General features: G+C 39.7%; 1 protein-coding gene and 1 long non-coding RNA gene across 5 annotated transcripts; one reads left to right on the top strand and one right to left on the bottom strand.

Annotated features, from left to right (window-relative positions):
* Positions 1–1,875: 1,875 nt before the first annotated feature.
* Positions 1,876–90,279, bottom strand: LOC130918572 (microtubule-associated serine/threonine-protein kinase 3-like). Of its 4 annotated transcripts, XM_057840376.1 has the most exons (28): positions 89,863–90,279; positions 86,333–86,422; positions 73,218–73,306; positions 56,636–56,708; positions 51,753–51,773; positions 51,086–51,164; positions 49,108–49,265; positions 38,115–38,190; positions 36,958–37,167; positions 31,947–32,048; positions 30,637–30,769; positions 29,762–29,823; positions 29,464–29,555; positions 29,023–29,231; positions 28,767–28,905; positions 26,955–27,087; positions 26,705–26,870; positions 22,131–22,232; positions 21,920–22,042; positions 21,693–21,805; positions 20,770–20,936; positions 19,244–19,365; positions 18,970–19,170; positions 18,656–18,882; positions 18,422–18,544; positions 14,228–14,364; positions 12,980–13,164; positions 1,876–7,199 (listed from the first exon to the last, which is right to left on the bottom strand). In XM_057840376.1, exons 1-28 carry the CDS (start codon positions 89,907–89,909, stop codon positions 6,145–6,147), a joined length of 4,434 nt encoding a protein of 1,477 aa, XP_057696359.1. In that variant the 5' UTR covers positions 89,910–90,279; the 3' UTR covers positions 1,876–6,144. The 4 variants fall into 4 exon arrangements, with proteins under 4 accessions (XP_057696359.1, XP_057696360.1, XP_057696361.1 ...); XM_057840377.1 differs by lacking the exon at positions 51,753–51,773; XM_057840378.1 differs by lacking the exons at positions 86,333–86,422; positions 89,863–90,279 and adding an exon at positions 77,242–77,651 and having other exon boundaries at positions 1,877–7,199.
* On the top strand, positions 76,807–100,433 carry LOC130918574 (uncharacterized). Its single transcript, XR_009063785.1, has 4 exons — positions 76,807–76,935; positions 80,790–80,960; positions 88,307–88,365; positions 98,677–100,433. It is a non-coding gene; the product is annotated as an uncharacterized LOC130918574 (long non-coding RNA).
* The last annotated feature ends 2,943 nt before the right edge of the window (positions 100,434–103,376 follow it).

Genomic DNA, 103,376 nt, shown 5'->3' with positions numbered 1-103,376 from the left:
TTTTCAGTTAATGTGTTCCAGAGGTGAGGAGCATAATAACTGGATGATACCTCACTCTTCTTGTCTTTTTCTTGGAAAAAAAAATACAGAGGACCTAAGGGGACTGGATGCTTTGTAGGGGTCAAGCAAATCAAGATATGTATTTGGCTCAGGCCGTTGTTTTTTTTTTTAGACTAACAGCAAGATTTTGTAATCTACCTTTTGACTCACAGGGTGCCAGTGTAATGGTTTTATGACCGGTGTAATACGGTCGAGTTTCCTTGCATTTGTAAGGACTCTGGCTGCAGCATCCTGGTTCATTTTCTTTTCTTTTTTTTTTTTTTTTTTGTTAAAATAGTTAAATACATGGATGTATATTTTTCCATTTCTTGTTGGGACAGAAGCCCCATAATTCTGATTTTTAGGTTGTAATAGCCCTTTCAAAGTTCAGGTTTGAGTCAATAAATAGAAAAGACTTCTTGGTTGATTTGTAGCTGTCCATGACATTGGGCCAAGGTTAGCGTTGATTTTTCCTTTTTTTGGCCCTAAATTATCAACTTTGCTTTTAGCTGAAGAGAATTCTGTCAAAACCAAGCACTGATTCATTTACTCAATGACACTACAGGCAGGGGACAAAGTTGGCCGGAACAGCGTTCCAGCATGAGATTTTGGGCCGGAACACTGTTCCGACATACGGTGCTTTGATCCCGAAAATATGACGGCAACTGTCAAAACCCTATGTTTCAAAAAAACTTGCCACGCCGCCACACATGCATCTCCAATAAGAACAGTCTACTAACATCAGATTTACATATACAAGGGTTAACAACAAGCCTAATAAAGACCTTGTGTAGTGTAATCCGTTTCCGCCCATATTTATTATTTATTCTATGTAGTTCTTACCAGCGTCTGACAAGTTGCCTCGCCCTGCAAATGCAGGCAGCAAAAAAACAAAAACAAAAAAAAAACCTGGACTCTGCTGTCCGTTTAATTGGCCGACATAATGACATGTGATCAGCATGGATAGTTAGCTCTGTTTGGTTCAAATGCACGTTTCTTTATTTTTATTTTTTATGGGAACAACAAATAGAGGGGAAAAAAACAAGCTTGTTGAAATAAAGGGGCAATGCAACGGAAAATTGATCAGATCTTTAAGAGAAAGGGAAAGTTGATGAGGTTTATTTTATTGTATTTTATTTTATTTGGGAGGTTCAGAACATCTTCCATGTTAATGTGCACTTTGGACTTATTTTTGTTCATTTATCTAAGGCTACTTATTTTTTATTTCTTTATAATTACAAAAAAGGTCCATGTTTGCTTTGTCTTCAAAATATACATACTCCATTTCACTGTGCATAATGTAAGTCATTTGTACTTTTTTTAATTTTTATTTTTAATTTTACTTATATCTTTATTATTTAAAAAAAGTAATAAAAAAAAACGTCAATGGTTACATTATCTTCAGTTTTAAAATATGTCTTATATTCTTGAATAGTTAAAATTGAGGTTTTGGTTTTAGATTTGAGGAAATGAGGGAAAACAAATTTTAGATGGAATTTTGTAAATCAGTGAAAAAATACAATTTTGAATGGAAATCAGTTTCTCATTTATGCCTTGTTCCTGTGTAATGCAGTAGCCTAATGCATGTGTGAAACCTTTCATTCATTCCTTCATTATCCAAGCCGCTTATCCTCACGAGGGTCACGGGGGCACTGGAGCCAATCCCAGCTAACTATAGGCAGTATGCCTGGTACACTCTGAATCGGTTGCCAGCCAATCGCAGGGTACAAGCAGACCATCCGTGCACACAGTGATACCTTGAGGACAATTTAGAGTGTACGATCAGCCTAGCATGCATCTTTTTGGAATGTGGGGAAAAAACGGAGTACCCAGAGAAAACCCACGCAGGCACGGGGAGAACATGCAAACTCCAGACAGGAAGGCCGGAGCACGTGATTGATCTCAGAACTGTGAGGGGAAACGTGCTAACCACTGTGTGTGTGAAACCTGTTGTTTTATTGTGTGTTACATTTATAACTGTGCCAAAAGCAGTTTTTGCATTTCAGCGGTTTTAGGAGGTTCAAGGTTTGTGTTGTGTGTTACAATTTTGCATATTTATGATAGATGTTGTAATTTTCAATAACTGTAAGAATATAGATGGTAAATAAAAGTTGTCTGAAAATGCATACTTGAGAAACCCAGTATGTGATTTTGGTTCGTTCGGACTCATGGTTTCCGATTGATTCAAAGAAATCAACACAAGATTTGGTCAAAGAGAAATACAAATTTTATTTTTCACAAGAATACACAGTACAGGGCGACACCGCCAATATACCATGCAATCAAGTATTACAGATGTGTGCTTGTTTCATGCAGCATGCACTGAACATAAGAGTCCACAGGAGAAAACGTGCACATGTAGAACAACAGTGCCACCTCGCTTCTGTAAATGTGCTCCTGACCTTCTACTTCCATGACATCACAGTTGGGTTGGAGTACCTGGCGCTATTACCGTTGAACAATTTTTGGGAGAACACATTTTTCATCATGTGGCATTGGAAAATGACAAAACACCTTGTTTTTCATATTGAGAAGACCTTGAAGAGTTTATTGAATGATTGTGCTTTTGACCGCATGTTTGTGTGAGTTTGGTGTTGAACAACTTGACCTTAGTGCGTATGCAACCCAGTGCTGATAGTCCACAGTGATGATAATTGTAGCTTCAGCATTTATATTGTTAACATTTTATATCCTTATTCTTGCTCAAATTTGATTTCAAATCTAAAAAATGTATTGCTTTCGTCTTCTTAAATTTGATCAGTAGTTATGTGTAGAGAAAGACCGATTATCGGCGCTGATATTTGAAAATTTGACGTATATCCGTATCGGCCTTTTTTGTATCCGACCGGCCGGCCGACAGAGGTGGGTAGTAACGCATTACATGTACTCCGTTACATTTACTTGAGTAACTTATTGAGAAAAATGTACTTCTAAGAGTAGTTTTACTAAGCTATACTTTTTACTTATTACTTGAGTAGATTTGTGTAAAAAAAAAAACGCTACTCTTACTCCGCTACTTTGAGCTACACGAGTCGTTACATTTTTCCTGTTTATTCTACATATTAGATTTATTCTTTTTGCCAGCGATGCCAAGAGTAGAGACGTGCCTGGTGTATTACCTACCATGGTAGCTCTACCAATTTCACCAATGAGACATCGCAACAATAATCACGACTCCATTATACCAATCAGATGCAAGCTTGCAGTTTACCTTCATGCCAGCCTGTTCAATCATGGGGTGTCTTGAAAGCACCGTAAAAAAAAACTATTTGAAATAGAGCGCTGCCCTCAACATGACTTGAAAGCACAGATTTTAACCTGTCTTCCCAGTTTTTATTTGACACCGACTGACCACGGCAAACCGGAGGTATGATCCTTTTAATTTCAAAATAGTAATTACGAACTCTTCACTACTCAAATGTGGTTATGTAATGGGTTATATACAGTATCATTATAACAACAGTCCATATAGGTAACTTTGTGCTCAGAAAAAAAATACCATTGTTAAAAAAAAAAAAAAATTGCAACAAAAATAGAAGCAGTTTCTCACGATTTTACTCATTACTTGATATTCTTTTCACCAAATACTTTTTCACTTGCACTTGAGAACATTTTTTGGGATGGCTACTTTTACTTTTGTAATATTATTTTGAAGTAACGCTAATGTTGAGTAAAAATTTTGGCTACTCTATCCCCCGCTGCCGGCCGATATGTAAAAAAAAAAAAAAAAAATCTATTTAAATTGAATTTGTATTGCGCCTTTCCACCTTTTTAAGGCCCAAAAAGGGCTTCACACTATATCCTCATCTACCTACTTGTAATGCAGCACCAGGGGCAACATGGGGTTTAATACCTTGCTCAAGGATACTTAGACAAGGTCATTAGGGATTTCTTCTCTGTGGAAAAACTTCAGAAAGCCATTTATTTGACCTTTTATTCAGAGATGTTTCTAAGAAATTTAGGCATTTCTGGAGCTATTATTTTCTAATTGTGTGATTCAATAAACATGCTTTAGGCATTTCAATGACGTTCAGTGTTTGCATTATTCAAAAGTTATACGCCAATCTTTGTACTTTTACTGCAAATGAATATCAGCTCCAAAAATCAGTTATCAGTCCCTCTAACTACTAATAATCGGTATCGGTCCTGAAAAGCCCATATCGGTCCATCTCTAGTTATGTGGGCCCTTTGTCAAAAGTGATGCATTTTCTAGTTCCCATAACTTTAAAACCGTGGACTCTTGTTAGTCCTGAAACCATCTTGAGTCGTCAGAAAAATATGACACTGACCCCTTTCTCTAAGTGGCTGTAAACAGAGCACAAGTGATCTAGTCGAGTTTGGATTAACGAAACGGGGGGAAAAAATTACAAAACATCTATTGTAACTTTCATTTAAGGTATGAAAAAGGGTAGTTCCATCACAGAGTAAAGATCTGTACAGTACATATCGGATTTGTAAACAATTCCATCACACTCACACAAATTAAGGTTTGCGTAGAAGTGAAAGAGTTTGTGGAAGCAAATATTTAAAAAGTTACAACAAAACAAACTTTTCCCAAAAGCTGGCGCGTCATCTGTCCTGTGGAGTATGCTCAAAAAGATGAATATTTACAGAAATCCATTTAGACTACAGTACACCAATGTACTTGGAGGCAGAGGGTAAAGTTCACAACAGATTATGAAATGCTGGGTACCAACAGGTTACATTAGAGCCCCTTTACAGGCAACATCCATCACAACAGATTGTGCAACTCGTCATTATTGTGCGTCTCACATCCTTTAACATGTTTCAACCCTTATGAAAATATGTATTTAAACATAAAAATACAAGAACAAATTCAACATTTCCATTTCCCTTCCATGTTCGGTTGAAAGTACAAAATGAATATCTGAATACATTAGTGCACTTCCAACTTGCTATGTAAACTTTAATACACTGTTAAAGAAGTAGGAACAGGAAGGGTGGCTCATGCGTGCTTGTGATCAAACATACAAAAGTAACACTTTCAGCATATGTTGTTTAGCATAAGAGGGAAAACAACCAGTTTTCAGCGAACAAAAGACCCAAATATTTAATGGTTGCAAAGAAGACATGGAATTCAATTTGGCTGTTGAAGGTTGTTTGTGTCAAACATACAACGTTTTGCATTGAACACATTTATACATCAGGACATCTTACCTGTTTGGAAAGCAAACAGCAATGATTTCATTAAAAGATATGGCTTAGATCACTTTTTCCTTGTACTTTTATTTAGAAAAAAAAAATGACCATTGCATTGCAGAGAACATGGTCAATAATCATTCGTCTTCCGTACCACTTATCCACACGAGGGTCATGTGGGTGCTGGAACTTATCCCAGCTCACTATGCTCAGGAGGAGGGTTACGCACTGAACTTGTCGCCAGCCAATCACATGTGGTCAGTATTTGCCCAGTAATTTCTGCTAGTGGATCAAAACAGATTTCTTTAGCCCTGTTTTAGCAGAAAATCCTCCTATAGTTTTAGACATGTTTAGAGAGAAAAAAAAAAAGGTTGAATATTTTATGCAGTTTTACAATTCATTTTGTGCAGTCTAGTGAGGCCCTGGTGTGGTGGTTGTGTTTAGCTTTGGGAGTCAAAGCAAAGCAGCAAAAGCGACTGGTTTGTGCCGCAGGGCTTATTTTAGTACTCTATACCCAAAAGCTATTCACATTGTGGATCAAACTCTGCAATGTTTGGATAAGTGTTACTAATGGAAGTTGAAGGTCAAAAAAAGCTTTGTATATATTTATAAAAGAATATACATTGTAACATTCTAAAACGACTTCTAGTACATTTTGGTCCAATAACAACTCCCAGCGTTATCAAACTACGGGGTACCACATCTATTTAAAAATATAGACATATAAAAATAAAACAAATAAAAAACATCCAGTCGTATCGGCAAAAAGCACATTTCATGGATACAAAATATTGAGCCTTGGCTGTTCAACCATTGAAAACTTCCCTCCCTTCCGCTTGTAACGCATCATTCTTAACAACAGAAATAAATATGACCAGAAGGTCCACAAAAAACAAATATGTACAGTACAAAATTCAAGTAAAATCTGCCACTATTTCAGCTCCCTCACTTTGAGATGTTTGCTATTTGTGGCGTCTCCTGTGTGCACTGGACCTTGTCAGCACATGATTCAAAATGAGTGGAACTGGATGAGTCTTCTTTCTGACTGTGGCCCTGAATGTGAAGGACATCAACTTCTTGCTGCGGCTGAGTGGACGTGACAGTGAGCTCCTGTTGGGCGTCCTCCCCGTCTGAACATGGCTCCCACTCGTCCTGTTCTTCGCTCTCCGTCGAGCCCTGCACTGCGATCTGGGGCACTAGTGTAAACCTCCGAACGGTGGGTACCTGTAGCTCCACCTCCTCGCTGTTTTGCGAACGAGCCTCCGACAGGCAAGCGGTCCTGTGCTGTGGCTGTTTCTGGGTTTGCGTTTGTTGAACGGCCGTAGAGCTAGTCTTCTCCTCGGGCTCGTCAAAGCTGACCTCCTGCACCGCCTCCTGCTTTTTAAAGGAGTCACGGCGCTCCGAGAGGTTAAGCTTTCGCATCACCACCAGCTGCTCTGATCGCTCCAGCCCGGAGTCCCACATCCTCTGGCCGCCCAGGTAGCTGCAAAGTCTGGAGTGGTCGACCCCCAGGTGGGCGCCCGCTAAGCCACCGTCTGCTTCCGAGTCAACGAGTAGCTCCCCTTCACCGTAAAAGGGCACTTCCAAGGTGTGCCTGCGGGGGGTGTATGACTTCTTATCAATGTGGTAGATTCCGGATAGCTTCTCGGCCGATTGAACCCTCTTGAGGAGGGGAGATCGAGGCGGTTCTGCACTGCGGGGGCGCACAATGTGTCTCACAATGGTCGGTGGTGACAAGGTTTTGCCGTGGAAGGGGTGAAGCGTTTTGGCAAAGCCCGGCAGCGGTGAGGGGGAGCGCTGAGGAGAAAGCGGTTGTGCAGAGGAGGAGGAGCAGGCGAGAGGTGAAGGCGGGATGTTGCTGGTTGACTTCCGGCGGCCGACCTTGGTGTAACGCTGTGTGCTGAGCTTGGAACCCAAACCGTGGAGAGAACTGGGTCGGATGTGTGCGGCAGGGGAACTGGGAGAACTAGAGCAAGGAGACGTGCTCTGAGGAGAGTTATCTAGAAAGCAGATAGGAATACACATACAGAAATCCTGATTAATATATTCCAGCATTCGTAGGACGGTCTAGAGCACGGAGGTAACCCACACAAACACAGGAAAAAAATACTGTAATTTTTGGTCTATAAGCCACTTTTGTTTCTCCATTTCAACCCTGTGGCTTTTATAACGAATCAGTTTATTTCTGGATTTTTTTGGAAGGACAAACAGGCTACATCCTTTCTCGATTAAAAAAAAAAAAAAAAAAAAAAAAAGATATACAGCGGTACCGCGACATACGATCTCTTCGATACACGATCTTTTCGACAGCCGACGTAAAATTGGACTCGCCATTTGTTTCTACATCCGACGACATGTTCGAAATACGACGAAATGACAGCACCGCGGACGGACACACGGTGGATTTTCTTGTGAGAGGAATCAACACAGGTTCCAAGAAGGTTAGTGCTGGTGGTGAAACAAGGAAAAAGGTGACGCTTACCATTGAAATGAAGATGGAAATGATAGAAAAATATTAGCGTGGTGTGCACATCCGTGAACTGGCTCAACAATACAGCAGGAAAACGTCTACGAGCACCACGGTCCTCCTCCGACCTCCGTTCCTAGTCCAGTGTTTTTCAACCAGTGTGCCGTGAGAGATCGTCAGGTGTGCCGCGAGAAAATATCTAATTATTATCTAATGTCACACACACACATATATATATATATATATGTATATATATTGTAATGTCCGTAACTGTGCGGGCCCTTGAAGGGGCCATCAGACTGCAGAGCGGTGACGTAGCAGGAAGCAAGCAAAGAGGGAGGGAGAACGGCGTGAGAGTAAGTTAGCGGTCACATGTTGCGGATGCCGCTGTTATTTTGTTTATTATTTTCCACTGTTGCCACAATAAAGTGGGAAAGTCATCACCGACTCCTCTCCTTTCCATTTCCCCATTCGGGGCTAGTACAATATTTTTTTACGTCGTCGGGCGGAGTTGCAGTAGGAAGGTAGGAAGGAGTAGGTAGAAAGTTCTCGGTCGTGTGGAGATGAACGAAGTTTGCTTGTGTCGTGTTCAAAAACTGTTCGGATTTCTAGCCATCAACGACCTTGCTGTCCGCGACAATGTGGACCCCAACACGTCTACTGCACATTATTTGGTTAGACTCGTCATGTGTCGATATACTCGAAAGTGTCCTTTCTATTTCATCCATTTGTGATGACCGTCAATCCTCCCTCTGAGTTATTGAACAGCAAGGTGGCTAATGGCTAAAAATCCGAGCAGCTCTTATAACACGACACGAGCAGCACAGTGCCATGGTGCCAAGCAAGTTTAAACGTCATCTCCAAACGAAACACTCGTCGCTTCAAAACAAGTCGATGGACTATTTTGTTCGCCTTCGTGAAAACACAGAGCAACAGGCGACTTTTTTTTTTAAGTAAAAAAACTACGAAGGAAAATGAGAAAGGCCTCAGAGCCAGTTACCTTGTTGCTAAATCCAAAAAGTCCGACACCGTGACAGAGACATTAATACTACCAGCCTACAAAGCCATTGTCTGTGAGATGCTCGGCCCTGACGTGGTTAAAGACATTGCTCAAGTCCCCCTGTCTGATAATTCTGAGCTTTTTCAAGCCAAACTGCTATAAAAATAAATAAATAAAAACAAAGACTGAGAGCTGTTGAAGAATAAGGATATCGACTTTGTGTTCATCTAAACAGGCTCAAGTTTCACACTGAGTAATTATTTTATAATTAAATATACTGTACAGAAAATAATTTTCGAACATTTTTGGTTCGTGGTGTGCCGCAAGATTTTTTCCAATGTAAAAATGTGCCTTGAGTCAAAAAAGGTTGAAAATCACTGCCCTAGTCTTTATAAGTTAATCCACGGTCCTCCTCCGACCTCCGTTCCCCAGTCTTTACAAGTTGAGGTGACATTTATAATGGTGGTAACATTGCCATAGAAATCGCCAGCTTTGTCAGGTTTTTATCATTTTCTTTCAGAACTTGTGCAACACAACACGCCTACTGTCCGCCGCAGTAGACGGTGTTCTCAACAAAACATTAAAAAAGAAAATACCGTAATTTCCCGAATATAACGCGCACCTTTTTGTAAAATCATGGTGCGCATTATACACGGGTACAGGGATGGAGACAGAAATATATATATATATTATATATATTAGGGCTGTCAAAATTAACGCGTTAACGCGTGGTAATTAATTTTTTTAATTAATCACGTTAAAATATTTGACGCCATTAACGCACATGTCCCTCTCAGACAGTATTCTGCCTTTTGGTAAGTTTTACAGCAAGGCGTTTTGTGCTGTCTAACAGCGAACTCTTGTGGTCGCTTTGCAACATGGTTTATTTTTTTCTTGCCAGTTCAATATGGCTGCACGACGTCTCTGTTGTGCTTATATGATCCTTGGAAAAGATATGTCCGTAAGTATGGCTGTTGTAAAGAATGTACATATTATGTTAATAAGCGAAATGTTATATTTTTTGTATGAGACGCTTTTTGTTTATGTTTAGTCAACCTGTATAGCGTGCTAAGCTAACGTTGTTGCTAATGCAATGCTTGTTTACTTTTTTTTTTGTAGTTTTACGTAAACGGTCTAAAGAGGACAATGGTTTGAGGCCATTTTATTAATAAATCAGATGAAAAAGGAAGAAGTCTGATTATTAAGGCGTCGTTCACTAGCTGTCTAGCTTTAGAAAAAGTAGACGCTTCGGAGTGAGGACAGCATAGACAGATTTAAATGACAGTAGAGTGAAATGCCCACTACAGTCCTTATGTACCGTATGTTGAATGTATATATCCATCTTGTGTCTTATCTTTCCATTCCAACAATTTATTTTACAGAATATATATATAATTCACAGAAAAATATGGCATATTTTATAGATGGTTTGAATTGCGATTAATTGCGATTAATTAATTTTTAAGTTGTAATTAACTCGATTAAAAATTTTAATCGTTTGACAGCCCTAATATATATATATATATATATATATATATATATATATATATATATATATATATACTGGACTGTCTCAGAAAATTAGAATACACAATATTCTAATTTTTTGAGACAGTCCTGTGTATATATACAGGACTGTCTCAGGAAATTAGAATACACAATATTCTAATTTCCTGAGACAGTCCAGTATATATATATATATATATATATATATATATAAAACCCCCTTTATTTTTTTATTGACACGGCCATGTTGTGTTGAAGAAACGTATGCGGCAATCCATTGCCGACCATTACGGTACGTGACGTCACCATTTAGTTTCAGTAATACTTCACTCTGATCGGTCGAATGATTTTGTCTGTGTTATATTCTGCTTTTTTCACTCTTCATATAGCACAAAATTTAGTTTCTTTAACTCATTTAACTCATAACTCATAGTCAACGTTTATTGCAGCTCCGCAACTCGGACCATAACAAACGCAACACAACACAGACTTCCTGTGTCCGTCAACTATATCTGGCCCTCGGGAAACTCAAACCCAAATAACAATAGTTGCTATCGGTACATTCTCGTCTACAGCGATGCGCTCTTTCTGATTTCTGGCTTAAATTCTCACTTTTATTTTACCGTATCAATCCATGGAAGAAACATTTATTCATCATAATGAAACGAGCAAGTTATATAGCAGCCTTTAAAAGAAAAGTCACATCTGTTTTGTTTTCTCCTGGATTCTGGTAGGTTGAAGAAGTTAACAGATCATATTATTATTAACAGATCATATTATCGTACATATTGTCAGTTTACGGTAATGTTTTGAACTACCAATGTGCTATGCTTGTGCTGTGTTTCACATGTCAATAAAATTACATTTCTGTATCTGTACACAAGCTCTGTTTTCTTGTATTCTTCTATTTATTGGTGCTAAAATTAGGGTGCGCGTTATACACGGGTACAATCATTTTCCCTGTATTTTACAAGTAAATTTGAAGTGCACGTTATACACGGGTGCGCCTTATATTCAGGAAATTACGGTAATATCTCAACTGCACCTCTCCGTCTCTCTCTCTCACGTCATTGACGCAGTGCTTTCAGGTACAGCATGAATAAAACGTCCGCCACATTAGAACCTGATTCGTTACAATATTACAGGAATTATTATTGTTTTATTATTCCAGTTTTTATTAATAAATTATTTGTTTTGCAATGTGTAATTGCCATTTGTTATTGTACAAGCAGTATTTATTACGGATTTAGTGTAGGTTTTCAGCTGTGGAACGAAGTAATTGAATTATAATGTATTATTATGGGAAAGTCCTGCTCGACATATGAACATTTTGACTGACAAACAAGGTCCTGGAAGGAATTAACTTCGTATGTAAAGCTACCACTGTACTTGTAGATTCATTTAATTTTGCGCTTGGCCCAGTGTGTCTCGACAATGTTGCCACTAGGGGCCTGTTCATACATAGACCGAGTGTTCCATTATGACAACAGTCTTGAGTTCTCGTGCTCAAACACAAATGCATCTTTAGCTTTGTAAGAAGATGTTGGTTTTTTTTTTTTTTTTTTTTTTTTTTTTTTTAAATAATTACCAACTTATCGTCAAGATTCAATACCACTGCAGAAGAACTATTTAAGTTGAACCAGATAAGATGTTCTCGCAGCAAAGGATGATTAAATGTCAGGGTCAAAAAATAAGACATAACACTTGCTTAGGACATCCCCTTCAGCAAAATCACACTACTGAACTGCCATTGCAACGTGCGTGCTGAGTTTAAATTGACTATATGCGAAATTTCCATGGCAATCAATGACTTTTGATCGAAATGCGTTAGACTATGACTGGACTGATACACAATATGCTGTTTGTGCGACCCGGGCTGATGGAGGACGGGTTTCCGATAAGCTTTTGCTTTTCCCGTCTTCCTTGTCTGTCTTCATCTTTGTCTTTCCTTCGGGTAAACAAAATTCCACACTCTGAAAATGTTCCACACTCTGAAACTGTTAATGATTTTGATAATGATTTTGATGATTTTTTTTTCTGATGATGATGATTTGATGATGATGATGACAATGACAATAAAATTCATTCAAAGTCTCAATGACAAAAAAAAAAAAAAAAAACGTATTGTGACATCTCTGCTTTTGCTAAAGCCAACAAAGCTTGACAGCCGCTTTATTAAAAACTTGGGCTTTTATAGATAAATAACATTTGATGTTATGTACAGGTACAAACAATCATTTTAAAAGGATGGATAACCACTGTTTGCTTTGAAAAGAGGATGCTATGCTAGCTAGCCCCTATAACCTATTTTCAACCAGCCCTCAGAGGACTTTTTTGGCGATGAAAGCTCCGTGCGATGCTTGATGCCATTACAGAAGAGCAGCAGACTAGCCATGGGTGTTAGCCAAAATGAGCAACAAAAACTCTGCAGTGCTAATGCTGATAGCCGTTAGCCCGGAGTTAACAGCCTACCATGGGTATTTTAGGAGGACTTCATCCACTGCAAGCATAGTGGTAATGTGGATTTTATATTTTTGTCCTTTATAAATCTGAGGAATCTTTTTTTTTTTTTTTTTAAATTAAATTAAGCGTTTTAACGTTCAGACTGCCTCAGATAAGACAAGTTGGACTTGTGTTATGTGGCTTACTCCTGACACCACCTTTTCAGCAACATATTGAACCAATGTGGTAAATCAGAACTTCCTAAATTCTGGGTTGTCCCGTGCAATCCGGGACTGTTGGCAACTCTGTGTAACATCCTTTTTGTTTCGAAAATTTAAATATTTAACAAGGCACAGAAGACTCACCAAAGGCCTGATGATCAGGAGCAGGGCTTCGGCAGGGTGTAGATGGGCCCGGAGAGAGACTATGAGTTGGGGAACCTGGAAGACTCTCACTGGATGAAACAGAGTGGTGGAGACCTGAGGAGAAGCTGCGACTGCTGTGCATGACTGTGCTCTGCTTGGATAACTTCTTCAAGATGCTGCGTCTCCTGTGGAATGACCAGACATACACATTTTTTTTAGATCTGATTCTAATTTGTATAGTTAACTCATTCACTCCCAGCCATTTTCACCGGAGCAAGGCCCTTCGCTCCCGGCCATTTTACTGGATTTTGACTGATTTTGCACGGCCCACAAAAAATTCTGTTCTATTGCTATATAAACATGGAACCCACCAAAAGAAAGATTAGACTCTCTTCTTTCAGCAGAAAAAAAAAGTAAGTTCATACGTTATTTCATTCTTTAGAAATCAGCATTAGAAAATAGCTTAGTTTGAGCATTTTTCCCATTTCTGATAAAAAAACGGAGAAAATGAGCTTTTTGTAAACGCAAAAATTTCAAACATAATTTTGACTTTAACACGGCTATTTTTTGCTTCAGTGTCATCCCAAACATCTGAATAATGTTTTCCTTTTACAAAATAACATGAACAACCAGCCAAATAGAGCTTTTCATAGCAAAGTAACAATTTATTCACACTTACCTAACTGAGAGATGACGTTTGGTGGCTGCGACAGCGGTTAAACTTTTCCCTCATTGCCGACTGTCTCGTAAAGATGGATTTTTTTTAAAGTCTTTTTTTGTGGTGACCACTGTCTCGTTCACCGGGGGAACTTATGTTCCTGGGGGGGAACTGGTTTGGCCGTGCGCGTTTCCGTGCAGGACCCTCGAGCGTGCGGTGGACATGAGCAGCAAGCTGCGGAGGGGCTCTGCTAGCTTCCCTAATAAAGTTGTACTGTTTGAATTGAGTTGTGGGCTCTTAACAAATGCGCTACTGCCCTCCAGTGGCCAGTTTTATTGCTTTAAAATGGGCTTTGAGGCTTGTTTTTTGTTTTGGCGATAGATCGAAAGCTCTAGATGCCTCTTGTACAAAAAAACGTAAAAGACGTATAAATACGTAATCGGGACACTGAAGCATTTGGAAATAGAACGTATTTATACGGTTCCGGGAGCAAATGAGTTAATTGTATGTTAAAATAAATAAAGGCACATTTGTAGGCGAACTCAAAAGTAGTCGCAGGTATATACTTTTAAGAAGAGGCCAAAACTCACCTATCATAGTTATCTCTCCTCCTGCTCCTTTTGCTGCGACGAGCCATCTTTCCTTTGTGTTTGGTCTTTCGAGATGGACCAACTTTGATGGATGTGTTCTCAAGGGCTATGGTTTGGAGTGCCACCTTACTACCACTCTGTCAATAATATTGTATGATAAACAAAAGAGCAAATCTAAATTCATACAATAATCAACAGAAAATAAAATCTTGGTTTTTGCTTCCACTGACCATGATCTACATTGTACCAAAGTGTCCTGTATTTATGACCAATATAGTCCAATAATAACACAGCACCATATTTTCCAAACGATGAGTCGTACTTTCTTTTCTATAGTTTGCTACTTATATATACAGTGAAGAGCAGTCATCATTGCATCCCTTGTGATTTTGAGAAAAAAGGTAGAGCTTTACCATCTGAAATTTAAATCATAGATGCATTTCTACTCATAGAGACATAATAAAAAAAAAAAATCCTTAAATTACATTGTATGATTTTAAAATATATATATATTTGTAATTAACTGGGGTTCATAAGTATTTGTACTCCTGAGAATCAGCAATAATTATGACACTCAAAGAGTTATCAGTGTAACTTAAAAAATGTCCACCTCTACCCCATGAGTAGCCACCCACCCACCGCTTGTTGAGCTCAATATTGTCACCTGTGCACCCCACAGTCAGTCATAATCCAACTGTTACCATGGGCAATACCAGCAAGCTTTTCGAAAGACACCAGAGAAAAAAATTGTTGCGCCCCACAAAGCTGGAAAAGGCTATGGGACAATTGGAAAGCAGCTTGGTGAGAATAAATCCTCAGTTGTAGCAATTGTTGGAAAATGGAAAAGGCTAAACATGACTGATAATCTACCTCGGACTGAGGCTCCATGTAAAATCTCTCCTTGAGGGGCATCACTCATGATGAGAACAGCGAGAGCTCATCCTAGCACTACACGGCAGGTGCTGGTCAATGGCCTGAAGAGAGCTGGATGCAGTTTCAAAGGCTACTGTCAGTAGAACACTACTTCCCCTCTCTTCTCTGACTCGATATCCGCCCTGAGTTCCGTCGCGGGTCGCTGGCTGGGCGCCGGTGTATCGGTTGGGTGTTGCCTGCACCGGCGGGGGACCCTGCCCTGCCCTGGGCTTGGTGGGCCGCTGGGGGTCCCGTGGCGTGCCGTGCCGGTTGGGGGGCTGCGGCTGTGGCTCGTGGACCGGGTGGCCGGGCGGGGGAAGGCGTGGGGTTCATGGTGCGTCCCCTCTTCGACCCTGAAGGCCGGTTGATGGGTGCGCGGGTGGCCCAGGGGACCACCCTGGATCCGGGGGGGGGGGACGATGGCTCCTTTGCTGGGCCGCGGGAGGAGGGATGGGCTGCGCTTGACCCCCGGCCGCCCTCCCTCCCTCCCCGGGCTGGCTGGGTGGGTGGCGCCCGCATGGTGTCTCCGCTCGTCTGCGTGGCTGTCGCGCGCCTGGTGGGGCTTGGCTGGATGTGATAGGGCGCGCTGGGGTGGGGGGTCTCGGTGCCGGGATTGGCAACGGGGCAGCGTAGGGTTGGTCGCCAGCGGGCTTACACTCACAAGGGATTCACACGATTACTGGGTTCTAGTTCACAGAGCTGATTTGTGTACACTCTACCCCTTTCAATCATTTAGCTTATAGACTCCCCCACCCCTGTCCCCCTCTTTCCCTGGTCAACGGGCCCCCCACATGGTGTCAACCGGAAATACATCTAGCTGACGATAGCACCAACATATTAGTAATTGGTCTAGATGTTAAATGTATTTCTTGTTGTAGTTTGTATTTTTCTTTCTTCTCGTGTTTCTTTTCTTCCGTTCCCCCATAACCCCTTCCTGATCGCTGCTTTGTCATAATAAACGAGGTATGTTGAGTGATCACAATGGGATTATGTCAGACTCTCAATGTGAAACATCCGGGCACTTAGACTTCCATTCTCCGTGTCAAACAGCTGAACAGGACAGGTTTAAAAAAGTAGAACACCACGGTGCAATGGTTTGAAATCGTACATTGCTCGGAAGGTTCTGCTGTTGAAGCCAGTACATGTGAAGGCCCGTCTGAAGTTTGCCAGGGACCATCTGAATGGAGAAAGTTATGTGGTCAGATGAGTCCAACGTACAACTTTTTGGTGCAAAAAAAAAGAAGGAGTAGTACAATCCTAAGAACACCATCCCCACAGTGAAGTATGGGAGTGGAAACCTCATGCTTTGGGGCTGCTTTTCAGCAAAGGGGACAGGACGACTGTACTGTATAAAGTGGAGGATGAATGGTGAAATGTATCGTCAGATTTTGAGCCATAACCTCCTTCTGGATTGGCTGTGTAAAAAGCATATCAAGGTTCTGTAGTGGCCTAGCCAGTCTCCAGACCTCAATCCAATGGAAAATCTTTGGATGGAGGTGAAACTTCGTGTTTCTCAACGACAGCCCCAAAACCTGACAGATCTAGAGAAGATTTGTGTGGAGGAATGGGCCAAAATCCCTGTTTCCATACGTGAAAACCTGGTGAAGAACTACAGAAAGCGTCAGACCTCCATAATTGCAAACAAAGGCTTCTGCACTAAATATTAGCACTGATTTTCTCAGGGGTACAAATACTTATGAACTTAAGTAAATTCCAAATAAATTATTGAAAAATCATACAATGTGAGTTAAGTTTTTTTTTTTTTTGATTACGTCTCTTTAAATGGAAATGAATCCATGATTGTGGGCGACCGTGGCGCAGTTGGTTGCTGGAGTTGTGCTTGGACCGAAGGATCAGCGGTTCGATTCTCGGCTACCAATGTTGAAGTGCCCTTGGGCACGGCACTGAGCCCTAGTTTGCCCCCAATGTGTTGGCAGCGCCTTGCATGGCAGCAGTACCATTGGTGTGTGTGAATGTGTGCATGAAAGGGTAAATGTGTGCTAATGTAAAGTGCTTTGGGCATGGTAACCAAGTAGCTAAATGTGCTATACAGTGATACCTCAGCTCACGAACATAATTGGTTCCCAGAAAGTGTGTGTAAGGCGAAAAGTTCGTCTTCCGAACATTTATTTCCCATAAGAAACCATTAAAATGAGAATAATCCGTTCCCAGGTCCCCATAAAACATAATTTTCTACTAAATAAGCCTTAAAACTACACAAAAATATACCTTATTTTATGTATAATAAATGTGCTATTGTGTTATAATTAAAGAAATAAACTGTACTGTATAATAAAGTCGTTTTATTTACCTTTGTGATGGTAGTTGATGGCTTGATGGAATGGAGTGGGAGGAGGAGGGAGGGAGGGAGTTACTGTTTGGAAGGAGAGTGTTACCGGCAAAGTGCGCAGTTAGCGTAGACTCCACTGCTGTGCCCACCACATGCTTTTGGTTGTTAATAAAAGCCATCCGACGCCTCTGGGTGTTTGTATGCACGCCGCCACCTTTCTGGAGAGGAAATCGGGCGAACCGAAGACAACCGACGACAACGAGCCAACGTGACTCGCCGGTCCACTTCTCACTACGGTGGGAAGCTGAAAGCACCGCCAATTACCAGTCGAGGGCAAATTGGTAACACGAGTCACCTTCCATAAGGACTGTAGGTAACTCTTTTTCGGTCCCATAATAGCAAAAGTACACTCAATATGGTCCAAAATGTCTATCAAACACAAACCACGTCCGCACTCAACGAAAGTGAGGGGACGAACTGGGACGCCGTGAGCGTGCGTCAGCTTCTCGTGGCACTTTTCGACCGCGTGAATTGGTTCGTCCGCCGAAAACTAGTTCGTCAGCAGAGACTATATGCTCGCGAATTTAATGTTCTTGAGGCGAAAAGTTCGTGAGCTTAAGCGTTTGTGAGCCGAGGTATCACTGTATAAGTAATGTCCATTTACCATTGAAATTTCAGCCATCTACCTATTATCTAAGTGGGTGAACTTGCAAAATCACAAAGGGTGCAAATACTTCTGCCCCTTAGTGTATATATATACATATGTATATTTTTTTTGTGCTCCAGTCTTAAATGTGCATTTTTGGTTGGTGCAACCGCGACATGTACTCAGTGTGATTAACTGTCCGAAAAATAAGGTAATCCACCTAGTTGCAAAGACGTACCGACATGCTAATGTAAATACGATGATCATGTCATATAGGTGTCTTAAGACTGAAATTTTAGGCTTTATAAACTACTGTTTCATCTACAAAGGTGCATTACACTGGTACCTTCAACAATAGCTCAATCATCTCCGGGTGAACCAGGCCCTGGACGGATTCTCCATTCACGTGAGTGATGAGGTCCCCAGTACGTAGGCCTGCCTGGTAGGCTGGACTGCCCTCATCCACGCTCTGTTACGACAGCATTGTGGATGTGTGAAAAAGACAGTTATTTACAACGGATGAAACGTCATTTCGTCTGTAGGGTGAATGCAAAGTTTGGAGTCTTGAGAGCACACCCACCGACACCATATGATGCACCGTGTAGACGTCGCTGTCACCCATGTAGACGCGGATGGCCTGCACTGTGAATCCATACTTCTTGCCTGAAGTGTGAACGATAATGGGTGGCTTCAAGCTACCCGGGCTGAAAGACAGATCCCGACTGGGGGAGGAGTCACGAGAGGAAGGGTTGGAGGACAGTGACCGTGGGGAGATGGGACTGGGCTGGAGGCCGCTGGGGGAGTCATCTGAAATAAACATGAGAGGACAGATTTGCAACAATAGATGCTGTGGGTTTATTTCACCTACTGAAGCGAGATGTTTTTTTTCCGTACCCGAGGTTATGATGAGAGACAGCGCCGAGACAGAGGCAGACTTGGGAACTTTGCCTCCACAGGGAAGCCTCTGTCTGTCCGGTGTCTCCAGTTGGTTACCGAATCGTCGTGGGCCCGCCGGCTCTTTGGGAGACGAGTGTTTGGCCCCCGTGCTGTTGCTACGGATTCTGATCCTCCGAAGTTTGGAAACAACTACTTCAGCTGCGAGTAAGAGAAAAAGCTATTTAGACAAAATTTTAAAAAATGAATACTCAAGATGTTCATTTGTCTTTACCCTCATCATCTGTGGACACAGCAAAACGGGGCGTCATCTCCAGGCTGTGCGTGCTACTCATCACCAGAGGACTGGTGCTCCTCTCAGACTGGGAGGAGTTGGGTGAGGCCCGAGGGCAAAGGCTGCAAAAAACGCTAAACCGGTCAGACAGCTTAACAGTAGTTTTAACAAACTAAACCCAAGCAGATTACACAACTTGGCAGACGCCAGTCTTTGAAAATATTTGGAAAATGTGTTTACAAACAACAGTGTCTTATAAAAAATAGAATAACTTTAATAATCGCATCATCACAGATTTCTGTATACCTGTAAATTGAATCATTAGAACACTGCACATGCAGATATTTCTTAACATAAAACAACAAGTTGGAAATCATTTTCAGTTAAAGGGAACCTTGAACTTAAAGAATTGTAGGCTCTAATAAGCCACAATTGTTCTCTAAAATATGTGATTAGAAACACATAAAATGTTGCCATTGATTTTAAAATCTATAATATTTAGTATATGTTTTGACCTACGGATGGCGCCATGTTTTATGGAGGCTCGGGGTGATGACGTAGATTGTCACTGTCACTCGACGAATATAACGGGTACTGCAATTCCTTCTACGCGGCGAGACGTCTAAAACATGCGCTCATTGGTTAAAAGCGGCGAGTACTTACTATTTGTGTTTTTATTGAGTCTTATTACCTTTCCATTGCCTCAAAATACTTTTTGCATGTGTTTCCCTCTCATACTTTCAAGCATAGTGTTGTCATTTGGTAGCTTTAAAGCAGATTGTTGATCTGTTGACCAAATTAGTCACATAGCATATTTAAACCACCCGTATTTGATATTATTATGTTTAAGTATTTTTTGATATTATTATGTTTAAGTATTTTCTTAAGGCATCTTTAGTATGTACAAAGCAAGCTGAAAGAGCATGGTAGTACTTTGGGTGTCAAATTCGCCTCTTGTAGCACGTTTCGCCAGTGTAGCACATTTTGACAGTACACCGTTTTTTTTTTTCCTACTCTCGTCACGTCTCATTCCATCTTTCCTGTTCATTTTTCTTTTGCTGCTCTTTTTGTGAAATATCAACATTCCTGTCATGCTCATTAATGCTCCGCGAGGGTTCAAATTGAAAGGGTTGAACAGATGACATGCTTATGTCGCTAGAGTCATACTCTGGAAGCCCGGCAGCATAACTATGTGACATCACCGCCCGTCAACAACAATAGCGACCTACTAGTTGAACTAATTTTACAAATTGGATAAAAAAGAAAACATAAAGAGGGGTTTCAATATCAAATTACTTTAACTCATAATTATCTTCTAAGAACTACAAGTCTTTCTATCTATGGCTCGATTTAAAACCACCATCAAATTAATAAGTTAACCCTTTTTCAAAGCATATGTACACTGGGGAGAGGGAAGTCTGGGCTTCCCTGTTAAAGCTGCTGCCCCCGCGACCCGACCCCGAAACAAGCGGAAGATAATGGATGGATGGATGGATGTACACTAAAGATGGCGAGTTTGTGTTTACCTGGCCATGCGCCCAGGAAGTCTCGGCTCCAGGACACCCTCTGTTGTGCCTGTAGAGGGACTAAGCCCTCCAACATCTACACGGTCCTCTTTTTCCTCACTGTGACTACGGTCAGATGAGAAGCTCAAATTGGACGGTGTAGCCAAATGTTCTGTGCTGCTGTAAACCTAGAAAAACACACAAATGAAGTCCAAATCAGTTTCTGTAAATGTTTTTTTAGGGCTGTCAAAATTAACACGTTAACGGGCGGTAATTAATTTTTTTAATTAATCACGTTAAAATATTTGACGCAATTAGCGCACATGCCACGCTCAAACAGATTAAAATGACAGCACAGTGTAATCTCCACTTGTTACTTGTGGTTTTTGGAGTTTTGTCGCTATCTGCTGGTGCTTGGGTGCGACTGATTTTATGGGTTTCAGCACCCATGAGCATTCTGTAATTATTGACATCAACAATGGCGGGCTACTAGTTTATTTTTTGATTGAAAATTTTACAAATTTTATTAAAACGAAAACATTGAGGGGTTTTAATATAAAATTTCTATAACTTGTACTAACATTTATCTCTTAAGAGCTACAAGTCTTTCTATCCATGGATCGCTTTAACAGAATGTTAATAATGTTAATGCCAGCTTGTTGATTTATTGTAATAATAAACAAACACAGTAGTTATGTACCGTATGTTGAATGTATATATCCGTCTTGTGTCTTATCTTTCCATTCCAACAATAATTTACAGAAAAATATGGCATATTTTATTGATGGTTTGAATTGTGATTAATTACTTTTAATTAATTTTTCAGCTGTAATTAACTCGATTAAAAATTTTAATCGTGTGACAGCCCTAGTTTTTTTTTTCTTTGTTTCCAGGAAGACTTTTTTTTTTTAATCTCTACAGTGCTCTCGCTTCTGGTTCATTACCTTGCTGAAACGATGTGACCAGGAGGAAAACTGCCTGATTTCCAGGGAAGACTCTTCATCATTGGTTTCCTCATCCTCATCAGATGCCAAATGATGATAGCGCTCGGATCGTGCTGAACACAGATGCAAAGTAAGAAGTTGAGATTTACTTGTTTCATTTCTCTACTGATATGATTTATTTTAAACGTCAACAACAATGTTCTTATATAATCTCAAATGTAGTTTACTGTCAAAATAGCTTGTATCATCTTCTGCATCAAGCTGAGGAATGAATTCAGCTTTTTGTCGTAACAGTCCATTCCAGTCCAAGCCCACGAAGAAGGCGTGCTGTTTGACCTCTGAGGCCCCACCTACAGCCACAGAATGATATCAACATTTGTGTGGTTAAGCAAAAACATTCAAGTACAGAGTTTCTTATGTAATGAGCAGTAAACTTACCAGTTCCCAGTCTTTCTAGGGGACTTTGCCTTAGGAGATGGGTAATCATGTCCTGAGCATCCATTGGTAAAGCATCGTCTCCTTCAGGCCAAATTATATCATCTGCAAATTACAGTCAAAATAGTGAATTGCTAACTTATTTCTTGAATCTGTTTCTCACACATAGACTTCACTATCAGTTGACGAGACAGCTCCTACAGACATTGTGCCACCGCTTCCCATAGGGGGCCAGGCACAGCATCCTTGCAGCTTTCACTGCGGTAAACTCAAGCACGCTGCGTTCGAACGCCGGATTTAGGTGTAAACAGGACGAATGTTTTGGTGCATAGAAACAGGCAGGATTGTCTCAGGAGTGATTTGATCGACGATTCAAGGTAATTTTATATAAAATAATAGCACCATGCATGCTCTTTGAAACGTCAAAAAAATTAAATGAATGGAACACATTAGTGTAACTTTAGTTTGAAATATTTACGTAAATCGAATGATAACTGCCTGTTTTCTTGCTTTTAACCAAGAATCTAGACTGTTTTACGTTTATATCCATAGAAATTCTGAGATTTACGCATTTATTTACAGGAATTTTCAACTTAAAAAGCTCTTTGTTTTGTGATGGCCGCCATATTGGATTTTGCATCCATACACAATAGCGTAACTTTACATTCAAATAATCAGGTAATATTCGGCCAACTCTCCGTTTTTTGGCAAAAAAAAAACAACAACTAGTAATTCAGACATTTTTGCGTCCATACAAAAAAAAAATCGGCTTTTACAAGTTTTATTTTATGTAACAATTCAATCTAAAAATGACGAGGGCCACATAGCCGGCAAGATGTGCTGAAGCAATAGTGACATCGGAATTCAACCAAAATGAGTTGTGATTGTAGGTAGAAAAATGCAAAATTTGCTTTTGTTGAGTAAAATTAGATGATTCTGCATGCTTTCCTCAAGTATTAAGTTTCTGATGTGAAAATTGAGTGATTTATTAGCTGTTGAAAACGTTTATGTTAAATATTGCTATTGATCCTGAAAATATAGGTGATTATCTCTGTATTTAGTGATTTTTGTGCATCTAGCATAAAATCCGAGCATTTTATAGCCATTTCAAGTTTTGTTATAGTTATATAAAAAATAATTCATCATGATTTTATTAGGGAACGACTGATTTTTTTATGCCGTTGCTCATGGAGATATCATATATCATATCATATATGCCTAAGGGAGGTGCCTGCTTTGGTTTTAGTTGGCTAGCGGTTTTGGTTTTGAAAATATTAGATTTTTAAGTTTTTGAAAATAGGCCCCCTACGAAGCAGCCCCATTTCCCATCAACTGATAGTGAAGTCTATGGGTCACATATACTTAAGTCTAGCTACCCTAACCTATGTTTTTCCATAACTTCATTGTGTGGCTCATGAACTTTATTCCTCTAGAATTTCCCAGAACTCGGCACATCTATTGCATTCGGAAATAGGGGCACTATCACCCTTTTCCTTAAAGCGGAAGTTCAGAATTTTTGAAAATAGGCTTTAATCTTAGGGAATTTGTGGAAACTTTCCTTTGCCCATTTCTTCTGTATGTTTCCACTAGGGCTGTCCCAAACGACTAATTTCCTCCCGATTAGTCAGCCGACTATTTTTACGATTAGTCGACTAATCTAATCTAATTTTTTTTTTTTTTTTTTTTTTACTACTATAATAATGATTTTTTTGTTCAAGCTCATTAATTCACAAAAAACATTTTGGAACACCTAAATTCTTTATTAACGTATAAATAAATAACATAAATACTAATAATAATAAATCATAAACAATGAGGTCAAATGCTGCTGGCATTAACTAGAGCAAAAAAATGTAAACGGAAACACTGTGACTTCACCTCTTTAACAGGAGTCAAAACAATTCTTACTCTTTTTATGGTATGCCATTGTCTATATATTTCTAAATGTTAAAATGAATTGCAATGTCCCGGACAACCATTTTCAGAATATTTTGTGTGAGTTCAGATGCTTTTTCTGGTGTGCATTCCGCATTTTTGGGGATGGGAAAAACTGTTCAACTTTTGTTAGTTTTAACCTGAAAATAAATAAAGTAGAGGGCACACTGAAATATTACCACAATTATTTTGAATGAAAGGCACACATACCCCCAGTAACAAAAAATAAATATATAGTATTAATTTTATAGTATACTACAAAATGTAAAACTTTATAATATTACATAACTAACATCAGTGCAGTCATGGATTACAGTAAGCAGGCCAGTGGTGTTTCCATATATATTTTTATTATACTGGACTGTCTCAGAAAATTAGAATACACAATATTCTAATTTTCTGAGACAGTCCTGTATATTGTTCTATGTAAAGGACGTCAGCCAAGGTCGGCCCCCCACATTTTTACCACGCCAAATCTGGTCCCCTTTGCAAAAAGTTTGGACACCCCTGCTTTAAATGGTGGATTAATGTACAGGACTGTCTCAGAAAATTAGAATATTGTGTATTCTAATTTTCTGAGACAGTCCAGTATTATGTATATACAGGATATATGTATATATTTTCCCCAAGTGGGAGCTTCCATGATCCTAATAAATTTAACAATAATTTTAAAAAATATATAATTATATTAATTATTTTATTAAATAAAAATGCACATTGATACGACGCACATAAAGGCAAGTTCCATTTAAAAATCGTTAGAAAGTTGTATGGACTTACAATCCGCCAGCTTGTTGTTTCTTGTCGTCTTCAAAAATTACACTTGGGTGACGGCGCTTCAAGTGTTCGTTCATAGCCGACGTGCTACCGTAGCATGTGAGCTCAGCTTAGCAAAGAGTACACAAAGTGACACCCTCCATATTTTCCTTGAAATAATTCCAGGCTCTGGCTATTCTGGTCCGCTTTTTTGGCTTTATGCCGCTTTCACGTGTTACCAACTCTGCTCTTTTTGGAAATTGGCGGTGTTTTTAACTCCTTACCAGCGATTCACTTGGCTCGTTGTCGTTGGTTCGTCCGATTTCCTCCTAAGGAAGGCGGCGGCATGCATAAAAACACCGAGAGGCATCGGATGGCTCTTTAAGGATACTTTTATTGACCAAAACAAAAACTTGAGGGATGAAGCCAGTCAACTCGGCGCTACCCGCGCACTTTTCCAACTCGCCGATCTTGCTCCCTCTCTCTCGCTCGCTCGCCCACTTTCTTCCTCTTTGCTCAATCTGACAACGCCGGTCACATTGAGATAACAGCAGCCCCCTTGGGGGTGCCAGTAACAACCGCTTGTATCGCGAGCGCCCGCCATTCTAAACTTTATCCGCATGTATTTTTTTTTTTTTTAACCCGTCATTACCCGTCGACGCATTTACGTCATCGATGACGTCGACAACGTCGACTAGTCGGGACAGCTCTAGTTTCCACAGCCTCTAAATGCACATTTCGCCATGTTGCCGCCCGTCAGTTAACTCAGCAGACTGATGCTGCATTCAAGGAAGGTGGGAAGTCAAGAGTTTCCAACCTCTGATCTGGAAAAATATCATTAGTATGCCTCCACTATTTGATCGCTTATGAGAAGTCAGGTTTGCTGGAGGTCAAAATGTCTTTTGAAGGCCAAAATAAAAAAACTTGTGGCTATCAGCCATCTTTGTTGTTTACATTTGCTTGGAATACTTTAAGGTCGCAACTGGTACCCTCCAAGCGGGTTAAGTCCGACTTCTTACATTCCTCGAATGCAGCGTGAGAACAATTGACCGAAGACTCCTCCTTATTGGGGTTGTATTACGCATCTAAAATAATAGTCCTGTAAATTGAAATGAATTACGGCAGTTTGGTGTGACATTGTTTTGGCCGCATAGGTGTTTTGAAACAATAATATGTGTTTTGAATTTATTTGACTATGTTGTATCTGTTTGAAGATCTGTATCGTTTTTTTATTGGCATGCTATAATGGTGCCACTGACTCACGCTAGCTTAGCCACTCCGGAGCCCTGAAACTAACAAATAACTAAACCCCTGCTAATCTCGAAGATGAAGCCTAATGTCTAAAATTCTGAACTTCCACTTTAAGTCCTCTTATATTTTCTCACTCTCTAGATTTCTATTCTAGTTCCTTCCATGCCTTCAAACATGCCATTGAGACCATGCATTTCCATTTTGCATCCTCTTTACTGCCTTTCTAACTTTGAAAGTGTTAAATAAGTTAAACTACAAAACACATAAATTTGTTTCTTTCAAATATTTAGGAACAATTTCTAGGTGTACTACCAATTGCCTTAGTGAAGTACAATACCATTTCATATATTTTATCTAGAATCTAAGAGCATTGCTCAACCTGCCATTGACAGCGACAAATAACCAATTCATTTGAGCTAGGAGGCGGTAGTGGTGATGGGGATACTTGAAAAATCAGGTATTCCTTGAGGTGGTGATGCTTTAAAATGTTTGAGATTATCGAGCCATTAAGATTGAATTAAATAAAGTCCCTGCGGCACACCCGAGGGTCTCTGCCAAATGGTGGTTTGGAATTACTCTTGTATAAAACATTGCATGGGCCTGGAAAAAATGTAATGGTAATTCTATCTTCTCACCACTGACAACTTGGCCAAAAAGTTCCTCTGGAGTATCGCCAAAAAATGGAACACAGCCGACCAGGAACTCATAGAGGATGATTCCCATTGCCCACCAGTCTACTGGCTTCCCGTATCCCTGTCTGAGAATCACCTCTGGGGCAATATACTCTGGAGTGCCACACACCTGCACAAGCCCAACAAAAAAAAAATCCATAATTTTCAACCCCCTTCTACCTTCAAAAGACAAAAAGAAATTTGACAACTTTACCTGTTTATCAACGAACTCTCTTGTATCTTTCTCCATGTGACCCTCATAAAGGTTGGTGGTCATGTTCATCAGACCAATTTTTGACAGCCCAAAGTCTGTTAGTTTAATGTGGCCCATCGATGTAATCAGCAAACTGTTAGAAAAGGGAAAACAAATGCTGCATTTAATCAATTTTGACAAAACAGGTGTCCATTTTCTTTCTTTTTTAATTTTGTGACTGCCGTGTTGGTAACCGAATGTGTCTACTTGTCATAAGCACCAGGTGCAAAGACAAAACAATATCAAGCACTTGCTTTAAATGCTGGCTGTTTGGATGTCATTGGTAATATGGAAAAGCGTTAGAACATGTTGTTTTGGAATAAAACCGTAATGTAGAGGCTGACATTTTGGTGTGGTGGATGGTAATCAATCTCACTAATCAAGTGATTTGGCCAGCGGAGGACCAACATCTATCGGGAAACCAAACTATGATAAACCAATATCATTGCATAGATAAATCTGGTCTTTCATAGCTGGGCTGGCACCTTCCATGGGGTAAAGCAACTCTTTACCCTTCCTGCAACACTGTGATTAGGTCAAGATGGTATAAATCAGGGGTGTCAAATTAACCTTTGTCATTGGGCCACATTGTATTTATTGTTTCCTTCAGGGGGCCAATTAGGAGCGTCATCAATAATCAACTAACTGACAATTAATGGATTAGCAAATGAAATACTGTTTTTATTATTGAATAATCGTTTAGCGATAATGAGGACCTAAAAATTGTAAAATATCCTTTTTTTAAAGGCCCTAAAGAGAAAATATTCTAATACATTATTGTATATTCCATCATTTTGTTTTTATATACTGCATAAACTCATTCACTCCTAGCCATTTTTCACAAGATGCCCCCTTCTTTTGAGCACCTCAGAATATTGTATTTTATGGTTACATGAACACAGAACTTACAAAAAGAAAGATTAGATTCCAATCTTTTATCATAAAAGGTTTCTACTCTTTTTCATTCTTTAGTTATAAGCAGATGAAAATCATAAACAACATTGTTTATGTCTTTGGTTGTGAATGAGTTAATGGGGGAAAAAATAAATATTGTTGTTTTATTTAATTGATTTTATTTACATTTTTAATAAGTAAGACTTTTCTTTTTCCTCTTTTAGTACGACTTCTTTTTCCTCTTTTCAATTAGACAAACAAAAAGAATAAAACAAAAAATATTCTAATTTTATTGTATGCATTTTTGAAAAAACAAATGTGTTACTTTATTATTTCAAAAAGGAAAAAGTACAAATATCCTATTTCTGCTGTACTCGAGCTATCACTGAGGACAACATAAGTTTTATTACAATCTTATCACGGACTGCATAAATTTAATTAAAATCTCATTTAAGAAGTTGAAGCACATGATTATCTTTTGTGGCCGCACAAAATTATGTAGCGGGCCGTGTCTGGCTCCCAGGCCATATACAGTGGGGAGAACAAGTATTTGATACACTGTCAATGGGTTTTCCCATTGGCAGTGTATCAAATACTTGTTCTCCCCACTGTATTTAAGACCTGTGGTATAATTATAATCATCTGTGGAGGTGGGTTTTAAATGTTCACATGTGATTGCAAAGAAGTGGGATCAATTTTTGCGGGAATGTGAGGGAGGGGGAATTTAACGGTCACTCAGCATTAGGAGGCAACAGGGTTATTTGTCTTGGAGTTTGAGGGATACAGTATTGATGTCATGGTTAGGTCACAGTCAGTAAGTGATTTTATCGGTGGAGGAAAAACTGCACAATTTGTTCAGATTTTGTGAATAGTTCTCACTTGTCAGGTTTGAGGTCTCGGTGCACTATGCCGTAATTGTGAAGGTACTCCAGGGCCAGGACGGTTTCGGCAAAATACATCCTTGTCATTTCTACAGGTAGTGGACCCATATTCTTCAGCAAATTGGCACAATCACCACCTTAAAAATTGTAAACCCCGAAATTAAAAACAAGTGACGCGTCATGAACTGTTAGATGATAACAGTTTGAAGTGATTTTAATGCCCTATGTTACTATTATTTCTTCTTTCCTCTTACCTTCCACATACTCCATGACCATGCAGAGGTGGCGTCTCGTTTCAAAAGAACAGAACATGGACACAACAAAGGGATTCTCAGCAAAAGTCAAGATGTCTCTCTCCACAAATGCCTGTTGAATTTGATTCCTCAAAACAAGGTTTTGCCGATTAATCTTTTTCATGGCAAACCGCTGGCGAGTCTCTTTGTGTCGGACCAAATACACAGCCCTGTCAAAAAAAACAAAAAACATGTTGCACATAAGCACTTCAGGCATTTTTTCATTTGTGAATAATTTTTATTCATACTATCTGTGACATTTTCATTTAGTAATATACCCGGAGATTTTTCATTTGCAAAACGAGTGCGGTAAAAAAAAAAAAAAAATCGATTCACGGGGAAAAAATAAATGGAAAATACATTAAGGAAAATGAGCAGGGAGCAGATAGAGATTCCTCTTACCCATAAGCTCCATTACTGATGAGCTTAATGGTCTCAAAATCACTCTCAAGTGGTTTTCGCCGTGTTGGGGTCACCACCTGTTGGGTTTTATTCTACAGTGAAAGCAGAAAAATTAGTGAGTAAAAAAACGTATAACATACTGAGGGAAAAGTGGCTAACACACTCTAATACAAATTATCCTATTAAGCAATGTAACACATACACTAATACTTTTACAGAAAAGAATCCTTAATTTTCAATCCAAAGCTTGATTTATTGATTAAGAGACATCAAGAGAGGGACTTTGATCAAACATTACCTCCACATCTTGCTCGATAGAAACAGAAGGACTGCAATCGTACTGTTGAAGCTGCACCATGTCTAAAATAAATGAAAGAAATTGGAAAATTAAAGCAAATAATACTCAGCCCTGTGGCATACTAGTGCTGTCCTTCTGACACATTTACCAATTATTAAACAAACAAAAAAAAACACCACAATGACTTTTCTTATTGCCATAGCAACACACATTTTTCCATTTAACTATTGCACACCTTAAACTTGCCACTAGCGACAATACCTAAAAAGTAGTGATGCACGATAATACATTTTTCAACCGATATCGATAACCGATCATTTCCTTCCCCTTCCACCCGATAACCGATAATGTCACGCCGATAATTCTATTCAAATATGTGTGTAAAATTTTAAAGTATACAAAGATCAAATGTTACTGTGCAAAAATGTAATTTAGTGTGATTTTTTTTCCATATCAAATGTGAACAAGTAGTAAATTCCAACAACTAAACAATGGCAATGACGCTGTGTAATGGTAAGCTTTTGGCAACAATTACTTAGAGAAATTAAGCCATTCCTAAAATATATCACATTACTACACTGCAAAAACACCTCCTTAAAACTAGCACAATTGGACAAAACTGTTGATTGCGCACATTTGGAGGCTAAATCAAGTATATAATTATCGGATTGCATTATCGGTGGAATTTTGTTTTATCTGGATTATCTGTGTGACGTCATAATTGCCATTATCGGCCGATAATTATTGGTGGCCGATATTATCGTGCATCTCTACTAAAAAGCTTTGAATAAAAAGTCACACTCTTCAGACAAGCTAGGGACACCTTTCTCTATGATCTAATGAGGTTTACAATATGAGTGGGAGAAATTAATTACCCTCTATAGGGTCTCGCGTCAAACCCAACTGACTGATGATGTATCGAGGGATGTCCGACTTGATTCCCTGGCCGACTTTAGCATGACCTTCTGCTGCCTCAAGCAAATGGTAGAACTCTTCTGGATCAAACTCCTGTAAAAATAATCAAAATCTTATTAACGGTGAAAGACGAACCAAAGCTGTTCTAAAATGAACTGTTTATTCTAGGAGTGTAACTGTTCACGTAGCTGTATGGAATTGTTTCGGTTTTGCATTTTTGGTTCACACGGGTTCTGTTGTGCGTATTTTCTATGCATTTTTACATCATAAAAATGGATTACTATCTTTATCAGAAGCTCGGTGTGGGACCGAAGTCCTGGGGAGATTCCGCACAGACGCTTTGTAAGTGTCATGTAATATTGACAGATGGTGGAGAGGTTGTAGTTTATGCGCAGGTATCTTACATGCATGGCAAGCGTCACTACAGTCTCCTGTTTGGGGACACTTTTTAGCCATCCTGAAAAAGTTACTCCAAAGTTAATCCAAAATTGTGTCCTGATATCGCTGCAAAAAGATCATGCATGCAGCAGTAAACATTGTCTAATATCTTATCACTTAAAACGGCACCATCCAACAATAAATGCTGCATCTACATGTAAGAAAATCAGCTTAATACTGTCTTTGATACTTTTTTTTTTTTTTTTAATAATTTTAAGATTTTACAATTGTTATTATTGTCATTTTTACCTGTACAATTTTTATAATTTCATAATTTATTTGGTTCATTTATTATTTTAAACACTTAGTGTAGTTTATCTGAAATATCACCCTAAATGAGTGACTTTTATTTACACAAGTTCCATCTATTGTTTCTATCTATCTTTAAAAATTAAAAGTAAATTCAAATGATTTTTTTTCTAACTTTTCTGTCAAGACACTAAACCGAACCAAAGTTAAATTTTGGTGTACCATTACACCTCTAGTTTTTACATTTACTACTCATTAACTTGGGCATCTTTCTTACTCCATTAATTCATTTAATGTTAATGAATTCGCAGCAAGAATATATGTAAATGTTATGGTCATGAACATATAAAGTATATAATAAGTGTTTCTGAAATCAAGATGTCGATCACGTCAGGAAAAAAAAAAAAAAAGCAGAATTTAGAAAGTGAGCCAATTTCACCTCTAAAATAAATAGTATTCCCCTTCTGGTGAAATAATGCACACATTCAAGTAAGGAATTAAAATTTCCTGCTCATTTCTACTTGTTAAACACTGACGTTTCATAATTTTCCATTACAAAAAGTATTTCTCCGCTTCTGCTTACCAGACACTCGAGGAGGCGAGCCGGGCGAGATATGATGATCAGGATTTTCCTCACCAGCTGAATGATGACTGTCACCTCCTCGCTTTCAGAACGCTCGTAGGCCTGGAAAACAGCAGGGACAGAAAAATTTCTAGTTTATTTATGTAGTGCTTCGTAGTGAATGACTAAACAATCAAGACAGACAACACTACATGCAAATTGTATAATTAAAGGAATCAGTCATTTCATTTGTAGAAACAGTGGGTCAACCATGGCTTTTGGCTGGAAATACAATAACATACAGAATACAGTGGTATCTCTACTTATGAACGTCTCTATAAACGAAATTTTCAGTTTACGACAGGTCTAAATGGGGACAATATTGCCTCTTGTTAGGGAAGAAATTTCAGGTTAGGAGAGGTAAAAATAGTTTACAGTACTGTACAAGATGTATGACGTATGTACTTCCTGAGTTCTGCTTTTAACTTTCGCACCATAGGATCCTGCTGCTCTATTAATCATAATCTTTCTCATAGTGCTTCAGGAACGTTGTTTTTATAGCAGGTCGACATCTTCCCCAAAAGAGCACAGGTCTCCTTGCGTTTTTGTCTCACAAAGAGTTTTGTTAATCCCACACACGCTTCACTACATTAGTAGAACATTAGAGCACAGGTTTCCTCGCGTTTTTGTGTCACGCAGACTGATAGGTGATAGGTGATGGGCACCATCTTAAAATAGAAGGAAGCCATCAAAGCAGCAACTTTTGCCTCACTCGAAAGATATATATATATTTTCTTTTTTCTCCTTTGCATTATGTTCTATTATCTACAGTACTTCGTGACAGGTATTAACCTATGGTGGTTAGGACAGTCTTTTTTCTTCTATTCAGTTTTGTTTTTTTCGGTCAAATTTTTTGGCACATTGTCCTCATGAGTTAATGTTTCTAATCAATTTGAATTTATTATTATTTATTGATTTTATTACACTTTATTTTTCAGTATCAAATGGTCAAAAATGTACCTTGAGTGTAATTTTACAGTTTGGATGTGAGGTTTTTTTTTTATTCAGGCAAATTGATGCGCTTTTAAGTATTTTCTGTTACAAACAATGTTAACAAAGTTATACTTTATTATAAGTTGATTTATGATACTTTTCTTCTTTGATAGAATAAAAAGACACAATGTTAGGCAGAGGTGTACTTATAATAGTAATTTTATAGACAAATGATATTATTTACAGTGGCGATAGAGAGTTTTGGGGGGGGCGCGAAACATTTACGTTTTCCTTGAGGGGGTCGTAACATAAAATAATTGAGAAGCACTGGATTAGGTATATTAAAAGATTCAAATGTGTTTGGCTGTTTTATTCCTTTTTTACCCCGATTATACGATTGAATGTACCGTAGTGTTTCAGTAGTGCTTGGAACAGATTAGCCGTGCATTTACATGGAAAACGCATTCCTACTTACGGAATTTTCAGGTTACGAGACTACTTCCGGAACCAATTAATTTAGTTAGTAGAGGTAGTCAAAGTTTCTTTTAACAGTTTTAAGTGTGGTTGCAAAGGTAGCTCTGAGGTCTAAAACACTGACAGTATTAGAAAGCTGATGTGTCGTGTGCCCGATTGGCCTTAGTGCATCCTGCTCAGTAGGGATGGGAATTGATAGGATTTTTACGATTCCGATTCCATTATCGATATTGCTTAACGATTCGATTCTTTATCGATTCTCTTATCGATTCTAATTTGGGGAAAAAGAAGAACAAACGTTTTGATTGGCATCGAGTTTGTTTAATCAGAAGTCACCTTACAAACTCACAACGAGATCAAAAGAGCCCCAAACCCTCAATGTTAACTGTGGCAATAAGTGGCAAATACACAAGAATGTGTAACATTTTACTGAAACATTTATCTAATAGAAATAAAAAATATTGGTATATATTAGCAGATAGGTTGTTGTTCTGCCTTTGGCAATATGTGTTAAAGCAGGGGTCCCCAAACTTTTTCCTGTGAGGTCCACATAACTTTTCCCTTCTCTGATGAGGGGCCGGGGTCAGTTTGTAACAGAAAAAGTGTGACGATTGCAGAAGTGCATAAATGTAAAAAGTTATTGTTTTTCAGAAAGCCACAACCAAATAACCCTTTCTGGATTCTTTATAATAATAATAATAATAATAATAATAATTAATAATAAAAACACTATTAATTAAATAGATAATAACCAAATAACCCTCTCTGAATTCTTCAAGGAAAAGGCCAGGAAATAAATAACACGATTGAGAAAAAAAAAAAATTCAAAATGGCCGGACCAAATGTGGAGGCGGGCCGTATTTGGGCCGCGGGCCGCAGTTTGGGTCAAGGTGTATTATTTTACCATTACATTGAATTGCATGCCTTTTAGTTTTTGTGGCGCTTACACGCTCAAGTGGGGGCGCCCTTGCGCTTCCTCACGCGAAGGAGAACGCGCTCACGTGAAGAAGAGGGCGCTTTAGTGACGGGATCTGTCGTTCACTTGAGTAAACGAATCCATTCCGGTTCGTTCAGTAAAAAGATTCGTTCAAACAAATCGTTCAACGAATCATTCGCCCCCCTCATCTCCCTCCCCGCCCAAACGAATCGTTCGGTTACTGAACGGAAAGTGACGTTGCCGAACGAATCACCAAAGACCGCTTCGCAGTATAACTGAACGGGAAGTGACATTGCTTGGTCCCTCCCTCTCTTGCACACAGGCACCGCTCGTCGTAGTTTCAGAAATGAGTGACAGGCGGTATCATTCTGCTTTCACAGACAGCCTCGTCTCCCTCCTGCTGCTGCAAAAGCGAGGGAGAACTTCCGCGTCATCTGTCCTAGTTCTATGGGCTCAAAGTCATGGCTCGTGCTTGCATTTCGATTTAGGACACGGTTAAACATTTTCCTTTTGTGAGGGGAGTAGGGGGCGGGGGCGCACGGACTTTCTTTAGCAGGTTCTTGATCACATATACAATGCTGCTGCTACCAGCCAACGCAGCATGCTTGCTGTCACGAAAATAAAAATACATCGAAAGTTTAATTTCTAAATATGGAACGACCAACACATCATATTTACATCTCGCTCTGTTGTATTTTTGTTTTTTAGTATTAAGACGATCGTGTTGAATTTTTGCACTGGTATTAATAAATAAAATAATCCGGTCAGCTCCCCTGTCGTCCCCGCATCTCAGATCGTCAAATGCTGATGAGAAATAATTGTTAGCTCTTTACGATGTCGCCTTTCTACTCTAATTAGTCTGTTAAGAAAAATGTAGACATATTGCGATATCTCCCGTGTCCGCGTGCGTTGTTTTTGGGCGCTTGAGTAGCACATGATGGACGGATTGACATAATTTGTCAAACCAACCGACACGCTCTGACACGGAAAAAAAATAAAACACTCGGAAAAAAATTGACATGTATATACAGTTTCATTGCAAATCAGTATTATGGTGATCATACTAAATATTTTTTTCTGTGCACATATGAGGTAAATATCGCTGCCATGAAGCCTCCATATAGTGACAGTTCTCTGCCCGCTAACTGCCGTCACGCGACCGCAGCTCAGCTTTTGCTTGCCTCGTAGCTACCCGTGTTTTAAATTACTGTAAATTTGATAGTATGTCGTCATAGGCAGTCACGAGTTTGTTGAGAAAAGTACTACTCTAAACCATGCTCGCTAGATTTGTGTGGTGTTTTTGTCTGTTTGAGCAGCATTTGATAGGCTCCACGTTAACAAATATGTGACAAAGTCATTTCCTTTCATTTTCTGATTAGTTCACCGCATAGTCATTACTGGAAAATCAAGTTAGCAGCAAGCTAGGTCAGGAACCGGAGGACCGAGTCACTGAACGGGAAGTGACAAAACTCAGTCTTGCCCCCCTGCCTGCACGCTGGCTGCTTATTGGCCACATGTGGACGTGAGTGACAGACGCCCTAATTCTGTTTCCGCTCCCTCCCCTGCCCGCGATGAGGCTGGCGTCTGATTGGTCGTGTGCGATGTCAGAAGACGCTGCCGCTTGCTCAACGCCCTCCCACGCAGCGAACAAGCACCACCTTCATAGAACGAATCAGTGCAGATGGTGATTAGTTCGGTCTCGTTCACCCAAACAATTCGTTCAAAAAGAACGAATCGTTCGCGACCGATACAACACTAGCGCTCTTACACCCAAAGAAGAAATACCGCATCCATATGAGTGAGCGAGTTAGTGAGAGAGGGAAACACTTCTACGAGCCTACGTTCTTTGTTACTGTTAATATCTACAGAGGCAACGCCTGTATGTATCATCTTTTGTGTTGTTGTTGTTGTGTTTCCACTCGCGATCGGACACTTAAATCCAGTTGTGTAGTGGTTTGAACGATGTGCTAATGCTAGCGAACGAATGCTAACCATACTGTTATTAGCAGCTAATCATCGCTGATTTACGTTGATGCAAATCTGTTTGTTATTGGGGACAGCGCAGTCGTATTCCCTCCCGATGCAGTTATCTCCACCTTGCAATGACTGCAAGTCGCTTTGTTGTAATTTTTCCTCGTGAAGTGAAGACACACTTTCAAGCGTTTGAACCTACGTGCTGTCATTGTTATGTTTATGGCTGCAATGCTCGTGCTTACCCGTCGTAACCTTTCATTTTCACACTCTTTCCTGGTGAAGTGTAGTCAAACTTTGGAGCGAGTGGTTCTTGGCGCCATGCTAGTTTGATGCGTCTGGACAACAACACACGTCACGACGCAATACGCGTCTTTAGGAATCGTTAAAGGGATCGTTAAGGCTTTTTCATTGTGATGTCGAGGCCTCGAAACACTCGGAACCGGTTCCGAATTGGAATCGGATTTCGATTCCCATCCCTACTGCTCAGTCAGACTCTGTTAATGCCCTTTCATGATGTCATCACTACTAAGTGGCAAGCTGAATATTTCACATGTCCGTCTCATTAGTTTTTTTTTTTTTTTTTTTTTTTTTAAAACATTAATACTTCTACCTTTTAATTAGCACCTCTGGTCAAAACACACACTCCATCCTCACCTCATGAAGCAGCTTTTCCAACTTCTCCTGCAGTTCAGCAAAGTAGCGAGATGTAACCAGACCTTTCTGGGACTTCTCCAGACAGTCACGAACCAACTCGACCAATTGATGCTGAATGAAACCCAACACCCCGTCAGCCAGCGGGAGGGAGCTGTCTGGAGAACAGAGGGTAACAATCTCCAACAATCTCTCCTCCATCTGGGCTGTTGCCTACAGGCAAGAAAGTACACATAAAAGACATTAACACATTTTAATTGTGATTAAGGTTTGTCACTTACTACAACAGTGAATTACTGTGGGGGGCATCATATGACTGAAACAGTGAACCAACATATTTTACGGTTTAGAATTTGAAAATTTGCATTTTTTTTTTTTTTTTTTAAACCATCTACAAATTTTTGCTTAAATTTTTGTCCAATGGCTGTTAACAAAGCAATACATTTACTTTGGTGTCATATAATAGAATGTTGGTGTTAGCAGGGTTAATTAAATGATAGCAATTTTGACTGCATTCGCGATTTGTTTATTCATTTAATGATTTAATACTGTTTGAGTTAAGTGCACATATTCATTTGTCCTAAGTGCAATGTCACGTCAGTTCATACTCTATTAATAGTTATTTAGACTAAAATAGTAGCCAATCACATCACACTATAATTTGCAAGGTGTCTGTCTGTCTGTCTGTATGTGTCTGTCTGTGAGGTGTTGTTCGGAGACAATGATTCACACGGTCGTCAAACTTGCTGGAAAAGTGCATGTTGACCAGGGGAGTAACAAGTCGATCAATTTTTATGTAATGCTTTTCTCGATATTTTTATCACAACAATTTTTCGGAGAGTTATAATTATTGAATGATTATTATAATTACTTTTTCGTGTGGCTAATTAAAATTTGATGGGTGGGACATATTATGTCTTGTGACTACGCAAGAAGGGCATTCACATATTCTAGTACTATTAATGAGATTCATAGTTTGTGGTGATTTTTGCTTTTCTCAGTGGGGGGTAGGTCTCTAACACTAACACCAGCATAGTAGCAGGGGTTCCCTGTTAATCTTTATCATGCAGACATCTCTCATTTGGTTAACTAAAAGCATTTAGACTGAAACATTATGTCTATCTCTCTTGTTCAAATACGAGCAGATTGTTTTAGCTCACCTTTGGAAATCGTTCTCTGTAAACATGGTTCATCATGACTATCTCATTGTCAAAGGAGACGTTTGATCGCCCAGGGCTGAAATATGAATCAAAAAAATAGATTATTACATTTAATCAGCTCAATAGGGGCATTGGTGTTCGCCAACAATATAATGAAAAATTGCTTTGAACTGAAACACTTTACTTGGGGTGATGTCAGGAAGAACAAAGTCAACAAAAGAATTGTGTGAAGGGACACACTGTCCAACTCAACACATGAAGCAATGTGAAAGTGTCAAGATTGAATTTGATCTTTTTAGCAGTCTCCTACAAATAACACAGTTGTGTTCAAAATTATTCAACCCCCACAGTAGATAAGTGTTTTTTGCAAGTTTGACATTTATTTTTCATCGTGTTTATAATCACATGAAATGGCATGTCCAATAGACAAATATGACTGAAATAACAAAAATATTTTTTGTATATTCAAATCCATGGCCTTTCTGTGATTATTTCATTGACACAATTATTCAACCCATTAGGTATGTATAACTTTAGTAGTTAGTACAACATCCTTTGCAACAATAACATCCTTTAGACATGAAGAATAGTTTGACACATGTTTATTGCAGTGATCCACAGGTGTCTTTGCCCATTCCTCATGGGCAAAGGCCTCCAGAGCAGAGACTCATGTTAAATCTTCTTAACCAACAAGCAGCAATCAAAACTATATTTTGGCCCTAACAATTCAACCCTTTTGTTTTTTACAAAAACATTTTAAAATGAAGTTGAGAATTGGATGGTCAGGTATTTACACATTTAGTTCCATTATTACAATCTTTTTAATGTATTTTGCAAGAATGCAGTTTGACACTTGAGAAGCAAATTAAAACTAGCTTGCTGACACAATGCTGTTCTGACCTATCGACTACATCACTGCAAGGATTATGTAATAGCAAGTAAAAAATGAAAAAATAATGCAAGATTTCCAGATCAAAGGGGTCAATTTCCTGCAATACAATAAAATCAGGGCAGCCATCAGAAGCAAATTTCCATCACTAACGGGTACGTTAGACCCACCACCTTTCGTAAATAAAATAATAAATATACATCCTCAACAAAAAAAAATACTTTCAAAAGTATATAAAGCCCTCTCATGTAACAACTCTACTTGCCTACCAATCGAAAAATGGAATAACGAACTTTCGGTAACATTAGATAATAACTATTGGTCCAACATCTGTAAAAATACATTTATAATGACAAAGAATAAGAACCTTCAGCTTATACAGTTTAAAATACTGCACAGATGGCATATTACTCAATCTAAAATGCACAAAATGGGGTTCTCCCAATCCGATAAATGTACAAACTGCAACGAAGATACTTCAGATACATACATTCATGCTCTTTGGCAATGTAAACCAATACAAGATTTCTGGGCACAGGTAACGAAGAAACTCTCTTTCCTATTGAACTGCAGGATTCCATTGTCTCCAACTCTTTGTCTGCTTGGCGATCTGAATACAGTGAATATCTCTATCCATCAAACCCGTCCACTACTAGCAAGTCTAACGATAGCCAAAAAAACAATATTGTTGAATTGGAAAAACAAACAAAACATTAACATTAACCAATGGCTAAATCTAATCATTGAATATATAACATTAGAGAAAATATCTGCCAAACAGACAAATAAAATGGACAAATACGAACAACAGTGGGAAACGGTCGCAAGAATGATGAACATAGAATAAGGATTCTCTCTCACCTGCGAAGGAATGCCACAAAAATAATAAAAATGTACACATAAATTGATGTATGCGGGGTGTCCAGGGAAGTTGTATGCATCCTTCTGCAGCTGGAAACAGGACATGTTTAAATCCAAACTGTTTTGTACACTCCCAACAGCATGTAATAAATACACTTTCTTCCTTCACAGTTTAGTCGGTCAATGGGCTTATTTTACAAGGATACTCATAGACAATTTGGTTTCCAGCTGCTGGGGAACATATGCAACTTTTTTTTGGAACACCCTATATATTATCAGACTTGGAACAATTAAGAAACTATGCGTAAATAATACACTTCACCGGTCCTTGGCATACATCTAATGGTGTTTGATAAACCTCTTCTTCTGTCAGCTTTGCAGGTGGAGTTTGTTGGCGTCCTGCCCTGGGCCGTCCCGTCGCCGGTCTTGGCCCCCGGGATTTTCGGCCGGGGCTTGTCTGGTTGCGTCTGGCTGTGCGGGGGTCCCGTTGGGCGCGCGCTGGTGTCGTGGGCGGGTGGGGGGGGCCGCGCGGGTGCCGGTCCGGGGCCGCGGCCCTTCCCCGGCCGGCCGGGGTGGGGTGGGGTGGAGTTGGGGTGGGGGCCGGGGGGTACATGCGGCAGCCATGGTTCCCTCCCAGGTCCGCCCGGCCGGAGCCGCGTCTCCCTGTACCGGGTGCCGGGGGGGTGCCCTCTGGTGTCATGCCGCGCGCCCCTCCTGGCCCGGGGGTGGGTTGTGGGGGGCGCGCTTCCGTCCCCTTGGTCTGCTTCCGGCCCTGTCCGCCTCCCTGGGCCGCGGCGGCCGCTGCTGCCCCCCGGCCGGCGGAGTCGTTGGCGGGGCCTCTTGGGGCCCGCGGGGCCTTGGGTGAGGCTTGCTGTCCCTTGCCGGTGGGGTGGACGTCCCCTGGTCGCCGGCGCTTGGTGTGGCGCCTGCTCGGGGTGCGGGGTGGGTGCTCGGTGGTGGGGGGGGGGGGGGGGGCGATCGCGGAGGCGCCGTGGGTGGTCTGGGGCGGGGATTGATCGGGGCCCTGACGCCTCTTCTGCCCTGCGGCCGGTGGTTCTGGTGGACGGGGCCACGCCCGCGGGAGCCTGCCTCTTAACTCACGCACTTCTCACTTCGGCACTGTAAATATTTTTCACCTTGGCACTTACATGCTCATACATTTCTCCGGGGAGAGTTGGGACGGGGCTTTACAGTCCCGGCCCGGCTCCCCCCTGTTTTTAATGCACCACACACCAAGGTTGTGGGATGGTTGGGACCTGTTGGGGGTGGGGGTACCTCACGGCTGCCTCCTCACCACAGGCCCCGCCATCTCTGCACCTTTTTTAAATGCACCACACATCATACTCCACAGGAGAGCTCTGGCAAAGGGCGGTGGGACGGGCGGCTGGGCAGAAGCTCCATGCTGCGGTCCCACTGCCCCAAGCCAAGCTCTCCTATTTTAATGCATACATTGCACTACCCTCCCCTCACACCCCCATCACGGTGCTGGGTGATGGCTGCCAGTCGGGAACCTGGCAGCCACAGTAATAGGGTGGTAGGTGGGTCCCACACTTTTTTATATGGCGTGGCTCCTGGGGTGTGGCCTCCCCTCTGCCTCGGCTGCCGGCCGCGGGAGTAGGTTGGGGGGTCGGGTCCCCGATCTTGCATCGCCCCGTGGCAGTTCCTGGGCGTTCTCCTGCCTCCGCCTTCCCCTCTCTTCTCTGGCTGGGCATCCGCCCTGCGCTCCGTCGCGGGTCGCTGACTGGGCGCCGGTGTATCAGCGGGGTGTCGCCTGCACCGGCGGGGGACCCTGCCTTGCCTGGGGCTTGGTGGGCCGCTGGGGGTCCCGTGGCGTGCCGTGCCGGTTGGGGGGCTGTGGCTCGTGGCCCGGGTGGGCGGGCGGGAGTGGGTGTAGGCGTGGGGTTGGTGGTGCGTCCCCTCCTGCCATCCCTGAAGGCCGGTTGATGGGTGCGCGGGTGGCCCGGGGGACCACCCTGGGTCCCGGGGGGGGGACGATGGCTCCTTTGCTGGGCTGCGGGAGGAGGGATGGGCTGCGCATGGCCCCCCGCGCCCGCCCTCCCTCCCTCCCCGGGCTGGCTGGGTGGGGGCTGTGGCCCTGGGTTGGCGCCCGCGCGGCTTCTCCGCCCGTCTGCGTGGCTGTCGCGCGCCCGGTGGGGCCTGCGTGCTGCTGGATGTGGTAGGGCATTCTCGGGTCGGGGGTCCCGGTGCCGGGATTGGCGATGCGGCGGCGTAGGGTTGGTCGCCAACGGGCTTACTCGTAAGAGATTCACACGATTACTGGGTTCTAGATCACAGAACTGATTTGTGCACACTCTACCCCTTTCAATCACTTAGCTTATAGGCTTATAGACACCCCCACCCCCATTCTCCTCTTTCACTGGCCAATAGGCCCCCACATGGTGTAAACCGGAAATACATCTCGCTGACGATAGCACCAGCATATTAGTAACTAGTTTAGATGTTCAATGTATATCTAGTTGTTGTTTGTGTATGTGTTTCTTTTCCTTCTTCTCTTGTATTTCTTTTCTTCTGTCCCCCCATAATCCCTTCCTGTTCGCTGCTTTGTCATAATAAAAAGGTATTTTGAATGATCACAATGGGAGTATGTCAGACTCTCAATGTGAAACATTAAAACTGTTCAGAATCTGGGCACTTAGACTTCCATTCTCTGTGTCAAACAGCTGAACAGGACAGGTTTAAAAAAAAAAAAAAAAAAAAAAAAAAAAAAAAAAAAAAATAGATTATTACATTTAATCAGCTCAATAGGGGCATTGGTGTTCGCCAACAATATAATGAAAAATTGCTTTGAACTGAAACACTTTACTTGGGGTGATGTCAGGAAGAACAAAGTCAACAAAAGAATTGTGTGAAGGGACACACTGTCCAACTCAACACATGAAGCAATGTGAAAGTGTCAAGATTGAATTTGATCTTTTTAGCAGTCTCCTACAAATAACACAGTTGTGTTCAAAATTATTCAACCCCCACAGTAGATAAGTGTTTTTTGCAAGTTTGACATTTATTTTTCATCGTGTTTATAATCACATGAAATGGCATGTCCAATAGACAAATATGACTGAAATAACAAAAATATTTTTTGTATATTCAAATCCATGGCCTTTCTGTGATTATTTCATTGACACAATTATTCAACCCATTAGGTATGTATAACTTTAGTAGTTAGTACAACATCCTTTGCAACAATAACATCCTTTAGACATGAAGAATAGTTTGACACATGTTTATTGCAGTGATCCACAGGTGTCTTTGCCCATTCCTCATGGGCAAAGGCCTCCAGAGCAGAGACTCATGTTAAATCTTCTTAACCAACAAGCAGCAATCAAAACTATATTTTGGCCCTAACAATTCAACCCTTTTGTTTTTTACAAAAACATTTTAAAATGAAGTTGAGAATTGGATGGTCAGGTATTTACACATTTAGTTCCATTATTACAATCTTTTTAATGTATTTTGCAAGAATGCAGTTTGACACTTGAGAAGCAAATTAAAACTAGCTTGCTGACACAATGCTGTTCTGACCTATCGACTACATCACTGCAAGGATTATGTAATAGCAAGTGTCCATGTCAAACTCCATTAGTCTGGCCTCAAGTCTATCCGCAGCTATCAAATTAAACATTCTAATCCCATACTTTAACATCTGATTTCAGGTCACTGTAGAGTGATTCATTCATGGCCAAAAGCGGCATTTGGTTTTTCAGCTGCACACAAGGCTGCGTGAAGCTGTTAAAAGCTGTTATCGGAGCAAATTTCACAGTCAGCTTTTGATGCATCTGTTGTACACGTGTTTGTATCTAAAGCAGAGGTTTTCTTCAAGCCAAACAGTGAATCATTGGCAGCGTTTAAATATTCATAGACAGCCTCATACCCGTGGATGTAGAACGAAGCTGAAATTTTACACAAGAGAGCTTCAAGCAGAACAGATGCAAAGTAAACCTATCACATGCAAACATGCTCCCCAAGCCGTTCTGTTGTCATCAAAGCAGTCTCAGACTATATGGAGAGTGCCCAGCACACAGTGCTGCAGCTCACCGTGGTGCGAAAGCCTCCCCCAATCCTAAACCACCTCCGCTCTCGACTACAGTTCAGCAGCAAGATCCCTGCGGCACTCAGTAAGCCAGCACGCCTACGCATGGCACACCATGGTGCCAGAACACAGAGCACTCAGGCACCGTATAAACAGTGCAAAGCAACACACAAAAGTTGTCAAATATCACACAACCAAAGCGTCAGATGGCCACCTGCGTGTCGTCCTGCCTGTATATCTAATCAATGAGAAGCAACCAACGGATACTGATTAGTTCATGTTGGTCAAGAAACATCTTGTATCGTCCAAAATATATTTCAATTGTACTGACAAGAACAGTCTCTCACCAGAGCAGTTACACACAAATCAAATGAATTGACCCAACTTTCAACACATTTTTCGTATGCACCGTGTAATATCATTCCAGACATTTCAACATTAATGTGATTTGAAGTTAAGATTTTTGTAGTTCATTTAAGAAACAATTCACAACTCCAGTAGATCAGAGTTTAGCTACATTAGCAGCAGTTTTTTTTTTCTTACCTCAAATTCAATACAAAATATACGAGGTAGTGGAAAAGTGTTGTTGTAATTAAGTTAGAAAAAGTCATAAAAAAGACCACCGAGCGGGTTTGAATCTATTACCGTTTGTGCATTGTAAGTAAAAAGTAGGTTTTTTGCACGAAACTGCCAAAAAAGAAATAATGATATTTTGGCATGGATTTGAAAAAAATAAATTGATGCAACAAAATATATATATCCTGTTTTTCCTGAATTTGTTACTTTATAATACGGTATTTTTATCAATAATATTTTGACATTGGCGCAGTAAAGGTGTCAAATTTAGAGCTGAACCCCAAATTATAATACAGTATATATCAGGCATGAAAATGGGTCAGGGGTTAAAAAGGTGAGAATGGTGTGGAGGACATATGTTCCGGCGTTCTGCCAAAATGTCTACATCGGCAAAACGTCCTATATGAGGCGAATTTGACACCCAAAGTACTACTGTGCACTCTCAACTTGTTTTGTTTAGATGCATACAGGCAGAACGTACTAAAAAAATGCCTTAATAAAAGACTTAAATGTAGTTATATCAAATAAGGACGATTTAAATACGCTACGTGATTAATGTGGTCAACTGCTTTAAAGCTACCACAAAAAAAAGACAATGGTGAAGAGTATGGGAGGGTAATACATGCAAAAAGTATTTTTGAGGGAATGAAAAGGTAATAAAAAAAACTCAATAAAAACAAAAATAGTGAGTACTCGCAGCTTTTAACTGATGTGCGCATGCGTGTGAATGTTTGCGCAAGAGCACTGAACATTGTGTAGGACGTTTCGCCGCGTAGCAAGGTACTGCCGAACACCGGTACACTGTACAACCCAACAAAATACTGTATTGAGCTCTGACGAAACACACTGTGTTTCAGTAATCTGCAGGAGGCACCACAGACACATATACCTTGCGCTGGCCATGTTTTATTTAGAAACAAAGTTTACTTTGACGGTAAACGAGTTAGGTGTTCAACACTGTGCACGAATGTCGCACTGAAAAAAAGGCGTCACACGTCCCTGAAATACCAATTACAGTGATATTAGAAAGAAGCTTGTGTTTCTTCTTTTGAATTACCGTTAAATACACAAGCTTGACGCCAACTTAACGGGAGCTATTTTTTCACCGGGGATTTGGCTAGCTGTGGCAGTGTTCGACGCAAGCAGCAAAGAAACGGCAGTAACTTTGTTATACCGCAAAATATGAAAAGGATTAAAGCCATTACCCATCAAATTCAATATGCTGGCAAATGCATTCATCTAAAAAAATATTGGGAGTGAGACCTCTCCTCGTCCAGCGAACATGAATCTGTGCTTAGGGCAAGATCATCTGTCTCAATTAGCGATCTTTGACGCTATCCTTTTTTCCCACTTCAAGCTTGTTCCTCACTCAGCGGCTGTGAGACAAATTAAAACCTTGACGAAGTTGCTCTCCTCGCTAAGCCAAGGCTAACATTCGTCTGTAAGTTTTTTGTTTTTATATAGAATTTGAAAGGAAAATGTGTTTTGTTTTTGGCGAACTTTTTCATGGTGCTAATCTGTTGAAGCTACTCACACATGGAAAAATACTATTGTACAACGTTTTAAATGTGTTCATTTTGTATATTTCAGTTAGCACGATTTAAGAGTTCAATAAATTGAAGAAAAGTATGTCTTGCTTTTGGCTGTATTTTTGACACACGAAAAATGATAGCGAATCCCGTACTACAGTGTGACAGATCATTTTAGTGGTTTTGAAACCGCGACGTTTTCATACCATGGTAAACCGTGACACTGGTAACCGGCACATGCCTACCCCACCCCCCCACCCCCACCCCAAAAAGGTTTCTCCTCGGATCTACACAATTCACGTAGGTCACCCTTTTTGACTTCAAAACGGCGAATTTTGCCAAAAGGTGAGAGATTTTCATGCCTGATATATAGTGGTACCTCTACATACGAAGTTAATTCGTTCCAGGACCTTGTTAGTATGTCGAAATGGTGTATATCGAGCAGGATTTTCTAATAAGAATACATTATGATTCCATTAATTCGTTCCAAAACCCGAAAACCTACACTAAATCCTTAATAAATCTTGTTGGTACAATTACAAATGGCAATTACACATAGCAAAACAAATAAATTATACATAAAAATTGGAATAATATAATAATAATAATCATTCCTGTAATAATGTAACGAATCGTGTTCTAATTTAGCAGACGTTTTTTGCGTGCTGTACCTGAACGCACCGCGTGGGTGACATTACAGTGAGACAAAGAGTGAGGTAGAGGTTTTACTTTCTCTTTTAATGTTTTGTTTCTGGCGTCAACTGCGGCAGACAGTAGGCGTGTTTTGTTGCACAAGTTGATGGAATAAATGATTTAAAACCTGACAAAGCTGGCATTTCCTTTGGCGATGTTACCACAATATTAATTGTCACCTTATGAATACTGGCGAATGGAAGTCGGAGGAGGACCGTCGAGATCGTAGACATTCTACGGCCGTATTGTCGAGCAAGTTCACGGATGCGCACACATCACTAATATTTTTTCTATAATTTCCATTTTCATGTCAATGGTAAGTGTCATCTTTTTCACCACCAGCACTACCCTTGGAACCCATGTTTTCTCTCACAAGAAAATTTGCCGTGTGTCTGTCTTCCAGCAAAACAAAAAAACGGTGGCGCCGTCATAAATTGTCATATTTCAAGCACGTCGTCTGATGTAGAAACTAATCGCGAGTCCAATTTTACGTCGGATGTCGAAAAGATAGTTCGTCAATGCGATCGTATGTCGAGGTACCACTGTATTTCGCTTTGATAAAGCTGCTGTACTGAGCAAAAGAAGTGTAATACAGTATTATTTTAATATTATAATTGCTATTAGTATTATTATCTGACAAGTCATCTTTTTAAAGCAATAGACGACACCTAGTATAAACGCTTGCAGAAAGTATTTAAGTATGCAAATCCTGCATCTTTAAAGACATCTGATAATAGCGAATATAATGTTTGATACAAAAAAAATGAGACCGCTTACAAACACAGCTATTGTGTGATGAATGTGACGTTGGTCAGACCACACACGTAGAGCATATAAAAGCTGAAACACTCAAAACACATACAAATTAGCTAAGAAAATAGGCACAGTTTTTTATTAGTTTCTGTTTCTGTTCAATGTCTTTGCCTTTCTCAGTCAGAAACGAAGCCTGCTTCATTTCCTGACTCCAATTAATACTATTTTCAATAGCTGCAAAAAATATAGTGAGGAGCCAATGTTTGAAGAGTGGGCAGGACAATCTGAGAGACTCCCATTTGATTAGCTAAAAAGGTATTGGCGTTCGAAAATGTCTCACAATGACTATTTTGTCCACATCTGGGAATTATTGACTATTATATAAGTTTCTCTCCACTACTGCACATTAAAAAAATGAAATTCTGTGTCTTTTCACCTTATCGAACAAGATTCTTTCTGCTCTGATGCACATGGTTAAGGTCTTGTCTATTGCTTTACGTATAGACGGCATGGTATATAAATATATACAGTTTATCACAAAAGTGAGTACACCCCTACCCCTCGCATTTCTGCATATATTAAAATATTTCTTTTCATGGGACAACACTGACTAAATGACACTTTGACATGAGAAAGCCCACAAACAGTTTGCTGATGACATGTCAACAAAGCACATGGATTACTAAACCATGTCCTATGGTCTGATAAGATGGGCGGGCTTTCTTGTGTACAGTCTTCAGAAGAGGCTTCCTCCTGGGGTGACAGCCATGCACACCAATTTGATGTAGAGTGCGGCGTATGGTCTGAGCAATAACAGGCTGACCCCCCCCACCTCTTCAATCTCTGCAGCAATGCTGACTGCACTCCTGTAATGAGTCACATGACATTTTGGAGGGAAAATGACAATCGGTACTCAATTTGGACATTTAGGGATGTACGTTTTTTCATAGGCGTGTAGTCACTTTTGTTGCCAGGGGTTTAGATATTAATGGCTATATTTTGAGTTATTTTGAGGGGAAAATAAATTAACTATTGTATAAGCTGCACACAGACTACTTTTCATTGTGTCAAAGTGTCATTTTGTCAATGTTGTCCCATGAAAAGATATACTTAAATATCTGCAGAAATGCGAGGGGTGTACTCACTTTTGCGATACACAGTCAATAGGAGGTGAGTTCAGTTCACTTGACAAAGATTATTAATTTCACAATTCAACCAGTGCCAAGCCTCTGGCGGACAAACGAAAAATAAACAACTAATCATCATTCAATGAGATACAAGTCATGTTTGACATTGGTGAAAGAGACAATGACTGCAAACTGCTCAATGGCTTATTGATTTTTTTCCCTTTAAATTTTTTTTTTAAAATAAGCAATAAGTTTTGGGGTTTTTTTCCCCTTCTGGAACCTGTAACTCTATTGGTGTGAGGCATGCTTACTATATACATACTAGTACATGTTTAGTTGTTTTGATGAGTCTATAATGGATGTGGTAGCCAATTTGTGCATGTGTACAAATATTTCCCAGTGGATCTGTTAAACAAACCATTGAGAAGAAAACAATCTGGCTAATCTGTTTGTACAGCAGTATATTAACACCAATCCCTTGCATTTAGATTCTCTGTCAGCAATTTAGACAAGCTACCTCAGGCTCCGGGAGCGAGGACGCATGACAGTCGTGGGCCGGCCATCCTCGTCGGTTATACTGTCTGTGCTGCGGAAGTGTTTGAAAAGGAAATGCAGCTCATCTTGGGTTGGCTGGTAGGGAAGTTGATGAAGCCGCTCCTGGGACGATGATGAAGACTGGAGACAGATCAGAAAGCTATCAGTCAAACAAATTAATCTCTTGGTGACCATAAAATAAATCAGTATGAATGAAAATAGCCATGATACCCAAAATATCACTATCAAATGTGATCTGATCTTTGTCAAAATCACACAGATGAAAAAAAGAGTGTCTGCTTTAACTAAAACCACCCAAACATTTACAGGTTTTCATATTTTAATGAGGATAGTAAGCAAACAATGACAGAAGGGGGGAAAAATATGTAAGTGAATCATCACATTTAATATTTTGTGCCCCCGCCCCCTTTGACAGCAATAACTTCAACCAGAGGTTTCCTGTAGCTGTAGATCAGTCTGGCACATCGATCAGGAGTAATCTTGGCCCATTCTTCTCTACAAAACTGCTGTCATATTCTGAAGTTGATTTACTTCTGTGTTTTGGATCAATGTCTGGTAGCAGCATCAATCCTCTTTTTAGCTTCAACTGTCTGACAGACGGCCTCACTTTTTCCTGCAAAACATCCTGGTAAACTTTTGAACTCATTCTTCCATTAATGATTGCAAGTTGTCCAGACCCTGAGGCAGCAAAACAGCCCCAAATCACGAGGCTCCCTCCAACATGCTTCACGATGGAGATGAGGTGTTGATGTTGGTTAGCTGTTCCAGTTTTCCTCCACACATGACATTATGTGTCACTCTCCCAAACAATTCAACTTTGTTTTCATTAGTCCACAAAATTGTAAACAACTTCTCTGACTGGCGATTGATGAACATCCAGACTTTTACAGATGGCTTTGTATCCTTTCCCAGCTTTATACAAATCAACAATCCTTGATCGCAGGTCTTCAGACAGCTCTTTTGACCTGCCATGATGCACATCAGACAATGCTTCTCATCACGACAATTCTTACCAGGTGTGTGTTTTATAGTGGGCAGGGCAGCTGTAAACCACTCATCAGTGAATGGGCACACACCTGACTTAAAATGTTTGGTAAAAATTGGTTTCAATTGGTCTTTAAGTCTCCTTACACAGAGGGTTCACTTATTCCACCCCCCCCCCCTTCTGTCATTGTTTGCATGCTATCCTCATTAAAATATGAAAACCTGGACCATGATTGATCCTATCATGAATATCAATAAAGTTCAGATGTTCACTTTAATTTCAAATAAGTTCTGTACGCCTGTATTTATGTTTACATTTTATTATTTTAACAATTGAGCATTTTTCATGACCCAGGTGAAGAAAATTGTTATGTATTTGATTTCGCCACAGTTCACTGAAATTCATTGAAATGTTTCAACGTACTCGTTACGTTTCAAATTTGGCTCTAACTGGACTGAACATATGCTCTCACTTTGCAAGGAAAATATCAGGAACTATATCCTATATTGAGATTCAGCCTCAATACTTCGGGATATGACTTTTGGTCTGTGTCACTTAGCCTTACTTTTGAGTATTCCAAACTGGCATCCAATCTGAAATACTGTAATCCAACTGTGTACCTACAATCTTCATGAAAAATGAACAACACAAAAAGCTTGGCCATCATTAAAAAAGGCAATGGTTTTCACACTCCAATGAATCCTTTTTTGAAACATGCACATACACAGACTGCACAGGTCCACACAGATTGTGCCTATTACCTCCAAGGCTGTGTTCAACAGACTAGCTCTATGACTCATTCAAACAGATGATGCTAGAAAACAATTAGCCGTTTGTCAACTCAGTCTTGGCATTTGCTGTCTCTAGCAGCATAAATTAATGCACTATTGGGCTTGAATGAGGTGTAAGAAATCTATCAACGAGAAGGATGGTGCCATATTTTTTAGTTACTTACTGAAACGGTTGAGCTTGGCGGGTTGGTTCCATAGCCTGACGAAGGGAGGGATGCCAGAGACCATCTACGACCCTCAGCTCTGAAAAATGACATGAAGCAATGGTTAACATTTGATGTGAACATTACTACATAACACTACAGGAGTTTGTTATTGTTATGTGCGGCAACATTGCAATTGGTTATTCACCCAATTTCTCTTTTGTACTATGCCAACAAAAAAAGCATTGATCTTATACACAATCCCAGTAATTTCAGTGGTACACCTGGAGAACCCAATGACAGCAGTATAGAGTAGAGATTAATGTTAGGTCTTGGCATCAGGAATAAATTCACATGACCGTGTTTAAAATGGTGTAGACTTTGCTGTGCTGAGAGGTGATTCCAAAGTTGTTTTTTTGTTTTACCCTCATGTACTGTTACTTAAATAGATGAAACAAAATCTATGTTGAACCCAAATTCTATGTATGCACTGCTTATGCTCTCTTTGCACGACTACAAGAATATACAGCTTTTCTCTTTTTTCATAGGTTTTGGATTTGAAATTATAGCATGGAGGTATATACAGCAATAGTTTATTTTTTTATAGTATGGATAACTATATAAAGAACATTGTATGTACAAAGAAATGTACATAAATACTTTTTATCCCACAAGAAAAAGAAGATACCTGTCCGCACGAGCCAAGTGACTGAGATGAAAGCAGAGGAGAGAAGAGAAGAAAAAGCAGAGTTTCAGTGAGACTGCAGTGCAAATGATCCTGTGACCTCTGGCATTCATCTGAGGAATTCATCTTGACAATGTTGCCATCCTTGCCACTTTACATTTGTCCACATACTAAAATTCTTCTCAGGAGCGTTTTATGTAACAAGAACAGTTTCATTGCAGAACAAGTAGCCCAAAGATTGTTACAGCAACATTTTAGTTCGTGATGAGAGCATGAACACAAACCCCAATCCCCCCCCCCCCCCCAAAAAAAACCTTTTCTAAGTTCTATTCGTGATTTCAAGTGATTTCTTAATTGAACAGAGGTAATGAGTTTTAGTTGTTGTCAGTGAAAATGTACTCAGCTACCCAAAATTCCATGATTAGGCACAAGTAATTCATGATTTATTATGGAGGGCAATTACTTTTATCCATTGGGCCAGAGTATTTCCGTCTATACTTTGTCCCATTCTTGTTGCTGGATTCTCATAAGGCAATGCCTTACAAGTACAGTATACAGTGGTATGAAAAAGTATCTGAACCTTTTGGAATTTCTTACATTTCTGCATAAAATCACCGTTAAATGTGATCCGATCTTTGTCAAAATCACACAGATGTAAAAACAATGTTTGCTTTAACTAAAACCACCCAAACATTTATAGCTTTTCATATTCTAATGAGGATAGCATGCAAACTAGGGATGTCCCGATCCAGGTTTTTGCACTTCTGATCCGATACCGATATTGTTTTGCACTTCCGATACCGATACTGGCCGATACTGATACCGACCTATCTGAGCATGTGTTAAAGTTGAAAGTTATTTAGCCTCCTTACTTAGTTGTCAGACTCATGTTGAAAAAGGTTTTAGTACTCTTGATAACATCTAGCCAGCTGAATTAGGTGAGTTTGAATAACACACAACAGTTGGTAACAAGAAACTGACCTGTTTATTCAGTGACAAACACAAAACATTATAAATAACAAACAGAAATGGCATAGTCATTCAGTAAAACGTGCAAATAATATAAACTGTCTTAAAAAAGCAAAACACACCAACAACCTCAGTGGAAAATCCCCCAAGCTGTTAGATGCTTTTAATGTTTCATGCATTAGTTACAAAAATTGTATAAAAAGCCTCTCAGGTTTAAATAAACAACTATTTCAGTATCAAGTTAACATTTTAAAACAGTAAATAAAAATATTCAAGTCCCCATTCTGTATCAGCAGCTTTAAACTACATTCAATTCATTTAATTTTGCGAATCAACTGTTAAAGTTGTTAATATTGCTCCCGTTATTCCATAATTTCCCTTCTGTCTACTTTTGACATGTGAAAGTTTTAAAACTGTTTTGAAGATAGATTCAAGTCAAGATTTTGCCGATTTAGGAGTATTTTAGATAAAAAAGTTAATTAGGTTCGCTTGGAAGGTTCACAACAGCCTACTAGGGAAGTCTTCTGCTTTAAGATGGCGGCTGTTTACTAACGCATCTGGTTTTCAATACTTCAATGTTGCTAACGCAGTCGAGTCTGTCGTGTTGTATCTAGTTCTATATACAAATGAAATCTATTATCTCCAGTAAAACGACGTTAACGTAGTTTGTAGCGGCTGTCAGCAGAAGTCAGGTATTCTTGTGTTTTTTATCCAGCGGCATGAGTTGAGCTAAAGCCGTGAGTTGAGCACTGGCATTATCCGGGTCTATGACAAGCATGATGTTTACTCTCGGGACGCAATGGCGTCAGTTTCTCATTGCGTCCCGAAGACCGTGCTGTGTATTAGTTCCGCTTTACTTGATATACTTCAATAATCGGAATTTGGATGTTTCTGAATCGTTCGCGAATCTTCCACGGCCGAATCGCTCAAGGATGTAATGACCGCTGGGCATGTTGTACCGTGGTTCTAAGTGTTGGATGGTGCGTCTTTACTCATGCGAGATAATGGCTCATCATCCAGAATGAATTCTTCGGCAAGGACTCTTGTTATTCCCTGGGCTTTGGGACTGTCGAGTGCCAGTTTGTCACACATAGCAAAAGTTTCTGCCAGTGTTAGTTGCGTAGGACCTTTCTTTTTGTCTTCGGTTTTCTTAACATACTCCTCATATTGTTTGCGGTGGTATTTCGCTAAATGCTTGATTAGGTTGGTTGTATTAAAACTTCTTACAGCTTTACCACTACGCTTGACTTTATTGTGGCATATGTTGCACTCTGGCTCTTCGTCTTTGTCATCCTTTAAGTTGAAATGATCCCACACAGCTGACATTTTTACCGATAAAGTCTCTCGGTAAATTGGGAGACGGTAATGTAAATGTAGCGTATTGAAGGTGTGTCGTAAAATGTGGACCGGATTTTAAGCAAACCGAAGCAAAAACTGGAATAGATTATGTAAATCGGTGCGCTGGAAAACCCGGACCGGACTTTACAAAAAAAAAACTGGATCGGAATTTTTCCGTGTTCCGATCCGATACCGATGCACATTTTTTTGCCCATATCGGCGTCCGATCCGATCCAAATATTGGATCGGGACATCTCTAATGCAAACATTGACAGAAGGGGGAAAATAAGTAAGTGAACCCTTCAACCCTTGAACAATTTAAGTCAGGTGGGTGCCCAATACTGATGAGTGGTTTAAAGCTGCCCTGTCCACTACAAAACACACACCTAGTAAGAATTGTCTTGATGAGAAGCATTGTCTGATGTGCATCATGGCTCGGTCAAAAGAGCTGTCTGAAGACCTGCGATCAAGGATTTTTATTTGTATAAAGCTAGGAAAGGATACAAAACCATCTCTAAAAGTCTGGATGTTCAGAGAAGTTGTCTACAAATGGAGAGTTTGGCACTGTTGCTTCTCTCCAAAGCAGTGGCCGTCCACCAAAGATGATGTCAAGAGTTCAGCGCAGAATAGTCAGAGAGGTAAAAAAGAATCCTAGAGTGTCTGCTAAAGACTTACAGAAATCACTGGCACAGCCCAATATCTCTGTACACATATCAACTATAAGTAAAACTATGGCCAAGAATGGTGTTCATGGGAGGACTCCACAGAGGTAGCCCCTGCTGTGTAAAAAAAATATTGTTGCTCGTTTAATGTTCGCAAAAAGGCACTTGGAAACTCCACAGAAGTTTTGGCAAAATATTTTGTGGACTGATAAAACAAAAGTTCAATTGTTTTGGAGTAACACACAACGTCATGTGTGGAAGAAAAATGGAACAGCTCGCCAACATCAACACCTCACTCCCACCGTAAGCATGGTGGAGGGAGCATCATGATTTGGGGCTGTTTTGCGGTCTCAGGGCCTGGACAACTTGCAATCACTAATGGAAGAATGAGTTCAAAAGTTTACCAGGATGTTTTGCAGGAAAACCTGAGGCCGTCTGTCAGACAGTTGAAGCTAAAAAGAGTATGGATGCTGCAACAAGACAATGATCCAACACACAGAAGTAAATCAACTTCATAATGCTGTCAGAAGAATAAAATACACGTTCTGGAGTGGCCAAGTCCTGACTTGAACCCCATTGAGATGCTGTGACAAGACCTAAAGACAGTGATTCATGCCAGAAATCCCAGGAATCCGACCGAACTACAAGAGTGTCAGTAGAGAAGAATGGGCCAAGATTAGTCCTAATCGATGTGCCAGACTGATCTGTAGCTACAGCAAGCATCTGGTTGAAGTGATTGCTGCCAAATGGGGGGGGCACAAAATGTTAAATGTGATGGTTCACTTACTTATTTTTTCGTCTTCTGTCATTGTTTGCATATTATCCTCATTAAAATATGAAAACCTATAAATGTTTGGGTGGTTTTAGTTAAAGCAGGCACTGTTTTTTCATCTGTGTGATTTTGACAAAGATCAGATCACATTTGAAGGTGATTTTATGTAGAAATGTGCTAAATTCCAAAAGGTTCAGATACTTTTTCATACCACTGTATGTACATATTCCAGAGGTTGCTACACATGTATTATTTGTTTATATTATTTATTTACCTCAATAGGTTTCAAAATGAATGATCTGAACTCCTCCTGAGTTTTCTATTACGCTGTTTTTAAGTGACTTCAAAGTTCCATTCCACTTTTAGCTTGACTTGTAGGCTACACATGCTTGTAAGAGACATGTTGCTATAGGAACGGTGGTTAACGGTGCATGGCAGTAAACTCATCCTCGCCTTGAAGATCTGGCAGACAAAAAGGTATGCATGCTTGTAGCCGCGTTGTCACCATGAGCTTGCAGAGACAAGTCTCACAGGAAGAAAATGGTACTTATGTTTTCTATTATTGTTTCCGAATCAATAATGTTAATTGGGTCACTTGAGTTCAAACTTACATGAAAACTCTCGAGAGCCTTGTAAACAGCAAGATTTTTTTTTTTTTTTTTTTTTTGAAGGAATTTCTTTTATGCTATTGAAATAATCAAAAAAGGCTGTTGTTATTTTAATTCATCTTCTGTGCTGCTTAGTATCCTCATGAGGGTCACGTAGGTGCTGGAGGCTATCCCAACTAATTCTACAGTAGTAGACCTTGAATTGGTTGCCAGCCAATCACACAGCAAAAGGAGACAAACAACCATTCACACATACACTCACACCTAGGGACAATCTATAGTGTTCAATCAACCTACCATGCATGTTTTTGGGAAGTGGGAGGAAGCCAGAGTAACTGGAGAAAACCAGCAGAGGCTGTTTTTTACACATGACTTGGATGAATAAGAAAATTTTGAGGCATGTTTCTGAACATTATGGGTTTCATACCCTCAAAGTGATGCAAAAATATGAAAAAAAAAAAAATCAAAGCTCCAGAACCTTCAATTATTTCAAAGAAATTTAAAATACTTTCGTAAATGGAAACAGTGCAGAAATACCTTCGGGCAAACGGAAAGTTGAGGCAGGCACCAGTCGACACATTTCGAGGGCTGTCCAGTGGGCTGCTTGCGGCTGAATGAGGGAAAAAAATTAAATTACTATCAGTTATTCAAAAAAAACAAATGCCCATCACCCTCTACTGGCTAACGTGGATCATACAGGCAACAATAAGTCTGCAATAATTATTATAATTGATTAACCCTGAGACAGAAAAAAAAAAAAATCGAAATAGAGCTCAGAGGATGAATGCATATACATCACTAGAATAATGTTTACCCACCAAATGTCACTGTGATCCATCCACGAATGACAGAGAAGCAATATTAATTCCGCAATTAATTAATCTAATTAATCAGACAACAAAAAAATGTAAAAATCCAGCTCCGATGAAGAATGCATATAAATCCCGAGAATAAACCTATCAAATTTCATTGTGATACGTGAACGAATAATAAATTGTAGCATTTTAGTTACTGTCCCGAGGAAAAGAACAACAACAGCAAAGTGAGAACATCCCTCCGGGCATTTTAAAAACTTACACAGGGGAAATAAAGGAAATTTGAAGGTGCTGCAAATGAGCAGATGGTAATATTTGTTCAATGACTTCATTGTTATGCATAGACCGTCAATCACCACAGCAACAAGCACCTCTGAATGATAGAAAAGATTATCTTGGTATTACATTTCCAAACATTCCAGCACCTAGTTATGAATAGCCGTAATTGGGGAACGAGTGTCAGTCAGACAGGCCCTAATGGGTTGAGCACCATTTTAAAACTAAGAGATGGAGGCGATTAGAGACGGACAGCACTCTGTTATGAGATAATCCTCGGCAGATTGCGCATCCACACACTGCTGGCATGAGGAGCGTCGACTCACAACTTTCCAGAGAGTGCAGCTGCTTCATATCATTAGGTAGAATGTCACTAAAACTGTCAATAAAGAAGGCAGCCACCCCCCAAAAAAAAGATGGCACAATAATCAATAATCTCACGACCAATGACGATGGATTTGATAATTTTGCCAGTTTACAAATGCTTTTTTTTCTTGGCTCCAGACAGATTGGATAAAAACATGGTTGACTCTGTGCATCAGTTTCAGCAACGGGGCACATTTGTTTCATTGTGTGTGAATCCTCTTGTCAGGCATCGTGTTTGTGGGAGGAGGCATGAGGTGGGGCCAGTCGCAAAAAGAACTTGCAAAAAAAAAAAAAAAAAGTTATTGACTAAAAAGTTACTCTATAGCCACAAACAAAATGGGCTGTATTGAAATACTTGCATGGATAATTTTTTTTTTTTTTTTTTAAATCTGATTCCCAAAAATTCTCCTTCCCCATCAATAAAAACGACAAAGCAGAGAGCAATGAGATTTTTTTTTTAACCTGAGGAACTGCGGCTTTATTAAACAATCTTTAATATATTTTAATTAACATGCTACAATAATATGTGGTGAACTTCAAAAAATCTTATTCTGAAATCACACTTTTGGAAGTAATTACCACAGCTTCACTTGGAACGGTGTGTGCCGTTTTGTTTTGATTTTTTGTGGGGTTTTTTTTTTTTTTTTTTTTTGGTCTTTCTGGTGTTTTGTCGTTCTTCTGCCAGTTTTGTAATTCTATGAGCAGCACTTGATGTGATAATCTATGTAATAAGACAGATAATAAGACTTACAAACATCTTTTACTTTGGACAAAAATTATCAACGGTGATTTACTTTCTGGCACGTTAATAAACAAACCAACGACTGAACCCTAACCAAATTTTTGAGGGGGGTGTCAGTACAATGTGTTATGAATATATCGTGATCTTCTGACTTTAAGCGGCTACTTTGCGTCCCTGTTTTGAACCCTGGAGTTTATAGTCCAGTGCGGTTTATTGAATGGTTGTTTCTTTATTCATGCCCTGCGATTGGCTAGAAAGCAATCAAAGACGTAACCAGCCTTTTGCCCACTAATGAGGACCAAACGCAATAGAAAATGTATAAATGGGTGCATATGTAATAGAGGTGGGAATCTTAGGGCACCTAACTATACGATTACGATTACGATTCAGAGGCTCCAATTCGATTGTAAAATCGATTATTGATGTACCCCCCACTTTTAATGTTTTGTACATTAGTTCCAAAATTGTTCAAATATCCTCTCAGGCTAAACCAAACTAATATTTCAGTATCACGTTATCACCTAAAAACAGTAAAGAAAATACTCAAGTCCCCATTCTGTATCAGCAGCTTTAAACTAAATTCAACTACTGACTTCTTAATAGGACTAGTTGTTATAGATCCCAAAGTAAATTAATCAGCACAGCAGTTGAGGTCCTCTTGGGTGGGGTGGACTTAGTCACTGACTGAGCGGTGCCACCAGCTCGACACATCATCAGTTGTGTGCCCCAGCTTCATCAGGTGTTTCGGCCACTTAACACAATACACCCTCTGCTGGGGTTGGCCCACCACAGGCTGATCAGACCTGGGTGAGTGTCAAGCGGTGGCACCGCACGGTCACTTGGCAGCCCATGTTGCGTCCCTGCGTTTCAGCCACAGCCAGTGACTGCTCCGCTCTGCTGCAGTGGCAAGTTCTTTGATTGCCTTCCGTTGGGCCTGCCCTCTGATCCCCACCTCCTTCAGGAGCCTTGCGGTGAACCTTGCTACAAAGCCTCTGCAGCCGACCTCCACTGGCCACACCTTCACGTTCCAGCCCGCTCCTCTGCTTCAGCTGCTAAGTTGGCATACCGCAGCCTCTTCCGTTCAAATGCCTCATCGATGGCATCCTCCCACGGGACAGTCAGCTCAACGATGAAAACATGCCGGCAGGATTTGGACCAGAGGACCAGGTCTGGTCGCAGATTGGTTGCTGCAATTTCGGGTGGAAAGGTGAGCCTCTGGTTGAGGTCCACTCGCATTTCCCAATCCCGGGCTGCGCTCAATGGGCCAGATTCCGGGGGAGATGACTTGTTCCGCCGTTTCTCCCCTTCCCGGACAAACATTTTCTGTGGGACGGTAACCTGGGCGTTTAGAGGCATGGCATTGGTGGATACCCTCTTGTTCTCAAGTTCGGCAGCCAAACACTTTAAGACCTGGTTGTGGCGCCAGGTGTATCTTCCTTGGGTCAGGCCGGCTTTGCAACCCACCAAGATGTGTTTGAGGGTTGCTGAGGCTGCACATTGGTGACAGGCTGGGTCCTCTCCATACCAAAGATGAAGGTTGGTTGGAGAAGGCAGAACATCATATGTGGCTCTTATGATGAAGCTCAACCTGCTAGACTCCATGCTCCACAGCTCGTTCCAGGTGATTTTCCTCCTCTCCACACCCTCCCACTTCATCCAGCGGCCTTGCTGAGCTTGGGAGACTGCTTTGGCACACCTAGCTGCTTCCTCCTGGTGGCGCACCTCCTCCACTACCATGTGCCGCCGTTCGGTTGGAGTAGCCTTTTGCCATGTGGGTGTTGTTGCTTCCAATCCAAGGCCCCCTCTGCCATGTTGGACGTGCCCCACTATATCCCGGTGTCTGAGGGCGGTCTTTGCAAATGCGACTGCTGCAGATGGCTTCCATTTCCTCCCCGTTGCTAGGGTTGGAGCAGCACCTCTGACGAATGGATCTCGGGATTCTGTGAGGGTCATCTCCAGCCTTGCTTTGGCACATTTGTACTCCTCCACTATGCTTGAGATTGGTAGGGAGAGGGCTCCGTTGCCATACAGGCCAATGCTACTAAGGCATTTTGGCAGTCCAAGCCACTTCCTCACCTGTGCATTCACCAGTCTCTCTAGTCGATTGGCGTGGGATAAGGTGACCTCGTAGACGGAGATTGGCCACCTAAGACGGGGCAGCAGTCCAAACTGAAAGCACCACAGCTTTAATTTCCCCGGGAGAGCAGTGTTGTTAATCTGCTTGAGGCCCGTGATGGTATCCTGCCTGAGTTGTTCCACCTGCTTCGAGTCTTTAAGTTCTGCACTATACCAGCGGCCAAGGCTTTTGATTGGCTTCTCCAGAACTGTTGGTATTGGCTCGCCGTTGACGTGGAACCTCTCATTTGCAAGCTGACCTTTGACAATGGAGATACTGCGAGATTTGCTGGGTTTTATCTCCATTCGTGCCCATTTGATGTTTCCTTGGAGTTTATCCAGCAGTCGCTTGGTGCATGCGCTTGTTGTTGTAATTGTCGTCATGTCGTCCATGTACGCCCTGATTGGAGGAAGGCGCAGCCCGCTCTTCAAACGCTCCCCTCCAACCACCCACCGCGATGCGCGAATGATGAGCTCCATTGCCATGGTAAACGCCAGTGGGGAGATGGTGCAGCCCGCCATTATGCCTGTCTATATAATGGCGGGCTGCACCATCTCCCCACTGGCGTTTAATTAATTAATTTAATGTTGTGAATCAACAGTTAAAGTTGTTAAAATTGCTCACGTTATTCCACAATTTCCCTTCTGTCTACTTTTGACATGTCAAAGTTTTAAAACCGTTTCATCATTTAAACATAGATTCAAGTCAAGATTTTGCCGATTTAGGAGTATTTTAGATAAAAATTTATTAGGTTCGCTACAATTGAGCCTTCTAGAGAAGTCTACTGCTTTAAGATGGCAGCTGTTTACTAACGCCGGCAAGTCTGTCATTTCGCATCTAGTTCTACATGTATGTGATATTTACCGTAGCCATACAGTATGTTTGTAGCAACTAGCAACTTGGCGTTGTTTGCATCTGTTAGCAGCTGTCAGCCGCAGTCAAGTAATATTTATTTTTTTATCTAGCGGCATCAGTTGAACATGATATTTACTCTCGGTCCGTTCCTCATTACGTCCCGAAGACCGCGCTGACTGTGTTTTGTTACCACTTTACACTTGGTATAATTGAATAATCGGAATTTGGATGTTTGTGAATCGTTCTCCAATCTTCCACAGCCGAATCGCGAATAATCTAAGAATCAGAAATTTCGCACGCCTCTAATATGTAATATTATAATAATAATAATATAATACCGTATTGGCCCGAATATAAGACGACCCCGATTGTAAGACGACCCCCTCTTTTTCAAGACTCAAGTTTGAAAAAAGACTTTTTGAACACCAAATTAATTTTTATACTGAAAATAATTACAATACATCTGAAACAAATGATTATAACAATATATTTGAGAGAAAAGGCATTTAATTTCACATTCAAAACTTAATATCTGAACTATCTAACTGTCACTGAAGTCTTGAAACACATCGGAAGATGGAAAAACACTGCAATAAAATAATGCAAACAGTCATGAGAGAACATTACTCCTCACAAACATCCTCTGCCTCGCTATGCTCCGTGTCACTGTCCTCACTCCCATCCTCTGGCTCCGCTGGTTCCTCCCATAGCACGTCATCCTCACTGCCATCCAGAGCATTTGATATACAACATTTTTTAAACCCGTGGATGATGCTCTTTGGGGAAACTGCCTCCCATGCGTGGAGGATCCACTCACAGAGCAAACGTACCGAAGGCTTTTGAATCTTTCCTGTTGGTGTGAATGCGTGATCACCAGACAGGAGCCACTCTGTGTATTTCTTTCGCAAATTGTCTTTGAATGATTTGTTGACCACAACATCCAACACCTGCAGCTGACTTGTCATTCCTCCCGGAATGATCACTAAGTCGCCGTTCATCGCCTTCACTTGTTTTTTGACTGGATCAGACAAGTGTCCACGAAATGCATCCAAAATCAGCATGTTCCTCTTGTGTCGGAGTCCCCCACGCCGTCTGCCCCACACAACCTTGAGCCAGTCCACTACAAGCTCCGTCTCCATCCAGCCCTTTTCCTGGGCACGTACAATAATGCCAGCTGGCACCGCCTCCTTAGGTACTGTCTTACGTTTTAAAACCACATACGGAGGGAGTTTGGTTCAGTCTGCGAGGCAGGCTAACATGACGGTAACGCGGCTCTTCTCATTTCCAGTGGATTTTATAGTAACTGACTTCTCACCTTTCTTGTGTACAGTGACAGGTGTTGGCATGTCAAAAAACACAGGTGTCTGATCAGCATTGCCAATCTGATCCAGTGGGTATAAGTGCTTTTTCCTTAAGGTGATTACATAGCGCTGAAAAGACAACAGCTTCTCTCCAAAGTCAGAGGGCAGGCGCTGGGCTAGACTTGTTCTGCGTCGCAGCGCTAGTCCGTTACGCCGCATCATTCTTTTACACCAGCCGAGGCTTGCTTTGAAGTCAGCGGTGGGTATGTTTAGCTCTTTGGCTATTTCAACAGCCTTGAGCTGAATGATAGCTCTGCTGATGGGCATCCCGTCCTTTCGTTTCGTGTACACGTACGCGCACACCCTCCTGTCAAGTTCTTGGAAGCGGCCGCTCCGACGACCACGGAAAGCTTTTCTCTGACTGTGAGCATTTTTTAGGCGATCTTTTTGAGCTCTCCATCTCCGTACATTACACTCTGTGACACCATATTTCACAGCCGCTTTGCAGTTGTTTGAAGACACCGCCTCATTTATCACCATCAACTTGAAGTTTGCGTCATAACTTCTCCTCAGCTGCCGGTTGACCTGGCCAATCTTCGACCCACTTTTCTCCAAACTGTCGCGAAGTTTCTCCATTTTCGGTTATCTCTTCTATTACCGGTATTTTCTTCTCTTTTCCTTCTTACCACTTTCTTCTTCGTGTCAGGGGTTCGCTTTGGCCGCCGGAGTCGCGTTCAGCATTCGATTCATTGATGACTGGCGCCATCCAGCGTCGTGAATGGGTATATGTCTAGGCCGCAGTTTTTTTTTTTGTTTTAGGCCGCAGTTATAAGACGACCTCCTCTTTTTCAATCTTATTTCAGTGCAAAAAACATCGTCTTATATTCGGGCCAATACGGTATATCAGCACACCATTTGTTCATTCCATATCTGTTTTAAAATCCAAAATCGGGAAACGGATAACATCTTGTTATTTCATTTCTCGTTTCCAAATCAGAAAACAAATAACGGCCTCTTTTTTGTTTTTTTCAATTTTGTTTTAAAATTGAAAATAGAAATTCTGAGAACGGAATTATCATGGTATTTTTGTTCTATTCGTTTTTTATTTTTATTATATTTGATATCTTGTGACCCGGAAGTTGTTGACTTTTTTCAGTAATGCCAGTCTTTAACCATGCGGATCTTGAAACCTGTTCACAGGGATAGAGAAGGCTATATACAGTGAGTGGGTGCTAGGAAGAAGGAGTTGGAGGCCCAGTGTTTGGGTCGAAAACTGGAAAGGTGTACTTTTCCACTCAATGGAGCTTGCACTCAAAACAGACACACGTGAGAACAACAGAAGGAATGTAACTTCCTGTTAGGTCCGGGCGGAGCATACAACGCACGCAGAAGTTCCTCTAGGTGAATTATGTACAAAACAACACCACACAAGTGACACATTTCCCCCTCTTTAAAAAGCAAGTACATGTACGCCATCCTTGACAAAAAAGAGTAAGCAATAATAACTAGAGCTTAAACGATTATTCGAAAAATTCGAGTAACTCGATTTTAAAAATTGAGCGAGGCATTTTCTCCGCCTCAAGGAATCGTTTAATTTTGCCAGCTCTAAGCATGACGTTTTGCCCAGACTAGTTTTAATGCAGCACAACGCGTTGACGTCACGTGCGTAGAGGAAGAAGGGAGAGGCTGCGGATACATTTGAAATTTAAAATAAAGACATTGATTGCCTAAAAATGGTTCAATATTAGGTGAAATGTCTTGTTTTCTCATGTATATATATAATTGCCCTTTAGCTACAAAAAATATGTTGTCTCCGATTACTCGATTAATCGATGGAATTTTCAGTGGAATACTCAATTACTAGTTGCTAGTACTAATACTAGCTGCAGTCCTAACTGTACAGCGTTAGCTACCATGCTGCTCAGTTCACCCATCAATGGAATCACCCAACTTCCAGGTCAAAACCCAATAACAGCGTTAGAGCATAACGGTGTAACTAACGTCAGTAGTGAGTAATCTAATTAATTACTTTTCCCATCTTTGCAACACCGTTACAGTTACTGAGGACGTGAAGGCGTGTGCTACTCCAATTTGGTTGAATGACGAGAGACGTCTGAGAGCGGGAGAGGGGAGGAGGGGATGTGGGCTGTGACGCCATTGCAAACGCGATGCTTTTTGGCTTGGAGTGGTACCATAGCATTCGCATTCTCGCTAGCATTAGGATTTAGCGTGGCGTGCCTCATCTTAAACGCTCAGGAAACTTTTTTTTTTTTCCCCATACAGTTCGTGGCGTTCAGGTGGGTACAACTAGTTGAAAATAATAGACTGTTTTCCTGTTCAGAATGCATTTTCATCACCAAGTGGGTGTTGTCCTTGTAGAGGCTACAATATAATAATAATTTGTTTTTGTTTTTTTATTACCAAAAATGGTAACTTGGCCTAAACATTTCTTGAAAACGTATCCATAAACCGCATGTGTTTTTTTAGGCTTTTTATGTCCCTCACAGCATTTTAAAGTTTAAGAATGAAATTGTATACAAACTTTAAGAAGTAAAATTAAAAAAAAAAAAAAGGTTGACCTATGTTTTTGGGGGGAATGAAAAAGTTCAATTCAATTACCGTAATTTTCGGACTATAAGCCGCTACTCTTTTCCTTCATTTTGAATCATGCGGCTTATGGTCCAGTGCGGCTTATTTGTTGATTTATTTGGGTTAATAGGTAACACTTCATTTGACAGCGGCGTCATTAGACTGTCATAAGACCGTCATAATTATGACATGACACTATCATGAGCAATACTGAATACTTATGTCATTAGGTGTCATCCAGCAAATTACAGTGCCTTGCAAAAGTATTTGGCCCCCTTGAACCTTGCAACCTTTCGCCACATTTCAGGCTTCAAACATAAAGATATAAAATTTTAATTTTTTGTCAAGAATCAACAACAAGTGGGACACAGTCGTGAAGTGGAACAAAATTTATTGGATAATTTAAACTTTTTTAACAAATAAAAAACTGAAAAGTAGGGCGTGCAATATTATTCAGCCTCCTTGCGTTAATACTTTGTAGCGCCACCATTTGCTCCAATTACAGCTGCAAGTCGCTTGGGGTATGTTTCTATCAGTTTTGCACATCGAGAGACTGACATTCTTGCCCATTCTTCCTTGCAAAATAGCTCGAGCTCAGTGAGGTTGGATGAAGAGTGTTTGTGAACAGCAGTCTTCAGCTCTTTCCACAGATTCTCCATTGGATTCAGGTCTGGACTTTGACTTGGCCATTCTAACACCTGGATACGTTTATTTTTGAACCATGCCATTGTAGATTTGGCTTTATGTTTTGGATCATTGTCCTGTTGGAAAATAAATCTCCGTCCCAGTCTCAGGTCTTGTGCAGATACCAACAGGTTTTCTTCCAGAATGTTCCTGTATTTGGCTGCATCCATCTTCCCGTCAATTTTAACCATCTTCCCTGTCCCTGCTGAAGAAAAGCAGGCCCAAACCATGATACTGCCACCACCATGTTTGACAGTGGGGATGGTGTGTTCAGGGTGATGAGCTGTGTTGCTTTTACGCCAAACATATCGTTTTGCATTGTGGCCAAAAAGTTCAATTTTGGTTTCATCTGACCAGAGCACCTTCTTCCACATGTTTGGTGTGTCTCCCAGGTGGCTTGTGGCAAACTTTAAACGAGACTTTTTATGGATATCTTTGAGAAATGGCTTTTTTCTTGCCACTCTTCCATAAAGGCCAGATTTGTGCAGTGTACGACTTATTGTTGTCCTATGGACAGACTCTCCCACCTCAGCTGTAGATATCTGCAGTTCATCCAGAGTGATCATGGGCCTCTTGGCTGCATCTCTGATCAGTTTTCTCCTTGTTTGAGAAGAAAGTTTGGAAGGACAGCCGGGTCTTGGTAGATTTGCAGTGGTCTGATGCTCCTTCCATTTCAATATGATGGCTTGCACAGTGCTCCTTGAGATGTTTAAAGCTTGGGAAATCTTTTTGTATTCAAATCCGGCTTTAAACTTCTCCACAACAGTATCTCGGACCTGCCTGGTGTGTTCCTTGGTTTTCATAATGCTCTCTGCACTTTAAACAGAACCCTGAGACTATCAAAGAGCAGGTGCATTTATACGGAGACTTGATTACACACAGGTGGATTCTATTTATCATCATCGGTCATTTAGGACAACATTGGATCATTCAGAGATCCTCACTGAACTTCTGGAGTGAGTTTGCTGCACTGAAAGTAAAGGGGCCGAATAATATTGCACGCCCCATTTTTCAGTTTTTTATTTGTTAAAAAAGTTTAAATGATCCAATAAATGATGTTCCACTTCACGATTGTGTCCCACTTGTTGTTGATTCTTGACAAAAAAATTAAATTTCATATCTTTATGTTTGAAGCCTGAAATGTGGCGAAAGGTTGCAAGATTCAAGGGGGCCGAATACTTTTGCAAGGCACTGTATGTCACTAACCCCATTTATGTCCAGCTTGGATCTTTTACATCCATTCAAAAGTCAAATAATTTGCTGGATAACACTGAATGACATCTGTTATAAGCATTCATTAATGCTCATGACAGTTTCATGTCGTAATTATGATTGTCTAATGACAGTCTTATGGCACCACTGTCAAATAAAGTTACCAAATACAAAAACTAGCAGTTAATGAAACAAACGGAACAGTAACTGAAGAAATAATTACCACAGAACATGAATTTTGATTGTTATTTACATCTGTAGCGCTGCAATACAATCTAGGAGGCATGTTGGACAACAACAGTGTTGACAGCAGGTGGAAGCAGAGGTTGACTGTCTCCCACAAGGGAGCAGTGATGGCAAAATGAAGCCAATTGGTTCAAAGCTTCACAGTGGTTCATTTGGTCTTATGACAGTCATATGATGCCACTGTCAAATAGTGTTACTGGTTAATATCTTTTGGTGTAAATATCCCATAATACACTGAGGACAGGTGCGGCTTATCTATGAAAAAAATGCAGTTTTGTGCCAAATTTGGTGGGTGGCGGCTTATATTCAGGTGCGCCTTATAGTGCGAAAATTATGGTAGTTAATATAAACATATTTGATTTGAAAGACGTTATAGAATGGATCTGTAATAACGTGTAGAACATGACAAGTAACGTCAGTTACTTTGCCGAGTAACTAATTACTCTTACATTGAGGTAACTGAGTTTTTAACTGAATTACTTTTTGGGAGAAGTAATTTGTAACTGTAACTAATTACTTTTTTAAAGTAAGATTAACAACACATCGAAAATGATACAAACCCAAAACAAATAGAACAAACTTACTATAATAATTCCATTCTCTGCGTCACCAGTAGGTGAATGGCGAGATAGTGTAAAGCGCTTTGAGCGCCTTGAAAGGTGGAAAAGCGCTATATAAGTATAACACCATTTACCATCTCATATTCATTTTTAATTTCAAAATAAAATCAAAACAGCAAAAAATAGGTCAATATTTGTTTTCTGATTTTGTATTTCGAAAACCAGAAATGAAATAAGTTAACTGTTTTCTGATTTTGGATTCTAAAACGGATCTGGAATGAACTAACAATACACTGATATATTTGAAATACCAATGGAAGTAGAGATGAGGGATTGTGTTTGATCTTGGTGCTTCCATTGGTTCTTTTATACACAGACGCTGCAAAACTGCCATATTGGAGGCGCTCTAATTCAACTCAATATAGCACAAAGTCCCTTGCTTTGTTTAAAGCATTCATGTTAAATTGTCAGTCTACAGAAGCCAAAGAACACGTTCTCACAGGACGGTGTCCTATTAAAGTGCTACACAAAACTTAAATTGTCTAAGACAAGAGTAAACAAAATATTGTATTACAGTGGGGTTTCAGTAACAGAAATCTGTCACCGGATTTTTGTGTTGCCTACTAACACATTGGTACTTTGTAAAGTTAATTTAGGCAGCAAACACACCAGGTTGTAAATGTGAGTAAAGATGAGCAAGAACCTCTTTTTTGTCAGCATTTTTTTCTTTTTAACATTAGATTTTCACAGATAAGGTTCAGGTTTCTGCATAATTTGAAGAGAGATTTCATTGATGAGGCAATGTGGACTGGATGGTTCTAGGTCTTGTAAAAAGTAGCAAAACATTAAAGCCTGAAAAACCCTACAATATCTCATTAGTGGGTCAGACGGTTTCCAAACTTTAACCTAAGAAGCTCATACTCATTTTTCTTGAATCACTTATGTATTCATTTATAACACACTGACACATAAAAGTTGCTATTCTAATCTGTAGAAATGTGAGTTCAGACGAAGGTTTGAGCTTCTTTGTTTGTCAGGTTAGGACATGGTATTCTTGTGGGTCCAAGAGGACACATGACTTCCAAATTGTTGGGAAGCTAATAGGGGATCTAAGGCAACATGACCTCACTCACCCTTAAAAGAGGAAACAAGATCTTAGCATCGTGAAACCAGAGAAGCAGCACATTTCTTGCTTGTACCAAAATGATCTTAAATAGTTTGCTCCACAATGTGCTGAGCAGCAAAGATCTGTATATCCTGCTGAGCTTAAGTTACATTAAATGGTATTGAGACTGGTTCAACAACAAACCACCTGCTGCCACCAATACATCTAACTGCTCTTTGAGCAAGACAAGTAAATTGCAAACAAACAAAAGAGGTGGGCGGGTGTGTAAGTGTATGCGCGCATGTTGGTGGTTGGTTGCTTAAGCTTACAGATAAATAATTAAATAAAAACCAGAAAGCAACCACACCGGATTCTGTGTTACATGAGAGCAAAACTATTCAACACTAGGTAATTGTCATTACATCAACAGTTGCTCTACTTTTAGGCTGTAGGTAACAATGCAACCTTCTTGTCCTTTAATAAAGAGAGCAGGCTTTTGCCAAGGTCATATGACATAACCTACTTTTTATAAATGTACTGTATATGATCATTGCTTTAGCAGTACGGTTCAGTTCAATTTTGTTTCCACATAGAGCAGGGGTGTCCAAACTTTCTGCAAAGGGGGCCAGATTTTGTGTGGAAAAATGCGGGGGGCCGACCTTGACTGACGGCCTTTATGTATAACATTATATTTAAGCAAATTTTAGCAAGGCATTCTCTGTGTCATATTTACTTTATTATTCTTTTTAATTATTCATTTCAACAATCTCCCAACTAGCCTTTGTAGCGATCTCTTTCGACTCTCGGGCTCTTGCGAAATACTGCAGCTGTGAAGTTAAACTAGCTTTAAGTTGCTTCAATTTGCATATCTGCATATCTGCATATCTTCCCTGTAATCTTGTCGTACATGTCAGCGTGTCTTGTTTGGTAATATCGCCTCACATTGAACTCTTTCAAAACAGTGACTGTCTCTGCAAATGAGGCAGACACAGTTGTTGCGTATTTTAGTGAAGAAATAGTCCAATTTCCACCTATCCTTCAAGCGTCGGCCGTCGCAGTCAACTTTCTTTTTTTGTTGATTGTCGCCATTTTAGAAAATTGGAAGTAAAGGGTCACATGGGGTAATGTTGTTTGGAGTTCTGCTGCCTTTTAGTGGGTAAATGAGGAGCAGCATTTAGTGTGTAAGCTACTTCATATGCTGGTAGCAGTACTGCTGACCAATTTATTAAGTCTGTGTGCGGGCCAGACTTTATTGATTTTATGACAGAGGCTGGGGGCCGGATGAAATTTGACCATGGGCCGCATTTGGCCCCCGGGCCGGACTTTGAACATTTCTGTCATAGATTTATTTTTCAACACCATTTTATTGGGAAATCAGTCACAGTAGCACCCTTCGTTTTTTTTCCCGGCATGCAAAAAGAAAATGAAATATGGTATAATTGATAATAATTATTTGCACTCAAAAGGGAGTGGGAAGAAGAAAACCTTATTTAATCCCAACCCTGGTCTCATCATCCAGCATCTTTTTTTGTGTGGGATACTCCTTTCCCCACAATGAAAGAGAGAGAAGGAAAAAAAAAACAAGAAAACACACAAAAACAACTAAACCAATAGACAACCAACTAGACCAAACAAATTCAAAGTTGGTTCATTAACAATAATTGTCATTATAATCACCAATACAGAAGAACAGCTACATACATCGTCAGCAAATGTCATTACACTGTGACCAGACAATATTTTTATACAACAATTAAAATTTTTGGAAATTTTGAAAATGCATGAAGTGATTGTCTAAATTGTTCCAAAGTTTCACTCCACATACAGACACACAAAAATGTTTGCAAGTTGTTCGAAATCTGGGTAACACAAAATCTCCAGAACCTCGCAGACTAAGCGTACTCTCCCGAACTTTAAAAAGGTCTTGTATATTACATGGCAGTAATTCACTATATACTTTAAATAACATTATAGATGTTTAATAGTTGACAAGATCTGTTTTACTCACATCACGTGGAGGTCTACACACAGCTATCTAGTGATTCATTAATGTAATTGTCATTAATGTTAATTACTAAGTTAATAAATGAATAGCCTTATTCACAAACACAGTACTTCAGATAAAGACAAAATATGATGGCGTCATTGGCTATGTTCACATGAACAAATTCTTTAATCCGATCAGCGTTGAGATTAAAATTATGATCAGATGCACTGTTTCATGGACACTTTGGCATCACACTTTCAACCGGAAAGAAATATTTTTACATGCACAGATTGACCAAATATATTGGAAATTAGGGTTGTGACAAAATAGCGAAATGGTGATATATCATGATATTTTGCATCCTAAAAGGTTATCGTTACACTCATGCCAAGAATCGAAATATCGTTTTAAATAGGTGTCAATGTTTGAAAATAAAATAAGGAAAAAACAAGTTGCCTCCAAAATCTTCCACCATAACAGTGTCGAACTTAACTCCATGTCTGCCATTGACGTTGCACAACGTCTAATCATTAAGACTGGGAAGGGCGAAAATTCGAAACCAGAGCATTTGCAGACTGTATTTCCAATTTTCGGGGCATTTACAGGTCACTTTCTGTTAATTAGTTTTTTAAAGTAAGATTAATAACACTGGTAGTGGGGCATAAAATCCACCAAAATCAACAGGAAGTGACTGAAAATCAACAGGTAATGACCTAAAATGGCCCAAAAAGACCTCGTTGCCTGCTATAGACCCTACTCACGTGACGTCACAGCCACGCCCCCGCGCCATGATGTCCGGATACTAGTCATGTTAATGCATTAGCGCTTCGTAAATTCCTCCTATTATGGCGTGTTTTTCTGCTCGTTAACATTAATAATCAAAACGGCGAAGTCGTGTGTGGCGGTCAGTTGCAAAAACAGAGAAGATAGACGGAGAGACTTGAATTTTTACCGTATTCCGAGAGACCCGAAGAGGAGACCGACATTGACTGCTGCAATTCGACGAGAAAACTGGGCTCCAAACGACTACCGCAGATTATGTAGTAGTCATTTTATATCTGGTAAGATGCATTTAATATATATTTAGAGGGTTTTGGGCTGACAACCACAATTAAGATCATTGCTAGGCTAATCGCCGACAACATACACGTATGTATGTAGTCAGAGTGCTATTGCTAAACCATATAAACATTAAAAGCCCTAGCTCCATTGACAAATGACATGAAATACATTAGACTTGACAGTGGATGTTAGCAAGAACAAAAGATTTTGAATTGAAAATTTCGTAACTCACCTTCCGAGCACAAGATTCCTGCCGAATTTTCGTGTACGAGGACCTGTTTCACCCAACCAGCAACGTAGCATTTATAAGCCTCCAAGCTCTTAAAGTTTTTCAAACTTTCGTGAGAATAGGCTGATTTTGTGTGGACAAGATAGTTGTAAATATCAGGATATCAGATGTCAGGCGAAGCCAGCGGGTCGAAAAACATCGATTTAGGCATCAAATACGGATCTGGCGAATGGATAAACTGAAGCTTTTCCACGTAACGCCTTTTATGCAACGGATCCAATGAGTTTACAGCGTCAGATAACACCGGGGCTTCCATGAATTGCTCTATAACTTGCTCGACTAATTGAAAACAATGAGAATAGGTCTGAAAAAGAGGTACAATATGGCGGCCGGAAACAGCGACACGCCCATTTTGTGACGTAGGTGAGTAGGGTCTATTGGCTGCCACTGACAGCCATAGAAGTGGGAGGAGCCCGTTTGAAGTGGGAGGGGTTCATTTGCAGCCACCCTCCCAGTTCAAATGGATTGGGTGTTTTTCTGTTTATTAGTCGTTTTGAAAAATATCCTAGAATGATTTCCTGACCAATGAATCAATAATCGTTGTATCGCCATATAGTGAAATCATCGTTATCGTGAACTTTGTATCGCAAATTGTATTGTATCGTCAGGTATCAAGAGGTTCCCATCCCTACAGGAAATAGTAGTAGAAGAACTGTCAGCAACTTCCGTGTCAACAAAATATCACTCCATCTATTTCTACTTAAAATGTTAGCATTATATTGTGTATTTTTCCCATTTTTTAAACTATCAAGTCTTTCAATACTTGTAAAATCCTATGATACCTCCAGCAATGCGTTCGTCTCGGACACACAGACCAGTTCAGTTTTGAGCCTGCCCTGCCTTTCGCTCGCCTGGTTTCTCCTAGCTTCCAAGAATAACCGAAACGCATATACGTGTCAGTGCATGGCTCTTACCTGTATGGACAGAGAGAGGGGAGAGAGGTCTGGACAAAGTGGGTGATGGTGTTCCGACACAGAGGCTCTTCCTGTTATTGCTGCGACAGCTGGAGCATAAAAAGAATGGGAAAAATTAGCAGAAACTTTCAACAGTCAAAATTGATACCAGAAACCTACTCGCTATAAATTCTGGTAGATTAACCATGTTGGTATAGGTGTTCAATTCTATAGACAACTGCCTGTAAAGCCATTTCTTCTTTCTAAAAAAATAAATAAATAGCCCACCAAAAAACAGTTGATAAAAGCACAATGCCTGACTAGATGACATTATGATAACAAAACCAATTAAAATATATTGAGTCCACAGATTCCATAGCAACAGTGTTGCTTTTGGCAGCCCTTTTAATTTTGGTCCTAGCCTTAGTTTTTTGGACAAAAAAACTTATTAGTCTTAGTCATATTTAGTCATTTCAAAATGTGTTTGTCTTCGTGTAGTTTTAGTCATCGAAATCTCATACAAATTTCGTCTAGTTTTAGTCGAAACTCAAAGCGCTTTCGTCTGTAAAATTCAAATGTTTTAGTCCAAAAATAAAGGTTTCCAAAAATTACGAATGAACATAGACAGACTAGCACATACTGTAGCATCTACAAGGACAACGCCAACTTCGTTATGATAATACACACTCAGTAGGAAAATAGTATATTATTTTCAATTAAACCCACGATGAAACCACAAACTGAATGTGAAAAAAATTAAGTTGTCCCAGTGTTTAAGAGAATGCTTGCCACACTAAAGTTGTGCTAATGCTAACGCGAATGCTATGCTAACACGACGAGTTACATCTATTGTGTGATGATATCCCAGCACAGACCTTTAAAGGCAAAGCAACATTGTATATTCTCTCTTTCCAAGATAAGAAAAAAAATCTGTGTGTTTCCAAATAAGCGAGATGGAGGGCAGCCCATCTTGAAACAAATCCTGAACTCTGGTGAGGAGAGTGAGGGAGAGACGTAGCCCATCTCACATGAGTGACCCGACCCAAACACAGCTACAATGCAAGCTGCGTACAATATGAAAATGTCACGCATTGTGAAAGTATGGCAGAAACTATGTTGCATTTTCGTTGCAATTTTGTTGTTTTTGTTGCAATTTCCGGATTCAAGGTATACCGTGGTATGAAAACATCAAGGTTTCCAAACCGCAAATATTTTCTGACTTACCGTCACTATGGTATTAGGTATTTTTTATGTCCCAAAAATGCACGGAGAAATCGCTCGCTTGCAGCTGTAAGGCTCAACCCACCCCCACCGGTTGCTGCTCAGTGTCAGTGAGTCAGCTGTGCTACACGATGAACTTTTTCCCCATCGAAGAAAATTAAATTGCCTGTATGGGAATACTTGGGCTACAGAAAAGTTACAGATGGCCGCAGCTTACAGGAGGAGGGCCAACCGCCATGTACAACATGTTTGCAGAGGGTGACTGCCGATGAGGCAATACCTACAATATTATTTTGCATTTATACAAAATAAAGGTTAGTAAACACTGTCGTGAACGTTTCCCGTTCATTTCCTACGAGAGTTAACTCCAGTATGTTTAGTGTGTCTAGCATTGGTCAAACGTGGCGTTTTTTTTCTCCCTGGCTACTGTCTGTGTTGAAAAAGAGAGTGTTTGTATAATGTAAACATGATACGAGTCATACACGTATGCTTTTTATGGAAAATAATTCAATTTTTTTTGTTCTGATTGTAATAATTTTCAGCTGTGGCTCTGGGTTTAGGCTCACCTTAAGGACTGCATTTATTTTGATTTTATGTAGAATATTTTGTTATTTTTTTTATATTATTTGCTAATATGTTTTGAAAAATTAAAATCCTGTTCAATTGATTTTTTTTGTAAACCCAGATATCTCAAAGTAGCACATTTTAGAGCTGTAATTGCAATACTGTTATACCGTGAAACTGATATTTTGGCTTAAGGTTATCATACCGTCATAATATCATATCGGTACATGCCTACTTCTTTCTTTATAGAGCAAAATACTACCACTTCTTCTACATGAGATGTATTGAAAAATTGCACAGTGAAGCAGTATGCATTAACACTCCAGATTTTTTGCCGAGCACAGAAACATTATTGAATGAATGTTTGCAGCATAACCAAAGGGGTGCACATTGAGTGTCTGGAAATCTCTTTATAACAGGAAACCATCTGAAAAATATGCATCTGCACCTACTAAGTGTAAAAGAATATTATAATAAAAACACAACTGATCAATTTGGAAATCCTCTTATATTATCTACCTCTATGTTAGCAGAATACACGTCGGGTCTGCATGTAAAATACAACCTTGTGTGGTTCTGAAAGCTTTGTGAAATCATTTTGCCTTGGTTATCCGCTATTAGTGCTACTCTTACGCAAGGCCGGTGTTAACTTGATGTATTTGTCTGCATATAAAACTGTAGTATGAAGCTGAATGTGCGTAATGACACTGGACGGATTAACTAGAACTGACCTCGGAAGTAGCTGAAATCCACTAAGCTCTGGCCTTTGGCAGTACACTAAGTAAATCGTAATAACATCAAATAATATTCTAACCAGATGTAGAACTGTGGATGATCATGGTGAAGACGGAAGTGGGTCTGTTTTTATCATCAACAGTGTATGTCCAGTGTCCACCCTGAAGCAAGGGAGATATTTTGCTGGTGTATGTAATAGTTAGGTAAAATGGACCAAACTAGTGACCATGTTATATCTGGTGCACCACATCTGAGTCTCTACCACAAGGCCATGTACAACTCCAAATTCCATGTACAACTTCAAATTTGTGGCGAGCCTGACAGGAACTTGGAATACTTCCTTTTAATGCCATCCACCGAGATTTAAAGCAACTCTTGAGATTATAACGGACACTCAGAGCAGATCTGCCTGGAGGAACATTTACGCAAGTACAACTCTAATCTGCAGGCAAATTCATGACACACTCCTATGTCCTTAGAGAGTGGGAGGGAGAACCAATGAAAGCCAAAATACAAAGAATGAACCTGCTGTCAACAAACTCAAAGCTGATGGGAGTGGGTGCAACGACAGCAGCGGGCTCAGTTTGAAATGCAGATGTCCGAGAGTGATGTGTGTGTTTTGTGTCTGGGGAGGGGAAGCCATAATCCCCCTGCCCTAAAAAAAAAAAAAAAAAAAAGGCGCAAACTTGGACCATAACGTCACTATGAGCAGATGTTTCACTGAGATGATTGTAGTGCAACAATGCTTCAAGCTGATGAAATACATGCATTCACTTTTTTAAAAAAATGTCCAACTCAAGTCAAAATTCAATTTTAGCCCACTCTTGAAGGAGTAGGCCTACAACTAATTCATTGTATTCATGAATCTTGATTTTAACAGCTTGGCAATGCAACATAAAACTACTATTATACTCGAAATTAAGGTGACAGTGCCAAGTAACAAAAATCTCTTTTTCACCATTGTCTGTTTTTTCAGGCTAAACAAAATGATGTGGCCTACTGTTAAACATACACAAAGACTAAAGCACCTTCGGTGAAATTCGTTATTCTAGCCCTGGGGTTTCACGTCACGATTTAACTCTGGACAAGACAAAAACAAACTTGTCTGTCAACTATTACTGTACATAATAGGAAAAAAGGCTTTGTTGTTGGGACATATTTTACGATCTGCACACATGGGCAACTGTAGCTTACTTTCATAAAATTGGCCTGAATCAAGGTAATGTATTGTTAAGGTGATGTAATTTATTGTTGTGTATGTACATTAATGCTGTCTCATTGCTATGTAGAAGCCAGCTAAATGGTCAAATGAGTATTCTAAACAATAATCCAGTAAATAGTTGTGCACTAGACAAAAGCATCAACTCGAGTCCCCGAATGTCGGATTAACGATCGAGCATTTAGCCCATGAGCTGGAGAAACACAAAAATAAACAAAGTGATGACTACAAGTCATTGAAAACAAGGCGAATTAGGGCAAAGGATCTTAAATTCAAACTGTAAAATCCCAACTTCAGTGAACTGACCTTTTTGAGCGCTTCAGCAAAGCTTCAGAAACAAAATGGGACTTGTTCTGGCTCGGTTGACTTGGGTCCGACATGCTAGAGGATTTTCTTTCATAACCTTAAAAGTTTTAGGAGACTGTCAGTAAACTGGAGCTCCTCTTCTGGTTTCCCCACCATCGTCTTTCTCTTTCGGGTCGGCGTCTCCTTTTGTATTCAACGCCGCCTACGTCTGCCGCGTGCAGTACGATTCAAAGAGGTTTCGACGATCTTTACATATTCTAGTTCGCTATCGAACTACAGTATAGTCCCTGAAACATCAACCTCATGACGGTGTATAACGCAGATCACCGAGCGGCGGGTAGCCAACATGCAGAAGCCGTTCGTTGCGTGTGTGACTGTCTGTGTCTGTGAGCAACCTGGATTCTGATGTTGCGTTCAAGTACTGCTCGGTTTCTCTGGCTCCCACTGTCTCACTGTAAAAGCAACGACCTCGATAGATGGCTAGATCGATGACTGTATTTGGGGTAAGTGACTACTCTGTGAAAAAGCTACAACACATTTTAATGAATGACAACTTTATTGAGAGGGCAAAGTATAGCCTACATGCAATAAGAACTCGTTTATTGATAGGAAGTAAAGTAGGTATGACCCAGCAGAGCCGAAGAGAGAAAAACTACTGGCAAATGTTAAATTTCGCCACACGAGGATTTCTTATTATTCAATTTTTAATGAATTTAAGTTTAATTTTGGAAAATATTCCCTATTTCCTTATTGAAGATTATCTAACCTAGGCATGTGCCGGTATGAGATTCTGACGGTATGATAACCTTAAGCAAAAATATCACGGTTTCACGGTATCACGGTATTGCAATTACAGCTCTAAAATGTGTTACTTTGAGATATCTGGGTTTAAAACAAAACAAACTTTTTTACATTGGACAGGATTTTTATTTTTCAAAACATTAGCAAATTGGAACGTAAGTATAATGTTGAGTTAAAATAAATGTTTAAAAAAAGAAAATAACTGAAATATTACAAATAAATGCAGTGTCCTTTAACACCATCAGAACAAAAATAATTGAATTATTTTCCATAGAAAGCACGTGTGTATGACACGTATCATGTGTACATTATACACACTCTCTTTCTCAACACAGACAGTAGCCAGAGAGAGAGAAAAAAAAAAACAAGTTTTAACACTGCTAGACACGCTAAACATGCTGGAGTTAACTCTCGTAGCTGGTGGGAAACATTCATGACAGTGTTTACTAACCTCTAATTTTGAATAAATGCGAAATCATATTGTAGGTATTGCCTCCTCAGCAGCAAGCCTCCGAAAACCTGTTTTAAATGTCGGTTGGCCCTCCTCCTCTAAGCCGCAGCAGTCTGTAACTTTCCTGTAGTCGAAGTATTCCCATACCAGCGATTTCGTTTTCTACGATGGGGGAAAAAAGCTTCAGGAGTTTCACCTCCTCCAGCCATCGTGTAGCAGAACTGACTCATTGACACTGAGAAACAACCAATGGGGGAGGGCTGAGCCTTGGAGCTGCAAGCGAGAGATTTCTCACAGCATTTTTGGGACATAGAAAATAGCTAATACCTTAAGGATGGTATGACAGAAAATTTTTGCAGTTTTGAAACCGTGACGTTTTCATACCACAGCATACCTTGAAACCGGTAATCGACACAGGTCTACGTGAATCATCTCAGCACTTTACTCTAATTAATGATAATATTAATCAACATTTAGGATTGTTTAAGTGCTGCAACAATTAAGCAATTAACTTGAGTGTTGTAATGGTTTGATTCAGGTTTTCGTGCATTTAGTTTTATTGTTTTGGGTGGATACACTGCCCTGTGAAAAAAAACGCTACTCTTACTCCGCTACTTTGGGCTACACAAGAGCCGTTACATATTTCCTCTTCATACATATTAGATTCATTTATTTATTTATTGTTGCCAGTGATGCCAAGAGCAGGTCTACTAATTTCACCAATGAGACGTCGCAACAATAATCAGATGACTCCATTAAACAAATCAGACCCAAGCTTGCCGTTCTATGATCACGCCAGCATGTTCAGTCACGTAGCGTCTTGAAAGCACCGTAAAAAAATGAGCATCGAGCGCCGCCGTCAACATGACTCGAAAGCACGTATTTAAACCTCTGGTTTTTACTTGTTATCTCTTTTCGTTTTTAATTGGCACCGATTGACCACGGAAATCCAGAGATATGATCCTTTTAATTCCATTATTGTAACTATGAAGGAGCTATTCACTATCCAAACTAGGAACTATTTTTCTCCACTAGAGGGCACTCATGCTCTTTGGACGAATAATGCTTCATTTCTGTCTTTTTCTCTCGCTGACAATGATTTTTTTTGGGGGGGGGGGTAATTTATTTGGCTTAATGCAGTTATGTAATGGGTTATTGTACAGTATCATTATAACAACAGTTTATATAGGTTTGTGCTGAGAGAAGAAAAAATACCATTGTTTAAAAAATAAAAAAAAATCCAACAAAAATAAGCAGCTACTCACAATGTTAAGCATTACTTGAGTATTCTTTTCACAGGATACTTTTTTACTTCCACTCGAGTACATTTTTTGGATGACTACTTTTACTTGAGTAATATTATTTTGAAGTAACGCTGCTGTCGAGTAAAATTTTGGGTTCCCCACCCACCTCTGCATTTAAGATAGTAAACTTTTACTATGCAAGTTAGCCAGTTGTTCTTTTGTTGTACTTAGATCCTCATTTATTTATTTTTATTTTATCTAATTTAATCGATTCATCGTTGCAGCACTAGAGGTTAGTTTACCTGACTTTCTGCGATTTACTGGCAACCAGTTCATAGTGTGGCCTAGGTTATTAGTGAGCTGTGTTGGTTGCTGCAACGTATTTATATTCACTAAAAACGAATATGTACAGAGCTCGAATAGAAGCGAGCTGAAGCCATCTCATTTAGACGCTCTCAGGTTGGTTGTTTTATTCAACATCGGAACATGTTTGCAGTGTCCAAACGAATCGATCCTGAGGTTTGTTTCGGAACAAGCGCTCGAAATGAGGCAGGTGTGAAAGCGCCCTAACACTGCCAATGCTTACATTTAATTTAATTTAGAAATAGTGTTAAATATGAAAGAACGCTCGCACCTATGTCCCCTTTCCTAAACAGAAAAATCTGTAGAGTTGATTTTCCTGGGAAAATCATTTTGAGTTGAACGGTGTTTATTTCTGTGTTATAATCTATCTCAAAGCAGTCTTAACTAAGAGTTAAATGCAAACAGTCGGTGCAGAGTTAATATGTCACACCCAGCTTAAACACTGTATACTTATTTTGTCCATTGCTGTGAAAGAGAACATAATAATGAGAGCAATATTGGAATATCTGCGGAGCCTTGCATGCTGTCTGTGCACATAGCGTTACACTAGGCACAATGCTCATGGTGCTAGGAAGTTGTTGTTGTTTTTTTGTCCTGAAATAAAAACAAAAAGATTTAAATAAACATTTGGTTTCATAATTATTTATGTTAAGTCTTTTGGGTCAACACTCTTAATTTTCTGTTTGCAGAAATGGCTAAGAGATAGCCTTGCAGGTGACAAGAAGGATTTTCAGATTTGGGGAAAGCATGTAATATTTTATCATTGTTGGACCTGCCACACCAGCTCCTTGAGTCCTGCCTCCTGGCCTGTTATCATTGTTAACAGGTTGGGCACCAAATGGGTGTAGCAACGACCAGAGGTGGGTAGTAATGCATTACATGTACTCCGTTCCATTTACTTGAGTAACTTTTTGAGAAAAATGTACTTCTGAGAGTAGTTTTATGAAGCCATACTTTTTACTTGAGTAGATTTGTGAAGAAAAAAAACGCCACTCTTACTCCTCCACTTTGGGCTACACATGAGTAGTTACATTTTTCCTCTTCATTCTTCATATTAGATTTTTTGGGGCAACGATGCCAAGAGTAGCTCTACTATTTTCACTAATGAGACGTCGCAACAATAATTACATGACTCCATATACCATCAGACGCAAACTTGGCATTCTATGATCACGCCAGCCTGTTCAATCACAAGGTGTCTTTGAAGCACCATAAAAAATGAAGTATTTGACATAGAGCGCTGCCCTCAACATGACTCCAAAGCACAGATTTGAACCTTTCTTTGTTTGGCACCGCTTGACCACGGAAAATAGGAGGTATGATGCTTTTAATTTCATAATATTAACTATGAAGGAACTATTCACTATGAAGGAACTATTCACTACACTATTCAAACTAGGAACTATTTTCTCCACTAGAGGGCACTCATGGTCTTCATTTCTGTCATTTTTTTCTCTCGCCGGAATTGTTTGGCTTCATACTAACCGTTCGACAGTAAATAGCCAGTAATTCTTAGATGATAGTACAAGGACTCAGCTATCGCGAGCGTAACACCCGGTTATCAGTGTTCATACCATTGCATTACTAGTTTTATGTACCAAGCGATGTGTAAATGACCGACACACAATTAGCTCATACTTCAATAATGCTGCGCAGGGCCTTCCCCACTGCTCAACCCCAAGGATCGCCGCACTTCAAGTGAGACATCACATATTATTAACATGAACAGCCACCTCTTACAGTCGTGGTTGCGTCAACTTCCCATCATGCATTTCGATCGTGACGGGCGTGTCATAACTACGCCAGAGCAAACGAAACCACAGTCACGCATGCTAAAACAATGGACAAACAACACGAGCGCTGACACCAGCTTGTCATGCGGAAATTAGGAGCAACAGGGATTGATTTTCAACGCATGTCGGACTTTGAAGTGAAGACGGCAGCCAGATTTGTATGGGACAGAGATCGTGAGTTTTTAACCCTGAAAAATAACCCACTGCAATGGCACGACCTGCTGGAGATATTGTTTCCACGAAACGCAGTCTACTTAAACATGAACATGTGGATCAGTTGATCTTCCTCAAGAAAAATCTGCCCTTCAAAAAATGATATGGACAGTGATGAGGAATAAAAATGTGGAAGCAAAGGCATAAGTGAATGACTTTGCTGTGTATAAGGTTAAAATAATGATTATTGACATATCTGGCTAAAATGCCATGTTTTTATTCCCTCAATTATGCCCGAGGTAAAGAATAATAGCATTATGCTTTATCTATTATTTATTTATTATGATAACACTAGCAGGTTTAATTCTTTTTTTCTAGAGCTCCTGCATATAATTTTAGTTTGTAAGATGTTTACGTTGAAAGATTGCACTTAAATTACCTACCTCTTGTGTTCAAAACACCAGGAAATACAGAGATTTATTTACTGCACTTTATTGTTGTCTGTCACTGGAGTTTTATTTTATTATCAATCCCAGCCAACAAAATGATGGGCATCTAGTTGGCCTTATTTTTTTTCATGTCTCAGAAATAAACATACATTGGTATGAACTTTTGTTTTTTTTTTATTTTGCCCGTAGAAATTTGGTCTTTTTTATCCGCTTAAAATACTGTTAGAACAAACAACAAATGTTTACTATCGTATCGTTTTCACACTGTATCGAATCGTATCGTTCTTAAACTGTATCGAATTGTATCGAATCGCTCTGCCTTAAAAATGTAATTGTTTTTGAATCGAACTGTGACCTGTGTATCTAGATACATATCGAATCGGCTTCATGCCAGCGATTCCCAACCCTAATTTAAACCGGTTCGGCGCCACACCTCCTAGCCACATTCAGTCATGTCCCGCTCAAAAAAAAAATTCTTGACCTTCTCCCCTGCTAAGAAATCTAGCATGTCCTGGTTTCTGTGCCAGTAAAATCAGTACCAAAATACTACAAATTCAGCACCTTTGCTCACAGAGAAATTTGAACACTTATACACTCTATTATAGCTCTACGCATCATCAGACATTATTTTGAGAACCTACCCTCACCCACATGTGCACCCTTTACGCCCAAAAACCTAGAAGCTGAGGCTTCCGCCAGTTCCCCCCTAAATGACACCCTGCATGACACTCGCATAATACATTTACAAAAAAAACAAAAAAAAACACTGTGAGCACTAACATAACAAAGGTTAACAAGTAGCAAGGAGGAAGTAGGGGGATGACTCAGTTCCCCATCTGCATAATAACATTTTATTTCTTAAATGTTGTGACCCAATTGAACCCTGGATTTCAGAATTGTGAGGTCGACATGCTAACCACTCAGACACAATGCCACCAGACTGTAAAGTATACAGAATAAAAACTGAAATGTCTCCCCTCTCCTGGTCTAAGAATTGTTCACGCCACTAAAACCAGGCTTGCTTTATTGTAATAGTTTTATGATGTCATTGTTTTAATTCTGGAGAGTAGTTCAATAGTTTTATTTGAGACGTTTTGTTGTTCTTCTTTGTTTACTTCCATTTCGTCACAGGAACAGAGTAACACAAAACAATATGGTGCAATTCTACAATCTGTGGAAGTGAAACTGAATTGTACACCACTAACACGCTGTATGTAGTCTTTGATACTATCTGATTTGCGGCCTAAGTTTTTGGTCAGTAATTATTTTCATGTGCGTTTGCACTAAAAACAGCAGGATCACTGGCTTCAGGTAAAAATGCGCATCTCCAAAACAAATATTTTTCTGGATCCCCAATTTTTTTTTTTTGCCTGAGTCAGTATCATTTCATAACAGACAGCAAGCCATTTTCAACACTTTATATTGATCAGTAATTAAAAAAAACAAAACAATATAAATAGGGCTGAACAATATTGGAAAAAAACAGATATTGCGACTTTATGGGGGTTTGTAATATATATTGCGATACTAAAACTAGAAAAATTTTCACCAGATGACTTGAATAGCTCTATTTGGGAAGACTTCGGTGGATCGCTAGGACCACAATGTATTCATTAGAGATGTCCCGATCTGATCACATGATCGGAAATCGTGCTGATCACGTCATTTTTCAGAGGATCGGTATCGGGTGAAAAGGATCGGGTTTTTAATTAATAGTATATATATTTATGTGTTTCTACTTCATGCTCATACAGCACCAAAGTCTTTCACCTTCCTTCCTGCTAGGCAGTGGCGGCAAACTGTCCAACTTGCATTTGGTACTTAAAGTTAATGATGATTGGCAGGTTTGTAGCTTTGATCTGGCCAGAGACGGCTTAGTAGCTCTACATTCAAAAGCACAAATGTGTTAATCATCATTAAGCTTGGTACACAGTCAGAAGTTGCTGTGGCGACCCATTCATTGTGTAAGTGAGAAGCTGTTCTCAGCAGCGTAAGCATCAAAGCAAAAAAATAATAATAATAAATTAATTAATTAATGAAAATTTCGGTATCAGATCAGGACCCTGTGTCAGCAGCTTCTCAAAATCAGGTGACTCGGACTTGGGTGCAAAAATATGCAATCGGGACATCCCTAGTATTCAAATAATACGGTTTAATCCAGGCTAAGGAGGTTTATCTGTGAATGATGAAGATTCGTGTATATAAAAGAGATCCAGGAAGCCATGTCTCTGCACAATTACTAATTTCATAAAGAAAAACAAAAGTTTACATTACCAAAAAAAAAAAACAAAAAAAAAAAAACAATCGCACATCCTGCGATGGGACTATTGCACAACATGCACACTTTGCAATGGTGATGTTCAAACGATATATTGTTCAGGCCTATAATATATCATCAGTTTGAGAAAGAACAGTTCAAATGACCAAATTAAGTTTTCTTCTAAACACTATTGAGTTATGCAAATTATTAATATAAGCATTATGCATGTAATAAATACTTGCCATCTTCACTCTTTTTCATTGACATGGACAATTAATACAAGGTAAATATCAGTGTATGCGTGTGGGGGGGTTAGACAAATATTGCTTGCCTCTTATGGTCGTGGGTAAGATAGACAATTTGGAGTCTTACAGTAACTAAAGATGTATGTTTTTTTTGGAATATGATAGGAAGCTGAAGTACACATAGACCCATATAGGCACAGTGTGAAAATGCACGGATAGGAAGCTGAAGTACCCAAAGACCCATACAGGCACAGTCTGAAGTGCAAAGTCAACATTCTAAAACACAAGCTGATTTGGAAATGGGACCTCTCAAGTGTGAGGCAGACACACAAACAACTACAATAGACAGAGTTTTATTGAGTTATGGAATGTGACACAAAATGTATTGTACCAGGGATTTTCTCAAATGTATTGTACGAGGGATTTTCCTACATTCAGATTAAAAGATTGACGCAAGAGAATGAACAATATTTGAAAAGTGACGCATAGCAGGTTGGATGTAATACGCTTTCAAGGATGATGTCAGCAAATGAGCAATCTGACATGCTGTTACGTTAACATATAAAAATAAGATGCTGTACGACTCATGGTGTGGCGTGAAAGTCGAGCTGCTCACACACACAGAAACATGTTGGATGCAAACATTGGTGTTTGCGATGTTGCCTTCCTTCAGCACACCCATCATCGTTGCCAAGCAACCCACAGACTTAGACACAACTAATAACGGATGGAGCTTAACTGGTAAAACAGGAGCTTCTTAAAATACAAATACAGCAACAATATTATTGTGTTATATTGTGTCTTCTTTTGATTCCTTTATATAGGAAACTGAACCTTATTTTAATACAGTACAACATACTGTTTGTATACTGTTGCCTACAACGAAAAAAGGCAGTTTTCAGATACAAGAAACAACTCATTTAGGAGTCAACTCCTGTGATCTTCCACTCTATTTTTTTTTTTTTTTTTAGCTCACGTTCACAACAAAGCAACATGACACTATACAGTTGGCGCTGCGCTGGTGCGCCTACAAACACTAATGCTTGGTAATGAAAACACAACTTTAATTAAAGCCAGGGAAAAAACATGAGTCAGGGGGAAAAAAATCATCCTCGTGAGGGAGGATTAATTAGTGGCGTTCTGGAATCCAAACAAAAGGATTCACAAATTTTCAGGATTGAAAAAACAGCTGGTCAATTGACAAGATTCATTTGGGAGAGGTCATGACAGAAATAACTTTTTGCGTACTGACTGCAAGAGAGGACACTTTAAGCATAGCCCGTCTTCAACCGTGATTCACGCTCAAAGCAGTATGGAATTTGGTCATCTTACCTCCAGGGATGAAGTGTTTGCAAGGGGCTGCAAGGGCTGCATGGGCTGCACGGACTCAGGAGTGTGGGGCTTTGACAAGTGGGTGACAAACTGAAAGCCAAAATATGGTTGTAAAGATTAGTACACTGCCATCTACGATCAGTGAACTGCAAAAGTTCAGTTGTGGGTCTAAGGAAGCCACTTAATTAACCTAGACCTAGAATAGCAATTCACAAATCCATTTTTACAGTGTCTCGCATACAATGTACTAGTGCTGCAACGATTAATCGATTAACTCTGGTAATTCGATTAGAAAAAAAAAAAAATCAAATGAAATTTTGTATTCGTTTCATTAAAGTGGCGTTTTAATGGTTTGTTTTGAAGGTGTTCCCATTTAGTTTTGTTGATTTGGGTGAATAAACTTCCCTCTAGTGGCAAAAGTGAATATGACATAACTCATTTCACATTGCTGAATCCAGCTCCTCCCTGTTAAGACCAACGTAAGTTTTTGTTTGAGCTAATATTTTTTTATGTATTCATAATTTAGTTTATAATTATATCTAGCGGTTTTAACGATTTGTTAAGAGCATTGTAAAGAAAACATTAGCATTTTATAGCATTTAAGCTATCGGACTTTTGTTATGCAAGTTAGCCAATTGTTCTTTTGTTGTACTTATATATATTTTTTAATACCGTTTGAGGCTCAGCTCAGGTATTTTAATTTATTTTTAAATGAAAGTGCAATTCTGCAGTTTGAAGAAACACCTAGGAATTTTATTTTGTATTCGCAATTAATGCTCTTTTGAAAGTGGAATCTTAGAAAGCCTTTGTTTTACATGACCAAAAATTTATTGAGCAACACATTAAATGTTCCTAATCTAATTACTTGATTATTTGAACTAAGTAGTTGATAGATAACTCAGATTTTTTATGTTCCTTATCCGATTACCTTATTATTCGAACTAAGTAGTTCATCAATGAATCGACTGCTGGGATAATTGATAGCTGCAGCCCAACTATGTACATATGAAAACACTTAAATGATAAAATAACAGGATGACAACTTTGTCAAAGTACAATAGTTGAAATAAGAAAACTGACTCATTTCTTGAAGAACTTACAGTAGGAGTCATTGTTAATATAATGATGAATTCCCAATTGAACATTTATCAATCATCACATTCTAATTTATATGTCAGTTCAAGTCATTTGGATGAAATTGCTAAATTACTTTTATTTGTGTCGCAACATCTCAATTTGTACAATGAATCATTCTGATTGTTTTTTTTATCTGAAAACCTACTCTAGTGAAAACAGGATCAAGGCATTTAAGTTTCTTTGTTTCTGCCATTTCTGTTTCAGTTTTTCTGTCCTATCTCCAGAAAAATGTAGTATATATTTGTACATCATTAACATTATTGCAGCATTATCACATAAGTTTACCTTGTAATTCTCTACGTATAGGTGCTTGGTATTTGAAAACAATCAATGTTTTGGGTACACTTTGTTAAAAAAAAATTTAAAAAATGAATAAATAAAACAACAACACAGTAGGCCACTCAACTTCAGTATAAACCACATGATGATTTTGCCTTGGTTTCTACAGTTTATGACACATTTTCCCCATATTATTGTGATCCCGTGACAAAGTGAGTTTTTCAAATCAAAAGATTTAGCCACTGGTTATTCACCCCGTGTGCAGCAAAACTAATGGCAAGGACTAATTTCAATTCCCTGACTAGTGATGGCTGCATATTCAGTGTAAAAAAAAAGTTTTCAAAATGAACTGATTAAATCCAAACTGCATGTGTTCTATTTTCCCTCTTAGAGAAAGTGTTTCATCATCAAGCTACTGAATAACATTTTGAATCAATGTGTGTGCAGATCAATGCAATTGGTGCATTGATTTGTTTGTTCTGGTTTGCTTTGTTTTCGATTGCAGTATACAGGTTACAGGTCACTTTATTTTCTTTGTCTTCTTTTGTTTTTAATCAGGAATGTCATCAGCTGTATGGCAACACGCTCAACAGGAAGTGTCATCGACCAACCAACACGTAAGCACCTAATGCAACATTTGATGGCACAAGGCATCCATTGACATTCAATTCGGATTCACATCAAAAATCCAAGTTATGATCCTACACTACTTGGAGGCATTAATTTTTGCCTTGAAAATATGCCAGCTCAACCTAATACTGACCAATTGCTGTTTTCCTAACGATTTGCCCGCTCAGATGTAAGGAGTGCCTTGTGGGCTCTACAGTGCAGCTATTGTTTCAGCGCTGCAGAGGCTTCTCAGAGCTAAACAACCCACCAAAACACTAATGAACATGTTGTCACAGTAATGCGGTGAGGGTGTTGGGACTTGCACAAATTCCCGCCATTCTATAGGCTAGGATATAATTACACAGTTCATAGTGCTATGTTTGCTCTACACCAATGTCAAGATCCATCCAAAGCCCATTTAAAGTGCCTGGCTGATTAATCATATTTTCATTTAATCACTCAGCACTTCAACACTTGGGAATAGTAGAAAATCCTTCACTGACTCATTGGTGACATTCCATCGAAATTGGCACAAACGTTTAAAGCACAGATGGCAAAAAAAAAAAATACAGAAACAAAGCCTGTATGGTCAGAAATATGAGGAAGCCTAACCCGTGATTTCAGTGTCGTTATTTTGGACTTCACAAAAATTATTCTAGCCATTGTCAGAAAGGTTGGAACGGCCAGTAAACAACACACACAGCATGATCCACTGCACTGCAAAGATTAGATTAAAAAAAAAAATCAAAACAAAACATATATATTTTGTTGGACATTCCCTCTCTGCTCAGTGAGTAATACCATCCCTTCATCTCTGTAAGTGCATCTTTAAAAGGCAATGAAAACAAATGGCTCATGCTCAAAAGTGAGCTCATCCGCTGGGGAGGGAGATTGATTCTACGCTGCTACGTCTTATGGATCAGCATCTAGTAGGCTGCAGGTACCCCCACTTTCCACTTCCCACTATATAGATGTTACAATTAATGTGCTGAAAGAGTGGGCGAGCAATGCTGTTATGCATGTATTTTATCACCGAGACAGTAAAAATCAGTTTTGTAGTTACATGAAAACAAAATCTAATTATGTTTTTTTTTTTTTTTTTAAACGAGTCTTTGCTGCTGACTGCTGAAGGTATGTTCGAATAACCCATGCTGAGAGAGAGGCTATGAGAAACTGATTTTTTTTTTTTTTTGGAAAAAACTGCAAGAATGTAAGTTAGAGTACTGGAGTAAAATTTTGACAGCCTATTTTTTAAATCCACAATCATCTTCCAAAAACTGAAAATTAATGTAATTTATGACGTCATTCCAGTTGCTGATCTTACTTTTCAGTTTAGAGTTTACAATTTCACCAAAGCTCTTATTTATTGTCCATGGTTATGCATGTTGTAGACTTTCCCAAACATGAACAATTAAACAACCCGACATGTGCACGGACCATAACAATATTTGCTGTCCACTATTTCAGCGAGTTGCGAAGAAAGAATTTTTAAAAATACGACTTACTCCAAAGTCAAAGAAGGGATCTTGAGTTTATCTCGTCTGGACTTCATGTTTGGCAGGGTAAAGAGGCGGCTCCTCTCTCAGCACAGTGCGGCACGACTCGCGCTCTCTGTCGGCGTCAAGTTCCGAACACTCATCGCTACATGCTCCGTCAGTCTAAATATAGCCACTTCGACAACAACGCGTCGTTTGGCAGCCAGTTTCCACCTGAAATGTAGTTAAAGCTCAGTTGTATTTTCTCTCGCCGTGTGTTGAGGGAGCACGGTCCAAGAGTGACTAGCACCCAAAGCAGCCGAAGAGAGCGAGAGCGGGTCACCGTTCACCTCCATGTGACTGGTGGGAGGGCAACAGAGGGGAGGCGGGAGCTTCACATAGTCTATTGGCGGATGAATCAATTTGGGCGGTTGGTGTCAGTCAGAAGTAAGAACCAGGCGCTGGACCCAATGATGTAATTCGCAGCTGGTTGCGCTTTCCGAAAACCGTCAGAGGTCTTCCACTCCTGCGGTCAGAGAAATGTCGAGCTACACACATTAGGATTAGATTTTGGTTAACTGTCACCACGACTGTATTTTCCTTTATTGTGAAAATATCTAATAAACAGTGATGGGTAAACTAGCCGAAATTTGCACTCAAGTAAGAGTAGTTTGACTTCAAAATAAAAATACTCAAGTAAATGTACAAAAAATGTACTCAAGTACAAGTAAAAAAGTATCCAGTGAAAAGCATACCCAATTATTGAGTAACATCGTGAGTAACTGCCTATTTTTTGTTTTGTTTTAAACAATGGTATTGTTTTTTTTTTTAAATCTGTCAGCGCAAGCCTATCTATATAAATTGTTGTTATAATGATATTGTACAATAACCGTAGAGCAGACATGTCCAAAGTCCGGCCCGGGGGCCAAATGCGGCCCATGGTCGAATTTCATCCGGCCCCCAGCCCAGTCATAAAATCAATAACGTCTGGCCAGCACACAGACTTAATAAATTGGTCAGCAGTACTGCAACCAGCATATGAAGTAGCTTACACACAAAATGCTGCTCCTCATTTACCCACGAAAAGGCAGGAGCACTTTAACCCTTTATCGCTAAATGTATCACATTTGATACACCTGAATTTTTCGTGATTTTGAGACTAATTTAGAATTTTGACATTTCTTTTTGGAAAAAAAAAAAAAAGATGGATTCGAGTCAACACATGCATCTGCAGGTTGCATGAGAAAAAAAACATGATTTAGCATGGGTTATAGATATTAGAGCACTTATTACACATATTCATTTTGACTTTTCTTTTCACAAATTTGAAAAAAAGGTTTCATTAGGACCTTATTTTTCAAAATTTGGGATTCTCTGATAATTGCTTCATGTTGCAGGTATTTAAGGGGTAAGCAACGTTACTCCGTGTGACCCATTACTTCAATTTTCTAAAATGGCGACAATCAACAAAAAAAAAGAAAATTGACTGTGACGACCGACGCTTCAAGGATAGGTGGAAATTGGACTATTCCTTCACTAAAATACGCAACAACTGTGTCCGCCTCATTTGCAGAGACAGTCGCTGTTTTAAAAGATTTCAATGTTAGGCGTTGACATGTACGAGAAGATTACAGGGAAGATACGCAGCGAGAAATTGAAGCAACTTGAAGCTAGTTTAATTTCACAGCAGTAGTATTTCGCAAGAGCCCGAGAGTCGAAAGAGAACGCCGCGAGGGCTACCTGCGAGATTGTTGAAATTATTCATTAAAAAAATTAATGAAGCAGATGTAACACACTGAATGGCTTGCTAAATTTTGCTTAAATATATTGTTCTACGCAAAGGACATCAGCCAAGGTCGGCCCCCCACATTTTTACCACGCCAAATCTGGCCCCCTTTGCAAAAAGTTTGGACACTCCTGCCATAGAGGAAGTCGGACATCCGGGCATTTAATGACGTTACCAGCCACAACAAAGCGTCGCCATATTGACAATGGGGCAAAAGACGAGTCACAAGCAGTTGCTCTGTCGTGTATTGTAATACAAACGCGTTTAACTTTCATTTTATTTACGGTCTTTTTTCCGTCGGAATGACTAAAAGTTACTGTGTTGCGGGTTGTCACACAAGGAAGAGTTCGGAGCAGCATTTGAAGTTCTTCATTCTTCCACGTGAGAAGAAAAGGAGAAACAAATGGCTGAGAGCAATTAATCGAGGAACAGTAAAAGAAGACCGTTCCGTGGACTATTTTCGCCTGTGGGAACCTAAATCCAAGCACATTTACGTTTGCAGCCGATATTTTATTACTGGTGAGTAAACTTTCATTTTTGCCCCAATTAGCTGCTAGGATTCAATAGACTAGGCAGTGGTTATTATTACCGTAACCGGCAACTCGCAAAGCGTTATTTTTCTTTTGCCGTGAACTGCTCTGATTAGTCAACCGGTATATTATTGGCCTGGTGGGAATTGGTTATTTTGCCGTGATGTGCTCACGGCTAAATAATGCTTGGAGGCGAATTACCGGTTACGGCAGAAATAATCACTTCGTATATACTACCAATTTTCTCAGTTCCACACAGTACATATTCCACGTAAATGATAAAGGTCAACTTACTGGGTGACTTTATGAGGTAGTTGTAGATGTTTCCGAACTCCACTGCAGGCCATTCCTTTGTTTATCCAGCTATCAGCTGCGACTTTGTATCGTCAGCTTTGTAAACCAATAAACGCTAATTTTAAATTGCATCGCGTCCTCTCATCTGTCGGCAGTGACTCGTGATAATAGTAAGCCACGTTTAAGACGTTTTTAGGAAAAAAGACGCAAAACACACCTGAAATATATTAATTTCAGACGTTTGTCAATGGAATGTTTAGCTGTGCGTTCCCCCTTCACAAAATGGCGACACGTTGCTAAGCGAGGTGACGTCATCGTGACATCACGCCGACTTCCTCCATAGGTGGAGTTTGACTTTTGGGGCGGGGGGGGCACAACATGTTGATGACCCCGAAACGCACTGTCAGCAAAAAAATGAACTTAGAAGAATATTTATAATAATAAGTTGAAAATGAGCGTTTTTGTTTCCCATCATTCTTGAGGGGAATTCCAAATCAGGCTGCCTAGGCTGTACTTTTCGCCAAGATCGTCATTCATTGAATATGGCACGACCACCAGTGTCGTGCCAATGTAGGTACCCCAGTCAAAAATCGTATCCCTTCAGCGGAGCCACTACGCTGCACTGATTTGCTTGACTTCCGTATTTGGTGATGTAGTTGTCTACGAGGTTTTAAAACATGGCACATCCATAAAAAAAACAAACCATTTTTTTCTGTCGTATAACTAAACATACGTACTGAATGTAAAAAAGGCAATGTTTCACTGTTTTACTCGTAGGATGACCTATAACGGTTATTACTGTAATTCAAGTGATGTATGGAGTTTTTCCAGTTTAGTAAACGTTGATGTCCAAAATATACAACTGTGGTTCTATTCTGGCTTTAATTAATTGTTTAAGTCAACATAACTCATAACTAATGTGTGTGTGTGTGTGCGCTCCCGATGCCAGGGGACTCAAATTTTGATGGGGGTAACTACATTGGCAAGACATCGGTGGTGGCACTGTTGTACAATTAGCGTCTTTAGTGGGGCAAATTGAAACGCCGCTCACCATTTCGACGGTGGACTTAAGCGTATCATGGTCCACATTTTAAATTCTTGGTTCTTGCTCAGTAGTAGTTGTTGTCGCTTTTGAAATCGTAGGTTTGAAAAAAATTATGTACAGTATATCCATCTTGCCTTTTCGGTCCTCAGGTGGTTTTGGCTAATCAAAGTAAATGACCGTCTAAGGTGCTAGTCACATGATCTGTTCGAAAAATAATTTTGACCCATTATGAATTTTTGTTGTTGTTGTTGTTCATTTAATTCATTTTTGTTGTTTGTTTTATTGCTTTACAACTTTTGTAGACAGTATTTTCCCAGAAAATTCTTAATTTTAAAATCATATACTGTATTCAAGTACATGCAATGACACTTTTCGGCCACCAAATCCGCTTATGACAATAAACCATTGCATAACCACATTAAGCCTAAGAAAAAATAATAATAACAATAAAAAAATAATAATAAATTATTGAATAGCGTATCGCGAATGCTATTTTCAGACCGTGACGTCACCATCCTAACCCGGAAGTGGGTCAATATAGACACGCCCTAGCATACAACTCTTGTTATTGCTGCTTGTTTTCTGCCGGTAATCTTTCAAAAAAGAACATGCCGAGTCAACACTGCTGCTATGGAACTTATAGAAACGACTCTTGGCATCACGACATGTGAAGAATGTTTTCTTCAAACGTTTCCCGAAGCCAAAAATGAGGAAAAAATGTGAACAATGGATCAACTTTTGCGGACATCCAAAAGACCAGTTTAACGCCAGCAAGGTGAAGCCATTCACCTTCATGTGCAGTAAACATTTTGTTGGGGGCCATGGTCCTACAGAGGACAAAGATGCAAGCCATTCTGATATTTTTACTCATTTTTTAGAGTGGCGTTTTGCCGTGCTGCTTCTGTCTGACAAAAAATGACCTAAAAAATATTAAAATGGTATCTGACTGCCACTGTTGTTACCTTTTCTGTTGTGAAAAAAAACAACTTTAGTAAGGAGGAAGTGTAATTAAATTACAGGATTAAGATTTGTTATTAATGGGAAAAAAATTAAAGTTTTCGTTGGCTTTCACTGAGTAGCATTTGTGATCGCTACACAAAAATAGCAATGCAAATTACCCCCAAGAACAGTCAGAGACGTAAAGAAAGACAGGGCATATGGTGGTAAAGGATAGATTGTTGAAAGAGGAGAATGTCGTTGTCAGTGGCGTAAGTCAATGCACACAAGAAAAAGGTGTCGATAAAAAAGCTACCTCTGGATCAGGTCGGCTCTTTTTCCTGCCCTTGACACACAAGCCATCTCTTGAATTGAACATTTGTATGTTCTTCCACATCTTTACCAGTGAGTTTGGCATCTGGGACATCATTTTCAGACAGAATTGGTAGGTTTAGCTCATTAAATACCTCGTTTGAACACTATTTCCATGCATTTAGCATTGGGCCAAACGCGAGCTTCACCCGCCTAACAACAATTGCTAACCTCATGAATTTAATGAGCAATAGTGACGTGTTGCGTGAGGTACGCCATTGAATTCCAGCGAGAGAAAAAAAGACGGAAATTAAGCATTATTCGTTCAAAGAGATAAGTGCCCTCTAGTGGAGAAAATAGTTCCTAGTTTGAATGCTGAATAGTAGAAAAGTAGTTCAATAGTTACTATTATGAAATTTAAAAAATCATATCTCCGTTTTTCCATGGTCAATAAGTGCTAAATAAAAACTGGGAGAGAGGTTTAAATCCACGCTTTCAAGTCATGTTGAAGGCAGCGCTCTATGTCAAATACTCCATTTTTTACAGTGCTTTAAAGACACCATGTGATTGAACAGGCTGACGTGATCATAGAACGGCAAGCTTGCGTCAGATTGGTGTAATGGAGTCATGTGATTATTGTTGCGATGTCTCATTGGTGAAATTGGAAGAACTACTCTTGGCATCAATGGCAAAAAAAAAATCTAATATGTAGAACAAATCGGAAAAATGTAACAACTCTTGTGTAGACAAAAGTTGCGTAGCGAGAGTAGGGTTTTTTTTCTTCACAAATCTCTTCAAGTAAAAGTAAAAAGTTTAGCTTCGTAAATCTACTCTTAGAAGTACATTTTTCTCAACAAGTTACCCAAGTAAATGTTACGGAGTACATGTAACGTGTTACAACCCACCTCTGCTAATAATCAAATACAGCTTCCTCCAAATTTGAAACGTGTTTAACCCCTTCATGCACAAATAACGATTTTTTTTTTTTTTTTCTAAAAGGTTTAATTACAATCATATAGAACCGTGGCATCAACCATGCAGCCCAGAACCAATTTCAGCACACGGAACAATATTTTGCGACCCTGACTTGAAGAAGTGGGTAGTAACGTGCTACATTTACTCCATTACTTTTACTTGAGAAAAATGTACTTCTTAAAGTAGTTTTACCACACAAAACTATTTACTTTTACTTAAGTAGATTTGTGAAGAAGAAACACTTCTCTTAAGCCCCCTTTCACACACGCCGAAACACCGTTAAAATCCCGGGATTTAAACGGGCAACCCTTGTATGCAGAGGTGGGTAGTAACACGTTACATGTACTCCGTTAGATTTACTTGAGTAACTGGTTAAGAAAAATGTATTTCGAAAAGTATTTTTACTAAGCTATACTTTTTACTTGAATAGATTTGTGAAGAAAAGAAGCTACTCTTATTCCGTTACTTTGGGCTATACAAGAGCCGTTACATTTTTCCTCTTCATTCTACATATTACTCATTTGTTTATTCAATTTTGCCAGCGATGCTAAGAGCAGGTCTACTAATTTCACCAATGTGACGTCGTAACAATAATCAAATGACTGTATTATACCAATCAGACCTAAAGCTTGCCGTTCTACCTTCACGCCAGCCTGCTCAATCATGCGGTGTCTTTAAAGCTACATAACAAATGACGTATTTGATATTGAGTGCTGCCCTCAACGTGACTCGAAAGCGCTGATTTTAACCTCTCTCCCAGTTTTATTTGGCACCGATTGACCACGGAAAACCGGAGACATGATCCTTTTCATTTCAAAATAGTAATTATGAAGGAACGTTTCACTATTCAAACTCGGAACTATTTTCTCCCCAAAGGGGAGTCATGCTCTTTGGACGAATAATGCTTCATTTTTTTTTTTTTTTCCTCACATCGAATTCAATAATTTTTTTTTTCCTTTGACTTAATGTGTTTATGTAATGTGTTATTGTATAGTATCATTATAACAATAGTCCATATAGATAACTTTGTGCTCACAAAAAAAAAATACCATTGTTTAAAAAAAAATCCAACAAAAACATAAGCAGTTACTCACAATGTTACTCATTACTTGAGTGTTCTTTTTACCAAATAATTTTTTACTTGTACTTGAGTACATTTTTTGGACGACTACTTTTACTTGATCAATATTATATACACGGACATTATGCGGACATTTCACAGGTCGTGTCTCAGTATAATGTCCATGAAAGTTCCGGGACAAGGCGTATGTGAAAGTAAGCGTTGAATTCCCGGGTCACAGCACGATGGCTGATGACGTAAATATCATGGCGGGCCGATCGTAACTTCCTCTTTCTTCGTATTAAGACAAAAAGTGGTAAACAAACATCGCAATTTACAACATAGCAAGCTGGAAATAGCTCAATAAAACTGAAAATATAACGAAATTTAATTGCTACTGGATCTTAGAGCCGAAGAAGAGAGACCATTGTCCATCTTTGGAAATGTGTGGTTTATTTTGTTGCCGATGTTAGGGTCCGCAAATGAGGAAACAAGTTTGTAGAGCAGACATTGATGCTTTGGACACATCCAGAGCTGTGGTGGATGCTGGTTTTCCAATGAGGGGAAGCTCAAAGTGTGTGCGCCTGTAAGAGCTTTGTGACGGGGAAGGGCTCAGCGGCACCTGCTGCTCGGTAGGGAAAGAAACTAGAGTGCCAGAAGTAAAGTCTCCAAACATAAGTAATAACAATAGAAAAAAAAAACAACAACAGAAATAAGCTCAAATTTTCGCTAGTCCTTTTTAACAAAGCAATTGTCGCTGGGATGATTATGAAAGTCTCCTGGTCAACTCAGAGCTGTTGATCAAAAAGGTTTTAAGCCTCAGACAGATCATCCAATCATTATGCAGAGAACCAGAGTGTCTGGGCCAGCCGAGCCCCGCCCACTGCCCATACACCCCCAGAGACACACAGCAACCGATGGGTGGGATAAACCCAGCCTTTAGTCAATGATCCGTCTCATTTCGCTGTAGTGTAACAATGTACTCTCAACTCTTCCACACTGTTTAAAGGACTGTGAAGCTGTGCGAATGAAGGAAAAGCAAGCTGTATCTTAACCAGTGAAAAGAAGCTAATTCTGAACAAAAGCTGAGTGTGTTGTAGAGCATATTTAATCGATGTCATGTACACAGAACAGTATACATTTGATCACTTATTTTTTGACATTTGGGGGGATGCTAAGCTTCCCTTGCAATCTTAGAGCAATCACCTCTGATCCAGAGGAGAAATCTTGACTATACTGGTAAAAGTGCGTTGCAGCTGGAGCTACCAGGTACGAGACAGAGAGGAAGACCAAAAATAAGGTGGATAGATGTGGTGACAGACACCATAAGGACAAATGGCTACTCCTTACGGGACAAGCTGAAAGATTTTTTTTGCTGAAAACGTTTTTGCATTTCCCCCCTACTTTTACTTTGACCTTTTGAAGGAGTTTGCAATGTTAAGAAATACTGCCCATTAGTCTTTTCGATAAATCATCCATTATTAAACGGAAATCCATCTAGTGACTATTTTTGTGCTCTCTGAAATACCCCAAAATGCCACAGGAAGGCGTCAAAAGCTCTTGGTGCCAAGAAAGTATATGAAAGTGACACATCTGGAGGTACAATCAGACACTGCAATAAACCCTTTTCAAATGGCATCAATAGATTATCCTCCACAATTAACGTTTGAAGTGTCATTATTTTAACTTTAACAGATTACAATTTTTTTTAAAGCATTAAAATATTATATGCGAAAGACAAATTCAAAGACAGTTGAGATTGGATTGATTTACATTGAGATCTTAAAGACTTTCAAGGGAGAGGAAAGCAGTGCATGTAATCATAAAGTAAAACCATCACATTGTTTCCTCCATCTAAGTGCCCATCTTGTCCTCATGACAAAATGACTTGCTGTTTTTATTTCAGGTGATACACAGTACTGGATGATATCCACAGGAAGACTGGGCTGAAGTTGGTGGGCTCCACAGAATGTCTCCAACGGCAACTGGTGACAGAGATGACCGCAGTGTCTCAGTAGTTGCTAGGGAGCTGGTCCTGGTTTGCCTGGTTGCTAGGTCATGCGGTGCCGGAGTGAATACACATTTCACACTTGTAGTCCCTCGAGTTACTTCAGCCCTGCTTTGTCATTTGTCTCATTTGATGCAGAGGCCCATTTGTTCCTTTACTGAAACATTGAAATTATTTTACATTGAATTAAGGTGTTCCCTTACTAAACAGAATAACAGTAAAGCTGATATTGAGATCTTTCCCAAGAGTCGACGTGCGGAAACAGCGTCCTCGACATGCTGTAATTTTGAATGTGCTCTAAATTACCTCCTACTGTAGGTGATGAGATTATTATTGTCAGAATGACACATAACTACATGGGGGTTAACAGTTGGTTGGTGAATGACTTTCAAGTGGGATGAAATCTTCATCACAAAAAGAGGTTTTACAAATGTAAAATGAATAAATCTCCGGGTGCATGTCAGTGCGGGGTGGCGAAGGGGTTCCCATTGCCTCTAAGTAATTATTTCTTAGGAAGATCTTTTAATAAGAGTGTGTTTCAGAGTTACCATGGCAACAAGGGCTTTCCTGCTCCTCTCATCGGCTTGCACAGTGTTTGCTGTATAAGACACGATGTTAAGCGATTTCACCCTTTCAGCAGTTGCTCCTCAGCATCATGTTGTGAATTAGATATTTATTGATTCAGCCTGAACTACTTTCTCATCTAAAGAAGAACACTGGGAACTACATAAAATTCACTACGATGTCACACAATAAGCAGCTATGTTATTGGATGAGAAAACATGGTAAATGACTTGAATGAATGGTTATTGTTCTTGCTGCGTGGCATCATGGCATGGGAAGAGTCACTGGGAAGGATGTAATATTCATTTAAATAGTTACTGTAAATTGCTTTCAAAATTTAACATGGTGGATATTCAGACACTGCATGATCATTAGGGAGTGGTTCATACGTGAGACGGCATTTAATGCTCACCTTCTCACTAAGCTGTCATAAGTGAAGTGAATCATCATAATGAATAGCTTTTTGTTGGCGCATGGTCACTTTTTTATGCCCACTATCTATCAACTACGATACTATTAATCTGCTGGTTGTGCGTTTATTGGCATAGAAACCGGATTCCTTTTTTAACATCCTGAGATCATCTCCCATTTCAACAGGCTGCAAAAGTGCTGCTTTGGTTTGAAGTTTGCTGCCTTCATATTGTTTTGTCACTCAAAAATTTGGTAACACTTTATAATAACTATCCGTTTTACTAGTTAATAGATCATTAGTAAACTGTTGATAAATGATTTATTGTTGAATTGTGAAGTATTTGTTAACAGTTTGTTAAGCATTTACAGGGTGTTCCAATATGGTTGACCCCATTCTAAATGCCCATGCTAGTTGATGGATCTTAATAAAACCACATACACTTTATGTTGAAGGTCATAATTTTTATTTGTTAAATATACAAAGAAAAGTACAAATATTTGTTGGTTCTATGGCAGATTTTTTCATAAATGTGAAACATGAGCGCTGCCTGCAAAATGCCTTATCAAAATGCCTTTTCTTTTGAAGTGAACGGCATTTCTTAACCTGAAAAGATAGAAATGCCAAACGGTACACATAAAAACTTGAAACGTTTCTACACAAACTGTGTTTCAGGTTAAGAACACCCTGTAAATGCTTAACAAACTGTTAACAAATACTTAACAAATCAACAATAAATCATTTATGAACAGTTTACTAATGATCTATTAACTAGTAAACGGATAGTTATTATAAAGTGTTACCAAACATTTTCCAAACAAAATATTTTTAGATGTAAAAGAAGGGAGTATTTGTGTTTTATGAATCGAGTCTTCAAATGTGTCTTGTTAAATGGGGGTAGACAACTTCTCATTTGGCTTAGTGTGTTGGCTTTTGTGTTTTAACAATTCGGGAAAACTCTAACACACATTCAAATCCTTACAAGGAGACAACTACATGGCTTTGTATTATATCAAGAGTTATCATGTACCAGAATGAAGATAGATATATACTGTAGATATACACATATCATTATCATTTTACACAAAACTCCAAAAATGGGCCAGACAAAAGTATTGGCACCCTCAGCGTAATACTTGGTAGCACAACCTTTAGACAAAATAACTGCGTACAACCGCTTCCGGTATCCATCAGTGAGTTTCTTACAATGCTCTGCTGGAATTTTAGACCATTCTTCTTTGGCCAACTGCTCCAGGTCTCTGAGATTTGAAGGGTGCCTTCTCCAAACAGCCATTTTCAGATCTCTCCACAGGTGTTCTATGGGATTCAGGTCTGGACTCATTGCTGGCCACTTTAGAAGTCTCCAGTGCTTTCTCTCAAACCATTTTCTAGTGCTTTTTGAAGTGTGTTTTGGGTCATTGTCCTACTGGAATACCCATGACCTCTGAGGGAGACCCAGCTTTCTCACACTGGGCCCTACATTATGCTGCAAAATGTGTTGTTAGTCTTCAGACTTCATAATGCCATGCACACGGTCCAGTGCCAGAGTTAGCAAAGCAACCCCAAAACATCAGGGAACATCCGCCATGTTTGACAGTGGGGACAGTGTTCTTTTCTTTGAAGGCCTCGTTATTTTCCTGTAAACTCTTTGTTGATGCCTTTTCCCAAAAAGCTCTACTTTTGTCTCATCTTACCATAGAACATTCTTCCAAAAACGTTTTTGGCTTCCGCAGGTAAGTTTTGGCAAAAACCTGCCTGGCTTTTTTTATGTCTCTGGGTCAGAAGAGGTGTCTTCATGGGTATCCTACCATAGAGTCCCTTTTCATTCAGACTTCGACAGATAGTAAGGGTCGACACTTTTGTACCCTCGGACTGCAGGACAGCTTGAACTTGTTTGAATGTTAGGCGAGGTTCTTTATCCACCATCCGCTCAATCTTTCGTTGAAATCTCTCGTCAATTTTTCTTTTCTCTCCACATCTAGGGAGGTTAGCTACAACATCCAGGTCTTTGGAGATGGACTTGTAGCCTTGAGATTGCCCATGCTTCCTCACAATTCTGCTTATCAAGTCCTCAGACAGTTCTTTGGTCTTCTTTCTTTTCTCCATGCTCAATAGGGTACAAACAAGGACACAGGACAGAGGTTGAGTCAACTTTAATCCATTTTAACTGGCTGCACGTGTGATTTAGTTATTGCCACAACCTGTTATGTGCCACAGGTAAGTAACAGGTGCATTTCATTACACAAATTAGAGAAGCATTATATGATTTTTCAAAGGGTGCCAATACTTTTGTCCGGCGCATTTTTGGAGTTTTGTGTAAGATGATAATGATTTTTTTTCCCCCCCATTTTTGTTTGTGTTTTTTGATTGCGAGCAAAATAAATGAAGATATTACTACCAGAGCATTTGTAATTGCAATCATTTTCTGGGAGAAAGTGAGCATTATCTTAGAGAATTGCAGGAGTGCCAATACTTTTGGCCAGCACTGTAGCAAAGGACTTAATAGCAATGAGACAAGTTAGAAAACAGTTCCAAACAACTGAAAACTGTTGTATTGAGCAGAAATAAACAAGCTGCTTTCACTTTGATTATTTAATTTAGTCCACAGGAGGGCACAATGACAATAGCAATTTACATTTTGCACTGAAATGATCCACTTTTTATGGTAGTGTATAACACAACAATAGCAATTTAGCAGTAGATGCACATATTTCTCCTTCTGGCAAAACAGACCAAAACATACATGGTCTTATGACAAGCCTAAAACTCCAACTACTACAGTAATTGTTGTAACTGGAAATGTACTGACAAGGTTCCGAGTGCTTTGAATTGCAAGCTGTGATTTAAAAAAAAAAAAAGCCCTTTTCACCCCCAACCGTTTCATTTTTGGTGATTAATTCATTAAAATCAATGCCTTAACCCTTTCATACACGAATTATGACCCCCCCCCCCCCCCCCCCACACTTAACCCATAGATAAGCATTTACGGCCAGTCCTCCCTGTTTAAATGAATTGGATGTCTAGAGCAGTCAAAAGCCTGCAATGAGTTAAATACCTAAAGGGAACCTCGGACCTAAATGCCTGTTGGCTCTAACAAGCCACAATTGTTCCCTTTCACTAAAATATGTTATTAGAAACACATAAAATGTTGCCATTTATTTAAAAATATATAATATTTAGTAAATGTTTTGAATTACGGAGGGCGCCATGTTTTATGCGCACAATGGACGCTTGGTGTGATGACATAGTTTGTCACTGTCACTAAACAAACACTACTGGTGTTCTGCAATTCCTTCTTGTGGTAGCTTTAGAGCAAATTGTTGTTCTGTTGACCACATTAGTCACGTAGCATATTTAAACAAGCCTTATTTAATATTACTATGTTTAAGTATTTTCTTAAGGCATCTTTAGTATGTTCTGTCTGTATGCATCTAAAAACAAAACAAGCTGAAAGCACACGGTAGTACTTTGGGACGTTCGCCACTGTAGCACATTTTAGCAGAGCACCGGTTTTGTCCTACTCTCGTCTCGTCTCATCCCGTCTTTCCTGTTCATTTTGCTTTTGCTGCTCGTTTTGTGAAATATCGACACTGCTGTCATGCTCATTAATCCTCGTCTCAGTTTC

Source organism: Corythoichthys intestinalis, chromosome 7, assembly GCF_030265065.1.
Source record: "Corythoichthys intestinalis isolate RoL2023-P3 chromosome 7, ASM3026506v1, whole genome shotgun sequence".
Lineage (NCBI taxonomy): Eukaryota > Metazoa > Chordata > Actinopteri > Syngnathiformes > Syngnathidae > Corythoichthys > Corythoichthys intestinalis.
This window is presented reverse-complemented; position numbering and strand designations above follow the sequence as displayed.

Bases quoted from the DNA above. Each gene is read 5' to 3' on its own strand.
- LOC130918572 (XM_057840376.1), bottom strand. From the start codon at position 89,909: ATGAAGTCCAGACGAGATAAACTCAAGATCCCTTCTTTGACTTTGGA. The intron at 30,770-31,946 runs GTAAGCAGAAGC...TTATTTTTACAG, and splicing joins CTCGCCTCCTCGAGTGTCTG to GAGTTTGATCCAGAAGAGTT. The intron at 7,200-12,979 runs GTGAGTCTTCTG...TCTGCTTTCTAG, and splicing joins TCCTGATCATCAGGCCTTTG to ATAACTCTCCTCAGAGCACG.